The following is a 144179-nucleotide window of genomic DNA, read 5'->3' as shown; positions in this document are numbered from 1 at the left end:
AACAAATCCTCCTGCCCCATCACCCCCCCCCCCCCCCCCCCCCCCCAGAATATCAAATGGTCGTCCCCATAGTGTTGACTAGCGGTAAACATTGTAACATAACACGAGTTTTTTATTGAAAGAAGATACAAGTATTTTCATTAAATCTATAATAAATATATCGAATGTCAGTGATAATTTACTTTTTAAAATTGATTAAAACTGTTCATGGGAAATAACTGCAAGTTGTTTTAGAATTTAGACAATAATTTATTAATTGCACAACAAACAAACAATTAGTTGTCTCTGTCGATTATTGTAATTGAAGTTATCAATGAACTATTTAACCTAGAATGACCAAGCGAGGATTTTGACAATTCAAAACTTTTTCAATGAATTCCTTCTGTTTTGTATTATTTTATTATTGATCAAACCAAGGAGGTTTTATGGTACCCTTTGAAAAGTTTATTTAAAGGAGTGATAAGTTTACAATGATCAATTCTAAATTTCCGGGCACGGTTTACAACATTTCCGAAAAAATTAGGATGTGCTATCCCGTTTGAAATAAGTTTTCTACAGGTACAACCAAACTTTAAACCCAAATCTTTATATCAATGGAAAAATTTAGTAAAAGTTTTAAGTAATTTATGGTAACGATATCCCTGGTTTAATAATTTACCAGTAATACATAGATTTCGTTCGTTAAAATCGAAAACGTCACAACAGACACGGGCATAGCGAACGAGCTGTGAAATATAAACACCGTAAGATGGTACCAAATGAACATCATTTTATAATAATTGAAAATTAACAATAGGGAACGAAAAATCGTCTCTTTTGTCGTATATTTTAGTGTGGAGTTTAGCGTTTAAAACCGTAATATCTAAATCCAGGAAAGAACAGTTATTACCGTATACATTGGATATATTTAAAGTAAGTTCCTTTTGGGTAAATTTCAGCAGTATATTGAGAAAATTCTTGATTTTTTAACGAAAAAATATCATCAAGATAACGGTAAGTGTTTTTGAATTTATCGATTAAATGCAATTTCGACGGGTCTTTACTGAGTTTAGTCATAAACTGTGATTCGTAACAGTACAAAAACATGTCTGCTATTAAAGAGCCACAATTAGTGCCCATGGGGATACCTACAACCTGTCGATAAACTTTGTTGCCGAAACGTAGATGAATATATTATCAAGAAAAAATAAACAGCTTCAAATATCTCATCACACCTCCAGTAAGTATATCTAGCTTAAAATGAGTTGCTGCAAATATGTTTGAATTCAGCTTTACCAAACAACCATTTAATTAAATAGGAAAACTTGTGTTTGATAAGAGTGTGGAAGTATACTGTAAAGAGTAGAAAAATCCAAAATGTCAACAACAGAATCAAAAGAACCATCAAAAGCATGGAATTTATCTAAAACGTACAAACATTTTTTACACTACAAACATAGTTTTTACCACTATGTTCATATATTTTATTTTAATAGTTTATGATAAGCTCTTTAATAATAAATGAACTTGTTAAAAGCACTGAAAGATTAGTTGTAGAACGCTAACTAGAGGCCGAGATGAAACGAAATTTTTTATGTTTTTTTGTGTTGTTGATGTAGCCAATACATAGTAGGGACCTTCAAATGTTCAGAAGAAGCCTTAAGCTTTGATGTGGTTTTGATATGTTTGTTTACTATATGACTGTATGAGGAGCGAATTGTACTTGAATGTTGATGAATTTAAAATTGCATTTTTAAGAACGTCCTTGTAGTATTTACGACATACCACCACAACATTGTTGGCTGCTTTGTCGGCCGGTACAAACACACACCGCTTTAAAAATTCTTGAAGTTTATTTCTTTTTCTGGAAAAAGGTGTATTCTCTTATCTACCACATGCATACATTTATTCAAATAAGAATCAAGAGATTTGTTATCAGATTTTTCCAGTTTACACAACTTTTTACAAAACGAGAAAAGACCGTCTGTGGTGACTTCACAACACTCTTTCCAATCTATTTTAGATGGTGGACGATATTTTGGTCCTTTTTTCAAAAAGTTTTTAGCCTCTCTGTCCTGGACGATATTGAGATATCCTGTTATAACATGGCCATAGGGAACATATCTAAACTTCAACGATTCACAGTTTCAAGTTAAGGGAGTATTTGTATCTATATTCACGTCTGATGTAACCGACGTATAATTAAAATCTAAACTTCTGCTGTTTGTTTTGTATGTGTATGAAATTATAGGTGGTTTTAGGTTATCAAAATAGGGATGTATAAAGTTAAGAACGGTAGAGTCATTAAATATACTAGATAAGTTGATAAAATCAATACCTCTGCTAATATATTTAATTTTAAGAAAATGACGTTTATGATCTTCAAGTTTGTCGATACGCGGGAACAGCCTATGGTGGCAAAAAAACTGTAATTATACGAGAATAATCATACAGTGAGCTGAAGAAAGAGATGGTGTCACACTCTTTGAAAATATCGTGAAATATGAATGGGTATTTGACCCAGTTTACATAATAATTGATGACCATTGCTTTTAGATATAGATCATGTAGATAGAAGATTACCAAGTTTATAATTTATACGATGTTTAACTCGTTGATTCAATTGATAACGTTTCCTATGAGACCTATTATTTCGTTGTTTTTCATCAATAATATTCATGATATCAATAGAAGAAGTAGTAGATATGTTCCCTTGTCCAAGTTTATTGTCATTTAGACCCATGGGATAAGCTGTTTGAAGTCGTTTAATCCAAGACAGTTCGATAATTTACGGGAATCTTCAAATTGTTTATGCGATTGCCCTTGTTGTTTCTGAACCGTTTCAAGCGTTTAAAATCTAATAAAAAGTAAAATCACAAAAAAACTGAACTTAGAGGAAAATCTTTTCGGAAACTCCATAATCACATGACAAAATCAAATAACAAAACATATAAAAAAAACGAATTGACAAGAACTGTCATATTCCTGACTTGATACAGGCATTTTCAAATGTAGATTGAACCTGGTTTTATAGCGCTAAACTTCTCACTTGTACGACAGTTGCATCAAATTTAATAATAATGATAATGATGCGTTAACAAAACAAGCAGACACAATAGGTAAAAATGTCACAAATAAAGGTAATAAGTATAATTCGGTAGGTCACATTCATGAAAAGGGAATGGGATTGTAGTTACGACATAAGGAACATATCCGATATCATATTTATAACAGATATTCCGTCAACCAATTCGTGATGGCGTCCGTAAAATTAACAAGGTGATGATTTGAGCTTCCCAACGCTTCACTAATGGGAAGCTGAAATCATCTCTTGTGTCGTAACCTTTTGTCAACCGACCCTTATTGTCAATTTCTAGATATAAATCCTAATAAAGTGGCTTAATTTAATATTGTGGTGGTGTTTACCAAATGTTGATAAATAATACTTTTAAATTTTAAAAGTCAAGGTTTTCGGAAGCGGTATAGATGTTCCTGTGTTGGTTCAAAAAACTCCCGTCAAAATCATCATAAATCAGCTTCTTAGAGAGCTGTTGATGTAAAGTACGTTTAACATTAATGACTAAACTTTCAGAATTCAATACTTTATCTCTAATAGAAAAATATTCACCACATGTGCGCATAAAATTAAGAATGTAAACATGGAATGTGTCAAAGAGACAACAACCCGACCAAAGAGAAGACAACAGCCGAATGCCACCAATAGGTCTTCAATAAAGCGAAAACTCCCGAACACGGAGGCATACTTCACCTGGCCCCTAAACAAAAAATGTATACTATTTCAGTGATAATGTCCGTCATACTAAACTCCGAAATATACACAAAAATTTTAAATCATACAAAACTAACAAAGGCCAGAGGCTACTGACTTGGGACAGGCGCAACAATGTGGTGGTGTTAAACATGTCTTTTTATCTCCCAACCGTTCCCCTATACCTCTAGCCAATGTAGAAAAAACAAAGACACAACAATACGCACAATAAAAAAAGTCCGAGTCCATGTCTGAATAGGTAACAAAAGAAACTAAACAACATGACAATGATACATCAATTAACAAAGGACTACTAGCAGTTAATAACATGCCCGCTTAAGTCCTCAATTAAGATGACTGTAAGATTATTTCTTAATCATATGAACTTCAAGTACAATCCCTCCCGTTAGGGGTTTAGTACTATATCATCATAAAATATATGAGAAGAACCCGTATCATGCCAACAACTGGTTTAAGGATAAAAGTGTTTATTTCCGATGCAAAGACTCTATAATTGAATCAAATTTAAAGCAAAGATATGCAATAATTAATGACTTGACAACAGTATCGTAGCTATATCCATTCTTTATAAGTCTTTTTAAAGGTTTTGTTAGTTTTTGAGGTGAATGCTGGCATTTTTTCAAAAAATTATATGTAAAATACCTGAACGTATAAGATGTCTGCATGCTGAATTATATATTTACGAATGATATCCCGACGAGTAAATTTAGTAAATGTTTTGACTAATTTGTGATATCGAAAACCCTTAAGTAATATTTTTTCAGTAATACACAACTTTCTCTCGCTAAAACCTGATACGTTGTTACATACGTGAGAAAATCTATCTATTTGAGATATATAAACACCATAAAATGGTGACAACGGAACGTCACCATAAAAAAAATGGTTTATTAACGATAGGAAATATATGTATATATTTATATTTAGCTATACAAATCATTTAAACAGGTCGAGAACTCTAGATTTTCTGACGTCAGAATATATTTGCATAGTAATTTCCAAAACACAAGGCCAACATGGCCTTGAAAAACTGACCAATCGACTCAATGAACTACAATGCATTGTGGGCTACTACGAGTAAGCTACTACTTAAAACACGTGAAATTAGTGGGAAAACAGTCAATTAATATATTGTCTGGGACTTTCATTACCAAATTTTTTATTCTGCAAATATATTTAATGTAAAATATATAACGTAATCTTCAATTTGCATGCTCAGATTAAAAACATATTATTTTTTGGCTTCACGATTCGACTTTCTTTTTCGCCTTGCAAAAGTAGTTGAACCGGTTTTGTGCATTGTAATGAATTGAACCAGCATTAATTTCACGACATGACACAGTGAAATATCCAATGAAGTGACCACTGTCCAGTAAGAAAATCGTTTGAGCTCTTTTAAATCTGTATAATGTTATTGCAAAATCATTTCTGCCTAGATAAACACGAAACTTTCATTGAAACACTTCTTTCTGTACTGAATGTGTATTTTTTTTTTGGTAAAAAAGGGGAGGGGTTCCAACTACATGTCCCCATCCAAATGCACTGATCGTCCAAAAAAGGGTGTCCATCCCATTGAACCCCACCCCCTGGATCCGCCACTGAGCGGGTACGGTATATAGCTCAATACATTTTTTATACTATAAACCAGGATGCTGTCCTGTTGACATATGTCAAATATCTCAAATATTAAAAGTCTCTGGATCATAGTGGGTGCCATATTGCCTATTATTTTTTTTCTAAAACGTGCTTTGTATATAGAAATAAGAAAATGAGGTATGAGTGCCAAATGAGACATCTTTCCAACAAAGACCATAATTTAGTAAAGTAAGCAGTCATAGGTCCAATGCTCAAAAGTAAGCATTTTGGTCTCTTGTGGACTGCTGTCTCATTGTCAATCATACCACATCTTCTTTTTTTTTTATTATAGATCCAACGCTGCAATTTTCACAAAACTTATCACATTTTCCACCTTGTCGCACATACATATGGATAAAATCATTACAGCTTATATCCTAATGCATGTGGAGCAAAAGTTTAGTTAGCGCTTCCTTGCTTTGTTTGTATATTGTACAAAATATAAAATATACAAGTTAAACTATGCTCATATATATATATAATTACATTAGATGTATGTTTCATTATAATACGTCATTCTAATTGGCTAACTGCACATCACATGTTATTCCGTAAACAATTGCATGAGACAATAACATTTATCATGTATGATGACACGAGGTCCCACAATAAAGTGCACAGGTGAATTAAATAAAACTAGATAAAAATCGTGTTTTCATGATCCTAGCTAAAAAAATGTAATTATAAGTATTGAATGCTTCTTTTTGTAACTTTATAGGGTTGTAAAAGCGTTGACCGTGCGTACATTTTTAGAATGAAGCGCTTCCACTTCCGCGCTTCATACAAAATGTACTTCGGTCAACGCTTTTACACCCCAATAAATTTACAAAAAGAAGCATTCAATTCTTAAATATATTGTTTAAAGATGTCAATCTTATTTTCAAAGCTTGTATAAACAACTATATAAACAAAGCAAGCAAGCCAACCAAAGTTTTACTTTGCATGTTTAAGAAATCAGCTGTAATGATTTTTTTCAGTTTGGCAAATGTTCGAGCCCGTAAAAAACGAACAAACTGAAACTACAGTTGCTGACTTCACTACCTTCAAAACAAAGGGAACAGTTTGGAAGTCCCATATACTGAAATGTGACCAACAAAAATACTTCCTCTTCCCCATGTGTCAATATAGCTACAATGAGGCAGCCAGTTTTCTTTAACTGTTCGCTGTCGTTTTTTACTAAAAACATAAATATACATATCAGCTTAGCCTCTAAAGACATTTAATTTTGATACCAAGTTAAGTTTTCAAACAGAAAGACCATTGAGTACTATTTTCAAATGGAGATTGAAACATACTTATAGATTTTGTTAACACTGCCATGTATGTAAATATTTCTTCGCCTTTTTTACGAACACAAAATTCAAGGATCCCACATTTGCCTTTAATTATCTATACGAACATTGCTGTACTCTTGAATATCAGCACCGGCTGTTATCGACGGCTTACTTTACACCAGTAAGTTTGTCTCATGCATGGGTAATTGTGTTTTTTTCGCCGTTGTTTCGTTGCTTCTGGTGGACAAATACATGAAATCTCTGTGCCATCATCAAACATGTTAATGGCTATATATCGGGTAATTCAAACCCTTTTTTCATCGCATAGAAACAACTCTTCGTTAATCTGAGCATGGAAGTAATACCTTATATCACGAACTATAAATGAAGATACACAAAATGAAAAACTAAGCGAAATTGTGAATCCCGCATTGCACGAAAAAATGTGTTGTATTTCAGTAAATAACACGTGTTCTTGGTTGATTGTAAACACGTAGTAGTCCATCATGCATTGTGGCTCATTTACTGGATTGGTCAAAAACCTAGGTAAAAATAAATTAAGTCACATGTAAATAAACAATTACATGTGCGAGAACATAAGTATGCTAATTTATGCATTTCCATATAAGTTAGTGGTCCTGACCTGTTAAAGTATGGAACTAAAAAGCTTTGACACTTAGTATTAGTTAATTTGTAAAGATCAGACTTGTGAACAACACTCACCTAATTATATAAATATAGATATACCTAAGTAAAGCTGAATAAAATATTCTATCCTTTATGTACTGCTTGCGTCAAATCTTATCTCCGATATGATTGGCCTTTTAGATATTGACCAATAATCATGTGGCTTTTATAAGATAGAAAAATAATCTATGCTGTTTTATGTATTTACCTTTTCAAGATGAAGTGGGTATTTATTACAGCGTTATGTATAACATTATTTGGAATTCATATTTTGGCAGCAGTGACTTTAGCAAAAACAAGAAAATTAGGGAAGAACAGATTTTTTCTGATGGCTTTTTATCTGATCATTACTGATGCCTGTTTGATGATTGAGTATGTTTGGAAGGTCATTACAACGAATATCTATGAATTCAGCTTTGATGGTCTGCACCAATATCATTGTATAGTCATGATTCATCTGATTCCTGCTGCAATCATGTGTTCCCTATTGATGACATTAATCATGTGCCTCCATCGTTTGAATGCTACATATACAACACCAAAAAGAGTTTTGAGTGCTTTAACAAGCAACATTACTATAGGACTAGGATTTTTATTTATACACGTTTACGTCTTATTGCGTTGTGTTTTAGAGCTACTGAACCCACGTCTACCCTTACCATGCGATCCATTATATAACACACAAAAAAGCTTTCTTCTGTTTATAGATGTTCCTTTTGCTATTTTCGTTTCATTGATTGCATGCTGTTACATCGTTGTGATTTGGAGAATAAGAACAAACCAATATTTAGTTATGGAAATCGCGAACTTGAGTGAGGAACAAATTCAGCAGCAAAGAAAAGCATCGTTACGAATGCGGTATAACATGATTACCCTCAGCTGTATCATCGTTGTAACTGCTTGTGCAATTTTACCCAGAACTATATATGGTCTGTACATTAATGTTAGTGATAATATTAATGTCGAAATTGTCCAAGCTAGCAACAATTTACTTTTGATCAATCCTTTGGTGGACCCTTTCATTTATATTTTCAGAATCAAAGAAATACGTAGTCAGTTTGTTAGCAGGTGTTTCCGATCAAACAAAACCGAGCCGACAACAATAACAACGACTCAAACAGCAAATTCTACGGCATCTCCTGGTCCTAATACTTAGAAAAATTTAAAAAAAAACCAGGATGGACGACTTCGAAAACTATTGTGTCTATCCACAAACAAAATGACCATTTGTATTTGATATGTTTTAACGCGTATTAAAGGAAAATATGATTGTATACATGTGTATGGAATAAATTTAAAGTGCATTTTTTTTCATTATTGTAAGGTATGTAAAATGAACAAGTTGTATTCATCTATTCATTTGCTAATGCTTAAACAAAATATTGCTATTTCTTAACCATCTCAAACTTTGTTGACAGTACAGTGTCGTCACCTTTGATAGAAGAGGGACGAAAGATACCAGAAGGAGAGTCAAACTCATAAATCGAAAATAAACTGACAATGCCAAAAAAAAAAGACAAACAGACAAACAATAGTACACATGACAGGTATACGTCATTAATCTTCTTAATAAAACAATAAGGAAAGATGTGGTATAATTCCCAATGAAACAACTATCCGTCAAAGTTCGACGTTGATAAAATGTTTATAAGCAACTATACGACCTTGAGATCGTATTTAAAACGGAAGCTGTTCAAACTAGACATCATTGAGATGGAAGCCATCTCTGTAGACCTCGCTGTAAATTACGTGTTGTGTGATGCTTGGTCCGTTTCTGTGTGTGTTGCGTTTCGGTGTTGTGTCGTTATTTTCCTCTTATATTAAATGCGTTTCCCTCGGTTTTGGTTTGTTACCCCGATTTTGTTTTTTGTCCATGGATTTATGAGTTTGAACAGCGGTATACTACGTTTGCCTTTATTTAAACAATGTATATGGATAAGCTGATATGAATCACTTTTTAAGTTATAACATAGTTTCGTTACGTGCTGAGAGTGATTGAATTCTAAGCGTTTTGATTAAACTGATAAATATCCTGAACTCACTTTCGTAGTATAATAGCATGAATAGTGATATGACTGCATGGTGTGAATTCATTGTTGACCACTAGGTGACTGGATATATAGGTTCATGTGTAAACTTTGAAATCATAACGATTCTTAAGATATAGAGCGGACAAGAGCTGTACCATATGCCATGTTGTTTTCAATTAAAAACGAACATTTTGACCTTGAACTTTAATCTAGGAAGTTGTACAAATATTATGACACACCATATGGTATTGGTTAATGTACATGTCAAGTATAAAGTTTGAAATTATGATTTTTTTTTCTAGATATAGAGCCGACATAAATTGGTACAGACGGACGGACGAACGGACGGATAGGCAGACAGACTGTTCACCATAGGGTGACCTGCCACTAAGAGGGGCCCTTATCATTTTAGTGACATAGCAGGACACGTACTTAATTATGTTTAATTTGCTGTACATTTTTGTTTTGCGAAGCTTTTTTTTTCAATATATGCAATCGCTAATGAGCATTACATTTTATATGCTACACAACACATAAACACATTAACACTTATATGAAAGTCTCGGTCACAACGTTAACCATATATGCTGAAAAAAACGCAATTTCCTAAACTTTTATTAGGTAAACTACCCTCCTTTAAGAGCAGACTAGTCCGACAGATAACCAATCTATCTCCCTGTAGGAATCGACTACTCCGAAAGGTGGGTAGTATACATAACCGAAGAATGACATCACGATTCAGCTAACAAGTAAGCTATTGAAAGAGTATACCTTTACCTACATACACAATGCATCCTGCTGTAACAACATTCACACTACCCTCCTTCTTACTTAATGTCATCAATCAGTCTGCATTTATTTATTCATTATATTTTGCGTACAGTAAATGCTGTATATTCTGTCTAAGATGGTTCAAAAACATTGATGATTTTTCTATGGTTAGCATAGGTCGCAAAAACGTCACTGAATATATTTTGTCGTTTAAAATCACGGATGCTTTTTATTAAAAAAAAACTAGAACTAGAACCAATAATTTTCTTTACTTTCTGAAATAGAAGGCGCAACGATTCTCAAAAATAAAAGACTAGTGCAACTACCTTGAAACTAGACAGTTTTATTTAAACTTTGATGGTATGCATTTAAAAGGTTGGATTGGTGGGAACAAGGTTGAAATGTGAATGTTAAATAATTTTGAAAAAATAGATATGATCTGTAACATGTTTAAGTTTGATAAAATCCAGGATGATTTATGCCAATCCATAAAAGGTATTAAAGCTGAGCTGGATTTGGCAAAACTTTTAGGAATTTTGGACCTCAATGCTCTTCAACTTCGTACTTTATTTGGCCTTTTAACTTTTTTGGATTCGAGCGTCACTGATGCGTCTTTTATAGACGAAACGCGCGTCTGGCGTATGTACAAAATTTAGTCCTGGTATCTATGATGAGTTTATTTCCATTAAAAATGACAATAGACATTTATATTTAACAGTCATACGATGAAACGGAATCAGAAATGAAAATAAAGAAAACATTGCTATTTAAATTAATATTGTTTTTACCACCAGAGCTTTGCAATTGAATCCTTTTTTTATAACATCATGAACAATACATTATGTGTTTTTTTTTTATCATAAATCTGTATTTTCTCAATATTTTGTTGATGAAATAAGATGAGCAACGTGTTGAGTACTACTTCCATGTATTATAAATGAATATATAACATTATTGATTCCAAAGTTCAACAACATAAAATATAGTTTTGTGATCTTTTTAAATTGTGACTTTGATGAAGGAGGAAAATAGTTTGATCTGAAGCCGACGATGTTATATCTGATAAAGTTAAAAAAAATTCTTAGATCGTTTCTGCAATGTTTAGCATATAGTTTTAATGTGTAAAGGAATACATAAACAAAAAAAAGCAACATATAATCTCATGCTTAACATTGCATCGATTCTACTATGATGTTAATACATAAAACAGAAACGTTTGATTATTCGACATCACAAACAATTCTCCAAAAAAATAATCTATTAACGGTGGCCATACTTACAACATTGATGTTTAAAAAAATAAATCACAAAAGTTATACAAAAGGTCAATGGATGTTGTATGTGTACGGATTAATAATTTAGTCTTAGATGCATGATGTTTTTATTAGTTGTTAGTGGCTTTGAACTAGCTGTCAGTTAACTACGTGTACTCTCTGATCTGTTCCTATTGTCCTTGTGTTGTAAGGATGTAAAAGTACCCGGCCACGTCCACTTGTATGTTTGTCCATCTGATTATTTAAGCCTTTTTAAACTGATTTTTATAGTTCGTGCTTATGTTGTACTGTTTTACCACTGTCACAGGTTAGGGGAGGGTTGGGATCCTGCTAGCATGTTTAAACCCGCCACATTATGTATGTAAGCACCTGTCCCAAATCAGGAGCATGTAAAAAGTAAAAACACAAAAATACTGAACTCTAAGGAAAATTCAAAAAGGAAAATCAAAAATCAAGAGGCAAAATCAAAAGTCCAAACACATCAAACGAATGGATAACAACTGTCATATTGTGGGGCGTCCTGTAATTTAGTGTTCCCCAAGGGTGACTGGGGAATAGAAATATGGTCACTTGGTCTTCTCCCGACCGGCAGTAAAACGCTTGCCAAAGTGGGGCGTCCGTTTGGCTGTGCGGGATGTATCAAGTTCGCAGTCACGTCAAGTCAGAAGGGGGACGTTAAATCCGATGCCTCGTGTAAAGAGAGTACCACGCTCTTTGCACGTTAGGAACCCTTGCAAAAAACTCTTTTGAGGGGTCCGTTGGTGGCCTGTTGCAAGGCAAAATTTCTGTTCCTATCCAATTTACCCTCATTTACCAGTGAATGTCCAAATTTCCCCGCCCATCATCCCAAATAACCTCTATTGTATCAACCTACCTACTGTATTTATTGTGAACTTGTTCGCGTCCTGAATATGCATGAAATATTTGCCACTGGACGTTAAGCAACAAACAATCAATCAATCAATGTAATTTAGTGGTTGTCGTTTGTTTATATGTTTCCTATTTGTTTTCGTTCATTTACATAAATAAGGCCGTCAGGTTTTTTTAACATTGTCTTTGCGAGACCTTTTAAAGCTGACTATGCGGTGTGGGCTTTGTTGAAGGCCGTACGTTGATCTATAGTTGATAATATCTATATCATTTTGGTCTCTTTTGGAGAATTGTCTCCTAGGCAATCATACCACATCTTCTTTTTTGCAATACAAATTATGTTACGTATGTTATATACTGTCCCTACTGTTCATTGGTACTCTGCTTAAATATTGACTCCATCCTAAAGGTAGGACCACCTCTGCTGAAAATAATGTCACGGTTCAGCTAGCAAGCAGTATAGACAAATATACTATCTTTCCCTATATACTGAAGACTGTAATAGAAAAGAGAAAAATCTACAATCTCATATTAACCTTTAACCTTGACTCATATACAAATAAAATAATAAAATTAACGTACCCTTTTAACCAAATCAGTAAAATATTGGATGAATATCTTGTACCGATGTTGATGAGAATCCAGAATCAAAATATGACCTTGATCTTTGACCTTGACCTCTTTGTGGACTTTCAAATTAAGATGATTAAAGAGAGGCGACAGATAGCAAGAGGATTTCCAAACTCAATTATTGAAAACAAACTAACAATGTCATAGAAAAAAACGAAAAACAATGAAAGGACAACACAATATACACAAAGCGCTTCATAGCAAACTTAAGACTAAGACACATGAACCCCACCCGAAACCGGAAGACATCAGGTTCTCTGGAAAGTTAGTCAAGTCCTGCGCAACATGTGGCACGAGGTAAGATTGTGTTAACACTATTTCATAATGTTTTATTATGTTGAGACAGAATCTTCATTTAAATGTTGTTTGATACATGTAACAGTTTTTGAAAAAGTATTCAGAAAAGGAGTAGGTCCAGTAAGATCTCTTTTTGGCCCCAAAATATAGCAGTTTTACAAAATTGTTAAAATGTCAACTTTCAGTTATTTATTGGACGGAATAATGCTTCTGCTACATACATATGGGCTGTTTTTGACAATACAATGCAAAAATCGGGTAGTAGCACCTTTAAATCATGCTAAATTACTAAAATCTCTAAAATTCTAGCCTTTTAGTGAAATTTTAGACGGTTTCAGTGTAAAACAAATGTGGCCGCATTCGTGTTCATCCTTAATATTAAAAAGTAAGTTGTATTTGATGATGATACGTAACATATATAAAGTAATAATATAAAGGTTGTGGATCAACACGGATGCGGCCACTTTCATTTTTGTCAAAAACTATTTGAAAAGTGACATTTTTCGGCATATTTAGTAGATTTTTCCCATTTGAGCTTAAATCGGTTAATCTCTTTCACATAAACTAATTGAAACTAATGAAATAGACATTTTGAAAAGTGTTTAAAAAGTGGTCAAAATCTTAAGTCAAATGAACCTGAAATTTGAGGCCAAAATCGGTTCTAACCGGACCTACTCCTTTGTATTTGTTGAAAAAAGTCGAACATTAGTCTTCTTTAACACTGCAAATATTGCGGACGCCTGACGCGTCTAAACGCGTTCCATTTTTAAACACAATATGTTCAGTTATTAACATTCGTGTTCCACATTGAACGCCAGCGTTAAAGAATATAACACATTGTGTTCAGTCTTTGAACGCACATGTTCAAGACAAGTGTTCTAAATTGAACACTAGAAATGTTCTAATATTGAAATGGGGAGTGAAAAAATATTTCATTGCTTCAGAGTCAAACAGACGATGAATAAGGGTGATTCGCACTATAATTTGACGATAAATGTATTTTAGCTGTATCAACATAAGCAAATTATAGTTTGGTAAAAAAAAAAATGAAAGAGCGTATTTATATAAGCGTGCAAATGATTAATTTGATTGATTTTTAGTATAAATCTTCTTTCTAAAGGACTTAAGTTCTTTGGGTATATTTTTTTACAATGTAAATGTGTAAATGCTCATGAAAACGTTGCTATTGTAAAAGCGTTCTGGCGTCGAACATGATGTGTTCAAATTTACCATTCCCCCCCGAACGCCATGTGTTCGAAACATGCCCGCGTACATAACAGCGCGTGACGTATTTAATGAACCGGAAGTTTGGTTTTTGATCGTGATTGAAGAAGCTTCACTGAAGAAAATTACAGCAAAGCTTGATTTAATAGGTATGTTTAATTATCTATATTTATCACACATTTTTTTTTAGTATTAAATCAACAAATTTCTACTTTCACAGGACACACTGAAGTATAAATGGAAGTAGAACATTTTGTGTCAACACATAACGGTGCTGTTATGCCATAATTCGATTTAAAAAGTAGGAGGTTCGTTGAGAGAAAATATTCAGATGATCATGCTATAAAAAAAAATAACCAACGTAAATTTATACGTAAATGTTTAATGATATCGTTGCTATTGTAAATGTGTTCTAGTTTCGAACATGAAACGTTCCAGCTAATCGTTTTCTCTGAACACCATGTGTTCCAATGTCAAGACAGTAGTTTGTAAAAAGGCATACTGCAACACTAATTTTAAATTTCTTATGTATATGTTATATTAGTAGCTTTCTCATTCTTAAATACTTAAATCTAAGTAATTCATTTTAGCAAATGTCCACCGTTCATACATGTATTGTTATGTATTCTTATGTTACTTTTATAGGGTACAACACACAACTACAGTCCTGAGGGGTAATTGTTCGTGCATACCTCGCCGAGAATGAAGAGAAAATTTCGCAGTTCAAGAGATGACTACTTATCCTGCACCATAAAAGTACTTTCATATGTAAGTTTAAGAATTTTAGGAGTGCCCATTGACTTCTTACAAGTTTTGTTATTGCAGATTTATCAATAAAATGTGCACCATTCACTGGTGTACATTATAATCAGAAAACTATTTGAGCTAAATTCGATATAATAACATCAATTTAAATTGGAATTACCGTATACAGATCATAAGTGAAATTACTACATATCTTAAAAAAAAAAAGAGGCAAAAGGTAGTTAGTTTCTAGAAATGTGAGCAGTTAGTTTAGTGACAAGTCTAACGACAAAGTTTTGCCTAAAACACCTACTGTATGAGCATTTGCTGGACACTTCCTACCATCTTTTTTTAAAAGCTATAGAACACGAGAGCCCATATACTTGAAAATGCATGTATACCACTCTTTAACAAATGTATCTTATCTAATAATGCTGACAAGTATAATGGAATTAAAAAAACGAAATAAGAGTTTAATTCGACATGATCCATAATTTGTGTTACTCATACACTTTATATTTCATATTTTAGAACTCACAGTTGATGGATAACAAGGTTAAAGAGTAGTTATAACCCAAGGAGACGAATGTTCTAAAAAACTGGAAGCTCAAAAGACGAATGTTCTAAAAAATGGCAGCTCAAAATCAGTTGTAGACGACTCAAATCATGTTCAAAAGTACCTAAGGTAGCAGTGTTACATGAACACCGACTCGACTAGTAGCAGCATATACACAGGGTATTTTATGTTTGATATTGACTATCTGAGTGCTATGAAAGCTGTGGATCATCGAAAATATTGGTGATAAACGAGTCATTGACATAAGTATTTTGTAATTCAGGACAGTGCTTGACTTGAGAAGTTGCAAACGATGAGCTAAACTGTGTTCATAAGTCACTAAACTTTGTTGTTACATACTAATTTTAAATATGACGAACAATTTGTTTATGGTTAAATATTTGGACACATTAATTTTTGCAAATTACAAATGTTATATTTTTAATTTGTCTAACTTGTCATTTTAAAGTTGCTTCAATATTTCACATTGTATTGTACTTTTTTTTTTTAATTTTGCCTCTTTTAATCAATTAAAGATGGTTTTAATCAATTTAATTATTTGTTTTACAAGACCACATTAATGTTTCAGAGAATAGAACACTTTTTTCTGGAACATGTAAAATTGTGTTCCACTAATACATGCATATGTATACACTATGTGTTCTGGATATTAACACATACTTCTGGAACACAGTCCGAGCATTCCAGAAGTGTTACAAGGCTTGGAACGCGTAACGGCATACAATTTTGATCACAAGGTCATGTTCCAGATTCAAACACTAGGCGTTCAAGGAGTACACACTATCCGATCAAGAATAACACACATAGCGTTCGAAAGATGCACACATGATGTTAAAAACTGGAACACCAAAGTTAATATTTAGAACACTGTTACGCGTTCCAGATTCAAACACTCGGCGTTCAAGGAGTACACACTATCCGTTCAAGAATAACACACATAGCGTTCGAAAGATGCACACATACTATTAAAAACTGGAACAACAATGTTAATATTTAGAACACTGTTACGCGTTCCAGAAGTGTTACAAAAGGGTGTTCAAAAAGTGTTCAGATTCTTAACACTTTTATTTACGGTATGATCATAGGCAAATTTAGACGACAATGATAAGTCCTGTCGATTGTTTTTTATTTGTAATTTATCTAGCTTATCAAATATCACCAATTAAAAGCTTTTCCACTCATCTCTTCAGTTCGTTTCATATAAAAAGAAACTGATATTGTATCTAATTCAAAACCCATTATTCTACATAACTGTGCTTATGGCAGTATTTCCTGTTTTCGGTGTCAATTACCTGTTACTTGATAAGAAAGAAAGATACATTTAGAGATGAACCTGAAAATGAAGGAACTCACCAACATAGCTACTGTAATTATAATCCATTTTGTAAATAAAAGTGTTTTTACACAAGATTTGCGGAAACAATTTAATTATCATGGCCATACCTTAAGCTAACAATAAAGTATACGAAAATTCATTAGGGAAAGAAGTTACAACGAGACAGCAGGTGGAAAAAAAATACACGTCAAACAAACAAAACACACTAATTGTAACATACAAATTTTGCTAGGAAAATATATTTTGAAATAGTAAGATCAAGCTAGGATGTTGCTATGTCTGTGATTTTAACTAATGAAAACTGCTTTCTAAAATAAAATAAAATAATATTAACGGTTTATGGGCACTTCGGTGTTGACATGAATATCAATAATGTGTTTTTTTTTTATAAATTTCATGTTTACAAAACTATGGATTTTCTTATTCCAGGCATATATTACCTTAGCCGTATTTGGCACAACTTTTTTGGAATTTTGGATCCTCAATGCTCTTCAACTTTGTTTCACTAATTTAATGAAATGCATTTATTAAGTCTTTCGTTACATTTCTTTAAAATAATCGTTGAAGATAGTATCGCTGAGAACGGGGCTTTTCTCAACCCTAACAGAGCGAAGAGGAGAGTGATTGTTAAAGTGGTCTGCAATTTTCTCGGCAATTTCTCCTTATTATCCATTACGTATATACTAAATTTAGTCCTGGTATCTATGATGAGTTTATTTACATCTAGCAAAATAAGTGCAAAGCGTTGGATTTTTCATGATTGAGTGTTTGTATGCGTAATCTGTAATCAAATCATTACAAATTCCATAGCAGGTTTCGAATTGCTTTATTTTTAAAAGGAGGGTTAAGCTATCTTTTCTATTGTGCATTTGGTGTGAGGATGAAAACATTCGTAAACATTTGAGTTTCCTATAAAAACTTCACCACAAAATAGCTTCATACTTGTGTTATTCTTAAAATTATGTAAGTGCAAAATTGAGGTGATTAGTTGAGTAACAAATTAATTTACATAAATCTGTATCGTATAAAGATGAGGATAGAGTTACAGGCGTACAGACAGACCCGGCCCTGTGTGGTCACTAAGTAAAAGATAGAGTAGCACAGGCAGAGGATTAAAATTAATTCAATTAAATCTGTATCGTATAAAGATAATAATAGATTTACAGGCATACAGACAGACCCTGTGTGGTCATTAAATAAAAGATAGAGTAGCACAATCAGAGGATTAAAATTAATTCAATTAAATCTGTATCGTGTAAAGATAAGGATAGATTTACAGGCATACAGACAGAGCCTGTGTGGTCACTAGGTGAAAGATAGAGTAGCACAAGCAGAGGATTAAAATTAATTCAATTAAATCTGTATCGTATAAAGATAATGATAGATTTACAGGCATACAGACAGAGCCTGTGTTGTCACTAAGTTAAAGATAGAGTAGCACAAGCAGAGGATTATAAAGATAGAGTAGCACAAGCAGAGGATTATAAAGATAGAGTAGCACAAGCAGAGGATTTAAATTAATTCAATTAAATCTGTATCGTATAAAGATAATGATAGATTTACAGGCATACAGACAGAGCCTGTGCGGTCACTAACTAAGTAAGATTAGAGTAGCTCAAGCAGAGGATTTAAATTAATTCAATTAAATCTGTATCGTATAAAGATAATGATAGATTTACAGGCATACAGACAGAGCCTGTGTGGTCACTAACTAAAAGATAGAGTAGCACAAGCAGAGGATTAAAATTATTTCAATTAGATCTGTATCGTATAAAGATAATGATAGATTTACAGGCATACAGACAGAGCCTGTGTTGTCACTAAGTAAAAGATAGAGTAGCACACGCAGAGGATTAAAATTAATTCAATTAAATCTGTTTCGTATAAAGATAATGATAGATTTATAGGCATACAGACAGAGCCTGTGTGGTCACTAGGTGAAAGATAGAGTAGCACAAGCAGAGGATTAAAATTAATTCAATTAAATCTGTATCGTATAAAGAAAATGATAGATTTACAGGCATACAGACAGAGCCTGTGTGGTGTGGTCACTAAGTAAAAGATATAGTAGCACAAGCAGAGGATTAAAATTAATTCAATTAAATCTGTATCGTATAAAGATAGTGATAGATTTACAGGCATACAGACAGAGCCTGTGCGGTCACTAAGTAAAAGATAGAGTAGCACAAGCAGAGGATTAAAATTAATTCAATTAAATCTGTATCGTATAAAGATAATAATAGATTTACAGGCAGACAGACAGACCCTGTGTGGTCATTAAATAAAAGATAGAGTAGCACAATTAGAGGATTAAAATTAATTCAATTAAATCTGTATCGTGTAAAGATAAGGATAGATGGTAAACATCATCAACTCACTATCATAGTATAAAGTAAAAACTCAAAATAGTGATATGACTGCATGGTGTGAATTCAATGTTAACCACTAGGTGACTGGATATATAGGTTCATGTGTAAACTTTGAAATCATAACGATTCTCAAGATATAGAGCGGACAAGAGCTGTACCATATGCCATGTTGTTTTCAATTAAAAAACGAACATTTTGACCTTGAACTTTAATCTAGGAAGTTGTACAAATATTATGACACACCATATGGTATTGGTTAATGTACATGTCAATTATAAAGTTTGAAATTATGATTTTTTTCTAGATATAGAGCCGACATAAATTGGTACAGACGGACGTACGAACGGACGGATAGGCAGACAGACTGTTCACTATAGGGTGACCTGCCACTAAGAGGGGCCCTTATCATTTTAGTGACATAGCAGGACACGTACTTAATTATGTTTAAATTGCTGTACATTTTTGTTTTGCGAAGCTTTTTTTTTTCAATATATGCAATCGCTAATGAGCATTACATTTTATATGCTACACAACACATAAACACATTAACAGTTATATGAAAGTCTCGGTCACAACTTTAACCATATATGCTGAAAAAAACGCAATTTCCTAAACTTTTATTAGGTAAACTACCCTCCTTTAAGAGCAGACTAGTCCAAAAAATAACCAATCTATCTCCCTGTAGGAATCGACTACTCCGAAAGGTGGGTAGTATACATAACCAAAGAATGACATCACGATTCAGCTAACAAGCAAGCTATTGAAAGATTATACCTTTACCTACATACACAATGCATCCTGCTGTAACAACATTCACACGACCCTCCATCTTACTCAATGTCATCAAATCAGTCTGCATTTATTTATTCATTATATTTTGCGTACAGTAAATGCTGTATATTCTGTCTAAGATGGTTCAAAAACATTGATGATTTTTTTATGGTTAGCATATGTCGCAAAATGTCACTGAATATATTTTGTCGTATAAAATCACGGATTGCATTTTATAAAAAAAAAATAGAACTAGAACCAACAATTTTCTTTACTTTCTGAAATAGAAGGCGCAACGATTCACAAAAATAAAGGCCTAGTGTAACGACCTAGAAACTAGACAGTTTCATTTAAACTTTGATGGTATGCATTTAAAAGGTTCGATTGGTGGGAACAAGATTAAAATGTGAAGGTTAAATAATTTTGAAAGAATAGATATGATCTGTAACATGTTTAAATTTGATAAAATCCAGGATGATTTATGGCAATCCATAAAAGGTATTAAAGCTGAGCTGAATTTGGCAAAACTTTTAGGAATTTTGGTCCTCAATGCTCTTCAACTTCGTACTTTATTTGGCCTTTTAACCTTTTTGGATTCGAGCGTCACTGGTGAGTCTTTTATAGACGAAACGCGCGTCTGGCGTATGTACAAAATTTAGTCCTGGTATCTATGATGAGTTTATTTCCATAAAAAATGACAATAGACATTTATGTTTAACAGTCTTCATACGATAAAACGGAATCAGAATGAAAATAAAGAAAACATTGCTATATAAATTAATACTGTTTTGACCACCAGTACGTTGCAATTGAATCCTTTTTTTTATATAACATCATGAACAATACATTTTGTGTTTTTGATCATAAATCTATATTTTCTCGATATTTTGTTGATGAAATAAGATGAGCAACGTGTTGGCTACTACTTTCATGTATTATAAATGAATATATAACATCATTGATTCTACAGATCAACAACATAAAATATAGCAGTTTTGTGATCTTTTTAAATTGTGACTTTGATGAAGAAGAAAAAAGAGTTTGATCTGGAACCGGCGTTGTTATATCTGATACAGATACTTTTGTTCTTTAAATCGTTTCTAAAATGTTAAACATATAGTCTTATTGTTTAATTGAAATAAATAAACAAAAAAGCCCAACATATAATCTCAAGTTTAACATTGCATCGATTCTACTTTGATGTAAATACATAAACAGAAACGTTTGGTTATTCGCCATCAAAAACAATTGTCCAAAGAACAATCAATTAACGATTGTCATACTAACAACATTGACGATGTTTCGAAAATGATTACAAAAATTATATAAAAAAATACACAAGGTCATGTTTTTCTCTAACTGTTTATGACATCTTTACACTCAATCCATTGGATGTTGGATGTGTACGGATTGATAATTTAGTCTTAGATGCATGCTTTTTTTATTAGTTGTTTGTGGCTTTGAACTAGCTGTCAATTAACTACGTGTACTCTCAGATCTGTTCGTATTGTCCTTTTGTTGTAATGATGTAAAAGTACCCGGCCACGTCCTCTTGTATTTTTGTCCATCTGATGAGTTAAGCCTTTTTAAACTGATTTTTATAGTTCGTGCTTATGTTGTACTGTTATATCACTGTCCCATGTTAGGGTAGGGTTGGGATCCCGCTAACATGTTTAAACCCGCCACATTATGTATGTAAGTACCTGTCCCAAGTCAGGACCCTGTAATTTAGTGGTTGTCGTTTGTTTATTTGTTTCCTATTTGTTTTCGTTCATTTACATAAATAAAGCCGTCAGTTTTTTTACATTGTCTTTGCGAGGCCTTTTATAGCTGCCTATGCGGTGTGGGCTTTGTTCATTGTTGAAGGTCGTACGATGACTTATAGTTGTTAATTTCTGTGTCATTTTGGTCTCTTGTGGAGAATTGTCTCCTTGACAATCATGCCACATCTTTCTTTTTTTACAATACAAATTATGTTACGTATGTTATATACTGTTGATTGGTACTCTGCTTAAATATTGACTCCGTTTAAAAGGTACGACTACCTCTCCTGAAAATAATGTCATAGTGCAGCTAGCAAGCAGTATAGACAAATATACTATCTTTCCCTATATACTGAAGACTGTAATAGAAAAGACAAAAATCTACAGTGTCATATTTACCTTTAACCTTGTCCCATATACAAATAAAATAATAAAATTAACGTATCCTTTTCACCAAATTATTTGATCAATACCTTGTACCGATGTTGATGAGAAGCCAGATTTAAGATATGACCTTGATATTTGACCCTGACCTCCTTTTTGTGGACTATCAAATCTAGAGAATTAAAGAGAGGCGACAGATATCACTAGGATTTTTAAACTCAAAAATTGAAAACAAACTAATAATGGCATAGAAGAAAAAAACAATGAAAGGACAACACAATATACACAATCATAGCAAACTTAAGACTAAGATACATGAACCCCACACGCAACCGGAAGACATCAGGTTCTCTGGAAGGGTAGTCAAGTCCTGCGCAACATGTGGCACGAGGTAAGATTGTGTTAACACTATTTCATAATGTTTTATAATGTTGAGACAGGATCTTAATATGGATGTTGTTTGATACATGTAACAGTTATTGAAAAAGGATTCAGAAAATTTATATATGTTGAAAACAAGTCGAACATTATACTTCTTTAGTATGCTGTTTAGGCAAATTTAGACAACAATGATTAGTCCTGTCGATTGTTATTTATTTGTCATTTATCTAGCTTACCAAGTATCACTAATTAAAAGCTTTTCCACTCATCTCTTCAGTTCGTTTCATATAAAAAGAAACTGATATTGTATCTAATTCAAAAATCATTATTCTACATAACTGTGCTAATGGCAGTATTTCCTGTTTTCGGTGTCAATTACCTGTTACTTGATAAGAAAGAAAGATACATTTAGAGATGAACCTGAAAATGAATGAACTCCTAAATATAGCTACTGTAATTATAATCCATTTTGTAAATAAAAGGTTTTTTTGGTACACACGATTTGCGGAAACAATTTAATTATCATGGTCATACCTTAAGCTAACAAGGTATACGAAAATTCATTAGGGAAAGAAGTTACAACGAGACAGCAGGTGGAAAAAAAATATACACGTCAAACAAACAAAACACACTAATTGGAACATACCAATTTTGCTAGGAAAATATATTTTGAAATAGTAAGATCAAGGATGTTGCTATGTCCGATTTTTTAACTAATGAAAACTGCTTTCTAAAATACAATAAAATAATATTAACGGTTTATGTGATAATGTTTGATAAACAAGGTTATTGTACTGCCACATTATCAATATTTGTACAATTTCTAAGATAATTATGTAAAGAAAAAAAATTACCCTCCCTGCTTTTATTAGAAGAATAATTACATTTGATGTATGTTTCATTATAATACTTTATTTTGATAGGCTAACTCCACACCACGTGTTTTCCGTAAGCAATTGCATCACTCAATAAAACTTTTCATTCATGATAACACGTGGTCCCACAATTAAGTGCACATGTGAATGAAATACAAAAAATGTAAAATTCGTGTTTTCATGATCATAGCTAAAAAATGTAATTATAAGTATTGAATGCTTCTTTTTGTACTTTTATAGGGTTATAAAAGCGTTGAACGTGCGCACATTTTTAGTATGAAGCGCTTCCGCGCTTCATACAAAATGTACTTCGGTCAACGCTTTTACACCCCAATAAATTTACAAAAAGAAGCATTCAATTCTTAAATAAAAGAAATAAATTAAGGCTTCACTATTTTGACACAGGAGTAATGAAGTTGTGTTTTACCTATTGTATCTAATGTTGACGTCAGTAAGGAACGTAGCCTTAAAATTTAAAACCATGATTAAATGTAAAGCAGTATGGTTGTGTTTATCTTTTTTATGTGATGATAGTTGTTTTAGTCCCAACATTTATTGTATGTTGTCTCTTTCGGTAAAATTAAACATTTACTAACGGGATATTTTAAGAATAGAGGGTAATATTTGTTTCTCTAATTTTTGTTCTATTTTCACATTTCCTGACCGGTGTGAGAAAAATATTTCTCCTCACTAGTGAAAAATCTGTTCTCGGCAAATAATTAGTCGAAATTTGATTATGACGTCAAAATGGTTTTTTTTTCTTCTCAATTTTCCTATTGTGACGTCATGAAAAAAGGCGACCTTGCCTGATGACGTCGCATATAAAGAGCACAATTTTCTTAAAATCTTTGAAAAAGAACGATAAAAAGTATTAGAGAAACAGAACCGGACACTATAACTCGTGTATTACGATATTTCTCCACTCTCGACAGTTAAATTTTATTTTTTAAAGGGCTCGGCAAGCCTCGCGCTTTAAATAATAAAATTTAACTGTTTCAAGTGGAGAAATATCGTAATACACTTGTTGCAGTGTAAGAATCTATAAATCTCGGGGACAATAAACTCACTTTTATAGTCAACCCAGTCAATAAGTATAAACATTTTGTAACTATTATCAAGGGCCGTTTCAACTATATTTTTTAATGATTTCTTCCTTTTATATTGTGTTTTCATTGTACTATCAATAGGGAAGGCGGTTGCTTACACATGGGGGAGGGGGCACCCCTATATGAAGCTATATACAGGTGTGCCGCTGAAATGGGTCCTTTTTTTGATACATCAAATATATCAATGGGCTGCGATTTCATCAAGGTTATGCGTCAATGGGCCAATTATTTTCATTTCTCGATCTGATTTTTGTATAAATGCTATTTTTTCGTTTAAAATCAAGTCAAGATGAAAAAAATAAATATGTGATAAATGTGGAATATATAAATCAACTATGATTTTGCAACTAAATATTTTTTATGGGTCAGGATTTCACATGAATACATGAATGGTGGTTTTTTTTAAATCCCAGCTGCACATCTGTACCCAAAAACTCATGTTGAGACACCCCCTCCACCTGTGTGCTTACACAACTTATGCATAACGACATCATGTCCAGTCTAAATGGAAGATCTTCCAAATTGAGGAGTCATTATTATTCATGGTCTGCCTTATTTATTCTTGTCTGCTTTGAAACACAAAAGAAAACGTTTGTTTTCGCTTTTGAATTGTTTTGCATTTTTGCTTTTATAGATGACTTCGTGGTATACGTTTGTTCATTTATGATGGAAGTATGATGCCCATAAGTGTTTAAACTACAATCAACAGTTTATCACTGTTTGATAGTTGTCTTGTTATCAATCATTCCACATAGTATCAACTTTTGCGTTGGCAGCTCGTAAAATATAAAACTTCAAATTTGCAGGAAACAATATTTTCGGCCAACCAAAAATGTTAAAGAATCATTAAATGTTCATAACAATATGTAATGTTTAGACCATTCCTCTTTTTAATATTTTTTAGGGTTCGATTAAGAAAATAAACATCGTTCAAAACATTTTATTCTATTTTAACTTTTGTATTTGTAAATGAAATAAAACCTTTCATAAAATAACGGATTCAGATGTTCAAATATATGGGGTCAATAGATATATGTCTTATTTGGTCAATAGTACACTGTAATGTATTTAACCTATACTACCATCATATCGGGTACGAATACCAATCATGTATAAAACAAATCATCGGTCCGCAAAGAGTATGCTTTATAAAATAATAACATATAGAAATAATTAAAACAAAAATGTTTATGATTATGCTTATATTATATCGTTCATATTTCTTGTTAAAAAAAAGAACAATTAGCCACAGTGCTGCATACTTTTTATGTTTAAAAGAACGAAGCCAAATAAATCTGTTGTCTGTGTTTAGATTCAGTTGCGAAGTTATTAAATATTTTTAAAATTACATGTCGTTATTGTTTGAATGCTCGGCATATATTCCTGATTAAATTGTGTATTAATTCAAAAGCCCTCCGACAAACAGTCGTAGAAAATATGCATTTACAAAGCATAATTGTATTAACCAAGTAGTTTTGTTCAAATATTGTTATAGTAATAGAAGTGGCAACTTTGAAAAGATACAAGCAAAAAATATGTAAATCTGTATGAATTGGTTTTTTTTGGGGTTTTTTTTCACTAGTGAAAATAGATTTTATTCAAGGTGGTACCTAATTCTACAGGGAGATAACTCTGTAAGATAAGCAAACCTTTTAATCACGTTGTATTGTTAAGAAAATATTAAGCTTCTCAATGATCATAATTAGTGTTTGTCAAACTGCTATTTAACTAATGAAATTTTTCTGATGAAAGGTTGGTTCTATTTTTTTTTTAATTTTATATTTTTGTCAAATAGTTAAAGTTTTTTGTATTTTCTAAATAAAATTATGAAAATTTAACAAGCCAAATTATTATTAGTGAAGGTGTTGAATACAACCTGAAGCAACCCATTTAAATGTTGAATTTGTCTCACAGTGCAATGTAAACATACATACATGTAACGATAGTAAATCAATTTATCTCTAAACTTCATCAATAGATACAAAATCACTCTTTAGAATGGAGTATGCAATTGCTTAATAAAAGATCAAAACAAGAAAAAAGAAATGGCCTTAAGCACATTAGTCAGCTAAACAGGATTTCTGAATAAAATGTATTAAATTTTGACTACAAAATCAGCAAATATAAATACATTGAAACTGGAGATATTATTAATAACTTCAATATTCCTTTGTGAAGTTAAATTAACTATTCGCAAAACAATTAAAAAACACAAAAATCTTATTTATGTAATAAATCTTTTATATTATATATAACTAAAATACTTTACCAATCTCAGATTTCTGAATCTGTAACTGACTCAGAAAGAAACTATGTTTCATAGTTTTATCAAAAGCAGATAATGTGTTTAAAATTTGTTACGAATACGTCAATGTTAGTATATAACCTTACAAAAAATACTTTTATGTATAAGACGGTTAAGGTTAAGAATGAATTGATGTTAGAAATTAGGTTTTGAATTGAATTGATTGGAGTTGTCCATAGATGAACAGAAAATGATTGGTAAAGCATTACATGGTGACCATGTGTTGTTTATTCCTCAGTTTTCTATGTTGTGTCATGTGTACTATTGTGTGTCTGTTTGTTCTTTTCATTTTTATCCTTGGCGTTGTCAGTTTATTTTCGATTATTGTTTTCGAATCTGTATGTAATGTTGGTGCGGACTGAAGTAATTATTAACAGTATTCTACCCCAGGAATATACTACCTTAGTTGTGTTTAGCATTTAGGGATTTTTTGTTATTTGAATGCGCTTCAAATTCGTTCTTTATTTTGCTTTTTTTTTAATTATTCGAGCGTCACTATTTAGTCTTTTTCGTCTGTCGTTCAATACTCTAATCATGATATCTATGATGATATATAAAAGAAGATGTGGTATGATTGCCAATGAGACAACTATCCACAAAAGACTAAAATGACATAGACATTAACAACTATAGGTCACCGTACGGCCTTCAACAATGAGCAAAGTCCATACCGGATAGTCTGCAATAAATGATCCCGATAAGACAATGTAAAACAATTCAAACGAGAAAAAAACGGCCTTATTTATGTAAAAAAAATAACGAAAAACAAATATGTAACACATAAACAAACGACAACCACAGAATTACAGGCTCCTGACTTGGAACAGGCACATACATAAAAATGTCGCGGGGTTAAACATGTTAGCGGGATCCCAACACTCCCCCTAACCTGGGACAGTGGTATTACAGTACAACATAAGAACGAACTATAAAAATCAGTTGAAAAGGCTTAACTCATCAGATGGACAAAAATATATGTTTGTCGTCAAATTGTCTGGTATGGAACAAATGATTGTTTCACGAAAGAAAACCTTAAATAGTTATCAAAGGTACCAGGATTATAATTTAGTACGCCAGACGCTCGTTTCGTCTACATAAGACTCATCAGTGACGCTCATATCAAAATATTTATAAATCCAAACAAGTACAAAGTTGAAGAGCATTGAGGATCCAAAATTCCAAAAAGTTGTGCCAAACACGGCTAAGGTAATCTATGCCTGGTATAAGAAAATCCTTAGTTTTTCGAAAAATGCAAAGTTTTGTAACAGGAAATTTATTAAAATGACCACATTATTGATATTCATGTCAACACCGAAGTGTTGACTACTGTTCTGGTGATACCCTCGGGGACGAAACTTCCACCAGCAGTGGCATCGACCCAGTGGTGTAAATAGTTATTAAAGGTACCAGGATTATAATTAAGTACGCCAGACGCTCATTTCGTCTAAATAAGACTCATCAGTGACGCTCATATCAAAATATTTATAAAGCCAAACAAGTACAAAGTTGAAGAGCATTGAGGATCCAAAATTCAAAAATCATTTATCGGTTTCAAATTCGCTAAAACAAATAAAAAGATAAAAAACCTAACATATAATCTCAAGCTTAATATTGCATCGATTCTACTATGATGTAAATGCATTAACATGATTAACAGACAAGTTTGGTTATTCGCCATCACAAACAATTTTCCAAAGAACAATAAATTAAGAGTAATTCCCCGTTATTTGATAAAGTAATATCTATTTCTAACTGGTTTACATTTAGTGAAAGAGATCTAAGGTCATTTTTTATTGTCTCCGGTCCACAAAAAGAAATGAGGTCTAGGTAACAGGTCAAGGGCATATTGTGATGGAAACATATTTTACATACTAACGATATAATTATTTTGTGATAAAATAAATTTTGAAGGGTCTTTTACAGCTGCAAAGGAATAGAGATAACTTGTAAAATTGTGTTTGGGGAGATAACTCTAACAAGGAAATAGTAAGTGAAACGGTGTCAGTTTAAAAAGTGTATAAATTATTTGACACACTGTATCATATATCTAATATCTTCTCTCAAGAAATGAAAGTGGCGAAAAAATATTTTCCAAAACAACCAATTGCTTTTAAGGATTTTATTTATATTCATTAAAAAAAAGTAATAAAAAGAAGGTCTCTATTGTGCCATAACGATTTCACAAAGAAAGTTGGGTCTTTTCCTAATACTACAGTTTTCATCTTGGAGTTGTGTAGAGCTTAATGGGTTTGGTATGCCGCATGAGTTGTTTGGTTCCGAAGGAAAACCAGAATCGAAATCATTAAGTTGTATATTGACCTCGTAAATGTTGATGAAACTTTCCCCGGTCAGCCATGTCTTATCCTTTAGCCCTATCCATAGAGCTCCATTGTCTGAATAAAATAATGTAAATGTGAAATTAGGGTGTTATATCGCCTCTCTTTTATTAGAAAAAAACATCCGAGTTCATCACAATTATGATATTTTTTTAGGAAACTAGTTAAATTAACAGTATAGACACGGTTCTCTCGACTTTTTTGGATCTCCACTTATTTTCATTGTAAAAGTTTACCCTTGAGAGAATCGCTGTTACCCATGTTATCAAGGAAACATTAGATTGTTAGATGACGATTTAAACTAGGTTTGATATATTGTTTTTCTATAGGACATCTTCCATCCTTTCATTTTAACTCTAACAAATTTTTCAACATCATATTATATGGTCATACACTTATCTAATTTTGTGGTAAAATCACACAAAAGACTTTAAAAAGTAAAATCACAAAAATACTGAACTTACAGGAAAATCAATTCGGAAAGTCCATAATCACATGGCAAAATCAAATAACAACACGCATCAAAAAAGAATGGACAAGAACTGTCATATTCCTGACTTGGTACAGGCATTTTCAAATGTAGAAAATGGTGGATTAAACCTGGTTCTATAGCGCTAACCCTCTCTTTAATGACAGTCTCGTCAAATACCGTTATATATACATTGATGCGTTAAATATACAGACACACATAGGCCTTCCAAAAGAAAGAAAAAATAACCACTAAATACTGGAACCAAATTTATTTTTTAGGACGTGAAATACAATTGAATATAACGTACCTTTTTATAACCCATGGAGTTATTCAAAAGGGGCAATTATTGCAACAAAATATTATCTGTAATAAAAATTAAGGATAATGGATCTATGGCGTTAGGTAAGAGAAATTGGCTTCATTGTTTAATGTCCGTCTGTTGTTTTGTTTACTATCGGTTTTTTTCTTCCTTATTATTTTTTCAATTTTTATTGTAGTCCTTCCTTATTTGAATTACGAGTTTTGAATATCCTCCAGTATTTTCTTATTTTTACTAAAACTTACCACTAAAGTTTCCCATGATGAATTCCCATTTTTCCTTTGATACTATGCTAACTAAGTCACCATCTTCATATTGTTGGCAATATTTTCTTGCATCCTCCCATGTAGTTCCATTTGTTGACACTAACTTTATACAAGTGGACGTTCCTTCGTCAAACTGAAATCCATTGGAGGTACACTCTGTTGAAAGAATTGCGTGTATCAGATACTTGTTTAATTAAAGAAATCAAGTTAATAGCAAATGAAGCATTAAATCTCATTATAAGTTATTACACAACATGCACATCAGGGAGTTTAATCTGTTTACACATACGTTTAATTAACACCATTAGTTCCGAAAAATACCTGTTGGTTTTCTCTATGTTGATTAAAAGCGTTTGATTTAGTCATTTTTTATGGAATATTCCATGTTAAATATGCTTTGGAATTCAGTACTTTTATTATTGTTTTTTCACAAATTTATTCGATACACTAGATTGTTCAAGATCGGCTATCCTGTATGTGCATTTTTCACCCTCATTTAAATCAAATCAGTTTACAGACTGTTTAAAAAGAATATTAAGGAAAACACAGTTTAATTTTTCCCCACAGCATATTTTGCAGAAAACACATCGAACTCAGAATAATAAAGTAACTAGTTAGGCATAGACAAAGAAAGTTATAAAAAGAGAGGAATACAAATACAAAAATGACATGTAACAACAGATGATTTGAATCGAGTTGTATGTGACTAATTAACCAATGTTCCAAAGAGGATGTAAGTACGTAAGGGCAACCCATACCATATAGTCAGCTATCAAAGGCGAGAAAACTACCTACACAATATACAACAAAATTATTTACCAAAAAACAAAAAATTATAGAGATTAACCAATGACAATCACGGAACTACAGGCTTCTGACTTGTTTGAAGACGCCATTCCTCCCATAACTGCTGACAGTAGTATAAATGCACAACAGATGAACAAGCTACACAAAACAATACAAAAAACTAATAAGAGAAACAGCAAAAGTAGATAATATATTTCCTCGGAGTTCGGTATTTTTGTGTTTTTACTTTTTATCTTCTTCAAAAAGATCCGTGGTCAGTTGTAAAGTTTAAACTGTTTTACATTAGCATTTGCCTTCGGATTTGAAATACACATTTTGTGTAATTTAACTGATGACTTCCTCAGATGACTGTTTATCTTATCCAATTGATTCAGACTCAGACAGAGTAACACAATTTTGTATAAAATCTTCTTGAAAAGAAAATAGAAATTCAGATGTTTCCTTTCAACCCCAATAAAAGAAAAAAATACCAGTTCTTTATCCCTTACACATTTTAATAAAAATTCTCTAATCTTACCTAGATTATGATTTCCATTTGATCCCGGGGGTCCTGAGAGACCAGTAGGTCCACGTGGTCCCGTTGGTCCTGTGATACCACTCGGTCCAAATGGTCCCGTTTTCCCCGTTGGTCCAGACGCTCCCGTATCTCCAACCCGTCCTGATGATCCAGTAGGACCTGATGGTCCGAGTGGCCCAGTTGGTCCAGTCTCACCTTGAATTCCCTGTATTCCTTTATATCCTGTAGGTCCACTAGGACCAGAAGGCCCAATTGGTCCTGTTTTCCCAGTCACTCCTTTTGGACCATAATCTCCAGTTTGTCCAGTCGGTCCTGTTGTTCCATTCGTTCCTTTTGGTCCAGTTGGTCCATATGGTCCAGCTGGTCCAGATGGTCCCGCTGGTCCAGTTGGTCCAGAAGGTCCCATTTTGCCTCTATAACCTGGAGTTCCAGTTTGTCCAGTGTATCCTCTTTTCCCTTTTAGATATGTATGAAATAAGTTCAATGACTACATAGAGATAAACGGAAAGACTGTTTGATTGGTTTACTTTTTATGTTTTGTCTTGATTTAGAAATATTTTGAATATTTCCAAGCACCATTTAAAACCTTAGACAACAAAAAAGTGTATCGAAAGTGTGTGTAATTTTGCTAAATGAATACCCAGGCTTTTTTTAAAAGAAGCGATTTGTCTGGTTAATGAATTGGACATGGCGGATTTATAAAACAATAGTACAATTCCTTAAAATTAATTCGAATCATAGACATATTAATATAAACATGTAAAGGATAAAAGATATTTTCGCTCTTTTCTTACTAATTCCCAGTACAGATACATACTCATTCCTAGTTCTTCTTACCTTTGGGACCAGGCATACCACGCCCTGGGGGTCCTGGCGGTCCTGGCGGTCCTGGAGGTCCAGAAAGTTCTATTTCTAAAAATGATCAATTGAAATTGTTGATGAAATATTGTTATTTACTTTCTCGAATTGTTATTGGCATGCATAATGTTTCCAAATTTGTATTTTTCTATCTATTGTTTTATGTAGTATGTGTAGTAAGAGTTATCAGGTTCTACTCCGTCGAGAGTAATAATGCTCTTTTCTATTATTTAATGTCTTTAATATACATACTGTAAACCAACTTAATTTCGCGACTTTCGCGAAAAGAAAAATGACGCGAATTTAAATCATCGCGAATCTGCATCACTTGGATCTTAACTTATCTAAACACTTCTGGTAAATTAGGAATTTGCGATATTAAGTATCCGCGAAATGGACTAAATAGGGCTAAACGCGAAATAAGGTAGCACTCCACAGTTAGAAAATAAAATTAAAAATGAGCCCCAAAATGTTTTATCATCTCCTATTCCTGGATTTCTAATACATTAACCTAACTGTTTGTGTTGTACATGTGCATATGTATGTAATCAGTATCTTCCATAGATTCAATTTTCCAAAGTTAAAAGGGTGAAAATTTATTCCTTTTATGTGTATCCATGGCAACATTCAGCATTTATTTACCATAAAATATTGCAAAAAGGTGGGTGAACATGTCATATATCCCCCCAAAATTTGGATCAAACTAGAATTTCAATGCCTTTGAGTGATACCTTTTTAGAAACTGTTTTCTTAAATCTTCCTAATGATAAAATAAAAAATGGGTGTCTTTCGCCTCATTTTTTCGTAAAATCCAATCACAAAGTTTGTGCGATAAAAAGTTGGAAAAAAACAGTACAATAATTGCCGGACCAATGTATGGTATGGACATGCAAATACGGACTGTGATACAGAAAACAGCCTATATTACATACATTACATAACCTTGATGTTCATATAAACCCAATACAAAGGCTATTTTAATACTCAGCTATCCAAAAATGAATTTTATTGCACACTAGCTCTCATATTTAAAAATCCACAGGGGCCAAAATGCGAAACTACACACCTAACTGTGGAGTGCTACCTAAAGTATCCGCGAAAATAAGTTGGTTTACAGTATATGAAGTCAAAATATATCAAAGGGACACTCAAATGTCATAAGTCTAAAGAGAGCCACAAAACCATTACAAAAAGCGAAAACGACGAAAAGAGAAACAAAAGTCTACTTAATACAACATACAAAATTTGAAAAAAAAGACTGAGAAAGACTGAAAATGACTGAAAATGACTGAAAAAAAACTTTCAAAAACTGCAAAAGTCTTTAAAAGTCTACCTAGGTATTGATGATTTGATATTTTAAAGGTTAGAACTTACCGTAAATCGTTTCTGTATATCTAGCATCAGGTTGAAGAACGACAAATGCTGCTAGACAATACCATAGACATGTATATATTGACATATTTGAGTGGGATTGCAACTTTTACAGGAGTTGATTTCGTTTAAATACTCATTCTAATCAATACATTTCCCTTTATTCGTTTAAAAAATTACTAATTCTAAGTTTTATGCAACATGTTTATCTTTATTTATTCGTAAATTTAATTTTTATCATATAAATATTCAATGAATTCTGCACAGCATTTAAACATATATAATGGGTAGAAATTAAAAATATCACCAAGTAAACAGAAATTCAAAGGAACAAAATAAAAGAAAAACATACATCAAAAAGTAGACAGAGTGTTTGACAAACAAAAATTAAAGCAGAACAACAAAGAAAAGTAGGCAGTTTATTTTTAATAAATGATAAATAAATGCTTTGTTGTTTATTTTTCAGATTACTTTACAGCATTTCAACATGTTACATGTATAGAATTTAAGACTTTAACCATGTAAACAAGAATTCAAACGGAAAACTTTGAAAAAGTCATGAATTAAAAAGAAATGTAAGCGGTTTATTTGATACTTTCGATTACTTTACAACATTTTAACATGTTACGTGTATAGAAATTAAAAATGTAACCATTTAAACAAAAATTCAAACGGAAATCACAGAAAAAGACATGCATCAAAAAGAAAAGCAGACAGTTTTTTTTTTATATATATGATACATAAAGGTTTGATTGTTTATACTTTCGATTCCTTAAGAGCATTCAAACATGTTACATGTATGGAAGTTAAAAATATAACCATTTAAACAATATTTCCAACGGAAAACACTAAAAAAAAAGACTTGCATCTAAAAGAAGAGTAGGCAGTTTATGTTATATAAATGATAAATAAATGCTTTATTGCTTTTATATTTCAGATTACTTTACAGCATTTTAACATGTTACGTGTATAGAAATTAGGAATGTAACCATTTAAACAAAAATTCAATCGGAAATCACTGTAAAAGACATGCATTAAAAAGAAATGTAGGCGGTTTATTTAATATGAATGATAAATAAATGCTTTAATGTTTATACTTTAGATTTCTTTCCAGTATTCAATACGGTTACATGTAGAGAAATTAAAAATATAACCATATAAACAATATTTCAAACGGAAAATACTAAAAAAGACTTGCATCAAAATGAAAAGTAGGCAGTTTGTGTTTTATAAATGATAAATAAATTCTTTATTGCATTTATATTTCAGATTACTTTACTGCATTTTAACATGTTACGTGTATAGAAATTAGGAATGTAACCATTTAAACAAAAATTTAAACGGAAAACACCGAAAAAGACTTGCTTCAAAAAGAAAAAGTAAGCAATTTATTTTATATAAATGATAAATAAATGTTTTATTGTTTATACTTTATATTACTGTTATTGTGGATTTTAATATTCTGTGTTGCGACATGTATTTATTTGTTCCAATTGCATGAATGTGACCTACCAAAATTAGATTATTTAACGGGTTGCCACATGTGGAACATGATCTGCTTACCCTTCAGGTGCACCTGTCTGGCTGTCTTTTACTTTTTATAGCCTTGGCGTTGTCAGTTTATTTTCGATCTATGAGGTTGAATGGCTTTCTGGTATTTTTTGTACCTCTTTTCTAGAGGGAAACATAACCATCAAAAACTGAAGTTATATTCAATTATTGGTTGGTTCTACATTTTACATTATTAGTAGTTGGTACAAATATTTATCTATTCGTTTATTTCTCACTAATGTAATGAAATGCATTTATTTAGAGAGTCTTTCGTTACATTTCTTTAAAATAATCGTTGATAAAAGTATCGCTAAGAACGGGGCTTTTCTCAACCCTAACAGAGCGGAGAGGAGAGTGATTGTTAAAGTGGTCAGCAATTTTCTCGGCAATTTCTCCTTATAATCCATTACATCTAGCAAAATAAGTGCAAAGCGTTGCGTTTTCATGATTGAGTGTTTGTATGCGTAATCTGTAATCCAATTATTACAAATTCCATAGCAGGTTTCGAATTGCTTTATTTCTAAAAGGAGGGGTTAGCTATCTTTTCTATTGTGCATTTGGTGTGAGGATGAAACATTCGTAAACATTTGAGTCTCCTATAAAAACTTCACCACAAAATAGCTTCATAAATGTGTTATTCTTAAGAATTATGTAAGTGCAAAATTCAGATGTACAGTTGAGCTTCAGATTGATTTAACTAAAACTGTATAGTATACAAATAATAAGAGATTTACAGGCATACAGACAGAGCTTGAGAGATCACTAAGTAAAAAATAGAGTAGCAGAAGCAGAGGAAATACATACTGAAACATATATGCTTTGTAATTTCTCCTTATAATTCATTACAATTAGCAAAATAAGTGCAAAGCGTTGCATTTTCATGATTGAGTATTTGGATGCGTAATCTGTAATCAAATTATTCCAAATTCCATAGCAGGTTTCGAATTGATTTATTTATAAATGAAGGGGTTAGCTATCTTTTCTATTGTGCATTTGGTGTGAGGATGAAAACATTTGTAAACATTTGAGTCTTCTATAAAAACTTGCCCACACAATAGCTGCATAAATGTGTTATTCTTAAGAATTATGTAAGTGCAAAATTCAGATGAATAGTTGAGCCTCAAATTGGTTTAATTAAATCTGTATCGTATAAAGATAATAAGAGATTTACAGGCATACAGACAGAGCTTGTTTGGTCACTAGGTGAAAGATAGAGTAGCACAGGCAGAGGAATTACATACTGAAACATATATGTTTTGCATGTACATATTTGCAAAGGCAGCAAATTATATCCTACAGCAACGACCTTAAGATGGCTGAAACAAAATCAAACAACACAGCAGAAAATGAGCGACCATTTAACATCAGGGGATGTTTTTTTTCCTAAAACGCAGGACAAAAAATATTATAAATCCAGATTTGCCCCTTTCTTTAACATGTTTAAAGTGTTCAATTTTGAAAAAAAATAATTGTTAGTTGTTTTTAAAATAAAGAATGAAAAATAAGATGTGATACGAGTTTTCCATCCAAGTCGCAATTTGTAAAAGTAAACTATTAAAGGTCAAAGTATAGCCTGAAACACGGAGCCTTGGCTCACACCGAACAGCAAGCATATTGAATTTGTTTAATTTCGAGTATGAAAGATTGAATAACGCATTATATCCTAATGCAGTAAAACTGCAATCGGAAAAAATATCGATAGATACGAATTAGGAGCTTGGTACATGACATGTTTCACCAGTGGAGGATGATTTGCTTACCCTTCTGGAATTTTTGTGATCATTCCCAGTTTTGGTGGGGTTTGTGTTTCTCAGTCTTTTTTTCCTGTGTTTTGCTTTGTGTACTGTTGTTTGTCTTTTTTGTTTTTTAGTCATATAGTAGTCAGTTTATATTCAACTTTGAAAGTCCCATTGGTATCTTTCGTCTCTCTTTTACTATGAACCTAATTTAATTTGCAGAACCTTTAACTAGATCCAATAACAGCGTAAAGTCCCAAGTAAATAAATCAAATAATACCGACTTGAGAGGTTATAACTTGTTTTTTTATAATGACAAGTAATAAACCAGGGTATATATCAAGTGTTCTTGAAGGGTATGCATATTCTGCTACTGGTTTCCTCGGGTTATATGTTAATATTTTAAGTCCTTTAGATTTGGTGTCATCTTAAATCTTGGATTGTTTCTGTATGACAGCTGTTTTCTATAGTTTGATGTGTTTGAGCTTTTTATTTTGCCATTTGATAAGCCACAATCAGATTTCAATTTTCTTTAATGTTCAGTATTTCTGTAATGTATTTTTTTAAAGATTTTCTCATTACTTGTAGTGGCTTACGGAAATTCAATGTTCAACATTTCCTATGGATATATGTCTTTTGTTGAAGACAGCATTTTGAACTCTATATGATATTTCTTTCTTTTAAGTTGCTGGTTTTCTTTTTTGGTTGAAGTGTATCCCACATTTTTACTTATACATAAATCTTCTTTCAACATCTTAAGGTGGTACCCAACACTTTCACTAAAATTAATTTGGCTCGTTTATTTTTCATAAAATTTTGTCAAAATATTTACTTTGACACTTTAACAAAAATATATAAAAAAAAATAAAATTTAACCAACCATTTTGTCAGAAAAATTACACTGGTTATATAGCAATTTGCCAACCCCCAATTTTGATCATTGAGAAGCTTAATATTCCTTTTACAACACAACGTAATTAAAACATTTAGCTGACTTTACAGAGTTATCTCCCTGTAGTGTTAGGTACCACCTTAAATAACAATAAAACACCATGATGCAGTTTTTTAACTTTTATTTTCTTAGGGATTCAACTAAATTATATTATAGATAAAAAATCTAAAACATTCCTTAACTAAGATAAAATCAATTAAATATGTTCAAATATGACATAATATAGAATGATACATGACAAAATAATAAATACACCTTAAACATGAATAATAACTTTTTCTTTACTCTTTTGGGACTTAATATTAAGTCAATGTAGATATTGTTTCGTCATAGGAAAAAAAATCAACTTTAAAAACAGACATTACATATGTTTGCTTACTTTTAAAATAAGTCCTTAACGAAAACTGATTTTTTTTATATAACTTACTTTTATAGCCTAATTTAAGGTGGTACCCAACACTTTAACTAAAATTAATTTGGCTCGTTTAATTTTCTTAAAATTGTGACAAAGTATTTACTTTGACCCTTTGACAAAAATATAAAAATTTCAAAAAATTTTAACCAACCGTTTTATCAGAAAATTTACACTGGTTATATAGCAGTTTGACAAAAACTTATTTTGATCTTTGAAAAGCTTAATTTTCCTTTAACAACACAATGTAATTAAAACGTTTAGCTGATTTTATAGAGTTATCTCCCTGTAGTGTTACGTACCACCTTAAATAAAGATTAAAATAAAATAACACTAAAAAAAGAACATCAGTTTCTCCCTGTATTTTTATATTATTTATGTTATTTCAAGCTGCACAGCTCATTGACAATCAATGCAGTAAAGGTTAGACTGTCAATGAACTATGCAATTAAAAAACAATTATTTTTTTCTCTCACAAAACTTACTTTACAAACAATTCAAAATTTGACAAACAACAAAAATGGATTTTTTACCATATCTGATAGTAAAAATAACACATTTGACAACATCTATCAGCTTTACATGTTGTAAAAAAGAGATTCATGTCATATACATATCAAAGCAATTATATTAAAAATAAGCTAAGCATATTTGTCTTTCTGTTCCAAGAATAAGAATATATTGTAGCATATAGTTATCTTTTCTACTCTTTATATCAAAAAGCAAGCAATGCACAAACTGGCTTTCATACCAATAAACGTTAATTTTAATTGTACCATAAGAAGCCATGCACAACATTTCTCTGTGTTTACTCTTTTTGAGTTTATTCAGTTGTATGAAATACATTTTATCATGCATCTTGCATTAAACGGCAAACAAATATGTTATGTTTGTAACTACAAAATTTGTAGACTAGACTAGAAAATAAAACCTGACAATACACTTTTACTAAATGCCTTTACAAAATAGATTCATAAGAAGATAAGATTCAATACTTCTTGTCACAAGTCTTGAATCTTCAGCAAGATATCCAGACAGCCTCATCTATAATTTGCCGTTTCAGAATCTAATGCATCCTGGGTAATATTTTCAAAAGTGAACACCAAAACGTCCTGATTGGTTAAAAATGCCATAAATAATGGAAATTTAACCAATGACGTCACATTATTTTCATTTTGGGGTAAGAACAATGAAATTACCCATGATGTTTTAGATTCTGAAACGGCCATTGTCATTGGCTGGTTATGGGAAATTCCAGTATAAATTTTATTGGGTATAAATCTCTCCTTAAAATAATCTTGATCTACACTGATTAAAGTGCCTTCCACCATTTTTTTTCCAAAACAAGCACTTGTGAAACATCACATTAAATAATTGTTATACAACCTTGATGATATCACACTGTTATCTAGCCCATTAAATAACAAAAAATAACCATGCACTTTAAATTCAGAAATTATTGTGTGCATTTATTATTTAATAGAATTTAAAATAATTATACACTATTGGTCAAGTGATTGTTGTTAAAAACAGTGAAAAACATTAAATTCTAAAATGGTAAATTGAAATACAACACAGAGACAATTTTCCAATTCTGCTTAATATGAATAATTTGAAATCTATAGCAATACATTAGTATGCATAATGTTACATTCACTAAATATAAATATTCCATAACAGCAATGTTGCAATATAAAATAATAGTTCAGCAGCTGCATAATTTAAAAGCTTATTGCAAAATAATACATTCATATACTCTGGATTCATTATTATATGTTGGATTCAAATCTCCCCGTGTTTCTTAAATACCTTCCTTGACCTTAACCTTAATTCTCTTCGCGCCAGATGTCGCATCAGGCCTCCACGCTTAAATACAGGTGAACCATTTATTTGTAATAGTTCAACAAATTAAAAATTCTATATAGGGTGCATGTAAAACTTAGCATAACCTGTGATATAATTATCCATGAAAATTTAAGTTTTCCTAAATCCATGAAGATTGGTATCCACTTAATAAATTAAATGATTTCACAGTATTATACTCAAAATGTTCTTACTCTCTGACATTAACCAGTATAACACTCAGTTTGATGCCCATAACACAAAGATATAAATAAACAAAAAAAATTGTATACATAGCCGTGATCTAAGCTGTTCTGTTAGTTCTGTTGCCAACAAAATTAATTTATACAAAAATATTTCAACTTTCTAAGGGGTAATTTGCTTCTTGTGCACAATATATTGTTAGGGAGGGAGGGAATATTTCATTGTTGTTTTCTCATTTTTCCTATGTGATGCAGAATATTCCTATACTCCATAAGAACAAGAAAATTATTTATGCTATTACATGTGATAATCTTTCGGCAATACATGTTTTTCATCTAACATAGATATAGGAAGATGTGGTGTGAGTGCCAATGAGACAACTCTCCATCCAAATAACAATTTAAAAAGTAAACCATTATAGGTTAAAGTACGGCCTTCAACATATCCATAAATGTCAAATATAACGTAAAATAATGCAAAGAAATAATCTTGCTTTTTTTGGACTGAAAAATTTGTGCGTAAGAAACATATCATGTTAGAATGGTCTTTGTGTGAGGTATATTTGCTGCAGGTAAGGTGGATTTATAATATCTTTAGCACAGCCTAAATTATACAAAACTGTTGGAAGTATATAAAATGATTGGCAACTAAACAAAATGGAACATGTTTATATAGACCATAATGTATTAATCTTGTTAATGTTGCTCCCATTTACACATAGGATTATTTTGACATGAAAATCTTACATAACTGTCTTAAAGGGTCATGATGCCGAAATCCCATGCTTAAAAAAATGAAATCCCAAGGTCCCAAATTTAAAGAAACTAAAATCCTGACATCCTGAAATTTGAATAAAGAATTCACGGAACCCAAAAGGATCAATCCTGAAATCCCCCGATCCCGATGTCCTGAAAAAGGTCCTGCCCCCCCCTCTATTAACAAATCTTATTCTCAATAACTTAAGCATTACTACTAAACATCTTAAATACATATAAAACTTTCAACATCTACCAAAATTTCACAAAAAATAAATTATCTGCCACTGTTTTGTTGTCTTTCATTTTGCATTTTTGGAAATAAGTTCCCCTAGATGCCAAGTTCCAAAGCTGGGATACAAATCAAACATTTAAATACATTATGGTCTGGAAAATAATGGAAAAATATTGCAACTATTCTTAATTCAAATGAACGTCTACATATAGCAGAGACAGTGATAGCAGGCAATTGTGTGTTCAACGACATTCCTAGGCATAGCTGTGATGATGATGTATACCATGAGCCTAAGACTTGGACGTACATTAATAATAAAAACACTAAAAGTTTGTATATAAACACGTGGCACTATGACTTTCCAACTCTTTTCTTCCTCACTGAAATGAAGAAAAGCACATCATTATCAAAATGGTTATAATATCAGGAATATGTGTAAATGCTGTAAATTTAGAAATAAATGCAAATAAATATAAATTGCTTATAAATCATGTAAATAGGATCACTGAATAATATATATGTATTGTGTGCTCGTATGAATACTTCGTAAAATACAACTTACACAAGATATGAATATAAGATATCTTTTGCTAATCAAATTCCCTGGTTTTATTAGCAATTAACAACACAGGGAGAAACCTCAGCATCATTGTTGTAGCGATGAGGGACATTTTTCACAACCAGTAGTGAAATAAAATATTTAAAGTTGAAAAAAAAAAAAAAAAAAAAATGCAAATAAATGGTTTTCTTTTTACACATTGTGACTTATTATAGGTGGGACATAAAAATATTCAGGAGTCAATCTAAAAACATGAATGTAACTTTTTATTATTTGTGAACATGATATTGTTGCATTTTTTTTCATTAATTAAAAAAGAAAAATAACTTTTTATTATTGTGAATATGATACTGTTGCATTTGTTTTCATTGATTAAAAAAGAAAAATAACTTTTTATTATTGTGAATATGATACTGTTGCATAATTTGTTTTCATTAATTAAAAAAGAAAAATAACTGTTTATTATTGTGAACATTATACTATTGTATTTTTTTTTCATTAATTAAAAAAAAAAATAGTTTCTGATTATTCAAAACTGTAAAGTAGTATATTTTGTGGAGATAGACTTATTCAAGACCTGTTTGGCAGGTTTTATTTTCCTGTTTCTCTTGTATTTGTTCTTATTTACCTTATATATATAAATGATAACAAAGGCGTAGGTCCAGTAAGGACTGATTTTTGGCCTCAAATATCAGTTTCATCTAGCGAAAAATTTTAGACACTTTTTAAACACTAAAGTGTCTATTTCAATTGATTTAATTAGTTTTTGTGAAAGATTTTAACTGATTAAGTATTTAAATATGCTCCTATTCATGCTTATATATGAAAAATCTATCAAATATGCCAAAAACGTCACTTTTTGGATGGTTTTTCGTTATAAATGAAAGTGGCCGCAACCATGTTCATCTTCAACCTTTGTATATGTTATGTATTACAGTGACTTGACTGTTAGTGATGCTATCCACCAATTGCAACTCATTCAAAATTTTGGCCAAATTGCAATTTGTTTTAAAAAACCAAATTGTTCAACTGGTCAAAAATTTGAATAAATTGTTCAGTCAAAATGTGAAAGTGCAAGGTGATAAAATAAAACATACTTACAATCCTTTAAGACTTTAACTCCACTGTATTGATGTAATTACTAAATCAGTCTATCAATCTGTATAGTTATATTATAGCCATTACCATACTAAAGGTCAACTGTTTTATTTTGAATTGTTATAAAAATGTCCAAACTAAGCTTTTATATAGTTTTTCTTTTGAAAAGTATTTTATATTCATAAGAATCACACATTATGTGAATAAAAACATTTCATATTCAGTAAAATATTTGTGAAATTGCAATATGTTTGTAGGAAGGGGAGATAATTGTTTTTTGGTTTCAAAAAGTCTTTATTTAAAAGAATAGTATTTTAGGTTATCTCCCCAAGGAAACTTATCAATAGCATATTGTTATTTCACACATATTTTACTTGATATATGATTTTTATAAATATAAAATCCTTTTCCAAAGAAAAACTATATAAAGACTTAGTTTGGACATTTTTATAGCAATTCAAAATAAAACAGTTGACCTTTAGTATGGTAATGGCTATAATATAACTATACAGATTGATAGACAGACTTAGTAACTACAACAAAACATTGTAGATGAAGTCTTATAGGGCTGTAAGTATGATTTATTTTATCACCTTGCACTTTCACATTTTGACTGAACAATGTGTTCAAATTTTTGACCAGTTGAACAATTTGGATTAATAAAACAAATTGCAATTTGGTCAAAACTTTGAATTAGTTGCAATTGGTGGATAGCAACACTAACAGTCAAGTCACTGTATCATAAAATACAACTTACATTTCAATATTATGAATGAACACGAATGCGGCCACTTTCATTTAAGACCGAAACCATCTAAAATTTAACTAAATTGCCTAAATTGTGAAGATTTCAGTAATTTAGCATGACTTAATGATGCTAGTACCCGATATATGTGCATTGTATTGTCAAAAACAGCCCATACTTATGTAGCAAAAACATTCTACTTTCCAGTAAATAGCTAAAAGATTACATTTTCACATTTTTGTAAAACTGCTATATTTTGGAGCCAAAAAGGGGTCTTACTGAACCTACTCCTTTGTTAGTAATGTTTTCATGATATTATCTTAAAAGTGAAATAAGCAAAAATATTTCTTCATGAAATTATATAATGCTCAGAACTTGTAAATGCATAATCTATATGATTTCTATTTGAGTGGTGACATATTCTAGCATTGGCTGATCCAAGGAGGAGGGGGGGGGGGGGGGGGCGGTTCTGGGGGTTGGAACCCCCCTTTGTTTTGGCCGATCTATGCATTTGAATGGCGATATATAGTTGGAATACCCCCCCCCCTCCCCTCTTTTTTTTAAATGGCTGGATCAGCCACTGTCTAGTGAATGACTGACAGTTTTATTATATTGATTTTCCTTTGCCTCCCTGATGTCAATTGATTTAGCAGCATTTTCTTAACAAACAAGATATACTGTTAGTACACCCTTCACAAATTCATTGTGTGATGTGGCCTACCAATGCTTTGTAGAATTGGTTAGACAGGTAGAGATATTTTTTTTAGCAAACTTAAGTTACATGTTTTCAATGTAAGAGCTAGAAAAATCTTTGAAAAAATCAATTTGAAACAATTTTTTTCATAAAATATTTTGAGTAGACAGCTTTTTTATATTCATAGGAGGGTAGGTAACTACTTTTCCTCCCTCATGATACCCCTCAATAAGTATTTTAAAAATAAAAAGTTGATGTGAAAAACAAGACAAAATTTAAATAGATTTTTAATGTAGAAGATTAGAACGTCACGGTACCCAAATTGCACCTATTTAACAAAAATAGCCGCTGAAATCTTACAAGATTTCCTAGAGCCTAAACAATTTGTATTCTTATGATTTAATACTATGGACGTCTTTCAAAATAGGTAAATATGTTTAGATACACCCACAACGTCCTGAGCATTTATCTACAGATGAAGTGTTTACTGAAAAAGTAAAATGTACCATAGATTGCCATGTGAGGTCATCAAAAGTCATCTTTTTAAAATTATTAAATACAATATGTTACATGCCTTCATTTCTTAAAAAATGAAGAGTAAACATGGATTAATACCAAATTGTTCAAAATATTTGAAGAAAGTAAACAAAAGCTCTGTTATTCGACTTTTGATGCTGCAAATTCAAGCATTGAAGCTATTTGGGTACTCCTCATTACAGAATCATTGATGGTTTGGAGGTCAGTTTAGACCAGTTTTTCTATGATTTGATATGGATTCAAAATTAAATGGGTGAAACCATATAGTAAATAATGATACATCTACAAAATAAACACATAATGGAAAGTTTTGTCTGGAGCATAAATAAATGTAGGTTAAAATACAGTCAAAATAGGTGCAATTTGGGTACCCTCACATTATTGGTTGAATAACGTGATACTTACATTCATCATTATTTTCTTGTATTTTTTCATGAATTCTGACCCTAGCATCAGGAAATTCACAGGCAATACCAAACCGTAAAATTGTAGGATTTTCTTCTACTAATTTAGTTAGCTGCATTTCTACTTTATTTCCTAGGACTTCAGGTTTCTGAAAAGACAATACATTTATGTAATTACTGATCAATCAATACGTGTATTAAGTAATAATTCTTAGATCATACCATGCTCTATGATCATTTTAACATAGGTCATGTAGGTATTAGGTAGGCATATTATAGGATTAAACATATTTTTTCTAGAGGTTATTGATGTGTAAACCAGGGCGTTGAACTCACAAACTGAATAAAAGTCCGAAGGACTTTTATGTCAAGTTTGTGAGTTAGAGACCCGGTTTACACATCAATAACCTCTAGAAAAAATGTGTTTAATCCTTATAATCCTTCAGCCAAACACACCCGATTATTAACTTACATTATTATTTTTATGGCTACTATATGTACCATCAGAAGCACAATGGCATGTCGTAACTACCGGTTAGGAGTATGCCGCCATCTTGACTTTCTAAAAAACTTAAATGTTCGATAAATGCAACAGAATATTGAATGAACTAGCACCTAGCTCAAAAACTTCATTTTAATTAGATACTATCCGAATTTGAAGCGTTCAAGTAACGAAATAATCTTCCGTCTGAAAGTTTTCAATCCTATGACGTCTTGTTTTGCCATGATGTAAATTCGCCAAATCATTCGTGAAATTTCCCAGAATTTTATTTGAATTTTATTTTTATACATTTTCGAAGCTTAAGTGCATTTTTTATTTTATTTATTTTTGATGTTATATATGCATTAGAATAGATAGAACTGTTAAGCAATTGTTTTATAATCTCTACTTGCTGAAAATCCCGGTCTCCCTGCAAGAATATGTATCGCGCATGAATAGATTACGAAAGTAGTTTTGGAAACATGGTTTATTGAAATGTAAACCAAAGTGAAAAATTCTAATTGACCAATCCAATTCAAGTACTTATAGATATGTAAATGATATAAGAATTATATACATGTATTTGTCAATATTTGTAAATCAAATTTGAGCAAGGTGGCAAATGTTGACAAATATAATGCCTACATATTTGATAGCATAGAGCATGGCATGATAGAATTAGTTGGATTCCTAATAGGAAAATTTAGAACTTATATCCTCTGATGCGGACCTGTAATAAAATGTTCGAAAGACAGCCATTTTGGTTTGATGAAGCCAAAATGATATATGGAAAATTAAAAGAGATGTATCTTACAAATTATTGAACATTGTAACTTAAGCTGGTACCTAACACTACAGGGAGATAACTCTGTAAAGTCAGCTCAACGATTTAATTATGTTGTGTTGTAAAAGGAATATTAAGCTTCTCAATGATCAAAATTGGTTGGTTCAAAGTTTTTGAAATTTTTGTATTTTTGTTAAAGGGTCAAAGTAAATACTTTGACAAAATTTTATGAAAATTAAACGAGCCAAATTAATTTTAGTGAAAGTGTTAGGTACCATTTTAATATGTATTGTTGATAAACACTTGTCTGACATCAAGAAGGTGTTAGAAATTTCATAAAAGTGTTCAGACATTACAAATAATCACTAGCAAGCTACTGACCAAATGAATGGTAATTTTGTTCAGTACTCACAGTAATACCTGAGAAATTTGTGATGAAAACATGTGTTGGATAAACAGTCAGACAGACACGGTGAATGCAATATAGCTGTTCCAGACCATATGAGTATTTGGACCGTACGCGAAAGGTCCAGCTGACCATACATGTTGCAGGATCATATGGGTTAAATTCAAACAAACATTTATCAAAATCTTTATTTTAAGGATGTCTGCTTGTCATTTTTGGGAATTTTTGTCAGATTTTCGGAATCCTCTGATTTTATCCATTTGAATGCCTTAAATAAATTTCCCCATGAACCCCCATTTTTCTTTTTATAAATCTTTTACATGTATTATGAATTATAAGTCATTTGTACAAGTCTTATAAAATTTTATTTATTTTTTAATTAAGAATTGAATGCTTCTTTTTGTAAATTTATTGGGGTGTAAAAGCGTTGACCGAAGTAAATTTTGTATGAAGCGCGGAAGCGCTTCATTCTAAAAATGTATGCACGGTCAACGCTTTTACAACCCTATAAAGTTACAAAAAGAAGCATTCAATACTTATAATTACATTTTTTAGCTAGGATTATAAAAACACGATTTTCATGAAGTTTTCATGTTTTGATAATGCATGTCTCTTTGCGTATGCATTTTTTTGGTAAAGTTCATAAATGTTCTAATAAAATTGTCCTCCCACATTATCATGATTATGTTTACTTATGATAACTTCAATTTCAAATGAGCATACTGGGCTAAAATTCATGAACTACTGACATGCTAAATACAGGAGATTAATAGATTAAATAGGCCTGATTTTTCTAAATACATGTATAGTTAAAATATTAAGTTTTTATTTCAATTACTGTTGAACTTTTTATACTATAACTTATGTTGATCTGTTATATACATTTGTATCTAATAAAATTGACCAAATTCTTAATATTAGTCAGACCCATACGGTCGGACTGTATGCATATTTTGAAAAAGTACGCATACGGTCCAAACCGTGCGCATATGGTCCAAATACTCATACAATCTGGACCATAGCAACACACTTATTACTTTACTGATCAACTTACCTGATTAGTAATTCTGAATTCTATAACTGTCATATTTTTATTGATTGACTTCATTATTTCCAGTATAGCTTCACCAGATATAAAATTAGATTCTATATTTAGATTCTTTAATGTTTTGTTGTCTTCTAAGGCTTTGGCTAAGGTCTGAAAAAGAAAGAAAACAAAAAGGATTATTGCATGTATTTTAGAACTCTCATCTTAAAACTGCATAGATCTTAATGTAAAACATTGCTTGTCATGTTATCTGTTGTGGTTCACTGTAAGGGCTATTCCATTAAAATGTATGTGGGAGGGTAGGAAGTGAAGTTTAAAATTAAATGTGGGTCATGTGTCTTTTTCAATATATGTGTATTACCATTATGCATAATTTTCTAATGATGGTTCTTGTTTGTATGGATATTTTGACAGTTCCTTCCTACCTACCACATACATTTTAATAGAATATCATGCCTACCAATTTCATGAATTACTTACAAAAAATAATGGCTATGCACATTCCAAAATAGAAAGTTTTTCTCTTTAAATATGGTTTAACATTTGAATTTTTGGATTAGACATTCTAATATTATCCTACGTTCAAAACATGACAATATTCTTCTTTTGCATTATTTAGGAGAAGAAAAAAAAATCTATGTTGTGATGTTATACTATTGTTTCAGAAAAGGGAGAAGGTTTGGTACCATTAAAACGTTTAATCCCGCTGCAAATGTTTGCACCTGTCCTGTTAATGTAGTTCACACATGTTTCTTTTTTTCATATAGATTAGACCGTTAGTTTTCCTGTTCTAATGGTTTAACATTACTAATATGTGTGGCCCTTTTAGCTTGCTGTTTGGTTTGAGCCACGGCTTTTTGTTGAAGGCTGTACCTTGACCTATAATTGTTTACTTTTATAAATTGTTATTTGGATTGAGAGTTGTCTCATTGGCACTCATACCACATCTTCCTATATCTATAAAAAATCCTATTATGTAAATGGATCCCTTTACATCATAGGGATTTCTAACAATAATGTATCATGTGACATAATTTAATTACCTTTGCGACTTTATCTGTAGCTGCAGTACTAGCCATTTCTAATGTCTCTAGCTGTGTGTTTGTTTTCAGAGCCTCACAAAATTCACATAATCTTTCTAGGGATATATTCTGAAATATTGTAAACATTGTTAACTCACAATTACTGAACATTACTGAAATTTAGTAAAAAAAAATATTGCGACTTCCATTTTGCCTCCTCTAAACAACAACAAAAATACATTCATGTAGATGTTAAATTAATCTTTGTTTTTCCTGCTCACTTTTATTTTTGCACCTAAAATTATTATTCTGATAAATTTCTTTAAGAAAAACAGACACACATAATGTCTAACATTTATCATGAGAACCAACATATTGCAATTTGAAAAGAATTGGAAAAAGCCTTTATAAGTTATCACAGTAAATCAACATATATTTCCATTTTCCAATTAACCAAGGTCATAATTCCCCAAACAGTCATAGTGAAAATTGTCTATCATTAAAACTAAGGTTGACATTATGAAGTCATAATAAATTGTCTCCCTTACCTTAATATTATTAAGATTAAGGTGTTTCAGACTAGAATCGTTATCTTTCAGTTTCTGTAAAGACTGGACGACATCTGTTTTGTTTTCTGGTTCATTTGGCATCAGTTTTAGTTCCTGGGCTTTGGCTACTCCTGTAAACAAAGACACTTGTAAGTTATATAAGGGTGCAGAAAAAAATCTAAGCTAACATACACTGTAAACCAACTTATTTTCGCGGATATTTTATTTCACGTTTTACGATTTCTAGTCCACTTCGCGGCTATTTAATTTCGTGATTTTCTTATCTACTTGATGTAGTTTGATAAGTAAAGATCCAAGTTATACATATTCGCGACGATTTATATTCGCATTTTTTTTCTACTCGCAAATGTTGCGAAAATAAATTGGTCACAAAAATTAAGTTGGTTTACAGTATGCAAAATTAAAGAACTTTTTTATTATGTAAAATGAAAGTACTTTTTTTAATGCAAAATGAAAGTGAAATTATTATTGCCAATGAGACAACTATCCACAAAAGACAATAGGACACAGCAATACATTTAACATGTTTAAAGACAAATATGATAAAACGAACATTAAAAGGGGAAGCTACTGTGGATTCATTATTATTCGTTGGATACCAATTTTCGTGGCTCTCGTGTGTACAGGTGAACCACGAAATTAAATGTTCAACGAATAACAAATTTTCTATAGGCTTATATGCAGACTTCGGCAAAACCACGAAATTAAATATCCATGATCATGCAAGTTTTTCGTAATCCACGAAAATTGGTACCAACGAAAATAAATGAATCCACAGTATCTCATGAGCAAACAACTCATGACTATTTTCAGATATGTGTTCACTGTTATTCCGTTTTAATAATGAGAAAATTATGTCTATAAAAAGGATAAAAAAAAATCCTATTTTCATAAGACATTTCATCCAAAGTGCCATAATCAGTTCCTAAATTGTCCTTCACCTTCATCTTAGCAACATTGAAATGAAAGAGAATAACTTTTCCCTAAAGGATTTTTTTTTAAGAAAATATATTAAAAGCAAACATTTCAGCCTTAGGAAACTCTCCATATGTCTGTTACAAAATATGTAAATTAATTTTTGACAATAACATTGAATATATGGAATGTATAGGGGACTTTTATAGAACCTTTTCTGTTTTTTCTGAAAATATGACTGTTTTGGTAGTTGACTTATCTTCCATTAATCATCATACAGCTTGATCACTAAAAATTTACTACAATCATAAAGCTTTCAATAATTTGACTACAACTTACCTTTAAATCCACCAAATTGTCCTGAGATTTCTTCTGTTTCTAATGAAGCATAATACTGTTGTTGTGTTAACATACTGTGAAAACCCAGGACAGCTAAAAACAGCAATATTAAATATGTTAAAAAACTGTGAAAATAAATTACAGCTATAAACAGCAATATAATATCCAGGAAACTAAAAACTGTCAGTGTTCTCCCCAGGCCGAAATGACGCTGCGGCACCGCAGCGCCTTCATAATATTTTCGTAATCCCACGCAGCGTCTTCATTGGCCGCTGTCCCTTCATACTTGATCCCGCAGCGCGTTAATTTTCACATTTTCATTATAAATGTTGGTTAAAATTGTCAAGTTGCTGATCACCGCTGAGAGGTTGGTCAGAGTTACGCAATAACTCATTACTGATAATTAGTTTTACCTGAGCCACGCTTATCTCAGCCTTATCGGACTATGTTATCATGTAATAGCGTAAATGATCATCAAGAAGATATATATTTTGAGAAGAAAATTTAAAAAAACTAAAAACTTCAATGCAGAAATTGAAGAAATAGATTGCAAATACATTGTATTACGCATCGTGTGTGTAATTACTTTACCATTTATATAACGAATTTTTTCATTGGTCTAAAAGAAAAATCTATTTAAATACGACCAATCAACGTGTGCAATACACTTGATAAATTTGAATACCAGTACACATTGCTTAAGATATTTACGATGAAAATTATGAATGAGAGTATTTGTAGTTGAAAAAATAAAATAAAATTTGATCAAAGATAGCGAGAAGAGATTTATTTTATTTGAAAGTGAAAAATGTTGTTTGCAAGGTAAATTGGATTCAAACTGTCATATTTTTAGAGATAAAATTATCATTGAACATCGATCGCGAGTCCGTTCGTCAGGAAATATGTGGATACGGATTATCGCTGCAGCTTCTGTATAATGTCACTAGTAAATAATTTCAATGATCTTAAATATAACGGAGTTTTGTTGATATCTTCCTGCCAAAGATAAGTTTTAACAAGAATGTACACGGACATGACGGAAACGTAAATATTAAAATGTCAAACTACAGAAACTGGTCAGGTGTTCATTAAAATATTTTTATTTTAAAAGTTGTATGTACCAAATATCTTAACCATATTTGATTTTATTAATTCTGAATGAACATGTTCTCTGCAAATAACAAAGGAGTGAATTCCTAGCAAAAGGCAGATGATGGAAGTAGAAATTTTTTTTCATACCAATGACTTCTAATGAAAAGGGGAATACACCTCCCTGTACACTCAGACAGCTGTCAGTATACTATAATCTGATGTTAATGATTCTTCTTATCCCAACTGAGCTAAAGTTTGGCAGGTAATAACAGCAAGAACCATGTTTCTGGTTTCAGTGACAAGTGGCTGACTGAGTTTTCATGGCATAGAAATATAAAGGGGGTATAAGCAAAAGTTATTGTGAGAGGGGGTTTTCAACACTGAAGAGTATAAAGACAAAATTGAGGAACAGTCTGTCCAATAAAATAACACCAACACTATCTTTAAACAATATCCTTAGAAGGAGCAGAGAGTACAGAGATGAATATTTATATTTTGACTTCTTCAATTTATTTCATACAACTATTCTATATAATATTGTTTTAATTTTATTGTCATGTATTGTAATTTCAATGAAAAAAATCAACACAATTATTTTTTACACTTTAATTTAAACTGTAATTGTACTGCTCCTCGGGGCGTCTTGATTGACAAATAAAAATTGTTGTTGTTGTTGTTGTTGTTGTAAATCATTAATACTCTGCATTATTAAACACTCAACAAAAAGCATTATAATTCATATTCCATGTCATGATTTATGATTGATTGATTCAGATCACAAAATTTCACTATAAAAAGAGTGACGCGCCCTTGAATTTTGCGCCTGAAAAAAATCCTGGGGAGAACACTGAAACAGCAATATCATATATGTTTAAAAACTATGAAAATCCAGGACAGCTAAAAACAGCAATATCAATTATGTTCAAAAACTATGAAAATCCAGGACAGCTAAATACATAAATTTCAATTATGTTTAAAAACTATGAAAATCCAGGACAACTAAAAACAGCAATCATAAAATATGTTGAAATACACATTAAAATAGTCAGAAGCTTAGAAGTTTTTCCACTGAACGTGTTTTTATTACACAATCAGAACAGAGCATAGCATTAATACTTTCATCTGTAAATAACCCATAATTATGCTTATGATTTTGACACAGAGTGGTTTATTTTTTTAATTTGAATACAGTTTGTCAGGGTGTATTTTTCTGATTTTCTAAGAACAATTCTGATCCTTCTAAAGATGAAACTTATGCAGATAAAATTTATCAATTTCATCAGAATGTTAGCAAAAACATACTTTGTTCATGTTCCAGCTGAAGCAGGCCACCGGGATTTTCCTGTTGCATTGAGGACCAATTGGTGTCCTTCCGTTGTTATTTGCTCTTCGGTCAGGTTTGTCTCTTTGAAACCTTCCCCATTTCCATTCTCAATTTTATTATCATGAAATTTTCCCCTTTTCTGTTTACAAGTGTAAATAATAATCCAAGATTTTGAAGATAGTTTTCCAAAAGTTTTTACTTAATCCTTAATTTTCAAGGTGGTTCACCTCAGAGTTCTAGTGCAAAGCACAGTTAAAATACCATGTTCTCTTCCTGAATATAGATTTAATTTGCCACTGGACCGTAAGCAGCAATTAATCATCACCATTCAATGTGTTCAGTTATATTATATTTTTATTACATTTCTAAGGTCATAAATTAGGGTTTCTTTTCTTATAATCCAAAAAAATAAACACACAAGTTTTACCTGCCAAATCTACTAACTCCTCTTCTGAAGCTTCCTTTAGCAAGTCATCCCATTCTGTGTCTTCTTTGGCCTCATCGTCAGTCATTTTTTTCTTTGGTTCTGCCTTAGGTGTAAATGCCTTTCCTGTTAGAACAGTACATTTGATTATCAGGAATAAAAAGATCTATTTACATTTACAGACAAAATCTAATATTCCACTTGAAGCACAGATTTTTAATTTAATGTGGTACCTAACACCTGAACTAAAATTACTTTGGCTCGTTTAATTTTCTTAAAATTTTGACAAAGTATTTCCTTTGACACTTTAACAAAAATATAAAAAAAAAGAAAGATTTTGAACCAACCGTTTTGTCAGAAAACATACATATAGTAGTTTGACAAACACCAATTTTGATCATTGAGAAGCTTATTATTCCCTTTACAAAACAACGTAGTTAAAACATTAAGCTGATTTTACAGAGTTATCTCCCTGTAGTGTTAGGTACCACCTTAATAGATATTTTGAATGTTTATTTTCTGTGTTTGATGTAAATTCAATTCTGATAATCTTATACAATGTAAAAAATATAATGAGCAGCCGTTCAATTTGTTTCTAAAACAAGAATAAATATTTGCAAAAGTTTTTCATTTGTTTAAAGAAATAAAAGGAATACCATGCATATATTGTGATAGCAAATGGAAAGATTTTTGTTTAGACTTCATATGGCATCCAATATCTAGTAAAATTGATGTGTCAGGTTTGGGACTTCGTATCATTGTATACATATATGCCTTTCAATTAATTTCCACTGATAAAATAATATCAAAATTACTTCCAGAACCTTGCAATGGATTTCTTTTTGGTTAGATTGGGAATGTATTCATCATGTTCATTGTGAAATCATTCTATTTTCACATTCATAACGATGATGGGGCAGATAATCAGTAATCAAGCTTTGCTTTGAGTTTTAAAAGGAAAATAGGCAATAAAGGATCCTTGTGCATCAGACTGGATCTGTAAGGATCAGACCATACTATACCTTCTGGTACAACTATACCTTTGAACTCTGTCCCTGAATGATAGGAACAATGCTACTTAAAACTATGTAATTGTATAATAACAGAGTTTAATTCAAGAGTAAATTGACTATTTGGCACTGCATTTGTTCACAAACAAGTGAAATTGCGAGCTACTGCTCACTGATGATACCCCCGCCGCAAGTGGATAATATAAATCATTGAAATAGTGTAAAAATATGCAAGTGTTCGGTAAACAGGAAGTTGTTGAGTGATGAATCTGAAAGCGCATCGCACGGTATAGTTGACTTATATAAATCCTGAAACCAAATTTCAGAAATCCTTGTATTGTAGTTCCTGAGAAAAGTGTGACAAAAATTTTCAACTTGGCTATCATGTGTAAAATCATACAAGTGTTCGCTTAACAGGAAGTTGTCAAGTGATCAATCTGAAAACGCATCACACGGTATAGTTGACTTAGATAAACCCTGAAACCAAATTTCAGAAATCCTTGTATTGTAGTTCTTGAGAAAAATGCGACGAAAAAATAAATAGTGTAAAAATATGCAAGTGTTCGGTAAACAGGAAGTTGTTGAGTGATGAATCTGAAAACACATCACACAGTATAGCTGACTTATATAAATCCTGAAACCAAATTTCAGAAATCCTTGTATTTTAGTTCCTGAGAAAAGTGTGACAAAAATTTTCAACTTGGCTATCATGTGTAAAATCATACAAGTGTTCGGTAAACAGGAAGTTGTCAAGTGATCAATCTGAAAACGCATCACACAGTATAGCTGACTTAGATAAACCCTGAAACCAAATTTCAGAAATCCTTGTATTGTAGTTCCTGAGAAAAATGCGACGAAAAATATTCATGGGACGGACTGACTGACGGACAGACAGAGGTAAAACAGTATACCCCCCCTTTTTTAAAGCGGGGGTATAAAATGTGTTTATATTGGATTGTTGTGATTGAAACTTATATGAACACTGGACGTATAAGTACGTATAAACATTGATTCCTCTAATAATCAGATTTTTTTTTCCAGTAAGATATTAGACATGCTTAGACTTGAATTGCAAAGAGGATACCAAAATAAACAGTAATCTAAACAGTAACGTGAATGCAATCATTCCTTTGCAACATACAATGAAGTATTAAGCAGAATACCATGAGACTTTTAACATAGATTTTTATACTTAGTTCAGATGTTGAACTATTACACCAATGTCAGAGGTTATTGGGATGGTTTAATTCGGTGTCAACAAACTACTGTTAATTCAGAAATTATTGTGTGCATTTATCATTGCAATTTTGTCAGTTTAGACTTAAATGCGATTTTAATTATTAAGATTTTGAGAAAAATCCTGTTTAATTCATATAAATTATTTCAAAATGCCAGTTTAAGTTATTGCGTTTTAGTAGTTTAATTCACAAGTTAGGAGCCTGTAATTTAATGTTTGTCCTTTGTTGCTGTATATTATATTTCTCTAATTCTATGGAAATTTATCCCTTTCCGAACCCATTGTATAAAAAAATTTAATCAACTTGTGGTTGCTGGTTATCTCAAAAGATCATTGGATGATTTTAAGGGTCAAGACCTTTTTAGCTAACTGGATGAATCAAAATATGATAACAGGTGTTAATGAAATTGACAACTTACTTCGTGCAATGTGAAAGGCACTCGAATGGGATTTTCGGTTAACAAAAAAAGAAAATGTCTTTTTAATCATTAGAGAAACAGATTCTTACATATTTACTCGTGGATTATCGGATTTATCCAATCTCGATAGTTAAATTATAAATTTTAAAGTCCTCGCCGAGGCGGCTCGGACTTTAAAATTGATAATTTAACTATCTCGATTGGATAAATCCGATAATCCACTGGTATCAATGTAAGAATCTATATTTGTCTTTAGTTCATTGTTTTGTAAAATCTAACTGTGATACATTCAGGCATGTTGTGCTGAATGGCTATACATTTATATTCAATCTAATTCAGTTCTTTCAAACAGTTAAAACTACATCTATGATATGTTTTGTTTTGGACCAATCTTATAAAGTTTGCTTTTTTTCCTTCTTACCCCTTTTTTCTCCAACATATGGTTTAATCAGTTCCCAGTCCTTTTCATTTTTAGCCTTCTCCTCAAGCCACTTGAGTAATTTCTGCCTGCTAAAGGGACCAGTAGCACTTTTGTCAGTCTGGTTCTTCATTCTATCTGATGGGGGTAACAGTGAATTCTGAAATGAAATACAATTACAATTTTATAACCTTTATGATTTTTAAATGGTAGTTGTAAACATGTAAATCGTGTAAGAAAAATTCCAAACTTCAACACCAGTAGAAACTTTAACATTCATTCCAGATATCACAGTAAAAATTCAAATATTTGAATGCAAATAGCGAACAAACAGTTCTCTTAAGTAGATCAACACTAACCCATAACACAAGAATGTGTCCCCAGTACATGGATGCCCCATCCCCACTATCATTTTCTATGTTCAGTTGACCGTGAAAATAGGTTAAAATCTCTAATTTGGCATTAAATTAGAAAGATCATATCACATGGAACATGTTTACTAAGTTTCAAGTTGATTGGACTTAAATTTCATCAAAATAGTGACCTCGACCAAAAACTTTAACCTGAAGTGGGACGAATGGACGGATGAATGATTGAACAGACGCACAGACCAGAAAACATAATGCCCATAAATGTCAGTGTCAATTTATCATGTTTATAGTGTTTTAACTCAAATTCTATTTTTCAATTTTAAACAATTTTGAAGACATTTTATGCATATGTTCCGGACCATATGAGTATTTGGACAATACGCGTATGGTCATGACCATATGGGTATATACTCATATGGTCCGACCATACGCGTATGGTCGGGGTGATTAACAGGTACATAAATGCTTACCTTTTTATATAACCATTTTAGTTGTTACGTCATTAAAAAGACACTACCAAAGGTCATTTTTTCATTTAAAATTAGTAATAACAAGAATAACAAAATAAAATAAGCAGTTTCACACAGATAATGTCATCACTAGTCAAAATTATTGTAAACACATTTATTTTCGTTACCGATATGTTATTACGAGTGAATGGGAAAATGTCGACCTGGGAAGTTACCTTCCAAAAATATTTTAATGAGCTGTTTTACTATAACCTGACGTAAAAGTCGACAGGATGGAGAGTCTAATAAATTGCTTACTTTTGAAACCTAATATAATTAGCATTAGCAGTGCAATATTCATAATTTTTTATACTTATACGTGTGGTTTTTTTTTTAAATGAATGACGTCACCTGCAAGGACACTAGTGTATTATTTAAAGTTGTCTGGTGATATGATGTACTTCAGTTATTTTACGATATTACGATATTGGAGCGATATTGGAGATCTAGAGGGCTTTCACCGTAGACACTTCAGAATGACCCAGGACCCAAGAAAAGCTATGGTACCGTGTTGACGTAAGTGTCACCCCACGCATGATGATGCGAGAACACTAGCTTTGACACCAATATTTAGTGTTATTTGAATTGTAAATAATGCAATTGAATGTAGCAATCATTGTTATTTTATAAAGTTTTGTCACGCATATTATTGAAAAATATACCTATATGGTCCGGCCCGTTTATAACCAAACGAGTATATACTCATATGGTCCGACCATACGCGTATGGTCGGATCATATGAGTATACGCATATGGTCATGACCATACGCGTATGGTCCAAATACTCATATGGTCCGGAACACATATACATGCAATCCATGATACTAAAACTTCAAATTTTAAAACAATTAAGTCAATAACAGGGGTTAAGAAATTTGGTATTAGTTCACTAGCCCACGGCTCATTGGTAGCATGATTTTACTAGCCCTGTTGGAAGAACTACTAGCCTAGCAAAACTGACCCGCTAGCCCTAGTATGCCTCACAAATTCAGAGTTTGCTGCAAAAACAATGAATTATAAAAAGTTGACAATTTTTATCCATTTTACAGTACATTTGTGCAAATTGGATACTCAAAACTATTCAATTACTGGCATTAGCAGATATATATATATATACGTAATTGATAATTGAATATTCACTGAATATTCTTTAATAATGAGTTACCCAAATCCCGACATGATACAAGTCTTCAAGTACTGGAGGGGTTTTACCAGATACATTATCGCGTTTGTCTAAAAGAATTATTAGCTGATTAATTATGTAATGCTCATATTTGTTATCAGTTTATAAAATTATAACCACTAATATTTATGTGAATAAATATCACAATCAATAGCTTTTGTCTTTTATAATTGTTTTATAAACGAAGTACAGTAATGTCCATATTAACATTTATTACAGGTAAGCTAATTGTGGCCTTAAATAGATTATAACCTAAGCACGGCCTTTTAACTGAACTGAAGTTGTATTTGTAAAAAAAAAAATTCTTTAAAAATCGATTGATTGATTGTTGGTTGCTTAACGTCCAGTGGCAAATATTTCATGCATAATCAGGACGAGAACAAGTTCACAATAATTACAATAGGTAGGTTGATACAATAAAGGCTAACTAGGATTATGGTCGGGAACACTTGGAATGCCACTGAAAATGAGGGTATATTGGATAGGAACAGAAATTTTGCCTTGCAACAGGCCATCTACGGACCCCTCAAAGAGTTGTTACAAGGGTTCTTAACGTGCAAAGAGCGTGGCACTCTCCTAACACAAGTCATCGGATTTAACATCCCCCTTCTGACCGTTATATTATTGTTCGTTTTCGTGTGTGTTACATTTTAACGTTTGATTTCTCTTATTTTGAGTGTAAATTCACATTGCGATAAGACTTGTCACAGTACTTGTCTATCCCAAATTCATGTTTTTGGTTTTGATGTTATATTTGTTGTTCTCGTGGGATTTTGTCTGATGCTTAGTCCGTTTCTGTGTGTGTTACATTTCAATGTTGTGTAGTTGTTCTCTTATATTTAATGCGTTTCCCTCGGTTTTAGTTTTTTACCCCGATTTTGTTTTTTGTCTATGAATTTATGAGTTTTGAACAGCGGTATACTACTGTTGTCTTTATTTAAGTTTTTACAGTATATAAACAATAACAAAATGGCGTCCATAACATGTTTCAAAAGTTATATCTGACAAAAGTCAGGTTTCTGCTGTCAAAACGGATTCACATTTATATTGCAATAAATTATTCAGAAGGAGGTGCAATCAGGTTGCATATCAAGCCTGTACTGATACATCGATATTGAAAGTTCTGGATCCATTCAGAGTTCTATTTTAAAACTTGTACAAAATAAGTTAACATTCTGATGACATAGTTGAATCCGATTGGCTTAGATAGAAAAGTGATGAGGGGAGTTTCCCCGTTCTATTTTAGAAACGCCAAGAATTTTTTGTCACTAGTCCGTCGGGAATATTGGGTTACACATTTGGTTGCCCGAGGCCTAAATGCTGTAGTCCCGGGCGTCGGGCTAGTGGAATTTTTAACCCCTGAATAATAACTATTTATAATGAAAATTGGAATACACTAGTACTAATAAAAGCGTATTTAGAGAATTTCATTAGACATACATGTGTTTCATACTATAGGTTTAACGTATAATTTCTTTAGAATATATATACAGATATAATTATAATAATTATGATAATTTATGTATACTATATTTTATCATCATCATACATTACATTATATGTGTAATTTTTTTTTATTTCACCATTTCAAAATCTAAGGAATTCTATATCAGAAAGTGCATATCACAATGTTGTAATTGGTTAAAGTAGTTATCAAAGTTATTGACTTATAATTTAATATGCCAGACGCGCGTTTCGTCTACATAAGACTCATCAATGACGCTCACATCAAAATAGTTATAAAGTCAAACAAGTACAAAGTTGAAGAGCATTGAGGACCCAAAATTCCAAAAAGTTATGCCAAATACGTCTAAGGTAATCTATTCCTGGGATAAGAAAATCCTTAGTATTTTGAATCATTCATAATTTTGTAAACAGACATTTTTTTAAAATAACCATATAATTGATATTCATGTCAAAACCGAAGTGCTGACTACAGGGCTAATGATACCCTCAGGAATGAAAGAAGATCCTATACAATAGAAAACCAACCTATTCCTATCTCAAAACCTTTTAATAAATACCCATAATGCTTTAGATTCTGAAATAGCACACTGTTAAGGCCATGTTTTAACACGTTTTATGTACCTTTCAACCTCAATGAACATTGTTAGTTCAGAAATCTTTTGATTTTATTTTCTTTTATTGCGAAATTTATTAGAGGATGTAATTTCCAAAATTAAAAAACATGCAGCATAAATTGTATGCAGAATTTTCTATAATTCTTGAGATTCATCTCCCATATCTGTTGTGTCTTTAAAAAGTCCCAACAATAAATGATTTATAAATTCATGAATTTGCATTAGTAGCTTTATGAAACATCATAATATTATCTTATTGGCACAGAAATGTAAAAGGTTGAAAGTATACTAAAACAGAAAGCATAATATTTTAATATATACATTTTTACCTCAAAAATGAGGTACGGGCTCTAAAATAATATATAAGAAACACCAATGCAAATCAATTATATAAATATATATACAGGTTCATTGATAATACATAGAATGGAAAATGTATTTCATAATAAGTGTCAGTCAGTAGTTAAACTTATACATGTGCAGCAGGATTTGCTTACCCATCCTGAGCACCTGAGATCATCCCTAGTATTTGTTGGGGTTCGTGTTGCTCTGTCATAAATTTTCTTTGTTGTGTCCTGTTTGTCTGTTTATTTATTATTTTTTTTTCAGGATGTGGTGTTATCTGTTAATTTTCAAGTTATGAGTTTGAATGGCCTTTGGTTTCTTTCGCCTCTCTTTTAAGGTTCATGTGGACCCTATGGCTAAAATGGCCGTATTTTCACCTCAAAATTTTCTCTGAGTACAGGCAATCATGTGCATCTGGAAAAGTTTTAAGGCATTGCATGCCCTAGATAAATAGAATTCAAATGAATTGTATGATTTAGAAAATTCTTAACTTAACTGGATTTTGCTGTACACTTTTTTTCGTCTCTGCAGAAGATGATGAAATTAACAAACAGTTGAGTTTACCTTGATATGGTCCACTCAGGTACACAGTTTAAATAACTAATTATTGTCAGGTATCTATTGTCCATCGAATGTCCATGTCAATTAAAAATGCTCACTTTAATTTTTACCTGTGGGGAAGTTCTCAAACCTGTTTCCCAACACAGTTTATTTTGGCACCTTCTGGATGAATGAAAAAAAGTGTACGGCAAAATCCAGTTAAATTATGAATTTCCTAGATCATACAATGCATTTGAATTCTATTTATCTAGGGCATGCTATGCCTGAATTTTTTTACAGATGCGCAGGTTTGTCTGTACTCAGAGTAAATTTTGAGGTGAAAATACGGCCATTTTAGCCATAGGGTCCACATGAACCTTAAACAAGTCATTTGATATTAAATTTGTTTTCAGGTTTGAATTATCTCCCCTTATTCTTCTTCAAAAATTCAATTACCCAGTATGCTCTTCGTATACTTTTGTAGATGAAACTCATGTCAGATGTACAAAACTATATGCTTGGTATCTTTGAAAGGTTTTTTTTAACAAGTTTTTTATTTTAACAAACCCTGTAATTCTAAAGATGACATGATACATATTTAGTTTTGTGCATTGCCTTTCGTGGCTTGTTGTTTATAAATCCATCTTTTGAACATGATATTTGTGTTATTTGTCTTCCACCGACTTGTGGTTTTCTGACCTCTCCCTTTTGGTGCTCCCCCATATATTTATGGTACTTCCTCTAAAATATTTGTTCCAAAACTGTTTTATAAATTTTGCAAAATTTAACATTGATGTGAATCCATCTTCCTAAAATAACATTTATAACAACTTACATCGGGGTCAAAATCTCCATTTAATTCGTCTAATTCCTCAGCAGTCAGCTTTCCAAGGAGTTCATCAAGATCATCTAAGCTTATGTCTGGTACTACACCCTTCAAATTAGGAAACTCCGATAACTCTGGTTGTTCTGACATCTTGTTATCTACAAATATATGTGACTTGATAATAAATATATGGCTAGAGAATAAATATACAAATACATGTGGAATAAGAATAAATATACAAATACATGTGGAATAAGAATAAATGTACAATTGTATTTAAACAAAACACTTTTAATTGCCAATCTGCCAGTGGTGAAAATATAACAAACTCTTGTGGAGAAACTTGTGGAGAGTTGTCTCAGTGGCAATCATACCACATCTTCTTTTTTATTAATATAAGATTTACATTAATTCACATTCAGAATGTATATATAGCAATTATTTGTATAACATTAATTTCCTTTTTCTGTTCACATATTTTAAAGATGTAATTTGATTGAAATGCTCTAAAAAATAAACCATTAAGTGGAGATAACTCTGTAATTTTGCTATCATTCTAACCAAATTTATCTTTGTTTTAAAAAATTATCTACATAATTGTCAGATTACCAGACACATAGAAGACCTTTCATTACTGACTAAATCTAAGATCAGGGTAACTTCAAAATAGGATGATTAAGTTAGCATGGTAAGTTATTTTTTTTTATCTGCCATGTTTTGAAGTTCTTATAAATTTCCTGATTCTAAAAAAGATTGGCACTTAAACCTTTTATTTTTGTGTGGTTTGTTTGCTGTCTCATTGAGGTATAGTGTGTCATATTTTTGAAAACATTTTTGCCATTGACAATGATTGATAATGGTTAAAATGGGTAAATAAAAAAACATTAAACAAGAATGTGTCCATAGTAAATAGATGCCCCACTTGCATTATCAATGAAATAGTAATATTTTTTTCAAGTTTAGTGGACCATAAAATTTAGGTCAAAACTCTTATTTGACATTAAAATTAGAAAGATCATATCATAGAGAAAAGGTGTACTAAATGTCAGCTTAATTGGACTTCAACTTTATCAAAAGCTACCTTGAACAAAGAATTAAACCTTGTGAAAGCAAGACAGATGGAGGAACAAACTAACAAACAGATGGCTAAACGAACACACATACCAAAAAACCTAAGTCCCCTAGGTAGGGCATAAAAAATATAAACATTGTTATGTATTTCACTCACATGTTTTAATAAGATTGTAATGTGTTCTTTAGTTCCACGAAATGCCCTCTCAAAACTTGTCTCTTGAATTTCACCAATCTATTATTCCTTATTCTTTACCTGAAAGAAAACGAACAGGAAACATAAGTATTTAGTGAATATAAAATATTTTAAAATACTGTGGATTCATTTATTTTCGTGGGTACCAATTTTCGTGGTTTGAGGAAAACTTACATATTCGTGGATATTTAATTTTGTGGTTTTGGCAAAGTCTACACTCATTCCTTTACAAAATTTGTATTTCGTTGAACATTTAAATTCATGGTTCTCCTGTACCCACGAAATCCACGAAAATTGGTATCCAACGAATATTAATGAATCCACAATAGACAGTAGACTTACAGACAGTCGACTTACACTATCATGCCAGTGACTATAGAATACATTTGTATCAATGAAAATTTGACCTTTAGGATATACATGTACTGACAGTCATGACAGTAGCTTTGACATGTCTAAATTAAATTTATAATTATTTCCTGTAATTTATTTGTCACTAATTAATTTTCCCAGATTTTGAGGGTTAAACGTGAACTTAAGTCACTAATAAGTCACTGTATAAATGTAAATTTTCTATAATTTGTAAAACATTTGATATCAAGAGCACTTAATTATAGTCATTCTTCAATCAGCAAAAACACACAAAAGTTCTCAAAAGTACTATAGCCACAGTAAACAAAAGTGGAAATATTTTATAAACATTTCAACTGTTGAGAATATACTGATTATTTAAATGACATCTAAACAGAGTTTTTGGGGTTTAAAGAACAGGTTTAAAGAACACATTTTTCTTTAATTAAGACTTATTAATAATGTTTCAATTCACATTTTTTAATTAAGATTACTAAAAGGTGCAACTATCAAATAATCATAAATCCACAAAAATTTGACTCAATATCTATACAATTTGCGATATATATGTAAGACAATTTTTCATTCAATATTCATTTAAAACCCCTTTGCAAATAATTTACCTGTCCATCTTATAATCCCCCAGTGCATATATAAGATATATACCAGTATACAATATAAGTATTTATACCCCAGGTAAAGTAATAAATAAACAGCAGGCGATTATAGCTTTTACCTACAATTGTAAACGTCAACACTAGTTTATTTGTTGACTAAAAGGCCAGGTAAACAAACGAGACATTTAAACTTGTGATATCTTCACCATCATGTAGTGTGACCACAGATAATCAAGATTATTTAGATTATTGAGATTTAAGATTGATTTTTTTTTTAAATCTTTAAACAATAACGTGTTACACATTATACATTGTACATGTCATTGAGTTTTCATAGAGGTTATCTTTTTTGTTTTACACTTGTATAGAAAAGTCAATATTTGCCTTGTTCAATAAATAACGGTTAAAAAAACACAGTTATAAAGTCATGCAAGTTTAAATTGCAAATACAGGTACATAAAGGTATATAATCATGATAATGGATATCTTAAATCATGACACAAAATTTTAGTACCTTCATTGTTTGTTGAATCAATTTTCAATTTCCCAATCTTACATATATAGGGGACTCCACCTTTTCTCATAAATACAAAAGATTGAATATTAAAATAACAGGTGCATTGGCATGACAGAGTACTTGCTTAACCTCATTTAGTAATCCAAACAAAAGGGCTTAATGTCATGCATTTATTTAATCTTATTTGTTACAATAGTCAGTCAGGGGTAATACTTGTACAAGTTCTTTTTAATTACTTGAAGAAGTAAGATTAATTTACTTATATAAGTAAATATGTAGGAGACTTATACAAGTGAATTTCATTTACTTGTATAGGTAAAAAAATATTGGCAGAGTTGTGTCCCTTAGACCATGCAGACATTCAAAGAAAAACTTAAGATCTTTGCACAATCAATTTCTTTGTTGAATAAATAAGATTAAACATTGAACTCTAATAAAAAATTGAGCAAACCTGGGAAAAATCATTAAAGGCATGAATTTCCATCTCAAAACTACAGGACTTTATTTATTAACTTATATGTGTACATTTTTTTTTACTTGAAGTAAATAAAATTAACTTGTACAAGTAGTACTCCTGACTGATAGTTGAGCCTATAAACATGACAAATCTGAAATGGAACAACCAGTGATTGATTGATTGATTTGTGTTTAACAGCACTTTCAGCTATTTTGATGGCACTCAGCTTGTACTTGTGGAGAAAGTTAGGGTGCTGAAAGAGTGTCACTGACCTATGGAACAATTTTTTCCTCCAACCACAAAAAATTGGCACCCACAAAAATAAACAATTTTACAGCATTATTTTATAAAGGTTCATGGTATTTTCCCTTCATTTTACAGACTTTAAAATTAAGCTCCTTAACATTAAATCTTGTACATGTAATTTACTTTTAATAACTTACATATATTTAAGATTTTATTCTATCTTAGTAAGAGTTACTTCTGTAAATGCATGTTTACAAAGTGCACTCTATATAAAATTCACTTTATACAATTAGAATATATAACATTTGTTTTTATTTGGACTTGGACACTGTACATTTCTGTACATGATATTTTACTCATGGTAAGTTTTTTGCACACATTCAATATATTTAAAAACATTGACTGATGTATCTTGAAAACATAGAAAGAAGTTGATACTAATGATTATAAAAGGGAGGAATTGAGCAACTTTATATTTTCTAACAGTGGTGTATACAGCAAACATCCAAGGAGGTTGATGCTTCCAATTATGAACAAAATAGGGAAAGGCAATCAAATGTAAACAAACCAATTCAAACCATTATCCGTTATTGAAAACAGTCAAAATGATGAGAACTGTTTACAATATGTTATTTTTATATTTCCTTTTCACATATATATTTGTTGTTAAATTTTATTAGCCAACAGTTGACAAAAAGGTTGAGGCCAATTACAACATTTATGTTTAATAATCAAACCATATATTCTAAAATTCGATCTTATCACAAGCGCCATCAGATTATCAATAACAAAGATGAATTAAAAGACTTTCTCAAAAGAATCAGCCTTATATCAAAATTGTATAACATCTTCATACATGTATATTATCTTCCATGTGCTTAAAGATTCCTGTCTGAGTGTTATGCACCAGTCAATATTATCTAATCATAATTCAAAACACACCCAAAAAATTTTAACACATTACATGTATATAATTATATCATTGTTCTTCATATTTTGTTTAACAGAGAACATTAATTCTTTGTTGAAAACAGGTCAATTAAATGTGTAGTAACTGTTTTGTTTAGCATGTAAAGAATCACAAAAATAACTAATTTATCCTACCTGAAAAACTGATCTGAGTCTGATAATGGATGCCAATATGACCTCTTACTTGCCAAAAATAATCAGTTGCTATAGTAACAGTTATTATAGAATGTAGCATGTGTGTGATACATGTATAAACATATAATAAACAACATGTTGTTTACCTCTGATTAAGTAATCTTAACCTTCATCTAATCATCTTATGTATCTTTAACACTTAATCATATTTTTATGCAGAGAAGGGGGAGGGGGAGATGGAAATGATATATATTAATGATGAAAAAAGGGGAAACTATGATTTTAATAACCAAGGTCATGACATCTTGAATTTGTCCCATGAATTTAGAAAATAATCAAGATCTGATCAAATCATTACCATAATTTTAGTTGTTTTTAAACATGCCTAAAAATCATACATTTGAATAAAACTTGTTTTCATCATAAATATCTTCATACAACAATGTACAACTGGCCTAATTATTTCAAAAAACAATATTTGACTTTAAATTATCAATAATCTATAACAAATGACATTTGATAGCAAGATTATTCAAGAATTTCATAATTTTTTCCTGTTCCCTTTTAGTTAGAAATATATCAATGTATATATAGCAGCTATGGGTTCAATATCGAAATAAGAATGTCTTTGGGAAAATAAAACCAACTTTAAAAACAAATACATTGTTGATTGATTGTTTGGTTGTTCAACGTCCAGTGGCAAATATTTCATGCATATTCAGGACAATTACCCATCATTGATAGGAACAACACACATTTCACTTTTACCTTGATAAAATAAATTCCTTTGATTGTGAAATTCTGTCCGTAGTTAAATAATCAACTTTTTGAATCCAATTATTAGATTATGATTAGTGGTATATAATTTAACAAATATAAATGCAGAATTTATTAAATTCTACTAATTTGTAATGATTAAACATTAAATCAAATAGTTGTTAGTAGATTATAATTTTACAGTAAACCAATTAAGGAAAATACATACTGCATATAAAATCAGAGACAATATCATAACATGAACATTCTCTGTCTGTTTACTTAGATATAGGGAGATGTGGTATGAGTGCCAAGGAGACAACTCTCCATCCAAGTCACAATTTATAAAAGTAAACTGTTATAGGTCAAATAAGGGTCTTCACCACAGAGCCTAGGCTCACACTGAACAGCAAGATATACTGACTTACATAGTCCTTGCTTTGCCTTATGGCACATAAAGGGCCCCAAATATTACTAGTGTAAAACCATTCAAATGGGAAAACCAAATGTCTTATCTATATAAAAAAAAAAATTGTTTACTTTTGAAATTTAATATTGACACCAATGAACTGTTAAGTTCAAGGTAATAAAGAATTTGAACTGTTCAAGGGAGACAACAAAGCCAATCTGCTACAGTTTGCTTTATCCATTAGACAAGGAAAAACCAGCTACACATTTGACACTGTGATTCAAATTATATACATGTACTTTTAACTGACTTAACTGATTTGTGAGGCATAACATAGTAAAATTTAATTATTTATTCATCATTAACCACCATTTGAATGCATACATGTATATAGATAAGTTGGTACAAGTTTGCAATGGTACCAATTTACAGTGGTACAAGTTTGTTTTAGTGGTACAAGTTGAATCCAGGTCTGGTCGCCCAAAATTACCTCCTGATCCCACATGTTTATAATGGCAGTCTTCACGCTTAACCACAAGTTCTACGGTCCAGGCTAATAAAATTGATTTTCGAGTTTGTAAAGTTCTTCTTTACAAGCCAAGCCAACAGAATCCACCTTAAATTTTCAAAATAATTGAGCTTCAGGCGTTTGGACTGAAAAGTTAATCCTGACAGCTGTAATGGTGCCGTTTATAATGGTTTTAAGTTGAATAAGTTTTTAATCATGCTTTAGATAGCCATGTTAGTCATGTCAGTGTACAATGGTGTATTGTTATAAAAAAAAAAAATTTTGTTTTTGTTTAAAATAAAGTCATGAAAGTGACAATGACATTCTGTAAACATAAACCTGTTTTCTTTATAAAATGAATCATTTTAAAGATGAAATGAATGATGAATATTGTCATGCTCATCAAAGACTTGAAAAAGCTGTAAAATAATTGTCTTTCATTTTTTTAATTTAAAATCTTCTTTGTTTTTTTTCTCCTTCCAAGCTGATTTTTTGTATTTTACTTACATGACTTAACACCAACAAATCACAATATTGTTCAATTTCCTTTTTGGCCAAAATATTTTCACCACTTCTAATTCCTTTTCACCCACTTACAATAACATCTTTTTTGTTTAAATTATTCGATCTTTCTAACAAATTAAGTTTGCTGCATTATAGTCCACAATTCTGCATATTTATTTTTAATCTAAATTTTAAGCTTAAGTAATAAACATGATAAACATGATAAAAACTTATGTTATTATAACAAACATTCAATTTTTCAAAAGATACTGTAAATTTGCAATATGGATCATGAATTAATCATTTTTGACTTCTGGGAATACGAGATCAAATTTCACTAGTTTTATTACAAAATACCAAGATGATGTTGGTCCTTTGCAAATTTTGGTGGTCAAATCCCTCGGACCACCACTTTTCAAGAACTCTGGGGAACAGTATATTTAGCTAAAGGGAAATGAATCATTAAGGATTTTCAGTATAAAATACATCAAATCTTGAACTTCCAGAAACTGCGCTAGATTGATGAATTTTGGAAGCCGCTGACTCCAAAACCATAGGGATTGCTCATAAATTAACTACTTTGTTTCAAACATTCAACAAATAAAAGTTTTGTCTCAAGGGGGTTTGTTTAAGTACAGCTTACAATGTATTAGAAAAAATAATAAAAAATATAGGTTACTAATGAGTAAAAAAAGATATTTCGATTTCAAAGCCCAAAAATTGCAATTTTGCACCAAACAGAGATAATTTGGAACTTTTCAAGTTTTCAAGGATATATAAAATACATTTTAAAAGTCATCTGGAGCCAAAACAAATTGATAATTTCGGTTGATTTTTGTACGTTATGATAAAGTACAAATATATAACAACAAAAAAGTAATAAATAAAATTTGTAATGAAAAAATAAATGTTTGCATTTTTGCTGAAATTTTGTACCCACAAGCCTCCTTTAAAAGTTGATATATATTTTTTCATAAAAAATTACAAGTATATATATTAGTGTGATTAATTTGATGTAAAGTGCATACACCTTATCGCTATTTAGTCCATTCCGGTAAAAACAGTCATTTATACAACTTCCTGTTTGGGTCACTGACCGAAAAATGGAGGTCATCAGTAGTGAGCTGAGGTAGAAAAAACTTTAGAAAGTGATCATCAAGAAACTTTGATATAGTATGATCCACTTTTTTCGAAATTAAAATTGAAGTAACAAAATATTTTGTTTGAAGTATTTACAGTAGTTTAAACAGGTCTCTTTCAAAGTATCATGCATGGTGAATTGTTTAAACAGGGTCCCAGATAGCTTCAACTGGATGAAAAAGTTGTGTAATTTTAGAACTTATCCGAAATGGAATAAACAGCAATTAGGTGTATTATATTGGTTTGTGAAATTTGCAGTTACTAAGTCTGCCAGAATTCTAGTCAAATCGGCACCTGGTTAAATCGGTACTCGGTCAAATCGGCACCCAGTATAGTCAAATCGGCACCTAGTCAAATTGGCACCTGGTTAAATCGGCACTTGATGTAGTCAATTCGGCACCCATGTTAAATTTGTTTAATATATACACGGTTGTGTACAAGATGTAACTTTGTACAAATTATAATTTGTACACGGTTTTTGTACAAGTTATAAGTTTTTTTATGACACACATTTTCTTACACCAGGTGATACAAGTTTATCTTTAAAAATGTTCTAGTTCAATCTTTAAATTCAAATTTATATACTTTAACCAGAGACATATAATATGTCTCTGCTTTAACCTAACATTTCGTGCTATTATCCTTGTCCTCACAATGGAAATGAGGATACCTGAATGGTTTAAATTCTGATTATAATTTTCTCCTTATACCACATCGCATATATATCCATAAAAGTATTTTTGTGGTCTAATAATGTTTTTGTATTAAAAAGTAAAATCACAAAAATACTGAACTCAGAGGAAAATCAATTTGGAAAGTCCATAATCACATGGCAAAATCAAAAAACAAAACGCATCAAAAACGAATGGACAAGAACTGTCATATTCCTGACTTGGTACAGGCATTTTCAAATGTAGAAAATGGTGGATTAAACCTGGTTCTATAGCGCTAACCCTCTCACTTTAATAACAGTCTCATCAAATTCCGTTACATTTACATGATGCGTTAAATAAACAGTCACAATCAATAAAATAGTCAAAATATGGGAACATCAGTCATCATCGTATCACAATTTAACAGGACACAACAACATCTACTATCTACGAACACATGGATTGATTTGAGCCGGTGTACTTGATTAAAGTTATTAATTAATTGAAAAGAAAATTTACCAAAACATCAGTCACAAAATTTAAGAAACTTTAAATGATTAACTTTTGTATTTTTACTGTTTTGTAACATGTAATGCATGATAAAATCCAACCCCTCATGATCGAATTTATAAATTTTTATAATTATTTATAAATATCTTGGACTATTATGCATAATACATGTAGTCCCAGTCCCATATATTATATCCAATATTATTGAATGCCGAATTGACTTTAAATAGGTGCCGATTTGACTAGATGACGATTTAACCAGGTGCCGATTTGACCTTTTCTATGGGTGCCGATTTGACCAGGTGCCGATTTGACTTGTACCCGTCTGCCATAGGCGTGTTTTTTTATAACTCTCATCAAATCATATACCCTTCTGTGATGAAATTAATGCAATTAATGAGGGTGGTAATGCCCTATACTGTCAGGTGTCAAGCAGTCATTTTGAGCTACCAACAGCATCAAATTGGTTAAAATTGAACCAGGATTCGTCTAAATATTCTTAACGTGTTTCTTCAGATGTCTGACATAAGTATTGTAACAGTTAATTGTGGAAAAAAATAGGGTGATTCGTTAAATTCAACCAATATTTTTATCGTCTAAAATAAAGTGTACATTTTCATGCACTATAAATTACTGTGACTGTCATTTGACAAGAATTTTTACCATAATACATCATGAATACATTATTGAAAATAGTTTTCCAAATTTTCACTGAACAATTTGGTTGGCTATTAATATTGAGAGTAAGCAGAAATACTGTAAACACATACATGTATACTATTTGGCCTTATTGTATTTGTTTTTGACAATTATGTGAGACACCAAGAATTTTTGAATGAGTCACTTTTATCAAACTTCATGCACTTGACAGTACTCATTAACTTAGTTCATGCGATGAAAACTGCGAAGATCATACATAGAGAAACATAAATATGGAATAAATACCTAATCAAATCTATAACTGTGAGGAGTAGCCGTCAAAAGTTAATTAACCGGTGCTTCCTGTTTTTGTAAAACCTCCGACAACGACCTTCACCTTCACGATGTCAACATAAATCTCGTAGTCACACAGAACTGAGATTTATATAAACGAAAATAAAAACTGATATTTATAAAAGCATGAATTTTATAAAAATAATGTATGATAATTTGATTGCTTTTAAGTAATTTTAAATGATTGAAAAAAATCAAAGGGGTAAAATACGCGGTTGCTTGGCGATCAAAAAGCAACATGGCGGCTTAGGTCACCGTTGGAAGTTGATTTTGTAACAGAATTCTTTAATTTAGCTTCGATATCAATATTATTTATAGAAGTAAAGAAGTAAGTTGATTAATAGAACATTTGACAATTAGAAAAAATATAAGAAGTCATACAATCAAGTTGTAAATCATTGAGATAAACTGTAAAAAGTTATGACACAGAAAGACATTTCATGGTTTGTTGTTGAACCTGGAACTATTCCATCTGGATTTATGCCAGTGTGAACATCAATCATTATACATTATGTAATTTGTAGGGTTGTATTTTACATTGTATTTAAAGACTTGGTAAATCAAAGACAAAAAAGATAATGTGAATTTAACCCCCTTTGCTCAAGTTGCTGCTGGAGCTTGCGAAGGGATAATACATCTTATCTCTGTTCCCCGGCTGTCCTGAGAATCTAAACCGCTTGAACCATTGTAATCGTACAACAATCTGTTTTCAATTGTGTCGTCAGATATCTTGTATGATGACGTACAAGAACTTGTGTGATGTCTAGTAATGGCAGACAAATAGCGATAAGGTGTATACTGACCTCATGTTTAATACACCTTATCGCTATTTGGAAATCTGTCCCAGTTGACCCAAGATTTTGTCTTGCTTGAACTATTGACATCATACAACATCACTTTTCCATTGTGGCGTCAGATATTTTATACACTTATTGCTATTTGGAGATTCCTGCTTAACCTTTTGACGTCATACAAAAATGAATTTTCCATTGTGGCATCAGATATTTTCTTTTAAGACGTCAATATTTTATAACTTTTGTGATGTCCAATAATGGCGTACAAATAGCGACAAGGTGTATTTAAACTTCAGAATTTTTCAGGAACCTTTGTGATGTCCAGATGAACCATCTTGAAACATCAAGCAAAGCATTTTTATTACTTTAACTTGTGTTTAAAAAGACAGGCATGCACTGCAAAGTAATTCTTAAAACATTAATGGTTATAATAAAGATTCTGTAACTAAAATAGAAAAAGAATAAAAGATTTGGTAGGCTGTTTTAGCATGCATAAAATATTTTTCATTGGGCTTCAAACAATAATCAATCAATCTGTCTATAAAACTGTTGTGCAAATAGTTCTCCATATGTTTTTTATTACTAACATGTGCTTTGAATTATTATTTTCAGGGTAATAAAGAAAAAGCTAAGATGTCCTATGGTGGACGGCACCCCATTACTGCTACAAATCGTAGCATGAATGGTGCCCTAGGAAATTCCATGTTGAATGGCAGTCTTGACAATGGTAATGTTACTCAGAGTAATCCTACAGGATTAAGAGCTATTGACCCAGAAGCACTCAAACAAAGGCTATACAGTTATGCCCCACACCAAGCTCCTATCAATACCAAAGCTCTGAGATTTAATAGAGTTACCAGTACACAGATCAGAAAAGGAAATGTTCCAGCACAACCAAGACTTGAACCAGTGGTAAGCAAATTTATTGAACAAAATGTGTAATCAGTTACACTAACTTACTTACTTACTGCCTGTGTACACCTTTGGTCAATGTTGGTAATCAGTTACCGTATTGATAAATTATAAAATTAATAATATAGTATACTTTCTATGAAGAAATTTATACATATGATGAAAAGAATAATAGAATTTGATGAAAAAAAATAGTTTGATCTCTTCATGCCAAAAAAAATTATATGTATGATTAAAATTAATTTGCTGTCTTATTTATATTAGCCTAGTTTAAGAAATTACCAAGAGAAAAATAGTCCTGAATACATACAAAGAAAGAACAAAGAAGCCCTAACTGCTGCAGGGAAATTTAACAATGAAAGTGATGAACCTGAGACCAAGAAACTAAAGAGACATGGATCAGTAGAGCCATTGGAAAGATCTCTGACAGAATCTCCTCTGCCAGAACTTCCTGATACACTTCAACAAAAACAGGTATGTGTCTCATATACACTTCAACAAAACAGAACTTTGTCTGATACACCAAAAAAAGGAGTACATATTCAATACAGTTAAACAAAAGTGTATCTGACGCACTTCAACAAAACATATATGTGGCTGATAATAAAAAATGAGTATGCATTGAATACACTTCAACAAAAAACGGTAACTATCAGTTTCTTATATGCACTTCAACAAAATGGAAACCTTTTCTGATACACACAAAATTAACTAGTACATTTTCATTACACTTGAAACAAAAACAGTTATGTATCTGTTGCACTTCAACAAAACAAATATTTGTCTGATATATATATGCAAAAAAAAAAGTATGTATTCAAAACACTAATTTTGAGATGCTTAATATTCCCTTAACAACATGACGTAATTAAACTTTTAAGCTGATTTTACAGAGTTATCTCCCTGTAGTGTTAGGTACCACCTTAAACACTTTTAATAACAAAGACAGGTATGTGCCAGAACTCTTTAACACGAACATAAATCAAAATGTTTTTTTCTGTTTACAGGAAGAGATGTTTAGAGTGCCTACCCCTCCAAAGGAACCAAAGTCTGCTTCACCCAGATCAAGAGTCCATGCTGCTGGACCTAAGTTACCTGCTTCCACAAAGCCTAAAAGTAAGCTAATAATTTTTATTGAACATTTAAAAAAAAAAAAAAAATTATAAAGATAATTGATTTAAATCAGTTTTCAGAATTTTATGTTAAGAATTACTTCCCAATTGATATAAGCCTCCTGTGTATGGATTGAATTAACAGGTTTAACATTTTGAATATAATATGTTTACCTTTGAATTGTTTTGTAGAGATAAATTATTGTTCAATTTAGCCTTGGTGACTATATTATCTGACTGAACACTAAATACTCCTGCTACTTGAATGTGACTATTTCATTACAACTGCAGTAGCATATAAAGGTACTTCAAACAAAAGTGTTATAAAAAAAATCAAATTCCATAAATAAAAATTAAACTCCTGTACACTGTACAATGAATATTTTAATTGTTTGATTTTTTGCAGTTGCTGAAACCCATGAAGGTTTAACAGATACCAGTGAAATCACAAACCTAATCAAATACGACAAAAGTGTTGGATTCTTGTATTTGAGTCCTGCTGTACCCAAATCTTCTGTTAAATACCACTACTACAATCTTAAGTAAGTGTTGTTTTTCTTACCATGATAATATAAAAAAGAAGATGTGGTATAATTGCCAATGAGACAACTGTCCACAAGACTCAAGAGACCAAAATGACACAGACATTAACAACTATAGATCACCGTACAGGCCTTCAACAATGAGCAAAGCCAAGTTGATTATTGTATGATTGCTTTAGAATGATACCTGCATGTCTTATCTTAATTTTTGAATGAGATATACACCCATTTTCTACGATATTTGAATGCTTTTTAAAACTTTTTGAATGTTAAATGTGTTAGAAAGACATATGCAGGAATACATGTAATTAAATCACGAACATCTTTTTGACAAAATATGTCCTAAGAGTGGACTTGAAAAAGCCTTGTCACAGATTGAAAAAATTGAAAATTGTAGTTAATATATTTCACCCTTTGGTCTTTGAAAGGAGGATACATCAGATACCAATTTTCATTAATTTTATGTGTATAGATCAATCACAAATTTAGATATTCAACAAAGTACAAATTTTCTTTATGCCTTTATGCAGACATTAAACAATCACAAAATCAAATTTTGAAAAAATACAACTTTTCTAGAACCAATTAAATTCATACCTGCAAAAATAAAGAATCCACTGTCATATTGAATCAGACAAGATTTTATTTATTTTTGTTGCAGAGTTGTCAACCATGAACAGATTAACAAGGGAGACTACTGTACAATTAGTAGAAAGGGTGTGGCTAGAATGAGGAGTGACGATGAAACAGAATTTGTCACATTAGACAGATGGGAACAGGAGTATGAATACTTCCAAAAACTTATTGAGGTATGACATTTTTTATGCCCCATTTATGTGCATTATGCTTTCTGGTCTCTGCGTCCATTCGTTTGTCCTTCCGTTCGTCCAGCTTCATGTTTAAGTTTTTGGTCAATGTAGTTTTGGATGAAGATGAAGTCCAATCAACTTGAAACTTAGTAAACATGTTAGCTATGATATGATCATTCTAATTTTATGCCAAATTAGAGATTTTATCCTATTTTCATAGTCCACTGAACATAGAAAATGATAGTGCTGATGGGGCATCTGTGTACTTGGGACACATTCATGTTTATTCATTTGATTTCAAATTAGAATTATTGTAGAATGATATGTTTAAGATGTCCAAAGGCATTCCGAAATAAATTTGTTTTGTTGAAGAATCATTTGTTTAAAATGTGCGAAGGCAGTATGTAATAAAATTGTGCGGTTGATATGAATTTGAACAGGTGTAGAATACAGTAATGAGATAGCATTTAAAAAAATAATCAAAATACTTTTATAGAGAACCAACAAGTTTTGAACAATTAACAATACATGATATACAAGTGTATGGTGATTGTTTAAAGCATCTTTTAACTACTGTTAATCCAGGTATGTTTGTAATATTTTCGTAGATGCAAAAGTTGAAAGAGGGTAGGATTCTACAATTCAAAAATTTGCATTTAAGCAAATTTTAGTACAATGTAGCAACATTTCCTGCAAATTTCTGAGAAAATAGAAATAGAAACAAAACTTAAAGTAAAAAAAAACAACAGAAGAAGCAAATATTGAGATGAAATGATATGATTGAATAAATATTTATCTTGTAGATTCCAACCTTTGCCAGATTTAGGAAATGGAAAGCTTTCAGTGTTTGGAGAAAGAATGTTAGAACAAAGAAAATACAGTCTCATACAAAGTCACTAAATGACAACTTGTTTATACTTAATCCAGTAAGTGTTTATTTTTATTGGGGGGGGGGGGGGGGGGAGTTGAATACTTTGATAATTATATGAGAATTTGCACCAAATATAATAAATCCATTTATTTAAAGCAATCGGAAATAAACAAAACATGTATTTTGTAGTCATTGAGACCAGCCTTACAGAATGTTAGAGAAATGTGTCACAGGATAAGTGAGATGGGACTATGTAAAATAGAAAAGAACCGTACCTACACACTACAGGAATTTAGAGAAGCTCAATTTGCACAGCTTCATGAGGTAAACTTTTAGGCTTTTGTAATCTTATTGTTGCTGTTTTCTTAGGAAATGTTTCAGATATGCACAAGAGGTCATACATTCTCTTTATATTTTACTGAGAAAAAATAAACCCATATCAATGGGGTAAGATGGGATTGGAATTATTGTCAGAAAGATAACGGAAAGAAATAAAAAAAAATAGCCATAAAGCGTATTGAATGCTGTTTTCCTTTGATCTTTCTGTGGAATAATTTTCCACAAAACTGTTGAAAATTTATACTCTGTTTAACCTTAAAAACTGTTGTTGACCATTACCTACACATCCAGAAAAAATCTTTTTAGAATTAAGTTTAAAATCTGATCTTCTTTATTTTGTCAGGTTGCTGAAAGATTACAGGAGTTCCGTGAGTTAGTTAAGGAGGTTGTGAGAAGTGCCTGTAGAACAGCCTTGTTAGAGGCAGGATTTACTCCAGATGATTACTATATAGATCAAGGAGCAGATAGTCCAGATCTGATGGGAGAAACAGGGAGAGAGTCCAGCTTCCTCATGCCTAGCTCCTATGATATGGATATCTACGGAGAGGCACCAGACAAAATGACATACACAGAGCAAGCTAACAAGAGAGCCCACTGCAAACGTTTAACATGGTAAAATTCAATTCAAGATATTTTCTTTTCGATAGAAAATTTGTTGACCACAAGTTTTATGAAAATTCCTAAATATACAGATTGAATTTAGATTCGTACAGTAAAGTTTATGTGTATGTTCCATTTAATTGGTCTATGTATTTAAAGATTATTTTAGATTAGTAGTGCTTAAAATAACATATACATGTACCTTTGTATATGCATGAAACTATTGTATGCAATATTTTAAGAAGACACCCCCTCAATTAAACAATGCTTTAAATTTTTTATCATTTCAATGACATTTGCACAACCTTGAATTTCTAAGCTAAATATTGTATTAGATAAATCTATACTATAACAAAAAAATCTGCATGTTTTTGATAACTTTGAATTTAAATTCCAAATTTTATTTGATTTATAAAGATTTATAACATTGTTCATAATAAGATATATTTTGTATAGATACAACTTCTCTTTGATATAAGATAATCTTCTAGAAAAACAAAATTTTTGAAAAACCCATAACACTAAATGTGATCATTTTCTTCCTCAGCTTTATACGACTTGCTGATTACCTTATAGTCAACACCATGCATGTGTTGGCAGTACACTCTGTCTTAACACTACTTAACCATCTTAAAGACCAGCTGAACAACACACCAACACTGGAGATTATACAGTCCTTTGCTGAGGAGGCCAAGAATGATGCTGAATTGTTAGACAAGGACCCTGAAGAGGTATGGGTTTAGTCAAATAAGTTTTGGGTTTCAGCTCATAATCATTTCTTTATAGCTGATTTCAATAAGTGTGTAGCAAGAGGTAATATTTTTAGTTAGCTTGCTTGCTAGATGAACTGTGAAGTCATTGTTAGGTAAGGTATACTGCCCTCCTTTCGAAGTAGCCTCGTACTACTGACAAATATACTGGTTATCTGTAGGACTAGTCTACTCTTAAAGGAGGGTATTTTACCTAACCTAACAATGACTTCACGGTTCATCTAGCAAGCAAGCTAACCAAAGATATTATCTTTGCCTACACACTCATTGAAATTGGCTGTAAAAGCTACTGTTAAACATCTGTGTAGTAAAACAGCTGTATTTTGTGTAAAATTTTGTCATTTCAATCAAAATCAATGTTGAATTCACAAAAAAATAATCATATTTATCTTAACATATTTGTGTATCTGGTAACTTAATATTTGCATTAAGGGATGTGGTTCATGTTGATTATTTTTACATAAGCTGACACAATTCATTTGCGTTGTCTTTCAATAATTTAATAGTGTGTATAACATGTTTGATTAAGTGTGTGTATTTGATATAATTTTGTAACATCTTGCATTTCACATATATGTGTTTTATAACAATTGCAAAAAAAGTGTGAATTTCTAATGTTCCAAATCTGTAAATGTATGTTATCCCACAAAAATAAAGTTGTCAAATTTACATGGCCAATATTTGTATACTGGACCCATACCATTTCCTGTTATCTTTTTACTATTTGGGCTCTAAATTAAAACATGCACATTACTTAGGTATGGTAATTTTCATGTCACAGTTCCTTTTTTTATGTCTTGAGAATTTTTATTGATATCCATTTGGTGTGTGCAAAATTATGCAAAGAAAGTTCTTTGGTTTTAGGGGATTTTTTTGTTGTCCTTTAGGCCTTCTTCCCCCCATTCATTGTAATTGAATAGCCCTCAACATGATACTGCAGAATAAAAGCAATATGTGTACATTGTCCGAGATTCTAACCCTTGGAAGCAGGAGAAAAGCTTGCATTTTCTTATATCTTTTTTTAATTCTCACCAATGAATCGATATATTTGTTTAATCATGTGTACCGTTGTTGTGCTAAAATCATACATAAATTTAACATTGCTGTGCTTCACATCTAACCTTGTAGAGAGAAGCTATAGAAAAAGCTAAAAAGGAAAAAGAAAAACTGGAGGCTGAACAGGTAAAGTGGTATAGAAAGAAAAGGCTGAGAAGTAAAAATTACTTATATCCAGGATCAGTTATCATTAATTCAGAAATATTTGCAATGTTATTATTATTGTGAAAATTTAGACATAATAGATTGCTAAAAAATTCTTCCATTTTAAATTTTGGTAGCACTTTTTGTATGCAGCATTTCAGTCTGTGCCAAACTGTTTTACGGTTTGTCTGACCTAAAAAGAAATTTTACATTTTTATACGACCGCAAATTTTGAAAAAATTTTCGTCGTATACTGCTATCACGTTGGCGTCGTCGTCGTCGTCGTCCGAATACTTTTAGTTTTCGCACTCTAACTTTAGTAAAAGTGAATAGAAATCTATGAAATTTTAACACAAGGTTTATGACCACAAAAGGAAGGTTGGTATTGATTTTGGGAGTTTTGGTCCCAACATTTTAGGAATTAGGGGCCAAAAAGGGCCCAAATAAGCATTTTCTTGGTTTTCGCGCTATAACTTTAGTTTAAGTTAATAGAAATCTATGAAATTTTGACACAAGGTTTATGACCACAAAAGAAAGGTTGGGATTGATTATGGGAGTTTTGGTTTCAACAGTTTAGGAATAAGGGGCCAAAAAAGGGCCCAAATAAGCATTATTCTTGGTTTTCGCACAATAACTTTAGTTTAAGTTAATAGAAATCAATGAAATTTAAACACAATGCTTATGACCACAAAAGGAAGGTTGGTATTGATTTTGGGAGTTTAGGTCCCAACAATTTAGGAATTAGGGGCCAAAAAGGGACCCAAATAAGCATTTTTCTTGGTTTTCGCACCATAACTTTAGTATAAGTAAATAGAAATCTATGAAATTTAAACACAAGCTTTATGACCATAAAAGGAAGGTTGGTATTGATTTTGGGAGTTTTGGTCCTAACAGTTTAGGAAAAAGGGGCCCAAAGGGTCCAAAATTAAACTTTGTTTGATTTCATCAAGAATTGAATAATTGGGGTTCTTTGATATGTGGAATCTAACTGTGTATGTAGATTCTTAATTTTTGGTCCCATTTTCAAATTGGTCTACATTAAGGTCCAAAGGGTCCAAAATTAAACTTAGTTTGATTTTGACAAAAAATTAATCGGTTGGGTTCTTTGATATGCTGAATCAAAAAATGTATTTAGATTCTTGATTATTGGCCCAGTTTTCAAGTTGGTCCAAATCGGGGTCTAAAATTAAACATTGTTTGATTTCATTAAAAATTGAATAAATGGGGTTCTTTGATATGCCAAATCTAACTGTGTATGTAGATTCTTCATTTTTGGTCCTGTTTTCAAATTGGTCTGCATTAAAGTCCAAAGGGTCCAAAATTAAACTTAGTTTGATTTTAACAAAAATTGAAATCTTGGGGTTCTTTGATATGCTGAATCCAAACATGTACTTAGATTTTTGATTATGGGCCCAGTTTTCAAGTTGGTCCAAATCAGGATCTAAAATATTATATTAAGTATTGTGCAATAGCAAGTCTTTTCAATTAAACAGTATTGCACAATGGCAAGAAATATCTAATTGCACAATATTGTGAAATAGCAATATTTTTTTTTAATTAGAGTTATCTTTCTTTGTCCAGAATAGTAAGCAAGAAATATCTAATTGCCCAATATTGTGAAATAGCAATATTATTTTTTAATTGGAGTTATCTTTCTTTGTCCAGAATCAACTCAAATCTTTGTTATATACAATGTATATTCACTTTTTACTACCAACTGATAAATTAAAATAATCTTTACCATTCAGTGATAACAAGCAGTTTTTTTACATCTTGATATTTTATGATGTATTTAAATGAGTAGTTATTGTTGCAAACTCCATTAGAAATTTAATTGAGATTAATTTGGAATAAGGGAAAGGGGGATGTGTTCAAAAAAATTGGGTTAAATTTTCTCATTTGAAATGAAAAATTTTGACATAAATTTTTTTTTGAGAGGATTAATATTCAACAGCATAGTGAATTGCTCTAAGAGAAAACAAAAATTTTAAGTTCATTAGAACACATTCATTCTGTGTCAGAAACCTATGCTGTGTCAACTATTTAATCACAATCCAAATTTAGAGCTGAATCCAGCTTGAATGTTGTGACCATACTTGCCCCAACCGTTCAGGGTTCAACCTCTGCGGTCGTATAAAGCTACGCCCTGCGGAGCATCTGGTCTACTATATGTTCAACAGAGAAATCTAAAAAATTCTGTCTGACCAAATGGTTTGTCAGACAAAAAATCATTCGGTCAGACAGAATTTGGGATACACTGGCATTTAACCAAAAATCTTAGTTAATCTCACATTGTTTGTCTTGGTAGTAACTCCATGCAAACATTTCTGAATTTAGATTATTTAACTTTTAATTTAAAAAAAATGGATTAATGAAGAAAAAAACCGCTTACAAATCTTTATATTATTGTGCCATGAAGAGATGGTTTCCATTATATTGTTTGCCCTATTGGTATTCTATTTTTTGCTTATGAGAAGTAATTGACTCCAAGATTTTTTTAACTTGGCAAATAGAAATTTTCCTGAATATCATTCTCTTGAAATGTATGAGGCAGATTAAAAAATACCACTTGCATCAAAATTCAATATCATAATTTGTGATGGTACAAAAGCATTCTGGCAGTATGTGAGTAATTATGAAGCAGAAGTATTTTTTAACATACAAGTTTTTATTTATTGCAGATTATATATTTAAATATTTCTCTCTTAATCAAAGGAGGACTAAATAAACAATAAAAAATCTGCCAGCTTCTTTACATACATTGTGTTGTCTCTTTAAAATATTTTTGTCTAAAAAACTATCGGGGATGAGCTAGGTAAAGCAGATATGTAATGTTGTATAAAATATGTCCCTCTTTATTTTTAGGAGGAGGAAGAAGAAAAAGTCCGACCACCATTATATATAACAGAATTTGTGTTGGAACCTAACCAGTTAGCATTTGAGCCTGGCCGTGACGAGTTCCAGGAGGGCCTGGATGAAGTCATGAGAAGGTTCCAGGAGTGTGTACTATCTGTACATAACCTTGTTACTGATGTGTACTTCAAATCATTTACAAGGTATGATTGAGTTCAAATAGCTAAAATTGAGAATGGAAATGGGGAATGTGTCAAAGAGAAAACAACCCGACCAAATAAAAAAACAACAGCAGAAGGTCACCAACAGGTCTACAATGTAGCGAGAAATTCCCGCACCCGGAGGCATCCTTCAGCTGGCCCCTAAACAAGTATATACTATTTCAGTGATAATGAACGCCATACTAATTTCCAAATTGTACACAAGAAACTAAAATTAAAATAATACAAGACTAACAAAGGCCAGAGGCTCCTGACTTGGGACAGGTGCAAAAATGGGGCGGGGTTAAACATGTTTGTGAGATCTCAACCCTCCCCCTATACCTCTATATTTCATCCAAAAAAATAAATTGCAAGAAAACTAAAATATCATAAGAACAAATAAAAATAAAACCAAGCAAATCATTTACTCCGAATGCTATGCATTTTAGGATCATCATTACTTTATGTATTTCAAAAGAAGACAAGTTTTTAAATTTCGTTTTTCCCTCAATTTGAAAACCAAAGCAAGCATATAAGTTATTAGCAATTGAACATACTTTCATTGATGTTTCATTAACATTGAATATGAACTCCATTGCGAAAGCAAATATTTAACAAATATCCAAATTACTTGCTTTTAAAGCTGATTGCATTGAGTGTGTAGGTAAAGGTAATATCTTTGGTAAGCTTGCTTGCCAGCTGAACCGTGAAGTCATTATAAGGTAAAGTATACTTCCCTCCTTTGGTTATTTGTTGGACTAGTCTACTCTTAAAGGAGGATAGTTTACCTAATCTAATGATGACTTCATGGTTCAAATAGCAAGCAAGCTAACCAAAGATGTAAACCTTTACATACACACTCAAAGCAATCAGCTGTAATGTTTATTATATTTGTCTTTTGTCTGAAGTGTATGATAACATTTTTAGTAATGAAATGTGAAATATTAACCAATGTATTTATGGAATACACAATAAACTGTATATTTTAATTATTTAGCCCAATGATCAACGGAAAGTTTGAAGAGAAGAGTTTCTCCGAGGGCATCAATCTACAGACCATGTTTGAAGATGACAAGAACTTACAGACTCTTATTGAAGAAATTAAGGTAATTTATATTATTGGTACTGAATCTAACCTGAATAATTCAGTCCCTCACTGTAATCAATCTCCCCAACTTGCGAGGGCCTGAATTCCTAAAATTCTTCAGGAATCCTGGATTTTGATTGGTGCCCAGTAGAAGAGGTGACCAATCAGCAATCAGCTCAATTTTATCAAGATAGGTAAATCCCAAGCTAATTCTGAATGATTGATTGAAGATTTTTCATTGTCTATGCATTCAGGCGTTAATGTAGTAATTTGTAGATCTGGGGAATATAATGACTGAATTATTCGGGTTATACTGAATCAGGGTTCTCGCTCATGAAACTTATGAGTAAGATTATAGGACTTGGACTCCTAAATCAACCAATCATAGCACTGGATTCAGTGTTTTGACTACTGAGTAAAGTTTCATAACTCAGAGCCCTGATATACTGCATTGCAATTATAGTTTGAGCAAACATATAACTATGGTTAATAATAATAAGATCACAGATTAAGAAATTGTCATGATCAAGGTTATTGGTAAAACAGTTGTATTTTTATTATCCTATAATAATCAAGATGTACAAATCCAATATTGAATAAACCAAAATGATTAATTTATTGAGAAGCATGCATTGAAATTTTTACTTGAAAAGATAAGAATCTTTCAAAAGACTGTCCCACAAATTGCTTCATAATGATTTATTTGTTAAATTACAGGTTGCCTTGAACAAAGCCTTTAATGCAGCTTTCCATTATTCCAACACATTTGAACCACACAGAGAATTCTACAGACAGAATGAAAGCTTAGATCTAGAAGCAGTCAGACAACAACAACATGGTCAGTAATATGATGTAGTTGAGGGAAATTATTTAAAAGGTTGCTTATTAGGCCACATTTAAAAGAATGTCTGTTTCCCCTTCCCCTACCCTTTGTAAACAGACCAGGAAGGCAGGTTTTTTTTTTTTTTTTTTTTTTTTTAACTGGATGTGATTGTCATAGCATGGTCACATGAATGGTTTGACTTGTCCAGTCCAGGCCATTCATCAGTTGTTTGTCCTCAATTTGAGTGTATTTATTTAGATTATCAATCCTTCTGCTTTCAAGCACTTTCCTAAAATGGAAACAAATTATTTTCAGGAAAAAAATAATTTCGATTTTTTTGTGGCAAATAATTGATTGACCCGGGGGCTTATTTTTTACCTGGGTGGGGGAGGGGAAACAAACATATTTTAAATTTTGGCCTTACCAAAAGATGTTACGACAGGTGTTTTTCATTTAAAAGAATTGAAATTGAATTTTATCTGTTGTTTATTTTGATATGGCAACACTGTACCACAACATTATAAGGTTAAGTTTTCTGCATCCCTCCCCCCTTGCAAAAAATCCAATAAAACAATCCATCAAATAAAAACCTGCCATTTGAAAATAGTGAAAGTAAAATAACAAATTGTTTATGGAGTTTGCCTTAGAAATATACAATTTTCATATTTTGAAAGTGTTAAAAGATTTAATCACATCATTCATTGCCCTATTTAAATCATTCTATTATTTACTTGTACATTGTAGATGTAGCTTTCTTTGCTGAAGCATTGGCAAGATATCACAGCCAACACAAGATGGCCCAAGTCATCAAAGAGAAGAGACCAATCGGCATGTTGTTAGTGGATGCTGTTAAAATGAAGAACTTACTGATGCCTTCACCACTGAGATGTCTTGATGTAAGATGATTAAACAGATTATCACATGTCTAAATTATTCTTCAAAAGAACGCTTCGCTTGAAATAGATATTATGAGCTTAGACTTGTACTCTTTGTCTTCATATTACAGTGAAAAAAAAAGAAAGATTTTTTTCAAACCATTTACAAATGAAAAAAAACCCAAAAAGATTGACTATACAATCATAACAAATAAACATTAGTTACCCATGAAACAAATAAATAAATGAACAGAACATGATACTATTTATGATAAATGGGAAAAAATATCATGCTATATTTATGAATTTAAGATTCCAGATTCATAGTGAAAAATTCAGTCTTATTTTGATTAACGATATGAGTTGTACTTTTGAATTCAATTTTTCACAAGAAAAAGACCCTTGAGAAAATTAATTATTCATTGATATCAGTTATATATAATTATAATAGGAGTGTTTCACACACCAAATGTTGTCTATATTTTACAGTGTATTAATGACTTGCTACCTGTTCTGGCCAGAAGTGAAGTAGACCGGTTGATTGCTGAGTTACAAGATGCCCAGTTCAAACTGGAGGTTGGTCCCACCACGACACTGGAGTTTGTACATACTCTAACATTCCTGGATGATATACAAGTCAGGGTAAGTCAGGTTTAATCAAAATGGAGGAAATATTTAATTTAGGGTCTGATGCAGAAATTTGTTAAAATAATTGAAGACAAATTTCAACATGGAAAGATTAATCAGAATTGTATACTTTGATAACTTATATAACAACAAAAAAAAGTTATTTAGCGAAATAGTAAAAAAAAAGAAAGTTGTTTGCTTTGTTATCAACAGTTCTAAGAATAAAACATATGCAACAGGCATTGCTTCAGAATTTCTTTTAATGTGACTTTTTTTTTATTTTAAGGCATTTTCTATCACTAATAAACTTGACATTGAAATTAAATCTGTATTTGAATAATAAAAATAATTATATGTTTTGATTTGATGATAGAAACTTTGTTTTGATTTAAGCAATAAGACAGATGAAGCTGTAGCACATTTACTCATACCATGTTCCTTGTATTTTATAGGTTGATCCATTAGACAAAGAAGCTATGATTGTCAAAGATATGTATGATCTGATCGAACAATTTACAGTGCCCACACCACCAGAGGATTTCGCTGTTTACCAGGTCAGAATTCAGAAAAGTGCTCCAGTATGAGTGTATCAGAAAGAACAAAATATTACACATAAACTTATACTATTTGGTCTTTTTTCCCCAAATTTAATATTAATAAAGTTCATAAAAGTATTTCAATATGAGCGGTAACAGAAAGAACGAATTATTATATATAAACAAATAGTATTTAGTCTGTTTGTTCCCTAGTTTTTACCCCTAATTAAAGATAAACCAACACGGTATAATGGCTGCCTAAAACTAACAGAAGAATAGTTACTTCAGGAATCATAACATCACAGTGAAATGATAATAGAAAATTCAATGTTCTTTCATGAAATTATAAAAGATTTTTGCTGTCTTTAAATAATTGTCTGATACACAAATATCAAACATGACTTACATGGACACAAGCTTCATACAATCAAAAGATAGTATCAAGAGGATTATTTTTATTGATTGTTTTCTTCATTTTTGTTGAGCCTGCCATTAACAGCAAAAGTAGGCAAGACACTGGGTTCCCCGGAACCCTTACAAATTTTTAACAAAAAAATCAGTCATTGATTATTTGGACCTTGAAATCAAAGAATTTATAGATACATAATTTTCCTTTCATTTTTTGGCTACTAACTTCATAATTACTTCTTCTACATCATAATTAAATATTTGAACACAACAAACCAAATATTCAATCTATATTATTGTTTTTACAGACACTGAACCCCAGCATCACCAATGTGAGGAATGCAATAGACAAGTCGTTAACAGAGAGAGATGCTAACATTGACAAGTTCTGTACACATCTCGACAAAGATATTGCTGAACTGGACAAAGAAGTCAAAGAAATCAGAGCAGAAGCACAGGTATGGCCTTATTTTACTCAGTGCTGGGAGCACAAAAATCATGCTCGAAACATGAAATCCAGCAATTTGATTGGTTGATTTTGGAGTCAAGTTAAAAAAACTGACTCGAAAGTTATGACTTAAAGGCATGAAGTCAACCTTTGATATATACAATCAAATTTTCTGATAAAGTGTGTGGTTCAAGTTTTATGAATTTTGTCAAATGGTTTTGAAAAGTAAGTATTTTGTCAAAATTAAACAAGCCAAATTACTTTTAGTAAATGTGTTTGGTTCCACATTAAAAGCATTGAAAATTATAAGAATAATCAAAGAACAAAAGTGTTTTTGTTCATAGTTCATGCATTAACTAATTCTGTTGTTTAGTATTGAGTTTATTTGAGTTTAATTTCCTGTATTTGATTTTGATAAGAGACTTTAATTCGTTTGATTTCATATTTAAAAAAATGAGGATTAAGATAAAAAGCAAAGGGAAAAAAATGTATAGCTACACATGAGACCAAATATTTTTTGAAGATTTTTTTTTATGGCTATTCCAGTAAAAAATGTATGGGGGGTTGGAAGGCACATTGTATTAATAATACATGGGTGATGGGTATCAGAGCAACTTTTCAAAATATAATGCACTATAATTCTCAATTACAATTGTCTGGGTGGCGGGTGCTGACAAAAACTGCTTTCCAACCCCACCCTCCCCCATACATTTTTTCTGGAATAGCCCTAACTATTTTAGTGTATTTTTTTTTCATTATGGTGAAGCTCAAATTCTTTAGATAAAAATTTCTTACTGTTTTCAAAATATTTTATGTGAATTTTCTTGAATTTTTGCAGAATCCATTGATTTTGGACAAGGATGCTGATAAGAACAAAGTGAAAGCTATCCTCAATAAACTTTTGACTAATATGGAAAATCTACAGAAAGAGGCTTTCACTTACAAAGCTTATCAGAAGAATTTCAAGGTGGAAGTTACAAAATATGATGCTCTAGAGGAAGCCCATGCTGAACTGAAACTGAAGGAGTTATTGTGGACTGCTATTGATGATTGGGACAATCTGTTGGAGGAATGGATGTCTGTAAGTCTAAACATTGTTGGAGATGAGGTCAAAACTATGAGAAGGGAAGGGGGTATTGTAAGCTAACTGAGACTGTCATAAATATGAGAAGGGAAGGGGTTTTGTCAGCTAACTGAGACTGTCATAAATATGAGAAGGGAAGGGGGTATTGTAAGCTAACTGAGACTGTCATAAATATGAGAAGGGAAGGGGGTATTGTAAGCTAACTGAGACTGTCATAAATATGAGAAGGGAAGGGGGTATTGTAAGCTAACTGAGACTGTCATAAATATGAGAAGGGAAGGGGGTATTGTAAGCTAACTGAGACTGTCATAAATATGAGAAGGGAAGGGGGTATTGTAAGCTAACTGAGACTGTCATAAATATGAGAAGGGAAGGGGGTATTGTAAGCTAACTGAGACTGTCATAAATATGAGAAGGGAAGGGGGTATTGTAAGCTAACTGAGACTGTCATAAATATGAAAAGGGAAAGGGAAATTGAAGCTTACAGAGAATGTCATAAATGATACAAGATGAGGTCGAAACATGAGAGGGAAGGGGGCATTATAAGCTTACTTGAATTCTGTAAAAGTAAGATATACAGTACTTTTTCAAAGAAGGATTGTCTGTATATGTCTTGAATAACATGGTAGGATATCAGGGCAAAACTTATGAAGGCAAGGGGCACTGTAAGCTTACTGAGACTGCTGTTGAACTATATACAGATAAAATATTTGAAGTATAATTTAGGTAGTAGATGAAATAAGACCTTAGAAGGTTAGGAGCAGAGATTATTCCAAACTTTTAACTGACAAAAATGTGTATATGTGTACCTACATTTTGACAAACAAGATTGTTATGATGTGTGCTATTTATTTTAGGTGCCCTTTGACACACTAGAACCTGATGCAATGAACCAAACAACATTGAAGTTTGCTAAGTCTGTGATGCAGCTAGAGAAAGGTCTACCTCCTAACCAGGTGGTACCTGTATTGAAGGAAAAAGTCGAGACCATGAGAGACAGGGTAAGAATTTTGATTTAATTTTAGGTCTATTATTGTGGATTCATTAGTATTTGTTAAATACAAATATTTTGGCATTTTGTGGATAAAGGTGAACCACAAATTCAAATGTTCAACAAATTACAAATTTCTATAGGAGTTTATGCAGAATTTAAAAAAAAAACAGGAAATTTGATACCCACAAAAACAAAAGTTTCCTGAATCCACAAAAACTGATACCCCTGAAAATAAATGAATCCACAGTAATGAAATATGATATTGTAAGAGTAGGGCTACAATGAGATTACCTAGTAAAGTTGAATCAGCAATATGAAAACTTCATATCCATTCGAGGAGGCAGAGTAAGCTGCAATATGCCATTGGTATAATGGTAAAAACAAATGGTGAGAACAACATTTGTGATATTGAATTTAATTTCATCTCTCCTTCTTTTTCAGTTACCTGTAATCACAGATTTACGTAACCCCTCACTTAAACAGCGCCATTGGGATGTCATCTCACAGGTCCTGGAGTACGAGTTCTCTGATGAGGAACCATTATCATTGGGCAAACTTTGTGAAATCAATGCTTTCAAATTTGGCGAATCTTTACAAGAAGTGTCTGGTCAGGCTAGTTCTGAAGCCAGTCTGGAATCCATCTTGAAAAAAGTTGAAGATTCGTGGAAATCGACAGAATTTACCGTTTTGCCTCACAAAGATTCTAAAGACATTTATATCCTCGGAGGTACAGACGATATTCAACAGTTATTAGATGACAGTAACATTAATGTGGCAACTATTGCCAGCTCCCGTCACGTTGGACCAATCAAAAACAAGGTCGAGGACTGGCAGAGACAGTTGGACCTATTTGGTAAAACTTTGGTATGTGTTTTTAATGATAATTCCTTTTCTTTATGAAAACATTTGTTTATATATTATCTTATTTCTAATCATATCAAAGCTTTGTTCAAAGTTTATGAATAGACCCAGTTATGACAAAAACCTGATTTGATGAGTATTACCCAGCTCAGTGTGAAATATCGGGGAATATCAGGGGAACCTAGGTTTTTCCTGTAGGTTTTAGTGGACAGCTGTAGACTCGAAAAGGGGGATTATTGTTGTATAAAAAAAATCTGTGATTCAATCTGAATAATATATCATTAATAAGTGTTGTATATATATATAAAAGTATGCTCAAACCATATTATGAACAATTGCAAAAAAATATTGAATGCCCTGAAAAAAAAGAGCATGGTAACTTCTTTATGCAAATTAAGAGAAATAGTTTATTTTTTATTTTCACAGCTTAAAGAAAAATAAACTGTTATTAACAAAAACAGGAATCACACATAAAGACTATACAAAAGTATTGAAGTAAAAATTTACAAGAGTTACTCTTTTTTTTTAGGATGAATGGCTAGACTGCCAGAGAAATTGGTTATACTTAGAAAGTATCTTCAGTGCCCCAGATATCCAAAGACAATTGCCTGCCGAGGCTAAGATGTTCATGCAGGTAGACAAATCGTACAAGGACATAATGAGAAAAGTGAACAAAGTTCCCCTCGCCATCAGGGCGGGCACACAACCTGGACTATTGGAAACTTTCCAGAATAACAATGCTTTGTTGGATCAGATCCAGAAATGTTTGGAAGCTTATCTGGAATCGAAAAGAGTTTTGTTTGCCAGGTATGTTAAAACATATTGAAGATTTTTTTATGCCCCATCTTTCTAATTTTAATGACAAATTAGAGTTATTACCCCATTTTCACGGTCCACTGAACATAGAAAATGATATTGTGGATTGGGCATCCGTGTACTTGGGGTACATTCTTGTTTTTTTACCTTTTTCATATTATTAAATAAAGGACTCAGTGTAAATTCAGAAATATTTGCAATGATTTTATTTATTGTACCCCAAAATGAGACTTATGTCACATCATTGTTAGAATTTAAAAATAAAACTGTTTAGAATGTTTTAGTGTATTCTGATGAAAATATTACCCAAAATGCATTAGATTCTGAAAGGATGAATTGATTGTAACATTATGGTATTTAACTAGAAAGTTCTTGCATTAATTTTTCATTAGTATAAAACTATTTAATGAGGTTTAGATTTGAATATTATTCCTATCGAAGGTTGGCGGTTTTCTCCGGGCACTCTTACTTCACCAATAAAAAGGGGCTGCCACGAAATAAGCCTAAATGCGGTCCTTAAAAGGGGCGTTAAAACACCAGAAATCAAATCAAATCATTTGAGTATTTTATGATATGAGATTGATACTTGTTTATTTGAATTCCAGATTTTACTTTTTGTCCAATGACGAATTGTTGGAGATCCTGGCACAGACACGTAACCCATTGGCAGTCCAGCCTCATCTTAGGAAGTGTTTTGATGCTATTGCTAAATTGGAGTTTGGTGTTCAGGCCAAAGCCACTGAAGATGGTATGATATGCCTTTACAAACTGTATATTGGTTTTGCATATTTTTTTGTATTTTTTTTGTTCTACTATATCATAAGCAAGATAAGCTTCTATTACTAGTTAGCAAGAATTTTTTTAAGGTATGGAATCTATCATAGAAAAAGACCACATATTGAAAAGAAGATGTGGTATGATTGCCAATGAGACAACTCTCCACAAGAGACCAAAATGACACAGAAATTAACAACTATAGGTCACCGTACAGCTTTCAACAATAAGCAAAGCCCATACTGCATAGACTGCTATAAAAGGCCCCGAAATGTTTAATAAAGTATCATACAAATTAAGTCGTTTACCTAATGTCTATAATTGCTATTACACTTAGCTCTTTTTAAATTATATATATTTTCTACATTTACAGAAGAAATCCAGTACAGCAATGATATCCTGGCTATGATATCACCTGAAGGAGAGAAAGTCAGTCTCGGAAAGGTATGTTATCTTTATAAATAGGAAGAAGCGGCATGAGTGCCAATGAGACAACTCTCCATCCATACCGTTAGCCAGGAGGGTCGGACCCCCATCCCCCCTTTGAAAACAAATAGCCTTCAGCTCTTGTCTGCTCTATGGTCGAGTTGTTGTCGCTTTGACACATTCACCATTTCTTTTCCCAATTTTATGCACTGTTAAACTCAAGTTGTGAGTCAAAATACTACCCTCTTTCTTGGAAATTCCTGGCTACTATCCTACCATCCATGTCACACTGTTTTATAAACTAAAAAGTAAACATTATAGGTCAAAGTACAGCCTTCAACACAGAGCCTTGGTTCACACCGAACGTCAAGCTATAAAGGGCTCAAAATTTACTATTTTAAAACAATTTAAACAGGAAATTTATAAATACCACTTTAAAACTACATCAACAAATGACAACCACTGAACAGGTTCCTGACAAAGGACAGGCCATACAAATATATGTTTTAACATTTTACAGATACAAATAAAACTTAATCCCAAAATTCTGATCATAAAATTCAATAAAAGAATTGTCCTCTCTAATAATTTATTTATGGTCAAATCTACATATTTCTTTCTCATCACATCAGCTCTATAAAACAGTTCTTATTGTTCATCTATGTCCATTTTTAAAATCACAGCATCCACATTTGTATGGCGGACTACTATTTTTTTTTAATTACGTCATCTGAGTTCTCTCATCTTAAGGTCCATTAGGGATCTTGACCCAACTCTCCATCCAGTCAAAATGATTTATCAACTAAAAAAATAAACATTATTGTCAAGTCTTTGACTTTAGTCAAACCCCTTACCTTATGGTGTCTTTATTCTGTCCCCAGGGATTGAAAGCAAGAGGAAATGTTGAAGATTGGTTGAACAAGGTAGAAGAAGGAATGTTTGCTAATTTGAGAAAACTGGTAAAAGCAGCCATTACAGATTACGAGAACAGACCCAGAGGGGAGTTTGTTGTCTTCCATAGCTCACAGATAGTGCTGACTGTATCCCAGATTATCTGGTGTAGAGATGTCACAGAGATCTTAGAGTCAGACTTTGACAGAGTTGAGCTAATGAAAGAGTTTGAACAGAAAAGTTTCAAGGTAAGATTTCATTTTGTTTCAAATGAACAGTTTTTCACCTTTTGCTTAAACTTTATCCATATAAAAAATGAAGATGTGTTATAATTTCCAAAGTGAAAAGAGACCAAATGACTACAAAACTAACAACTATTGGTCACTGTACAGCTTTCGACAATGAGCAAAGCCCATATGGCATAGTTAGCTATAAAAGGCCCAGAAATAACAAATGTACAACAATTCAAATGCAAAACTAAGGGCCTACCTTATGTTAAAAAAAATGAACGAAAAACAAATATGTAACACTGCAACAAACAACAACCAGATATGTAAAACAGCAACAAACGACAACCAGTGAATTTATGATGACCTCAAATAATAAATATTTCTGTCATATTTTACAGGATTTGTCAGAGTTAGCTTCTATTGTGAGAACAGAAATCCCCAAACTAGCCAGAGCCAATTTGTGTGCTTTAATTACATTAGATGTACACGCCAGAGACATGATCACAGGAATGGTCAAATCACAGGTGTGTATAAATACCAAATAGGAAGATTTAAAAAAAAAGATTTGGATCAAGTAGAAGAAGGTCTATAGGAACTTTGAAACTCTTCAATTTAGATTTATGTTGAAGATAGGGGAATTGGAAAAAAAGACCAATAGAATAATACTGATTTACTAAAGGGTTGGTTGGGTCTGAAGAAGCTTTAATCAAAGAAACTGAATAAAAAAAAATTTGGATAAGAGTTAAAATATGTGTTGGTTCAAGGTTCAGAACCTGTCTTTTGGAAGAAGACTTTTCATTTTTAAATAACAATGGTCAAACTTCTCAAATCATTTACACTGATACTTTATGCAAAGCCTTAGATATTTCTTCATGATAACAGTCAGAGCTTTCTAAGATCTTGTTTGTACAATGTATTTTATTACCATACATTTTTCATGTTATATAGGTTGCCAGTGTCGACAACTTTGAATGGCAGAAACAGCTAAGATAGTATTATTATTGTACATTTTTATGTTATATAGGTTGCTAGTGTAGACAACTTTGAATGGCAGAAACAGCTAAGATATTACTGGGACTTGGAGATGGATAACTGTGTTGTCAGAATGTCTAGTTCTCTATATGTGTATGGTTATGAGTATTTAGGAGCATCACCTAGACTTGTCATCACTCCACTTACCGTAAGTTTGCATTTCATTAATTTTACCTAGATAAAAAGGCCCTATGGTGTATTTTTTTTTTTCCTTTTTTTTCTTTTCAAAATGTCACCTGAACTGAAAATAAACAACACATCCTTTCTTTTTGTTACGAATTCAAAGAAGGTTTGAGATAAGCTAAGTATAATATAACGTATTTCACAAAAGTATGTTATTTATATTAAGATATTGTAAAATTGATGGGCATGTGAAATATAGTGAAAAATGGAGACACTGGAAAATATTCAAATAAATGGGAAACATTGAGATAACCAACAAAAATAAATGAATAGAAAAAATCAAGATGAATAAAGCATGAAAAATGGAGGCATTTGAAAAAATTCAGAAAAGTATGGAAAAAAAGATGCACTTGAATTTTCTTTATGTAAACATGAAAAGTAGATGCAATTGAAAAAATCCAGATAAGCAGTGAAGTCTACTAAAAATGTAGAAAAAAAGTGACAACTTATTTTCATTTTATGAGGGTTCCATAAAATGTATTTTTGAAAGTTAATGTCTGCGATATTTTTTAAATTAACAGGATCGTTGTTATCTGTGTTTGATGGGAGCTTTACAGTTAGATTTAGGAGGAGCCCCTGCCGGACCTGCTGGTACTGGTAAAACTGAAACTACAAAAGATTTAGCCAAGTCACTAGCCAAACAGTGTGTCGTCTTCAACTGTTCTGATGGTTTGGACTACAAGGTATTTATTACTCTTTTTTTATCCATTATTATGCCCCATTTATAGGCCTTATGTTTCTGGTCTGTACGCCCATTCATTCATCTGTTTTTCTGTTCAATTTTCCGTCTCCCGTTTCAGGCTTAAGTTTTTGGTCAAGGTAGTTTTTGCTGAGTTGAAAACCAATCAACTTGAAACTTAGTACACATGTTTCCTAAGATATGATCTTTCTACTTTCAATGCCAAATTAGAATTTTTAGCCCATTTTCATGGTCCACTTAACATACAAAATGATAGTGCAGATGAGGCACTTGGGACACATTCTTGATTCTTTAGAAAAGTAGTTTGAAATTAATGTCATTTTATATTTCAGAAGTAAAAGGATATGTTTCATTACAGATGATGGGCAGATTTTCCTTGGACTTGCCCAAGCTGCAGCATGGGTTCTAAATAAAGTATACTTTATTACTTGCCTAATTAAGGGCAGGAATTCTAAATAACAATTTTGTGACTTGCCAAATCTTTTCTGACGACTTGCCCAGTCTGGGGTCTGATTTCAAACTTATGTATTTGTCATTACAGATGATGGGCACATTTTTCTATGGACTTGCCCAATCTGGTGTATGTGCTCTATAATGTATATTTTGTGACTTGCCCAGTCTGGTGCCTGATTTCTAACTTATGTATTTGTCATTACAGATGATGGGAAGATTTTTCTCTGGACTTGCCCAATCTGGTGCATGGTGTTGTTTTGATGAGTTCAACAGAATTGATATTGAAGTACTTTCTGTCATTGCCCAACAGCTGATCACAATAAGGAATGCAAAGTCAGCCAAGTTGTCCAGGTTCATGTTTGAAGGACGTGAGATCAAACTGATAGCTACGGCCGCTGCATTTATCACCATGAATCCAGGTTACGCTGGACGTACTGAACTTCCAGATAATTTGAAAGCTTTGTTCAGACCAATAGCTATGATGGTACCTAATTATGGTAAGTACCAAGACACATATAAAAACATTGGAGTTATAAGATGTTTAATTCTTGTCATATAGCTCTTCAACGGGTTCGGTATTTATACATCTTACAATTTGAAATGTTTAGCTTTGAGCGTTCTTGATGAAGGTAAATCCAGAAATGCGCCTCGGAAGCATGAAATTATTAAACTTGCTGTTTTTCTATTTTTTAAGTGTTTTAGAAAAACTGAAATTCCAAAGAATTTAACTTTTACTAAAGCTCCATGACATGAAGTCCTTTGAGGTTTTTAAAAATTTTGTGAAAAATTATAGTTCACTTCACACCCCGAAAATTTAACCACGAGTAATTTGTCTCACCTTAAAAGGCCCATCATACAAATCAAAGATTATGATATGAACAGAAGAATGGAAGAAAAGGCTTTCTTTAATTTTTTCAATACTTTTTCATTTCCAAACCGATTCTGAAATTAATTTTTTTTCAGCAAATGATTGGTGGAAAATGAAATATGATGTCAAATTTTTCTTGGTTTCTTTTGAATGTTTCTATTGTGAAGTCATGAAAAAAGCAACCATTGTCACTTTCACTGAAAGAAATCGGCAAATTGACTTAATACTTTGATGTAATATAATTATTTCTTTATTTCAGCCCTGATTGCTGAGGTGATCCTGTATTCTGAGGGATTTGAGGACTCCAAGTCTTTAGCCCAGAAGATGGTACAGATGTACAAACTGTGCAGCGAACAGTTGTCCCAACAGGACCATTATGACTTTGGTATGAGGGCCGTCAAATCTGTGTTAGTCATGGCTGGAGCTTTGAAGAGACAGAACCCCGATAAGAGTGAAGATGTAGTGTTGATTAGAGCACTTAGAGACAGTAATTTACCCAAGTTCTTGATACAGGATGCAGCACTTTTCCAGGTATGTAGTTAAGACATATCTATGTGTCAACATTTTTTGTATGAAGCAGGGAAGTAATACTTTAAAGTCTTAATGTATTCATAAATTGTGAAACAGTTATCCTTACGAAAAAAACATGAACATGTGATCCTCACAAAACCATTAACTATTGATCCTCGTGCAAAACCATGAACCAGTGATCCTGACACAAAACCATGAATCAGTGATCCTGACACAAAACCATGAACCTGTGATCCTCACACAAAACCATGAACCAGTGATCCTCACACAAAACCATGAACCTGTGATCCTCACACAAAACCATGAACCTGTGATCCTCACACAAAACCATGAACCAGTGATCCTCACACAAAACCATGAACCTGTGATCCTCACACAAAACCATGAACCAGTGATCCTTGCACAAAACAATGAACCTGTGAACTTTGCAGAAAAACACAAACCAATGTTTCTTCCACAAAACCATGAATGCGTGATAATCACACAAAACCATGATTACCAATGATGCTCACACAATACCATGTAAATTGTTATTGTGAAGTTATGTACTTTCAAAGGTTATATTTAAGACTTATGAGCAAAACTTTTTTTATTTTCACAGGCCATCTTACAAGATTTATTCCCAGGTGTTGAGATCCCAGAACACGATTATGGACGCCTCCGTGAAGAAATTATCAGTGTGATTGCCGGAAAGGGTTTACAAATTGTGGAATCACAGATTAAGAAAATTATCCAGTTTTATGAGACTATGGAAGTCAGACATGGTGTCATGTTGGTTGGTCCTACTGGTGGAGGAAAAACAACAGCATACAGGGTAGGTTTGAGTACCAGTTGTATACAATGAAATCTGTTTAAACCAAACCTCTTTGGGACTTAAGATTTTGTTCAGTTTTGACCAATGTTCGGTTTTATCAGGTTAACAATGCATACAATTTGATATGATGGTTTCACTGTATTTTGTGCTTCCAATTTAGTGTAATTGCTCAGTGGATACTGAATCAAAAGAATTGAATCAGCTCAACTGACTGCTATAGTTTCAAACCTTTGATTTATTTTGGTTGAAAAGATCATTTTGTTTAAGAATAATTAATTTTTCGAAAATATTTTAACTTGTGACTGAAAACACTAATAATTAACTCAATTAATGTTTTATGCATTCATGAATTAATTTGGTGATAGGTAGCTTGTTGAATTTTTTTTTTTTATCTTGGCGGGCTTTGTGACCTGTTATTGATGATGTCATCAATGTTCCTAATGTCAATGATGGACTAGGACTATAGTTTTGTACTGTTCAGGTGCTTAATAATAATAATGGAATAATTAAAATCTTTCCATTTATAAGCAAATTTGTATACTATATCATAGATAGATTATGAAATATCCTTTTGCATATGGGCCGTAGTATCATTCCTTGACCCATATGAGCCCTTGGCCAGCTAGTTCTTAAATTAGTTATTTTTTTCTTTCTAGGTGTTAGCTGAAACTGTTACAAACTTACATGCTGAAGGACTTGTAAATCCATTCTATCAACCCTGTCATCACTATGTTTTGAACCCTAAGTCTATCACTATGGAGGAATTGTATGGTGGTATCAACAAACTGACATTAGAATGGTCTGATGGCCTCATGGCAATCACTGTCAGAAAGTGTGTGACAGTAAGTCAACTCATAATAGAGTTATTTCCCCTTAAGATATATGTTGAACCCTTAGTCTATCAATATGGAGGAATTGTATGGTGGTATCAACAAACTGACATTAGAATGGTCTGATGGCCTCATGGCAATCACTGTCAGAAAATGTGTGACAGTAAGTCGACTTATAATAGTGTTTGTATTCTTAAAATGTGGTATATTTGGCCGAGGGATTATTTTTGTTACTTTGCTATTACCTAAAATGCAAAGAAGATCCTTTGGTAAAATATTTTGGTTTGTATGTGATTGGCCATTTAATTTTATTTTATTTTGTAGGATACATCTGAAGACCACCACTGGGTTGTGTGTGATGGTCCAGTTGATGCTTTGTGGATTGAGAATATGAACACTGTGTTGGATGACAACAAGATGTTGTGTTTGGCCAACAGTGAAAGAATCAAGTTTACACCTTTCATACACATGGTGTTTGAAGTACAAGATTTAGCAGTAGCCTCCCCTGCTACCGTCAGTAGGTAAGTACAGATGCACTCTTTAAGTGGTGCTGACTATGTCAAATGGGACATGTGAACTTGCAACCTGAGTTCTCATTTTAATATCATGTCTTCTTTAAAACTGTGTAAAACCTTACTTAAAAGACTTGACTTTAATTTGCTTAAGAATAACCTTGTGACCTGAAATGTATTGACAGTTTTAACTTTATGCAGGATAAAAAAATAATTTAATATTGACAAAACATTTGTGACATCCAAACATTTCCTTAAAACCAAATTTGTTTAGTTTTTTTTCTGTAGCCATTCATTTTTTTTAACTTTGACCTTTTACAGATGTGGAATGGTGTTTGTTGATCCAGAAGAATTAAAATGGCTGCCATTTGTACAAACATGGTTGGAGAGCTGGTCAAGCAAAATGAAGGAGGAAACCAGAGATTACTTGCTGGAGATCTTCAAAAAATATGTAGAGGATGGTATCAAATTTGTCACCAAAAAGTGTACACAAGTTATTGATCAAGTAGGTTTTGAATTAATATGTGAATATGATCATGTGTTTTCATTATTATTTGTGGAATACCAATTTTCTTAGATTTCATTGGTAAATGTGTGAACCTCAAATTTGAATCTTTGACCAAGTACAAAACTTATTCATGCTTTTATGCAGACTTTGTCTAAACCAGGAAGTAAAAAAAATATATGGAATTAGAATTTTCCATAATCCACGAAGATTATGTAATCCACAGTATGCAAGAAAATATTGTTGTTTTAATTGATAGCGTCTCACTAACCTTAAGGAAGGAGAAAAATGCAGACAATTTTCCTTGTTATGAACTATAAATGACAAAATAAATGCAAAATGATATTGGTCATATGACATGTAAATGAAGATAGATTTTTTTTCATGTTTTTTTGTCTGCATAAATAAAATGTATCCTAATTAATACAATTCTACTAAATTTAAAAAACAAGCAGGTTGTTTGTATTGTATGTTCTTTATTTGAACCTCAAATTTAAATTAAAAAACACACAAAATACAACAATATAAAAAAAATAGCATGATATCCAGGATAAAATGAAGAGTCATGGGGTTATTAGCTAATATTCATATTTCTATCACTTGTAATTCATTTGAGGCAACGTCTGGAAGATTACAAAGGAAACTGAATTGAATAATATTATTGTTTTTTGAGAAAAAAATATGAACATGAAAGGAACACAAAAAAAGGTTGAAACACACCACTTGAGAAAGAAATCAAAATGTCAAGAGTTGATAAGTGATAAATTCAATGTTTGTCTTTATTTTTATAGGTTGACATTAGTAAAGTAACAACTCTGTGTAAGATGTTAGAGTCTCTACTGTTTGGACGTGGAGGACCAGATTTCAACCAGGATCCAGCCAAATTGCACATCTTAGTCTGTACAACCTTTGTGTTTGCCTATCTGTGGTCTATTGGAGGAAACTTGTCAGAGAATAACTGGGATGCCTTTGATACCTTTGTTAGAGGACAGTTTGAAGACAATGGTGATGCTAAGGTGAGAATTTAGTTGCAAGATAAGTAATTATTACTTAAGGAAGTTCGCTGCTCAGTTCAAAATAAATTGCTTTCCATAACCATAGTATATATTGATAGGGGAATAATTGAGGAATCAAAAAAGCCAAAAAAATATTGGGGTCAATGTGCTTGTTTTTCGAGATATTAGCCATTGGAATTTTGGCAGGAAAATGTTCTCTCTTGACTTTTCATAGCTTTATCATTGACCAGTTAAAGTTCTAAAAAACTATTAAAAAATAAATAAGATTTATTAGACTTTTATAAATGGCTTATGATTATACATGTAAAAGATTTATAAAAAAAAAATGGGGGTCCATAGATAAAACCAGAGGATTTCGTAAATCTGTCAAAAATTCAAAACATGACAAGCAAACATCCTTAAGTGGGTACAGAACATCCAAGGGAGTTAAATCTTTTAAAATCATTTGAACTTTTAATTCTATAATTTAAGTAGAGAGAAATTAGGCTTCTCAATGATTAGAATTAATAATGTCTGTCAAACTGCTATAAATATCCATTAACAGTATAACTGTAAATTGTGTGTTTTTAATTTATTGAAATTTTAATATTTTAGGAAATAAGGCAAAATTTTATGAAAAATTAAACAACAAGCCAAATCTGTTTTACTCAGAGTGTTCGGTACTATCTTAATTTATAGTCATAGCTTACAAATTGTGATGTGTTTACATGTCTGGTATAAGGAAATAATTTTGGAAAGAAATGAAGTTTAAAATGAGATGCTATCAAAACTTCTTCAATGCATATTATGATACTTTCAATTTCTATTTTCACAGTTACCAAATGCAGGTGATCTATGGAGTTGTTACATGGACTATGAAACAAGGCGTATGGATATGTGGGAGAAAATAGTTCCATCATTCAAATATAACAAGGAAATGCCATTCTTTGACATGTTGGTTCCTACCGTAGATACAGTCAGATTTGGATATCTTTTGGAAAAACTCCTGGCTGTAAGACATTCAGTACTATACACAGGAGGCACTGGAGTAGGAAAGGTCAGTAATTAGGACATATGCATTGTAAAACCTACCTATTTACACAATTTACATTTCTCCCTTCATATAAAATCAAAGATGGAAATTATATATTTCTTACCGACCGTGCAAGGGCTGTATAGCCAGTCAAGGTCGTTAAAAACTTCCATTTGTTGTATATTTCTTCAATAGTATAAAAAAGTATGATGTGTGATTTGTATTTAAAATAATAAGAAAGAATAAATGTATGTTTGGTATTTAAATATGTGAAAGACATATGATGTTTGACATGTGTTCAAGATATATAGTTTTTCTTTGCCAAGAAACAATCTGTGGTCCTTTAATTATTTAGAGTAAATTTACTTGAGTATATGCATAGAACAAGAATTCGATTACAGCATTTTACTTGCAGAGTGGGTACAATGAAAAATAGATTTAAGTTTGTTATTTGTAAAGTGTACCACTATCCAAGATTATGTTTTTACTTATTTATCCATATTGATTTCAGTCTGTCATTGCCCGTGGTCATCTACAGAATATTGCTGATAGAGCTAACTATGTACCAGTGTTTATTAACTTCTCTGCTCAGACCAGCAGCAAGAGAACACAAGAAATGATTGAATCTAAATTAGAGAAGAGAAGGAAAAATTGTATTGGTAAGACTTAATAGATATGAAGCATTATAAACAGTGTTCCAGCTTGAATCTCAGGGCAGAAGGGTGCTACTTGTCTGAAAGGGCACTTTAGCGCAATAACCCAAATTGTAAGGGCACTGTTTGGCAGTGTATTAATAACCTTGAATACATGTATATATATTGCTAGGCTCAGCTGCAGGACATTACTTGTATTTTAACCTTATACAGAAATTAATGTGTTCCAAGTGTTGGTTCCAGTAAGATTTTTTTATTATCAAATTATCATACCATGACACAAAGCATATCATTTTAATTGATAAAAAATCCTTAGAAAAATCTTTTTTTTTAAATTTTATAATTTATATAACTTAATTATACAAGTCTATAAAAATAAACAAGTAGTTCTGAAAGATGGAGCTAAACAAAATTGAATTTGTTATGTAATTAAATTATCTACATTAAAATTACTTGTGTAGACATACATGTATAGTATTTGTGTTATCATGGTTATTGAAAGTTACCTAACTTGTAATCCTTTAAATTGTTACAAAAAAGTATTAAGAAGTGCACACCAAAGTGCTCCTAAGTAGGGAGTTTTATAAATATAACAGGTGATACAAGAGATGATTATATTATAATGATGCAATAATACATTGCATATATTACAGTAGGTATAAACTCCATTATGATTAAAAAATAAAAGCATTTGTTAAGTGCTCCTATATAAGGAGGATTATAATACAAGAAATAAAACAGGAAGTGGTGCAATCTTGTTATGTTCAAATAGAAATTTCTTTGGTTCTTCTTTTAATTTTATACTCGTGGTTATAAAACAAAACGTTTTTACCAATCTACTAATTTAGTCAAAACTTAGTATGCCTATTAAATTGTTTTAAATTTTATTTTAAAATATATTTTTTTATGTTTACATATGCTATAATACGTAAACATTACAAATGGCTGACATGGTCATTTTCATTCTGTATTAAATATCTAGTATTTGTTCAATTATCTTAAATCCACTAATTAGCAGTGAACAATCATTAGCAGAGGTGATAAAACTGCTAAAGGCATTAGGTATTTAACTTAATCCTATTGTCAGTTAATTAGTGTTACACAATCAGGTAACAATTTCACCGGAAACGCCAGAAGGCATGAAATTTGTAAAATGTATCTTTTAAAAAGGCAGAGGGGGACATTCTTTGGCTTTGGAGGGCAGAAGGGCGGGGGGTAAGGGCACCAAGGGCGGGGCGCCCTTCTATTTAGGACAGGCGGGAACACTGATAAACAAAAATACTGTGTATTTTGTTGGTACCAATTTTGTTGGGTTGAAAAAAGTTTATTTTAACTCAAATATTTTTTTCTTGATGTTTGCAAACTATGCCTTTCCATCTTTCTCCCTTCAAACAAATATTCAATTTTGCATGAAAATGATATATATTTTTCATTTTAGACTCAAATAATAAATTTTAAAAGAATAGCAATTTGTTGTTGATTTCACATTGATAAGACTAAAAGTAGGGTGGAGTATTCACTAAAGCTACCTAAAGATCAGAAGAAAATTATGGTCAAAATCATTCACAAGAGCATCATCATTTAACAACACATGGTAACCTCTTGATGTCGATACTTTTCTTTCATTTGTTTTGAAAAGTTATAGTTGTTTATTTTATTTTATTTAATTGCTTATAATGACTTTTACAGGTGCTCCTCATGGCAAACGTGTGATAATTTTAATTGATGACTTAAACATGCCTAAACTGGATACTTACGGCTCTCAGCCACCTATTGAACTATTGAGACAATATCAGGACTTTGGTGGCATGTACGATCGTGAAAAACTTACATGGAAAGAAATTCAGGATGTAACTTTAGCAGCCGCCTGTGCACCACCTGGTGGTGGCCGTAATAATGTGTCGCCAAGATTTTTCAGACATTTTGCTATGTTTGCTATTCCGTCCCCATCGGAGCACAGTCTTAAACATATGTTTACAGTAAGTGTGTATTTGGAGTTTAGTATGGCATTCATTATCACTGAACTAGTGTATATATATTTGTTTAGGGGCCAGCTGAAGGACGCCTCTAGGTGCGGGAATTTTTCACTACATTGAAGACCTGTCGGTGATCTTCTGCTGTTGTCTGCTTTATGGTCGGGTTGTTGTTTCTTTGACATTATCCCCATTTCCATTCTCAATTTTATTAGTACACTGCTGAAAAATGTAAAGGACTTTGGATAGTTTCATTGTTTGTACCTCAAAACAGAAATAATGTCACACCATTCCATTTGTTGAATTTCATCTATCATGTTAATCATTATTTGTCCACTACGATTTCTACATTATACAAATATTTGGTTCAATACTGACATTTCTGCTATTATTTTTGATGATCAATATCATCTCTTATAAGAGTATATATATATAAGACTAATGGGTTTATGACTCATTACTGCAGTACATTTCAAAAAAGCTTTCTTATCGTTCAGTAAATAGATGCTGAATTTTTTATTGACTTCCAATCAACTTCACTGTTTAGAACCTTTGACTCGTGCTATATTTATATGTTTAACCAGAATCTATTATCCAGACATGTAATATTCATGAATTTATTTTACATTTCAGCAAATTATGGCAGGTTTCTTAATGGACTTTCCAACAGCAGTACGTCACTGTACAGAGCCTATTGTACAGGCCGCTGTGGAGATATACTTCAGAATGTCAACAGATCTGCTACCAACACCAGCCAAATCTCATTATGTCTTCAACTTGAGAGATTTGTCAAAATGTATTCAGGGTAGGTCTGCATTATCTCCCCTTAATTAGAAATAAAACAGTTAGGCTTGAGAGATTAGTCAAAATGTATTCAGGGAAGGTCTGAAAAAAAGTTTTAAAAAGAAAAAGAACATCCATAAATATCGGTTTGAATAAAAGTAAAATGGCATTTGTAGACAACTAAATTTAGTAAATAAAAATAGCATTTGAATTGGAATTTCTTAATAGTTTGAAAATAGATCTAAAGATACAATACTGTATTATGAATTTAAGAAGATGAGTATTATAATCTTTAAAAAAAGAAGAAAATTCACATCTGGATTGTTTATAGTTTTGTATTACATTGGTTGCAAAGAATTACATTGATTTCCTAGTGAAATACAAACCAATAATTTCACATTTGAAATAAACGTGGTTATTTCACTCTTTGACGTCATACAACAATAGGCGTTGTCAAGACGTCGATAACGATGGATCAAAACAAATTGTGAATGTGTAGAAAAACAATATTGTTCCTCACATGTTTTACATTAATTTCTTTGAAAAAAGCCATTTGCCAATGTAATAAAAAGAATAACTAATTAAAGAACTCAAATATCGAAAAATATTCAACTTGTGACCGAACAACACTGATAATTAACTCATGCACTATGTGCATTCGTGAATTAATGTGTTTTTCGGTTACTCTTTGAATATTTTTCTCTATTTTAATTCTTTGGTTAGTTATTCTATAATTATTTGCTTATTCTAGGTGTATTACAAGCTGACACTGGTGTAATTAGAGATGGAAAACAAATTTTCCGTCTATTTTGTCACGAATCGATGAGAGTGTTCCATGATAGGCTGATTAATAATGAAGATAAGATGTATTTCTACCAAATCTTAGCAGATATGGCAAATAAACATTTTGGTGAGGTGAGTAATCTTTGATTGAGAGCTGTCTTCACGCCGAGTGGCAGCCCATGCTGGTAAAATTGCTCTTGGGCCTGTAAAAATCAGACCTACAGGCCAACAGAATCTAACTAAAAATTTCCAAAAATTGAGCTGCAGGCCTGTTGATTTAGCAGTTCAGCGTGAAGACTGTCAGAGAGACAGAATAGTTTAAACAGTAACAATTTTACTGCACAAGATGTGCATTTCCACAAATTTGAGAGTCCAGATGTATTACAAACTTAACAGAGCTGATAAAACAAAACCAAAAAAATGCCAAAATCAGCACAAGGCATCAGATCTCTACATTACAGAGATGCATTTCTTAATTTATAATTATTTTGAAACAGCAAATTTTAAAAACAGTATTGTCATGCCAGTGCTCAAGTAATGGTGACTGGAGTGGTGATAACTTCTTGGACTAAAGAAGTTAAGATTAATTATACGCCCGCTTTAGAAAAAGAGGGGTATACTGTTTTACCTCTGTCTGTCTGTCAGTCCGTCAGTCTGTCTGTCCCATGAATATTTTTCGTCGCATTTTTCTCAGGACCTACAATACAAGGATTTCTGAAATTTGGTTTCAGGATTTATATAAGTCAGCTATACCGTGTATTGCGTTTTCAGATTCATCACTCGACAACTTCCTGTTTTACGAACACTTGCATATTTTTACACTATTAATATTATCCACTTGCGGCGGAGGTATCATCAGTGAGCAGTAGCTCGCAGTTTCACTTGTTTTCGTTGACTTACTCTGGGACTAAGGAAGTCAATTTAATTTCCGTTGATGTTTTCAAAATAATGTTTTATTAAAAAAAATTATATTTCCCTGTTTTTGTTCCCAACTTAAAATGTAAGGGGTTGCTGTTAGGCTATTCAAGACTTTTGAATGTTTTGAAATCACCTTAGGATACATTTTTATGCCTCACCTACGATAGTAGAGGGGGCATTATGTTTTCTGGTCTGTGCCTCCGTTCGTTCGTCCGTCTGTGCGTCCGTCTGTGCATCCGTTCGCTTCAGGTTAAAGTTTTTGGTCAAGGTAGTTTTTGAAGAAGTTGAAGTTCAATCAACTTGAAACTTAGTACACATGTTCCCCATGATATGATATTTCAAATTTTAATGCCAAATTATAGTTTTGACCCCAATTTCATGGTCCACTGAACATAGAAAATGATAGTGCAAAGTTCAGGTTAAAGTTTTTGGTCAAGGTAGTTTTTCATGAAGTTAAAGTTCCATAAACTTGAAACTTAGTACACATGTTCCCTATGATATGATCTTACTAATTTTAATGCCAAATTAAAGTTTTGACCCCATTTTCACAGTCCACTGAACATCGAAAATGATAGTGGGAGTGGGGCATCCATGTACTATGGACACATTCTTGTTTTTATTTAAAATTTTGCGTTGATATGTCAAAGCTTATTGTTGAATATGCCATTTTGTTATCTGTCTTAAACCAAAGGGGAAATGGTCTCCCAAACATAAGAGTTTTGCAAAATGCTAGAATGCAGGTATTTTGGAGAAACACTACAGTGGATTTGAATATCTGTTAAAGTTGTTTTCCCTTCTTATATTAAAAGTTTTAAAATTGAATAATTTTTCCAGACATCTGTTTTTTATTTATTTAAAATATCTGATGAACTTCTGACAGATGTATAATTGGAAAGGATGCAAAATAAAGTATGAGGTAAAATAACTGGTACTATGCATGTATGATATGAAATATTGTATTACATATGCATGAAGCAAAGAGCAGGTTGGGATAGGAGGCTTAAGCATTTATAAATTATAATAATTTATATTTATTTAAAATACTTATTGAATTTCTGATAGCTTCATAGTTGGAAAGGATCAAAAACTAAATTTCAGGTAACGCAACTGGTGCATTGCAATGTATGATATAAAATATTGCACTGGATAGGGCTGTTGAAATAAGGGAGCCAAAGCATTCAGAAATGTAATAAATGTGTTTCATGCAATTTGGGCTGCACATTTGGTTCATGGTGGTTAGGGTTCATGGAAAATTGCATATGTGTTCAACAACTTGTGGATATTAAGGTTCATGGATAATTGCACTTGTGTTCAAAAAGTTGTGAAAACATTGTATAAAGGTTCATGGGAAATTGCACATGTGTTCAGAACTTGTGAATAATAAGGTTCATAGAATATTGCACATATATTCAAGAACTTGTGAATATTATGGTTAATGGAAGAAATTGCACATGTGTTGAACACCTGGATTTATTTTAAATTTTAGGATGCTGATATGCCACCTGTGAAGAAAAAATCTAATGTTCTCAGCCTTCGTTTGGGCAGTTCAAACAGAGTAAAAAAAAACTTGTTGACTAATATTTTTGTAGACAAATAATTTTGTTTTGACACTAAAATTTCTTGCATAACAAGAGAATAAAATGAAACTAGATGTTTTTGGTAGATGATTTTTTTTTAAATCCCTTCATTTACCTGTTTAAAGATATCTTTATTGTCTGGGTCTGGACGTTTTTTTAGTAGAAGTAGTATAGTAGAAAACGGTTGATACAGCAAAAAGATTACATTACACTGGTCATGTCGTGCTTAGTATCGTCAAGGCAGATTCTGTTAAAACTTAAATAAATTTGATTTTTATGTAACTGTGAGACTAGTATTGGTACCATATAAGCATGATAAGTGTGGATTATAAAAAAATAATTGGTGTCATCCCTGAAGCAGTATTTTCTGATTAGCAGATTCATACAGATATCTGTTTTACATATAAAATATTATGAGATATTGAAGATTATTTAGTGCATGATAATATGCATCATTCATGACAAGTAAACATTAGTTTGTAGAAGCTGAAGAATGAGTAGATCTTTTAGTAATACATGTATTTTATCAACAAAATATTTATTTAATAAAAATTAGTTATTAGGAGGTTAAGAATGTGTAGATATTTAGGTAACATATATGGCTGACTAGCTCAGAGGGAATAGATTTGCACAAGGTTTAGCTTTTTCAAACACTGCAAAATAGTATGTAGTGATGACTTTGAAATAACATAATGAAGAATCATTTTTTTTAATCACTGTTACACTTGTTTCAGATGAAAACATAATTTTCTTTCTGTTTTAAGTACTGTGAATTAAAAATTTGCAAGACTTTTTTTTACGATGACCACCATTTAAAAAAAACTATAGTCAAGATTTGGTTGAGATCTGATGAATAAATTTTAAAATGTGAAAAAAAGGTTACTGCATGGAATATGGTAACTAATTTGACTGCATGGAATAAGGTAACTAATTCAAATGCATTGTTGTTTTACAGACAATTGAACCAGAGACATTCCAAACCAATCCTATTATATTTGGAGATTTTATAAAGATGGGAGCAGAAAAACAGGACCGTATATATGAAGAATTACCTGATATGAAAAAGTTAAAGAATATTTTACAAGATGTAAGTGTTCACAGACTGGCATGTTTTTCCTTAAGTGGGTAGAATTTAGTCAAAGGGAGATAAACCTTGAAATCAGTAATGGGCTTTTAATAGTCAGTTCCTTCAAAGCTTTTGATTCCTTTAAGGATTTCAATCCAAAAATTATTTGAAAATAATAAAAGTAATATTGACATTGATAGACTCTACCTCGTGAATTCTAGAAGATATTTTGCAGTACATGTACTTATAAACTCACATATCTAAAGTTCTAAATTTACAAGTAATTTTATTTTTGAAGTCTAAAAAAAATATTTGTATTTAATTATTTCAGTATCTAGATGATTTGAACATGCAGTCCTCCAAGGAAATGAGACTTGTATTTTTCATGGACGCCATTGAGCATGTGTCTCGTATAGTTAGAATGATCAGACAGGAGAGGGGTAATGCTCTACTGGTTGGTGTTGGTGGAACAGGGAAACAGTCACTCACTAGGTTTGTTATTCCCTTGTTTTTTGTAATGTTCTCTTAATCTTGTTTTGTTCTAATTTAAAAAAAAATAAAATTTATTAATATATAATTTCTATCTAAATTTTGTAAAATAAATTGTGCATTGTCTTCCTTTTGTTAGTGTTAATACATCACAAATTTTATAAAAAAACTCAATTTAAAAAAAATGATATTTTCTTAGGATAAAAAAAATAAACAAATTTGTTTTCATGTTTGACATGTTTTCGGTTGTCATGACATCCACTTGTCTGTGGGACCATGACAATTAATTTCTAAGTCAAGAGTCTATTATCATTGGTTTGACATATTTTGTAGATTGTCTTCACACATTGCTGGCTACCCCTGTGTACAGATTGAACTGAGTAGAGGTTATGATTATAATGCTTTCCATGATGATATTAAGAAATTGTATGATCTTGCTGGAGTTAAGAATCAACACACTACCTTCCTGTTTACTGATACACAGGTGAGTCAGTTAGGGTTAAATGTCTTATTAAGGTGGTACCCAACACTTTCACTAAAATTAGTTTGGCTTGTTTAATTTTCATTAAATTTTGACAAAGTATTTACTTTGACCCTTTGACAAAAATATAAAATTTCAAAATATTTGAACCTACCGATTTATCAGAAAAATTACACTGGTAATATAGCAGTTTGACAAACACTAATTTTGATCATTGAGAAGCTAAATATTCCCTTAACAACACAACGTAATTAAAACGTTTAGCTGATTTTACAGAGTTACCTCCCTGTAGTGTTAGATACCACCTTTAAGTTCATTCAAATCAGCTGTGGGAAAATATATTTTGACTTGGTTATGTTCCAGACCGTATGAGTATTTGGACCGTATGCGTACTATTTCAAAATACGCATACGGTCGGACCGTAGGCGTATGGTCTGACTAATATTAAGAAGTTGGTCAAGTTTATTACATACAAATGTATATAACAGATCAAAATATCTTATATTTCAAATTAATATAAAAACTTCAATTATAGTAATTGAAATAAAAACTTAATTTATATTTTTAATTTTTTTTAAAATCAGGCTTATTTAATCTGTTAATCTCCTGTATGAAGCATGTCAGTAATTCATTAATTTCAGCCAAGAATTCTCATTGAAATTATCAAAAGTAAACATAATGTGGCAGGACAATTGTTGAAGAATATTTAGGAACTTCACAAAAAAGTGCATATGCAAAGGAACATGCATGAAAAACATTATCACGTTCTTTGTTGAAGCAAGTGTCACCTTGGGTCAGAGTAACAAAAAAATCAAACAAATATTCAATTTCAATTGTTCGCTTATTCACTTTATCCATCTCATTGTAATGATAACAATTTTTATAACGTATAATAAGGATTTTGATTAATATTTGTTTAAATTTAACCCATATGATCCCAAAACAGGTATGGTCAGCTGGACCGTACTCGTACGGTCCGACCGTATGCGTATGGTCAGACCGTATGAGTATATGTATATGGTCCGGACCGTACGCGTACGGTCCAAATACTCAAACGGTCTGGAACAGTCATACAAGTCAATTTATCTGCTTATTCAACTGAATACTAAGCACCTTATATCTCCCTTACTTGTAATATAATTTCAGAAAAAACTAAATACCTATTTAATAAGATACATTTAGAGTCAACAAGAGATGTTAATTGCACAAGAACAGAACTGAAACAAAAAGTCAACAGTTTCTCAGTAATAAATGTGAAATAATTAAAATTTTATAATTGTTGATTTTCAGATTGTTGTAGAAGAATTTCTTGAAGATATCAATAACGTACTTAACTCTGGTGAAGTCCCTAACTTATTTGAAGCTGATGAGTACGAGAGATTAATCATTGGCTGTCGTCCTGCTGCTAAGGAACTAGGTATACCAGAAGGCAACAGAGACGCCATCTTTGAATTCTGTATAAATAGAGTCAGGTAAATGTTATGCTTAGAAGCATTTCTTATAAGGAGTCTTACACAATCTACACTAAATTATATTCACTGAATTGTTTTCAATTCATGCTTATAAGATGGCGTATCTTGGGGGAAAAAATGAAAGAGAAGATTAAATAATGGAAAGAAATGAACAGCCACTGTAAGATTTCTAATACAAAAGATTTTTAATACAAAGAAACAAAGGACCAGAAAAGGCTTTATCTAACATGAGACAAAGAAGTACCCGAATAATAAAGTGTAACTGTTTACTTTCAGAAATAACCTGCATATAGTTTTATGTATGAGTCCCGTAGGAAATTCCTTCCGTACCAGATGTCGTATGTTCCCATCACTCGTCAACTGCTGTACTATTGATTGGTTTACAGAATGGCCAAGAGAGGCCCTGTTGGGGGTATCAACATCTTTCTTTGAGAGTGTTGAACTTGGAGATGATGGATTAAAGGTATGAAATGGAAACAAAATCTATTTTGAAGGTCAAATACAGATCATCAGCTATTTCAGTTCATCAATTATCCCCATATATAGATAACTTACTCTCAACCACCTAATTTTCCTGTGTGATTTATTTTTAACAATCCAAACAATTACATATTATTCCAAAGGCACAATCATTAAGGATATTACTATGAAATATATCAATATTAATTTATAATATAGAATTGATGCTTTGAAAGAGTTTTTTGAAGTCATGAACATTAATAACAATCTGTTAAAAGTCAGTTGATGTTATAGATGTTTCAGAAATTTAGGTTTTTCTTTAAAAAAAAGTGTGTTGAGATGTTTTAAACAAAAGTACATGGTGTATAAATTCATAACACAAAATAACTACAGGCTTATGATCATACATTTATAACACAAAATCATTATGCACACATAGAAATTTTAAGTTTTACACAAAAACATTACACCCATATGATCATGATTTTATTACACAAAATAATTATGTGCACTTGATTTTAAATTCATGACACAAAATCACTGCTACACTAGGGCCGTATTAATTCTTTGATATGCTTTCAAAATTTTGTTCCAAACCATCATTAGTTTCAGCATAATGTATTTATACTTTCCAAATTTGGATTTTTTGATAAAATTTAATAATATGGACTATTTATTAAAGTGTACAAATAAAAATATGCCATAGAAGAATAATTATATGCTATTTGTGCAGGGTTTTACAGTGGTAAGCTCAGATTCACTCAGATTCTGGTGAACTGTGCATGTTTAATATACATATCATACATATATATATATATTGCTTTAATGCACTTTAGCAGGGTTAGAATTAGGGTAGGGTTGCAATATTGGGACTAGAATGATGACTGACACCATTAGATTGGGCGAAGAGTTTAATGGAACAAAGTATCTTAAATAAATGAAATTTATCATCTGACATGTTATAAAATTTGCATTTTTGAAATCATTCATAAAAAATGAAAACACTGATGGAGGCCAGATATTCCCTTTTGATGACCTTTTTACAAATATTGATATAAATTTTTCTCGTCTTTTTTTAATTCATTTAAGGATTTATTAAAAAAAAAAAATGCTAATTATTTAAGAAATGAATTAATATGGAAATATATCATCATATCAAAAAGTCATTTACATTATCAAGTCAGAGCAGGTATCATATTATTACAAGACATTAAGTCAAAACTGAGCGGGAAATTTTGTGCAAGTGACAATGCTTTTACTGGACATCAAACACGATTGAGGGTTTCTCAAGTAAAATAGCAAATTGTATTTAGAATGTTATATTCTTAATATATATATATATATATCTTCTACCTTTCTATCGAATACTCAACATTATATTAAGAAAATCGTCAGTAGAAAGAAATGTTAGTTCCATGTCTTGATTGGAGTGTAGTTACGTCAGAATTTGAAGTTATACTGTGGATTCATTTATTTTTCATGTGTACCAATTTTCGCAGATTGAACAAAACTTGCACTTTTGTGGACATTTAATTTCGTGGTTCTGCCAAAGTCTGCATACAAGTCTATGAGCATTTGTAATTTGTTGAACATTTAAATTCATGGTTCACCTGTACCCACGAAATCCATGAAAATTTGTATCCAATGAAAAATAATGAATCCACAGTACTGTGGATTCATAAATATTTGTGGGATACCAATTTTTCATTGATTTTGTGTAAACCACAAAATGATATTCGCTATGGAACACAAGTTTAAGTAACTTTGATAATAAACAAGTCATGAAAAAAAAAATTATATTGCAATTTTTTCATTAACCTTGAAAATTTATTTAAAAAGCAAGAATCCACAGTAAGAGATGACATTACGCTACACTGAATATTTAAAGACATGGCACTAAAATTCTTGACAAGAAAAACAGCTGTAGATGCATGCATACAGACTGCATAAGTTATAACTGGAGATCATATACAACTTGGGTCATTGGAGCACAAATAGTGTACAATGGATGGGGAAAGATTACTATCACATTGTACTTCTGTCCAAAGAATTAAGTCATCATATACGTGATATAGTAAATTGTATATCCAACTTTGACTTATATTTTACACTTGAATGATTTTTGTTGATTTTTAGAAGTTAATTGCACTATTATTTATTTTCAAGATAGTCTTAGATAAAAATTGTTCCAGAATTAAATGCATGAAAGGGTTTCTTAAAGACTCACGACCACCTTTAAATTTCATGAATCTTACTAAATTCTAAGAAAAATGCAACCATCAGTATTAAAATGATTTGAGTTTCTCCTATCTCTCGATCCGATAAATTTCGATCCGATAAATTTTGATAAGCTCTAACCATATTATTGCTCTGTTATTATATTGTACGAATGAAGAAAAAAAGAAATCTTTGTGAATCCATGCACATCTTTAATATAATATATTTGATACTGTAAATTCAGAAATTATTGTGTGCATTCAGTATTGCGATTCTGTCATTTAAGTTTAAAATGTGTTTTTAATTTTTGAAATATTGAGAAAAATCCTGTTTATATCATGTAAAAGGTATCAAAATGCAAGTTTAAATTATTACGATTATAATTGTGTCGCATTTTTGCAAAAAGTAAAAACCTTACAATAATTTCTGAATTTAAAGTATATTAAAGCAATGGTGTACATATCAATGTGTTAATTTTCAATGCATGTGTTTTTCCTTGTAATTTTTAGAGCAAGATAGCAGAGATGTGTGTCGATATCCATACCAGTGTTAGCACGATGGCCGAAACATTCTACTCGGAATTAAAGAGACGTTATTATACCACACCTACTAGTTATTTAGAATTGATTAATCTTTACTTGTCCATGCTGAACGAGAAAACTAAGTGAGTTTACTTTATATTTTGTTTCTGGAGCTAGAACACTTGCTGTTGTCTTCATTTATCAAATATGAAAGTAAAAAGAAATATTTTTTGTGCCATGATGATTTTATGTCAAAGTATGGTGAATAATTTCAACGATAAATTTCAAATGTACCGCGAATCCTGAAACAAAGAAGTATATAAGAGCGTCCTGTATCCAGGTAACAAATTAGGCAATCAAAATAAGGAATACTCTGAACAATTTCTTCTGAGTAAATGTAAACAGTGATTCATGTGGTAATTATCCATTTTTATAAAAAAATAAAAATTGCACAAAAGTTTTTTTTAATATTTCAATAACTTTTATTGTATAGCCATTTATAGCTGCAAAAACAATAAAAAATCAAAGTTATAAAACAACACTTTGGGTCTTTTGCTATTCTGCTTGGAACTGTTGAAGGGGTACATTGTTCACACCACATCTTCTATTATTCAAAAATATTATTTCAGAGCTTTGAGGACTGCAAAAACAAGAGTACAAAATGGTCTGGAGAAATTATTGGATACAAATGTACTTGTTGACAAAATGAAGAAAGAGTTAGTTGCCCTTGAACCTGAGTTAAAGAAGAAATCAGAGGATACCAATAACTTGATGGAGAAACTTGTTGTAGATCAAGAGGAGGCTGATAAGGTATGACAAGTCACCGTTTCAGAATCTAATGCATTATGGGTAATTTTTTCAAAAGCGTACACCAAAACATTGTGTTTGGTTTTAAACGTGATAAACAATAGAAAATCAACAATTGACGTAACGTTATTTTCATTTTGGTGTACGAAAAATTAGATTACCCATAGTCCTTTAGATTCGGAAAAGGCGAATTTCAAAGTTAATGTTAAAGTTAAAGCATATTATCAATTTTCATGTGTTGAGAAGAAAAAAAAAATTGTGAATACTATATGGTTTATATAAATTTTGTGTGCAAGCTTTAATAATGCATATTAAAATTTCGTTGAACCTTATATAAGTGGGTCACCTTTACGGTCTAAATCAAGAAGGATTTGCAAGGGATTAATGCAAATAAATTGCTTCCAGTATTTTTAATAACTTTGAATTAGAAATTATTTCATGCATATATAATTGTGATTGATGGAAAATGGACAAAAGTGTGAGGTTAGTTAATTTGATTTTCATTTTTGATATTTTTACGCCACTTTTAAGCCCTGCATTTAGGCTTTTTTGTGGCGGTCAGTTTTTATTGGTGGAAGAAGCCAGAGTGCCTGGAGAAAACCAACGACCTTGGATAGGAAAACTGACAATCCAAGTCAATTAAGATTTGAGTCGAGTGCACCCACACGAGCAGGGTTCGAACTCACAACCTCGGTGTTGACTGGCTAGTGATTACAGTAGTAACTACTTAGACCACTCAGCCACGGAGGCCCCTTGTGTGATTAATTATTGCAGTTTTAGGAAATGCATTCAACTTATTCTTTCATTATTTAGATACAATTTTATCCATTTTTGCTGAAGTTATCCCATTGTTATTTAGTGAAAATAAAAACATTTCAAAAAAATATTTTACAATCAATATTTCTTCTATTAAAAGGTTAGAAAAGTGGTATTGGAAGATGAAGCAGTAGCTAAGGTTAAAGCTGATGAAACCCAGGCCATAGCTGATGATGCTCAGAGAGATTTAGACACTGCTCTTCCTGCTCTGGAGGCTGCAGTTAAGGTACGATATCACCAATTTAAAAGAAAATACATAAGATGTAAGATTAGATATTGCTTAACCTCCCTTTATGACAGACTATGCAAGGGCTGTATAGCCCTATGGAAACATACTTATACTTGTTATAAGAGGGACGAAAGATACCAAAGGGACAGTCAAACTCATAAGTCGAAAATAAACAGTCAACACCATGGCTAAAAATGAAAAAGACAAACAAACATACAATAGTACACATGACACAACATAGAAAACTAACGAATAAGCAACACAAACCCAAACAAAAACTAGGGGTGATCTCAGGTGCTCCTGAATGTGCAGTTTAGAAAATTGCAGGAGGAGTTTAAAATTAAAAGGGAAAAGCTGGAAAAAAAGAAAAATCTTTACTAAAATGCATCCCATATATATATATATAAAAAAAGGATATGAGATATGGTGCACGTGAGTTGAAGAGAAGTGGATTTAAGCAATTATAGGTCACTGTATGGCCTTCTACAATGAGAAAAACCTATGACATTTAGTCAGATGTAAAAGACCCAACCATGAAAAATGTTTAACAATCCAAACAATCTAATCTATGACCATACAATCATTGCATGTATATTTATATATATAGAAATGTGTATTTATTTTTGTTGTATATTTAAGGCTTTAGATTCACTGGATAAGAATGATATATCTGAAGTAAGAGTATTCAACACCCCACCAGAACTTGTACAAACTGTAATGGAGGCTGTCTGTATTCTTTGTAATACCAAGTAAGTCTTCAAGTAACAGTGAGGGTCAATCATTTTTATATACTGTAGATTTATTATTATTTGTTGGGTACCAATTTTCGTGGGTTTAATGGGAACAGGTGAACTATGAATTCAAATCTTCAACAAATTACACAGTTTCAATAGGCTTTGTATACCGGTACAGAGATTGGCAAAACCATGAAATCAAAGATCCACGAATTTGCACTTTTTCACATATCCACGAAAATAAATGAATCTACAGCAGATAATAACCTGTGAATTAGTCTCAATCTTATTTGAAAATACAGATCCCATGTAGACAGTGGAATAAAACCACTAAATCACAGCCCTGTTGCTTTCTATGTACTAATTGTACTTTCAGGCAACAGCCATTTTGATTTGATAAAGCACACACATTGTTTCATTATTAAAAATTAACAGATACAGTGAAACCTATTTAAACGAAACCTCTTCAGGACTTAAGACTTTGATTGGGTATAGCTAATGTTCGGTTTTATCAGGTTCACAACGCACATAATTTGATATGACAGTGCTTACGAACATGTTTGGTTTATACAGGTTTTCAGTTTATACAGGATTCCATTTAGTCAGGTTTTACTGTATATGTTAATTTTATTAACCTAAGGAGCTACACCAACAAAAATATCCATTTGATAGTTCAAAAAACAACTTTTGTTGCAATTGTAATTGTATGGTCAAAGGGAAAGAAGAGTGTCATATTAAAGAGGGTATTAAAAAAGACATGAATGATAAAAAGTTTTTTTTTCATTATCACAGAACTGACTGGTCATCAGCTAAAGTATTACTTGGAGAAGGAAACTTCCTGAAAAACTTACAGAATTACGACAAGGACAAAATCACAGATTCAACTGTCAGAAAACTAAAGAAATACATTGATAATCCTAAATTTGTTCCTGAGGTTGTAGAAAAAGTATCAAAGGTAAGTTCAATTTTATATATAGTACAACTATAAATTTTTTCAAAATATAGTATTTATTTGTACAAGGCTAAGACACATTTAGATTGAGAAAATCTTATACAGGAACTATGTTTTTTGAGCAAAATCAGTTTTGTTGGGTTAGAGGGTTCCTGAAGAAGGTAAATCCACCAAAGTGTTTCAGACCATCCAAATTTATAAACAGTAAAAAAAAACTAAAAACAACACTTAATAATTTTGTCCGAAGCGCTTTTCTGGATTTACCTTCATCAGGATCACTCAAAGCCAAACATTTGAAATCTGAAGATGTATAAGTACCAAAACCGTCGATTTCATTTAAAGCCAACTTTTGTCTACCTACGTCTTCACTGTAATAAACAAAACTTTCAGAAATTTGATAAAATTTGAAATCCAAAATATAGAAGTCTGACATTTTTTATTTTTTTTTTGAGGCTTGCAAGTCACTTTGTATGTGGGTATGTGCCATGGATACTTATTCCATATTTGTTTTGTTTTTCAGGCTTGCAAGTCACTTTGTATGTGGGTATGTGCCATGGATACTTATTCCATATTTGTTTTGTTTTTCAGGCTTGCAAGTCACTTTGTATGTGGATATGTGCCATGGATACTTATTCCATATTAGTTTTGTTTTTCAGGCTTGCAAGTCACTTTGTATATGGGTATGTGCCATGGATACTTATTCCATATTTGTTTTGTTTTTCAGGCTTGCAAGTCACTTTGTATATGGGTATGTGCCATGGATACTTATTCCATATTTGTTTTGTTTTTCAGGCTTGCAAGTCACTTTGTATATGGGTATGTGCCATGGATACTTATTCCATATTTGTTTTGTTTTTCAGGCTTGCAAGTCACTTTGTATATGGGTATGTGCCATGGATACTTATTCCATATTTGTTTTGTTTTTCAGGCTTGCAAGTCACTTTGTATATGGGTATGTGCCATGGATACTTATTCCATATTTGTTTTGTTTTTCAGGCTTGCAAGTCACTTTGTATGTGGGTATGTGCCATGGATACTTATGCCAAAGTACATAAAACTGTGGAACCAAAGAGAGAAAGGTAAACAAAAATTGTTTCTTTAGATTTAGCTCTTACCTTTGACTAATGTTGAAATATGCGAGGCATGTATCAGAATCCTTTTATGATGTCAGAGCAAGCTATTTATATTAAACTTTTTGTTTCAGAAGGTAAAAGTATTACAATTATAATGTATTCTATCGTCACCCTTTTAGCCTTCTTTGCAGTGATTTATTAGTAATATTGATATGACAAAACTGCAAACAATAATAGCAAGACATTACACATAAAAACAAAAAATTATAGCATCATAGCCAATAGAGTTTAAAGTGATGTTAAACACCAACAATTAATCATTCAATCACAACTGAAATTGTTATACTGTCTGGTTACAGGTTATTAAAAGCTCAGTCAGAACTGGATACAGTCATGAAGCAGTTGAAAGAGAAGCAGGACAGTTTGGCAGCCATTGAAGCTAAGATTGCGGAGTTACAGAAGACCTACGATGATAGTGTGGCCGAAAAACAGAAACTAGAACGATCAATTGCTCAGACTGCTGCTAGACTGAAGAGATCGTCAAAACTGACCACAGCTTTAGCTGACGAACAAATCAGATGGGATGAAAGTGTTAAAGTGAGTTTGTCTTAATTTTTTTTTAGCAAAATTATACTTTTGATAACCAGTTGATTGTACATGTGGTGTTTTTGATGTCAATTTTAATTTATCAAAATGATGAATAATTTATAAATATGAAATTTAATTTTCTTGCTTTCCTCTGAATTTGCTATAATGATGTCTCCAAAAAAGTCAACCATGTCTGATGGCGTCATATAGAATGCAGATTATTGTAAAGAGAAATATGAAGTATTCTTCATTTTGTCTCAAAATCATTAGAGAAAAACATTCCTACAAAAAATCTCAATCAACGTGATATTTCTCCACTCTTGACAGTAAAATCTTATTTTGGGGTAAAATGTTTTTTACTGTAATCAACGTGATATTTCTCCACTCTTGACAGTAAAATCTTATTTTGGGGTAAAATGTTTTTTACTGTCTGGGTCTCCAAAACAGGGGGAAGAAAGATACCAGAGGAAAAGTCAAACTCACAAATCAAAAATAAACTGACAGCACCAAGGCTAAAAATGAAAAAGACAAACAGACAAACAATAGTACACATGACACAACATATAAAACTAAAGAATAAGCAACACGAACCCCAAAGTTGCATGGTTATTGTATCTGACTAGTTTTTACCCACGATGAAATAAACCTATATTTTACTTATTTAACAGGAGTTTAATGTACAGCTGGGTAATGTGGTAGGAGATGTATTTGTATCTGCCGCCGCTGTGGCTTATTATGGAGCATTCACTTCCGTGTATAGACAGCGTCTCATCACTATGTGGACTGATAAATGTCAAGAGTTAGAAATTCCCGTTACACCAGGGATGACCATCATTTCTGTACTGGCTGATCCCTTCCAGATCCGACAATGGAATACTGAAGGTCTGCCTAAGGACCAGCTGTCAACAGAAAATGCTATTCTAGTCACCAAGGGAAGACGATGGCCTCTTATGATAGATCCACAGGAACAGGTAACATTGTTTTCTTTTATGATTCTGATTTGTTTATTTTAAATTTTTTGGGCATAAACATTGTTTTTTGGATGCAATAAAAAATTGAAATTTAAAGACTTTGATAAAAAAAACACAACTGCCTGATGTATTACAAAACAATGAAATATGTATTTCATTTGTCACTTGGTGTAAACCATTATCAAACACCATCACCATCAGTATCTTTTAACAACAAAGTTGGGAATCAATTGTATTGCTAATATTCAGTAGAAATGAAATATAACTTTTTTGCTTATCATGCTGTTGGTATTTTATTTGTAGGCCAACAGATGGATTAGAAACAGAGAGTCACAGAATGGACTGAAGGTTATTAAGTTGACTGATGGCAATTATCTAAGGACATTAGAGAACTGTATCCGTATTGGTATGCCTGTTCTATGTGAGGACATTGGTGAATCATTGGACCCGTCACTGGAACCAGTCTTACTTAAACAGACCTTCATGTCGGTAAGTTGATTGATTGGTGGTTTCTTAAGGTCCAGTGACAAATATTTCATGCATATTCAGGACGATCATGTCAGTAAGAAATTTTAAGATAGAAATTTTCAAAATGATTTTATGATGAAAACTATATTGATAACTTTAAGTGTAGACAAAAAGTTTTATAAATCTATAATGAAAAGAAATCCTGGATTTGCATCCTTGCAATGTCTCTATTTTTATAGATGGAAGTAAAAAATATTTTGATTTCTAGACATTTTCATTAACTTTGCTTTGAAGAATAAAATAGATATAACAAAACATTAACAAAAAATAAGATTTGCAACCAATTATTAAAAAAAAAAAAATATTAATCATTCCAGTTAGCGAAAAATCTTTTTTATTATTTAAACCCTCAAAGCTAATAAATCCAGAATGAACAGAAATCCTGGATATACATCCTTAAATATGTACCTGTCTCCATTTTTATAGACCAAAGTTAAAATTATTTAAATTTATAAACAATTTCTTCAATTTTGATAGGAAGAATGAAATAGGTATGAGGGAGGGTAAGAAAGGACTCTGATAATATTCCTTCAACCAAGAACCATAATTTTGCATTATGGTAATAGAGGCATACTGGTAATAGACCTATGACCCACAATCAATAATTAAACTTCCCTTCCTACCCTCCCACATACACTTCAATGGAATAGTCCTAACCATCCATTTGTTTCTACAGGGTGGCCGTCTGCTGATTAGATTGGGAGACAGTGATATTGATTACGATCGTAACTTCCGATTCTACATGACAACTAAGATGAGTAATCCTCATTACCTACCAGAAGTCTGTATCAAAGTCACCATTATAAACTTTACTGTCACCAAGGCTGGACTTGAGGATCAGTTACTCAGGTAAGGGCATTTTCAGTTAAATCATCAGGCCTTGAGGTGATGAACATGTTTGTCGTACTCAGCCTCAGAAATCAACCAATCAAAATACTTGATTTTGGTGTTGCAAATACAAATTTGATACTCTTGGTACTGAGAAAATATAAAAAAAGAAGATGTGGTATGATTTGCACAAGAGACCCAAATGACACAGAAATTAACAACTATAGATCACTGTACGACCTTCAACAATGAGAAAAGTTTTTTTACAGAGAGCTCCTGCCCTCATGTGATCTATTTTAGCAGATTTATGTGTCTTACTGTTGATTCTTTCATTTTTGATGATATTAATTCATTGACTTACTGATCAGTTATCCAACAGATACCGAGTGACCTGTGAGTTAGTAAATATAGGTCACTTTACAGCCTTCAACAATGACCAAAACCCATATACCCAAAAATGTTAAGCAATTTAAATGAGAAAACTATCAGCCTGATTATATCACAAATAAAGAAACAAGAAACAAATATGATATACAGCTACAAAAGATAACCACTGAATTGATGGCTCCTGACTTCAGACAGACATATATAGAATGTGACAAGGTTAAACATGTTAGGGGGATACAAGTAAGTTTAAATATAAAAAATAAGAAGGTGAGAATTGTTATAATTGTCAAAGAGACAACTCTCCATAAGAGACCAAAATGACACAGAAATTAGCAACTATAGGTCAGTGTACGGTATTCAACAATGAGTAAAGCCCAAACCCCATAGTTAGCTATAAAAGAGGGACAAAAGATACCAGATGGAGAGTCAAACTCATAGATTGAAAAAAAACTGACAACACCATGGCTAAAAATAAAAAGACAAACAGACAAACAAACGTACAGAAGACACAACAAAGAAAAGCAAAGACTGAGCAACATGAACCCCACCAAAAACTGGGGGTGATCTCAGGTGCTCTGGAAGGGTAAGCAGATCTTGCATCACATGTGGTACCCGTCAATTGCTTATGTTATTACAAATCAGGTAAATAGTCTAATTTGGTAGGTCAAAAGCCCCTATTGCTATCCATGTTTGATCATACTGACCATTGTATATTGCAGTGATGTAGTAGGATTAGAGAGACCAGATTTAGAGGAACAGAGAAACACTTTGATTATGAAGATCAACGCTGACAAGAACCAGCTGAAGGCCATAGAAGATAGGATTCTTAAACTTTTGTTTGAGTCTCAGGGAAATATTCTGGATAATGAGGAGCTTATTAATACACTTAATGACTCTAAGGTACTTATATAATATTATTTATTGCACAAAAAGTTTTAATAGCAGATTTTTTAAATTGGACCCATAGGAATAAAAGTAGATATATTTTTTGGGCCATAAGTTCAGATTTTTCATTGGGTCCAAGGGTGTTAAAAAAGAATAAATATTCTATGGACCAAAAGGTGTAAAAGAAGATTTATTTATTACTATTAAACCAAAAAGTAAAAAGAAAGAGTTTATTTATGGCATCCAAAAAATATCAAATTATAATGATTTCTTTGAGATTTTGTGTCTTTTAAGATTCTTATTTTTGACAAATTTGAATACGTCATTTATTTGATAATGTATCATTTCATATTTTTTTTAAAGGTTACATCAGGTGCCATTAAACAGAGACTTGCAGAGGCAGAGGTAACTGAAGAAAAGATCAATGTGGCTCGTGGCAAATATTTATCTGTGGCCACTCGTGGCTCAGTAATGTACTTTGTGGTGGCTGATATGGGAGAAGTGGACCCTATGTACCAGTTCTCACTCAAATACTTTAAACAGGTACACACTTGTTGTTAGAATCTTTTGGACTTAGAAACTGGATGGTTTAGGGGAAAAACTTAAAGAGAATTTGTCAGTACGAATGACATTGACGAATCCAAGGGGGGTTCTGGGGGTTGCCCCCCTTTTTTTTGGACGATCAATACATTTGAATGGGACCATATAGTTGGGACACCCCCCCCTTAAATCTGGGTTGGGGGCCCCCCTTTTTAAAATGACTGGATCTGCCCCTGAATGATAAAAGAGGATTTATATAAACATTAATGAGGTAGCAACTGAATACCAGATTTTTCTTTATTTTGGTATTTCCTTGGGTTGCTGTCTTATTAATATAAAGAGACCTTATAATCATCAAAGAGACATCACCTAAATGATACTTTTATAAACATAAAACTGATGAGTTGTTGTTGCACAAGCCGTTAAATTGTGCCTTACATCTCTTTGATTTATGACGATATATATTAAAACAGATGCCTCATAACTTTTATTATTTGCATCAAATCATAACAGTTTTAGATTATTTTTTTATATTGGTGAATATATATTCATACCTGTCTATCATGCCATTGAAACTATACACCTTATTGCTAATTCCGGTTGACCTGAGAATCTGTGCCGCATTTTTTAACTTCATACATGTAACAATCACTTTTCCATTGTGGCGTCAGATATTTTGTATTATGACGTCAAAATTTAACGGGAACCTGTGTGATGTCCAGTAATGGCAAACAAATAGTAATCAGGTGTATTAAAATGGGAAAGGTAAAGTATTATGAAGGTTTTATGTTAAACATACATACATACATACATACATACATTACTTGATTTAGAAATTGTTGCCTGTTTTTATTGACAAGAAACTCTTCTTTTTTGTAGCTCTTCAATGCTACAATAGACGGAAGTGAGAAGAATAGTGATTTACAGAAACGCCTGGAGATCTGTCTAAGGGAGACAACTTCTGCTATCTATACAAATGTAGCAAGGTAAGGGAGACAACTACTGCTATTTATACAAATGTAATGTAGCCAGGTAAGGGGAAATCATCTGCAATATCCTTCAGGGCTGTTTACATATCTAAGAAATTACTCTTCTAGGAATCTTCTTTTTTTTTCTCACAGGATTTTGAAAGTTAAAATCATCAATTTACAGCAATTTTCCTGGGGAATATTCTTTTACTTATTTTTTGGGGTTCCATTCAAAATATTGAGGATTTCTAAAATTATTCAAAAAAATTGCTGTTTAGTTTCACTGTTTACCATTGTTTAATAATAACCTTATAGGCTCATTTTTGAACATATTTTATTTTATAGAGCCTTGTTTGAGAAGGACAAGCTGGTCTTCTCCTTCATGTTGTGTATAGAGATCATGAGACAGGACAACAAAGTCAGCACAGACGAATGGAACTTCTTCCTACGTGGAGCCGCAGGTATGGACAAGGAACGTCCGCCCAAACCTGATGTCAGCTGGATTCAACTTCCTGCCTGGAAAAATGTTGTTGATATAAATGACACGTTTAAAGTTTTCCGTGGAATACACAAAGATATATTGAAAACACCCTGCTGGGTTCAGATTGGAGACTTAGAGGTAGGAATTATTTATTGTTAACATACTTTTTTACTTTAATAGAAATTCAGATGAATGTTTTCTTTATTTTTTCCCCATTTCAATTGATTATACCTTTGGCATGGGGTGATGAGTTATGTTCATGATGAAAAAAATCATGCAAAACATAAAATTTCCTCAATTAAAAAAAAAAAAATAATGATTTTTTTTTTTTTTGGTTTATTTTATTGGTTTTTAAACAATACACACACATACAACATAAACAGTTAACACTGAGTCAGTTAGTACAAATTAAACAATATCTGTACATCTAAAAAACAATGTATAACCAGGTTCAGTAAAATACATACGTGTGCCTAAGAAGAAAACATTCATTTGTATAAGCATTATTACATGGTTATGGTACATTTATAGATGGTATAGAAAGATTTGCTTGTTATACTCAAGATATAGATAGTAAATACACCATTAGAATATCTTGCTTCAAATTACCAATGTACCTGATTTTGTGAAATAGGTAAAACAACAGTAGCCATTTAATGATAATTTGCATCATAGTACAGAAACAGTTTAATATTCGATTTTAAAACTTAGAAAATAACTATAACAGCAGATATGGGCAAAAAAAAGAAAAGAAGTAGGCTGATGTAATTAAGCGTTTTATGTGAAATTCTGATGGTGGATTTATATGAACTTTTCTGTGTATAAATCTTGATACACTTTTTCACTAGATAGATTATAGAAATATTTTTGCATACTTTTCACTTTATATTCTTCACGTTATGTGTGTTTAGAAATTAGATAGATTTTTTAATATTTCAATTTTACTGTGCCTCACATTTTCACTTTTATTAATAAATGTATTAGATATGATAAATTACTAACTTTAAAGATAGCTTTTGTACATGTGTTGGTCACAGTTTAGTGCTAGAATTAGTTTTTTAGAAAAAAATTGTGTATATAGGGAACTTTTATATTTCTTTTCTATGCTTCTTACTTGCACATTTTGTCTTCATGATTGTTATTATTACCATCTTAAGCTGGATTTGGTATGTTTTTTGATAAAACAAACCATCTTGAACATTTCATAGTTATTCATTTTTTCAGTTCCTTAAAATTTTAGGAGTTGAAACAGTGATATGATTGAGCAATTACCAATTATTCTTTGGTTTCAGGGGCTGATTCAAGATTTTTGAAAAAGAAAAAAGGGGGAGGGTTATTCCCTTAAATGGTATATAAATGGATTTTTTTTAGACTGTTTTATATTCAAAAATCGAATTAAGGGGAGGGGGAGGACAGGGTGTATCCTTCTCCCTTCTCCCACCCCTCTTCTCCTTTCTCCTACCCCTCTTCTCTTTATTTTTTTTTAATTTACCGGAAAAAAGAGAGATATTTTATTTTTTCATATTTTATTTTTTTCTCCAACTTTTTATCCTTTCTCCCAGCCTTTCTCTCCTTTCTCCTATCCCCTTTCTCATATCCCCTTTCTCATTTCTCCCACCCCCTTTCTCCTTTCTCCTACCTCCTTTCTCCCTGTCTCTCTTACCCCTGTCCTCCCCCTCTAAGGGGGATGAGATGTCCCTTATATCCCATAAACCCCTTGGTTACCAACCCACCACCAAACAATCAAGGCTAGAATGGTCAATGAAACCTTCATGGAGACAAACTGGGGTGTATTATATCACTGCTTATTCTTTCTTTCTCTCTAATTTGTTTACAGGACAAATCAAGCAAGGTAAGAGTATTGTTTGTTTGTTACTAAAAATAAGTGTGATGCAATGGTTAATATTTTTAAAAATGACAGTTGCTTGTTTTCTGTGTATGAATATCTTTTTGATTTAATGATAACTTGTGCTTTTTTGTTAATGAAAATACTCATGTATTTGTGTATCCTTTGTTTTATATAATCAAAAAGACCGTCAACCATATGTATATTTTCTTGCTTCTTGTTAAATAAGTAAATCCAGAAAAGTGCTTTAGACGCACACCAAATTTATAAAGTAGTATTTTTATTCCCTTTCAAATCATGTAATCAATTAATTTTTTAGTCTGCTGTTAACTTATCTCAATTTTGAGGTTATTACACAAAATGTATCTGTTTCTGAAAAGGAGAATATTGCAGGAAATGTTTAAAAAATAAATAAATTTGAAATTAAAATGGTTTAGAAAATGCTTTGATTTCTTTACCATGGTGTATTTCTTTAACAGTTTTTCTCTTTGATCTTCGTTTACATGAACAGTTTTTTAATTTCTGTAGCTGTCTGTTTTAAATGGACTTTATCAATCTTAACAAAGAAGACCGTACCTTGACCTAAATAGTTTACTTTTATAATTGTGACTTGGAAAGAGAGTTGTCTCATTGCCTCTCATGCCACATCTTCCTATTTCTATTTACTATGTCAAAGAAAATAAAGATATGGTTTTGTTATGTCTTCCATTTATAATTTGTTGATGAATTATTAATTAGGAGATAACTGTATTGTATTTTAAGCTCCGATGGCATCAATTGGGGATTTGATGGTCGCAAATTAAGTTTACTGGTGACGTGTTAGCGGAGACAGTAAGCGGGTATTTGCGACCATCAAATCCCCAATTGATGCCGCCGGAGCTTAAAAGACAATATTGTTATCTCCATTCTAATGAAACTGACAGGAAACAATGTTAAAACATGTTTTAAAATCTGTCATATGCCGTCTGCGCTTGCACTTACTTCCCATAGCATCAATTGATGCCATGTAAAAAAGTGACGTTATCCAATCAAAATGAACATTACAAACGTTGTTGCATAAGAATTTGTCTTGTTTGTCAAAGTTAAAATGAAACCCAACAAATTCTTACTGTTACCTATTACCATGCCTATAGCACAATACATCTGACTCTGTTCCATACAATTACAAGAACATCCATGCACATTCTGATCCTTATTTAAATGATTTAGAGAATTATTACGATGCTCTTATTCTTATTTAATTGACTGAGTAATTGAATACTTTATATATAATCCATACAAATACATACATGAGCCTTTCACAGCTTTACTTTCAATTAATTGACTGAAAAAAATTATCACTTAAAGAACAATAGCATTTTTTTACATCGATTGAAATTTTGGAAGAATATCAGCTTAAAAATAATCCTTTGTTTTATTTATCATAGTAGTAGTATTTTTAAAGATTTATTTATCATAGTAGTAGTATTTTTAAAGATAAGCTATGGCAGTGAAAGTAAAGACTGAATTAAGTTAAGCACTTAACATTTTTGTTTGATAAGCAAATAACATCTGACTTTCAAAGTTTACTATAAAATGATTACAGCTGATAAACTTGAATGTGTACAAAGTACAATAATGGTATATGCACAAGGTACACACTTAGGTTATTCAGCTGTAAGAATTACATATTTTTTTTGGATTCAATTATTTAAAAGTTGATTATTTTTTAACTTTAGATCAAAGGTAACCCAGATACATTGGAGAGTTATGGCCCCTTACCAGCAGAACCAGCTGACCTTGTTGAGGGTCAAGAGCCAGACGACGATAACAGTGAGGTTAAAGGTCACTGGAATAAGCGTTTGACAAGTTTCCAGAAAGTCATGTTTGTAAAAGTCTTCAAGGAAGAAAAGGTAAAATATAAATTTACAATTTACAATGTGTCACCCCCTTCTAAAAATAATATATAAATATAAACAAGTCTAAATTGAAAACCAGTTCAAACCTATGATTGCGTTGGATAAAACCCGCAATTTTTATATGTTTGCATGTCCCCTAAATTATTGAATTAAGTTTTTTATCCTACATTGATCTTTTGATGTTGTCCCTTATTGAAAAAAATATTTAAACAAAAAATCATAGGAATCATAAAATACAGTGGTTTTTTTTAACAATGGCTTTTTTTTTCCTTTTCTAGACCATCTTTGCTGTGACAGAGTTTGTCAAGGCCAACCTTGGACCACAGTTTGTAGAGAGTCCCCCAGTTACACTACAGACCCTGTATGACAATATGAATAAGACCACACCCCTAGTATTTGTACTGAGTACTGGATCCGATCCCATGGGAGCCTTCCTTAGGTTTGCTAGAGAAAAAGGATACACTGAAAAGTGAGTAAAATAATTTCTCTAACTTTAGTGCTATTTTCACATTTCCTGACCGTTGTGAGAAAAAATATTTCTCATCACTAGTGAAAAATCTGTTCTCTGCAAATGATTGGTTGAAATTTAATTGTGATGTTAAATTTTCTTGTTTTCTTCTGAATTTCCTTATTGTGATGTCATGAAAATAAGCAAACAAGCCTGATAATGTCACATCAAAGGTACACATTTAGTTTCCTCAAGTCTGTGAAAAGGAAGGATAAAAATCGTGAGAGAAACCGATTCCACCACTGTAACTTGTGTATTACAATATTTCTCCACTCTCAACAGTTATCGGTAAATTTTAATTATTTAAAAAACTTGGCAATCCAGAATCTGCCAAAGATTTTCACCTTGCCAGTTTTAAAAGCCATGATTTTTTTTTTATAGAGATGTATGTTGAATCGTTTGCTGTAAAATGATTTCTTTTCAGATTCTTAAAACCCCTAAAATTATCTTAACAAATCTGATTTATTGTTATAATATCAGAATAGAGCAAGGGTAAAAAAATTGTCATATTTATTGGTCAAGACTTGATCTGAAAGGCCAATGACTCACCCTGGTAAATTAACAGTTTAAAGTCATTCTTTTTTATTTTCAAGTTTTGCATTCCACCAGTTCTTAAAAAGTTTGAAAAATAGTAAACATTTTATAAAAGAAATGCTGTGAAATTTTTAATACAAATTTGTCTGCTCTTTGGTCTGGTTGTTGTTGCTCTGACACATTCCCCATTTCCATTCTCAATTTTATTGTTTGTGAGAATTAGAAAGTTTGAAAAAAGAACCTTAACTTTCAAATCCTTTAAAAGTTATCCTTATAATAGTTTTGGTATCTTTGTGATAAAACCTTGTTTTTATATTTCAGAGTTCAGGCCATCTCTCTAGGTCAAGGTCAAGGTCCTGTAGCTGAGAAATTGATAGCAGAGGCCATCAAATGTGGAGACTGGGTCTTCTTACAGGTATTCATTATTATTTGTTAGATAATTTGAGACGGTAAAAAGTAGAGCAAGTACAAATATTCTGTACACTTGAAAACTGAATTTCGCCAAACCATGAAATCAAATATCAGTCAAAAATACAATTTCATCAGTCCAAGAAAATTTGTATCCATGAAAATAAATAATTTCACAGTATGTATACATGAATATAAAAATTGATTTTTCTTTAACAGAACTGTCACTTGGCAGCATCTTGGATGTTGGCGATGGAGAATCTCCTGAAAAGTATGTCAGAGAAACCAGACCAAATCCACGATGAATATCGTCTTTTCCTTAGCTCTATGCCAGCCAAACATTTTCCTGTCAGTGTCCTTCAAAATGCTGTCAAGGTCACCAATGAACCACCTAAGGGTATCCGTGCCAACATGAGAAGAGCCTTTGCAGATATAACTCCAAGCTTCTATGAGGAACATAGTAAGTTTTGCATGCAAGGGGATTTTATTTTCTCTCCAAAACATAATACTTCATAAATTTTGTTAAATTCTAATTCGTACACTCAAATGAACATAAAATATTTATCAAATAACCACAAACTCTTACATTGGAGACGCCACTTGCAGAGACAAGCGCACATTTTATTATAAATATGAGTATAATATTGTTGAAAGTTCATATACAAATATCTAGCTATTTTAGCAGTTGTACTGGTTTCTCCATACTTGTGGTCCTCAAATCTGAAAATAAATAATATGATTAATAATATTATTTGCTTTGCAAAATGCTACTGTACACTTTGACTGCAATGGCTCGAATGACTTTAAACCACCTGAGTTCACTCGTGCATGAACTCAATATCCAAATCAAACCGACCTTACTATAATTAAATAAGCAGGTGTAAACAAACAACATTTTCATTTTTGATTTTGTACAACTTTGATAAATACATCTATTTTTGGCAGGGTTGGACAAATTTCTTAACTGTCCTTTAGCATGGGGATGATAGGTGTAGGCAACAAAGGGAATAAGGATTGTTGAAATTTTACCTTTTTTTATCACAAACTTTAATCATAGGCTTTTCTGCTTTTTTACATATTATAAAGTATAGCTGATGGAAAAACATTTGCACACTAATTTAATTGTCTTGTACATGCATGAATTACTTGCCACTGAACGCTATTTAATACTAATCCTGACATTATTTTTCACAGTTCTTGGACAACAGTGGAAGCGTATTATATTTGGAGTCTGTTTCTTCCATGCTGTCATCTTGGAGAGAAAGAAGTTTGGACCACTAGGATGGAATATCAGAGTATGTATTAATTATTGTTGTTTTGGTAGAGGGTTCTTTGTGAGGGTCTTAATGGGGTTTACGTAATAGAGAATTGCCGTCTAGCGGGGTGTAAACTTTTCACTAATTTTCGCAGTTAGAACAAAATCACCAAATCAATTTTGCCAATTAAATATGTACATGCAAAGGTATTGATAAAAGTTTTCAATCTGCCAAAATAATTTGTATACCATTATTCAATGAAAATCATGAAATTTTACACCCGTGAAAATAACTCGCTATATAGTATTATCAAAAAGTGCAGAATAAATTGTTAAAAAGTGAGGAATAGAGGAAAATAGGCCAAAAATTAGTGGATAGACAATAATGTGAAGCTGAAATAAAAATTTTAAGAAAAGAGAAAAAAGGTAAAAAAAAAGTTAAGGAATAAATAAACAAGAACCCCCATTCAGACTACCTTCTAGAATGGAATATCAGAGTATATGTAGCATTATTGTTTCAAATGTAACAATGGATATTTTATTCCATTATTGTATGAACATTTTGTTCAATGAGGTCATTTATGCCAACTGACCTGATAATTTGCATCCATATGTGTAATTCTATTTTTTCAAACTTTTGAATTGTAGCATAATTTATTTGAAGATTACAATCCCAAATATGATATTCTTTTTTATCTTATATCTTTTTATTTCAGTATGAATTCAGTGACAGTGACAGAGAATGTGCTCAATTGAATATGCAAATGTTCTGTAAGGAAGGTACCATTCCTTGGGATGCTCTCATTTATATCACAGGGGAGGTAGGTAGAGCTAAATTTAGAAAACCCTGGAGAAAATTTGCAAGATATGAATATCAATACAAGATTTGACATAAATTGAAATTGAAACTATCTTCTTAATCTTTCAAATTAGCATGATAAGATTATAGTCCAGAGTAACTATTGACTAAAATTAAGAGTGCAGATTTTTGTTGAAAAAATATTATAAACCATTAAGAAAGTACTAATGTATTTAAACTCAGTAGATAACAGATACATGTAGCACTTTTTATACTCAAAAGAAATAATCCTTTTTTTAAATTAATTAATCGATTACTTTTTGCAAATGTCCAGTGGCAAGTATTTGATACATGGTCACATTAAGTTTCAATTACTAAGTAAATTAAATTAACATTTACAGATTACCTATGGTGGTCGTGTGACAGATCACTTGGACCAGCGATGTCTGAGAACAGTGCTCAGTAACTTCTTTGCTCCTACAATAGTAGCTGAGGATTACAAATATTCCAAATCAGGTTAGCAAAGGTTATCTGTTAGGAAGGAAGTGGGATAAAGAATGATATAGAGGGTTAAGAAATACATAGAATATAAGGACAAGAACTTATGGGTGTGGGATATAGGAGAAAGAAGGAGAAAAAAATGGAAGTGGGCAAACAAATTTGGAAATATGGAAAAAATTCCAGAAAAAACTGCATTTTGGATATATGTCACCCCCTCATCTGTCTAATATCAGTTCACTCAAAACCTATTTTACGTACAAGCCTTGTATTTAGTCCTTCATTCAATTTCTTTAAATTTGTATGCCTTGTTAGGCCTTTTTCTATTAAAACTTGTGGTTTCCTCAGTTGAAGAGCATGTTATTAATGGAATGAAAAGACAATACTTAAAAAATGTAAACAATATCCATAGTTTTTGTCGAGCCTTCGACTTTTGTTGAAAAAGCGAGACTAAGCGATCCTACATTCCGGCGGCGGCGGTGGCGTCCACAAATATTCACTCTGTGGTTAAAGTTTTTGAAATTTTAATAACTTTCTTAAACTATCCTGGGCTTGTACCAAACTTTGACAGAAGCTTGTTTATGATCATAAGATAGTATCTAGAAGTAAATTTTGTAAATTTGAAATTCCATTTTTTCGGTATTTTACTTATAAATGGACTTAGTTTTTCTGCGTGGAAACATTACATTCACTCTGTGGTTAAAGTTTTTGAAATTTTAATAACTTTCTTAAACCATACTGGATTTTTACCAAACTTGGACAGAAGCTTGTTTATGATCATAAGATAGTATCCAGAAGTAAATTTTGCAAAAATAAAATTCCATTTTTTCCGTATTTTACTTATGAATGGACTTTGTTTTTCTGCGGGGAAACATTACATTCACTCTGTGGTCAAAGTTTTTGAAATTTTAATAACTTTTAAACTATCCTGGGTTTGTACCAAACTTGGACAGAAGCTTGTTTATGATCAAAAGCTAGTAACTAGATCAAATTTTTATTCAAATTTTGTACCTGTTTATCTGTTTTTTACTTATAAATGGACTTAGTTTTTCTTCCAGTTAACATTACATACAGTCTGCAGTTAAAGTTTTTAAAACATTTATTAGATTCATAAACTATCCTGGATGTTTAAACTTGGACAGAAGCTTCTTACAATTAAAAGATAGTATCAAGAGGAATATTTTTATTGATTTTTCCCCTCATTTTTGTTGAGCCTGCAATTCACAGTTAGTAGGCGAGACACTGGGTTCCGCGGAACCCTTACAATTTTTTTTATAAATTTTATTATTTTCATATCATTCTCAAGTCTCATCTTCAAGTTAAGATGTACAAACAATAATTTTGTAATGACTCATATATATATGGTTAACCATAACTGTTACAAATAATAAAATACTAAGTCAATAATACAGTACAGAATACATTTTCATTGAGCCCTATTTCTTAATAATATTATCAATATTTGATCAATAATATCTAAAGTTATGTTGTATAATAAGTTTTGTAGAGTGAATCACACATCTGGAGTGTTTCATTAATGACAATTTAAAAAAAAGACTTTTGTATATCATGTGTGTTCATAAAAAATGAAAATATTTTACCTGTCCTCTTGGACAAGTCTTTTTCCGACGTAGTCGGTATAGTTTCGGTTTGTGCACTTTGAACTTAAGGACGCTATGTCAACAGAATACGCATGCTCGAAAATCCTTTCTGTGATTGGACAAAATGCTGTCATGGTGGTATAATTGGTTGTGTTTGAAAAAACGTCTCGAAAATTATATCGTGATGGAAAGCAAGTGAAAAACTATAAATATTTGAACTAGATCTTACAAAGATTTATATTTTTATTAAAAGAATTGTTTCTCCAATAGCTCTTTGCATCCATGACAGCTGTTTATTCGGGACAATTATATAATTTTTTATGTAAACTTTGTACGAAGGTAGATGACTTTTAGAACGCACCTACGCATGTTAGATTTCCGCGGGGTTTTGGTGAATGTAAATAGAAAGATACTACTTATACTACCAATAGTTTCTAGCTTTGTTAACCATGAATCAAGTTTAATGTAAACAGTAGTAAATGTATATTTGTTTCTTGTTATATGCACTGGATTTTTTGACAAATAAATTTTTATCATCACAATATTCTAATTATATATTATATTGCCTTAATATAACCAGACGTAGTAAAGAATTTCTTGTAGTTACATTCAGATGGATATTTTATTAAAGAGGTCCTGCATCATTAAGTCATTGTGCTTCTGAAGGTTATCGAAATAATAGTTTTAAACATATACTCAAATTTAAATACGTCGGATATCTTTTTTAAAGATAGTTCTTGTTATTGATATGGATACAATCAGCCTATGGTATAAATATCAATGCGACAGCAACCCTTCAACACATTTAACATTAAACCATTTTAAAAGGAATAAGTCAATTTCATATATTGTAGTAACTAAATATTTATTCTTGTTTCAGGAATTTACTACTGTCCAAACTATGATAAACTAGATGAATATCGTGAATTTATTGAGACTCTCCCGTTGAATGACGAACCAGAAATATTCGGCATGCACGAGAATGCCAACATAGCATTCCAAATTCAGGAAACACAGAAAATTGTCAATACAATCTTAGACGTGCAGCCTCGTCTTTCAAGTGGCTCTTCTGGAAAATCTAATGACGAGATTGTATACGAGCTAGCTGATAGCATTCTTGAAAAATTAATGGACAAATTAGATATAGATCAAGCTAATCCACTGATGTTTGAACCTGACGATAAAGGACGATTGAATTCATTGACAACAGTCTTAACACAGGAAGTGGATCGATTTAATAAACTTCTCAAAGTCATCAAGGTAAAATATTTATAATTTGTCTACCACCATGTTTACTGATCAGGAGTCAGTTTAAAAAAAACCTACTTATGACTAAGATTGGTCGTTAGTATACGGAATTGTTCATCACTTAGGATCAATCTTAGTTTTTTGGGGGGAAACTGTACTTATCACCTAAATATGTAGAATATTTATAATTTGTCTGTCTTTCATATTTACTGATCTGACATACATACTAATGACCTAAATGTGTACCATTAACACGAGATATTCTTAACTTTAAAAAAGACAGTGAAAAGAGATATGCAACTCACATTAGAATTTTGCACAGATTTAATTAATAATTTGATTTGATCAACTGTTAGTCTATCAGAGCCACAAAGTAAAATATTCTGATTTGAATACTGAGCTATTTATGTAATGTTTAAAACTTTATTTCGTCCGAAAAAACCTGAATACATTTATAAGCAAGTCGTTTTGTATGCCTTAACTAAAATTTGTGTAGGAATAGATTACCTCAGCTGTATTAGGCAAAATCTTCTCCATATTTTGTATTACATTTTCAACATTTTTGATTTAAGCATCACTAATGTGTCTTTTGTTGATGAAGCCTACATCTGACATACAACATTTTAAGACAGGTATCTACGATGAGTTTATTTATATGTTTAAACAAACATTTCTATTTTCAGGATTCGCTATCAACCCTACAGAAAGCTATTAAAGGATTTGTTGTGATGAGTGATCAGTTAGAGATGGTCTACAACTCATTCCTCAATAACCAGGTACCTTCCATGTGGGCCGATGCTGCCTACCCATCACTCAAGCCCCTCGGTAGCTGGGTTACAGATCTGACCTTCAGATGTTTCTTCATTGAAAACTGGATTAAACATGGACAGCCTAAATCATTCTGGCTTTCTGGATTCTTTTTCCCACAAGGTAAGTTTTTTATTGATCGGATATACCACAATGTTTGTTAATGAGTTATTGTTGGGGTTTACAGAATGCTAAATAAAGGGCAAAAAGTGTAGAATAAAGAGGGAAAGCATAGAGAAAATAAACCAAAAAATAAGTAAAAAGACTATTGAATACTGTAAACAAACTAATTTTTTTAGATTCTTTATTCCACGTTAGATGTTTGATGTAGTTAAAACGGAAAGATAGTATTTGTGGTGACTGTGATGTATATTCACGTTATTTTTCTTCTCCCAAGTTAAGAAAAGAAAAAAATGTCTTGCAAAATTAGTTGGTTAACAGTAATGAACAAAGTAAAAAAAAGATTAAAAGAAGTGGTACAAAAAATGTAAGGAACAAATAAATGGCAGTGGTTCCCTTATTCATATTATTAGTTTAATAACATTTATGCTGAACATGATCAATCTGGTACCTTTTTTGTAGGATTCTTGACTGGTACTCTGCAGAACTTTGCTAGGAGGCACAATCTGCCCATTGATCACCTGAGCTTTGAGTTCCACCCAACTAAACATTTCCGTGACCAGAAGGATGTTACCAAACAGATGTCAGAGCTACAGTTTGGTGAGGAGATGGAAATGGACAAGGTGGTAAGTAATACATCACCTTGGTAACCAGAGTCAAGGTCATGATATGGTTTAGAGGGTATAATGGCAAAAAAAGTGTTTTGAAGTATAAATTAAAAGTGTCAAGGTCATGATTTGGTTTAGAGGGTATAATGGCAAAAAAAGTGTGTTTCAAGTATAAATTGAAAGTGTCAAGGTTATGATTTGGTTTAGAGGGTAAAATGGCAAAAAAGTGTTTTCACATATAAATTGAAAGTGTCAATAGTTATCAAAGGTACCAGGATTATAATTTAGTACACCAGACGCGAGTTTTGTCAACATCATGATTTGGTTTGGAGGGTATAATGGCAAAAAAGTGTTTTTACATCTTAATTGAAAGTGTCAAGGTCATGATTTGGTTAAGAGGGTATAATGGCAAAAAAGTGTTTTCAAGTATAAATTAAAAGCATCAAGGTCATGATTTGGTTTAGAGAGTAAAATGGCAAAAAAGTGTTTTCAAGTACAAATTAAAAGAAAAGATGTATGTTTTTGATGTAAATGAATAATTATCCTATGTTTAATAGTTAAATAATTAATAAGAACAATAAAAAAAATGGCTATTATTATATTTTTTCCAATGCTGTGTTTTGTGGATTGTTGTTTGTCTTTTGATGGTACTATGTTTTTTGCCATGACATTGTCAGTTTGTAATGGACTAATAAGATTCAATATTCCTTTGATTACTTTCCTGTCTCTCGTAAATTATTAGGATTCAAATTTAGCACAGCTATTTCTAGCTCAAAATGAGATTATTTTTTTTTTTATTTAATCAGGTCGAAAAACCAAAAGATGGTGTATTGATCCATGGACTGTTTATGGATGGTTTCCACTGGGATGCTGAGAAGATGCATGTTGTGGATTCAACCCCAGGAGTGATGAACTCTGTCCTACCTATGTTCCACATGGAGCCAAAGATGGACTTTGAACCCCCACCAGAGGACTACAATGCACCATTGTACAAGGAAGCTGCTAGGGCCGGTGTTCTGTCTACAACTGGTTAGTGTTTTTATTTTAAAGTGTTTGTTACTTTTAACAATTAGTGTTTAGATAAAATTAATTGATTAGCGAAAAAAAATAGGATGTCTTTTGTAGATTTTATGAAGGATACCAACAAAAAGGTTTCAAAATCAAATGCTCAACTACTGTAAATTCTGAAATTATTGCGATGTTTTTATTATTGCAAAAAAAATGCAACATGGTTATAATTGCAATAATTTAAACTTGCATTTTGGAATTTTATTCAGAATTAAACAGGACTTTTCTCAATATCACAAAATTAAAATTGCAGTTTAGTCTTAAATGACAAAAAATCACAATAATAATTGCAAGCAATAATTTCTTAATTAACAGTATTGTATTAAAGTCATAAGAAACCTCAAATTAAAAAAACATATGCATGTGTTTTTTATAGCAAAATGGATAGTTTTCAGTATACAACTTATGTACATATACTTTTTATTGAGAAAAGTTCTTTAATTTGTCCACCTTTAGAAGAAGTTTATTTATTTTTAATTGCTTGCTTCCAGCAAGCAATCCGTTGACATATTTTCCGTATGCATAGTGACGTGAGCGTAACCCTCCTCGTAAAAATCCGGTGACCACAATACGCATGGATCTGTCATTGAAATAAACAAATATCTGATTATACATGTTAAACACGTGCTCAATACCCATGCTTTTTGTGATTTGTTTACTATAAGGTGACAATCGGTAAAACTCGGCTTCAAAACACGGCATTTAATGAGCAGCCATATTTGTTAAATCATAACAAACAGAGAGAAAAAAAATTGACGATTATATGATATATTTGCGAAAATAATTATAAAATCGTGCACAGAGGACTAAGTTTATGATGTATACATGCATTGGTTCAAGAATTGGACAAACATTATTTTTCACCACTCACTCGTTTCATATGACTTTAATTAGTTTCAACATTTAGTGTCTAGAAAAAAAGCAAGACTGATTAAAAAAAACAAATTGTAATAGATCAAATACAGACCTGTCAAGAAATTGCTCTTAATATAAAAATAAGTAGTGGTATGATTCACAACCATGGGTCACTGTACGACCTTCCTTTGGAGACTGTAAATTGATCTTTAAATATTTCTGTGTTAGGTTAATGTCTTTTTCATATGTACACCCCCATCCCCTTTTATACATATAAGAATGGTATAACCATTTTCACAGCAGTAGTTTATCACATATTTACATTATTTTATTCTTTATTTTTCAGGAATGTCTACAAATTATGTTGTGAATGTTCATTTACCATCAGTAGAACCACAGGACTATTGGATTGCAAAGGGTGCTGCCCTCTTGTGTCAGTTGTCAGAATAATAAAGAGGACATAATAAGTGGAACTATCTCATTGTTTATATTCATCTCATGGATTTTAATTTTTTATGTTAATTTTTTAGAAAAGACCTTATTTTGTATATCAGCATTTATTTATGTGTGAAGTGCTGGACTTTACGACCATGAGGCCAAATTGATTAGTAAAAATGGATAAGACGTGAAAATTTTAGTTTTACCCAAAGAAATTGATATGGAAGGAAAGCAGAAATGCATTGAAAAGTCTGCCTCAGTATTTAAGTTTGAAATTGTGTTAATAATTGTGTTATCTTATTTTTTAAAGTGCTTACAATCATTCCAACTATAATATGCATTTAATGTGTAGAACACAATAATTTAGAAAGTCACAACTCTGCCTTGGATATTTAAAGTTTTGACACTGCTGAAGATGTGATCCGTCCAGGGAACAATACTGTGATAATTAGTTAATATTTATTTTACACTAGTTTACGACATTGAGCTGAGTTGACAATATAATTTTGTACAATTAATTATTTATATGCATTAATATTTATATTATTATTTCTGTTTTGTGATATTTAAATATTTTGTTTTAAGTTTTACTTCCGTCCAAGCCTTATTGAATATATGATTTTTTTTCTATACATATACATTCCAATGAAAAACTTATATGTTTCTTTTATTACAAGTTCTCATATGATTTTATTCTGAATCTTTACATGTTGTTGAATGTGATCAGAAAAGAAAGAAATCATGAGACTTAGTAATTCATAACAAGAGCTTAAAACAAATATAAAAATTATTTCATTAGATTTAAATATTTTTCTTCTTTTTAAGGTTATGCAATTTTAAGATCGAAATTCTTTTAGTCCTAGTCATGAAATATGAGCGATCAAACTTTAAACATTATTTAGAAAAGTTAGTTTAAGATTATGACGAAGAAAAATTGGACTAAAATATAGTATCAATGAATAGAGTAACCTTTTCATTCATTAATAAAAAACTTGTAATATGATCTGTGATCTGTGATACACTGGTTGAAATAAATTTTATTCTGTTTGTTGTGTTTTTAACCGGATTTTTGTGACAAAAATGTCGGTTATTAAATTGGGGATGCTCGGCGGGCGGTCAGTCGGGCGGGCGGCAATCAAATGTTGTCCGTGCATTACCTCAAGAACCGTTCAACCAAAGCTTTTAAAATTTTAATATGTTGTTACTGACAACTAAATGAAGGTCAAGTTCAATAATGGCCATTTTAACTTTTACCGTTCAGGAGTTATGGTTCTTGAAAGATTAAAAAATGGCGTTTCCAGTCGTGTCCGTGCATTTACCCATGAACAGTTCTACCAAAGCTTCCCAAATTTTAATATGTTGTTACTGGTGACAAAATGGAGGTGAAGTTCAATAATGACGATTTTGACATTTCCCGTTCAGGAGTTATGGTTCTTGAAAGATTGAAAAATGGCGTTTCCAGTCGTGTCCGTGCATTAACGCATGAACTGTTCTACCAAAGCTTCCCAAATTTTATATATGTTATTACTGGTGACAAAATGGAGGTCAAGTTCAATAATGACGATTTTGACTTTTACCGTTCAGGAGTTATGGTTCTTGAAAGATTAAAAAATGTTGTTTCCAGTCGTGTCCGTGCATTTTCTCATGAACCATTCAACCAAAGCTTCTCAAATTTTAATATGTTGTTACTGATGACAAAATAGAGGTCAAGTTCAATAATGACGATTTTGACTTTTACCGTTCAGGAGTTATGATTCTTGAAAGATCGTAAAATGGTGTTTCCATTCACGTTGTTGCATTTACTCACAAACCATTCAATCTGAGCTTTTCAAATTTTAATATATTGATACTGATGACAAAATAGAGGTCAAATTTGATATTGACAATTTTAACTTTCACCAATCATCAGTAATGGTTCTTGTGATATTGCCAGGACACAAATAAATGCTAATAAATCCGGTTTGCTGTCGTTGTGACAGCCTCTTGTTGTATCTCTTTTTGCTTACTCCATTGAGGAGATAAATTATTTACATGTTTGAAATCTTACCACATAG

The 144179-nt window shown here is 31.7% G+C and overlaps 3 protein-coding genes across 7 annotated transcripts; 1 reads left to right on the top strand and 2 right to left on the bottom strand.

Moving 5' to 3' along the window:
• Window positions 1-29232: 29232 nt before the first annotated feature.
• LOC134717952 (collagen alpha-1(I) chain-like) lies at window positions 29233-34106 on the bottom strand. The gene is made up of 5 exons (XM_063580452.1): window positions 34022-34106; window positions 32627-32701; window positions 31790-32245; window positions 30445-30621; window positions 29233-29465 (listed from the first exon to the last, which is right to left on the bottom strand). Exons 1-5 carry the CDS (start codon window positions 34104-34106, stop codon window positions 29233-29235), a joined length of 1026 nt encoding a protein of 341 aa, XP_063436522.1.
• A 5841-nt stretch (window positions 34107-39947) lies between these two features.
• On the bottom strand, window positions 39948-73186 carry LOC134718850 (tropomodulin-2-like). 3 transcript variants are annotated; one of them, XM_063581661.1, is made up of 11 exons: window positions 73070-73186; window positions 64314-64412; window positions 63095-63243; window positions 57234-57390; window positions 54150-54272; window positions 51307-51399; window positions 50032-50162; window positions 49505-49612; window positions 48468-48611; window positions 45744-45891; window positions 39948-42085 (listed from the first exon to the last, which is right to left on the bottom strand). In XM_063581661.1, exons 3-11 carry the CDS (start codon window positions 63233-63235, stop codon window positions 42057-42059), a joined length of 1074 nt encoding a protein of 357 aa, XP_063437731.1. In that variant the 5' UTR covers window positions 63236-63243; window positions 64314-64412; window positions 73070-73186; the 3' UTR covers window positions 39948-42056. The 3 variants fall into 3 exon arrangements, with proteins under 3 accessions (XP_063437731.1, XP_063437732.1, XP_063437733.1); XM_063581662.1 differs by lacking the exon at window positions 73070-73186 and adding an exon at window positions 67645-67712; XM_063581663.1 differs by lacking the exon at window positions 64314-64412 and having other exon boundaries at window positions 73070-73163.
• A 154-nt stretch (window positions 73187-73340) lies between these two features.
• Window positions 73341-142723, top strand: LOC134718844 (dynein axonemal heavy chain 6-like). 3 transcript variants are annotated; one of them, XM_063581632.1, is made up of 72 exons: window positions 73341-73445; window positions 74524-74823; window positions 75088-75297; window positions 75831-75939; window positions 76342-76477; window positions 77139-77286; window positions 78090-78212; window positions 78347-78481; window positions 78840-79108; window positions 79644-79827; window positions 80995-81048; window positions 83932-84122; window positions 85117-85225; window positions 85924-86044; window positions 86774-86925; window positions 87394-87546; window positions 87984-88085; window positions 88784-88933; window positions 89762-90004; window positions 90865-91008; window positions 91443-91865; window positions 92392-92669; window positions 93284-93426; window positions 93826-93896; window positions 94760-95017; window positions 95398-95523; window positions 96024-96179; window positions 96736-96897; window positions 97573-97864; window positions 98495-98766; window positions 99368-99580; window positions 100237-100422; window positions 100735-100931; window positions 101244-101427; window positions 102219-102443; window positions 103258-103479; window positions 103967-104114; window positions 105798-106087; window positions 106715-106886; window positions 107616-107779; window positions 111098-111229; window positions 111540-111700; window positions 112031-112181; window positions 113469-113650; window positions 113927-114113; window positions 116836-116990; window positions 117477-117657; window positions 118571-118696; window positions 119339-119448; window positions 120226-120388; window positions 121382-121464; window positions 121818-122055; window positions 122715-123017; window positions 123321-123506; window positions 124222-124394; window positions 125480-125660; window positions 126009-126188; window positions 127065-127171; window positions 127499-127772; window positions 129472-129486; window positions 131199-131372; window positions 131657-131847; window positions 132742-132835; window positions 133048-133288; window positions 134023-134123; window positions 134800-134904; window positions 135284-135398; window positions 137862-138241; window positions 138913-139159; window positions 139619-139782; window positions 140571-140793; window positions 142034-142723. In XM_063581632.1, exons 2-72 carry the CDS (start codon window positions 74545-74547, stop codon window positions 142135-142137), a joined length of 12621 nt encoding a protein of 4206 aa, XP_063437702.1. In that variant the 5' UTR covers window positions 73341-73445; window positions 74524-74544; the 3' UTR covers window positions 142138-142723. The 3 variants fall into 3 exon arrangements, with proteins under 3 accessions (XP_063437702.1, XP_063437705.1, XP_063437704.1); XM_063581635.1 differs by lacking the exon at window positions 80995-81048; XM_063581634.1 differs by lacking the exon at window positions 129472-129486.
• Window positions 142724-144179: the final 1456 nt, after the last annotated feature.

This window comes from Mytilus trossulus, chromosome 5 (genome assembly GCF_036588685.1).
Source record: "Mytilus trossulus isolate FHL-02 chromosome 5, PNRI_Mtr1.1.1.hap1, whole genome shotgun sequence".
Lineage (NCBI taxonomy): Eukaryota > Metazoa > Mollusca > Bivalvia > Mytilida > Mytilidae > Mytilus > Mytilus trossulus.
Note: the sequence above shows the minus strand (reverse complement) of the source record. Positions and strands in the feature narration are given on the sequence as shown.

Bases quoted from the DNA above. Each gene is read 5' to 3' on its own strand.
- LOC134717952 (XM_063580452.1), bottom strand. From the start codon at position 34,106: ATGTCAATATATACATGTCTATGGTATTGTCTAGCAGCATTTGTCGTT. The intron at 32,246-32,626 runs GTAAGAAGAACT...CATATCTAAAAG, and splicing joins TGGTATGCCTGGTCCCAAAG to GGAAAAGAGGATACACTGGA. The intron at 29,466-30,444 runs GTAAGTTTTAGT...TATTTTATTCAG, and splicing joins CATCATGGGAAACTTTAGTG to ACAATGGAGCTCTATGGATA.
- LOC134718850 (XM_063581661.1), bottom strand. From the start codon at position 63,235: ATGTCAGAACAACCAGAGTTATCGGAGTTTCCTAATTTGAAGGGTGTA. The intron at 57,391-63,094 runs GTAAGTTGTTAT...ATTTCATTTCAG, and splicing joins ATGGAGATTTTGACCCCGAT to AATTCACTGTTACCCCCATC. The intron at 42,086-45,743 runs GTAAGTATCACG...TCTTCATTTCAG, and splicing joins ACAAGAAAATAATGATGAAT to TGAGGAAGAAAAGAGTTGGA.
- LOC134718844 (XM_063581632.1), top strand. From the start codon at position 74,545: ATGTCCTATGGTGGACGGCACCCCATTACTGCTACAAATCGTAGCATG. The intron at 92,670-93,283 runs GTATGTTAAAAC...TTTGAATTCCAG, and splicing joins AAAAGAGTTTTGTTTGCCAG to ATTTTACTTTTTGTCCAATG. The intron at 140,794-142,033 runs GTTAGTGTTTTT...TTTATTTTTCAG, and splicing joins CGGTGTTCTGTCTACAACTG to GAATGTCTACAAATTATGTT.